Source organism: Acomys russatus, chromosome 21, assembly GCF_903995435.1.
Source record: "Acomys russatus chromosome 21, mAcoRus1.1, whole genome shotgun sequence".
NCBI classification, from domain to species: Eukaryota; Metazoa; Chordata; class Mammalia; order Rodentia; family Muridae; genus Acomys; species Acomys russatus.
Genome location: NC_067157.1, coordinates 25,843,067 through 25,952,649, shown reverse-complemented (window position 1 = coordinate 25,952,649; position 109,583 = coordinate 25,843,067). Strand labels below are relative to the sequence as shown.

General features: G+C 41.2%; 2 protein-coding genes across 4 annotated transcripts; both read left to right on the top strand.

Annotated features, from left to right (window-relative positions):
- Positions 1 to 32,433: 32,433 nt before the first annotated feature.
- Positions 32,434 to 78,513, top strand: Soga3 (SOGA family member 3). 3 transcript variants are annotated; one of them, XM_051164031.1, is made up of 6 exons: positions 32,434 to 33,655; positions 34,111 to 34,335; positions 36,068 to 36,226; positions 68,652 to 68,723; positions 75,719 to 76,891; positions 78,366 to 78,513. In XM_051164031.1, the coding sequence occupies exons 1-6, from the start codon at positions 32,558 to 32,560 to the stop codon at positions 78,474 to 78,476; spliced, it is 2,838 nt and encodes a 945-aa protein (XP_051019988.1). In that variant the 5' UTR covers positions 32,434 to 32,557; the 3' UTR covers positions 78,477 to 78,513. The 3 variants fall into 3 exon arrangements, with proteins under 3 accessions (XP_051019988.1, XP_051019989.1, XP_051019987.1); XM_051164032.1 differs by having other exon boundaries at positions 32,435 to 33,655; positions 75,716 to 76,882; XM_051164030.1 differs by having other exon boundaries at positions 32,439 to 33,655; positions 75,716 to 76,891.
- Positions 78,514 to 78,602: 89 nt separating this feature from the next.
- On the top strand, positions 78,603 to 102,264 carry Kiaa0408 (KIAA0408 ortholog). The gene is made up of 6 exons (XM_051164033.1): positions 78,603 to 78,679; positions 93,588 to 93,837; positions 94,481 to 94,825; positions 94,939 to 95,018; positions 97,923 to 99,072; positions 101,120 to 102,264. Exons 2-6 carry the CDS (start codon positions 93,703 to 93,705, stop codon positions 101,291 to 101,293), a joined length of 1,884 nt encoding a protein of 627 aa, XP_051019990.1. The 5' UTR covers positions 78,603 to 78,679; positions 93,588 to 93,702; the 3' UTR covers positions 101,294 to 102,264.
- Positions 102,265 to 109,583: the final 7,319 nt, after the last annotated feature.

Here is a 109,583-nt window from a genome sequence, read left to right as displayed (position 1 = left end):
ATAATAATAATAATAATAATAATAATAATAATAATGTCAACCTCTAGGACTTAAAAAATGGCATCTAAAACTCCTGGAGTATGTCTTTAAACTAAGGGTCTTTTTCCTTTCCTTCATATTGTGACTTTTACTATGCATACAATGGCCAAAATTCAGTATTGACCTTTAAACACACAGCACTAGTTTAGGGATTACAGAATGAGAAGCTGGGGTTACCTAAGGCCAGAAAACTCTAGAGCTATGAACTACCCCTGAAATTCTAGATCATAAATACATGTAATTTTATTTCATTCTTATAAAAAAAAAAGTTAAGGATCCTGTTAGTATTGGGGTTAAAACAGTTATCTGATGCTACACTCCCTAGTTTAGTGTGCTTAAAGCCTGGTATATGATCTCCAACATTGAAAATGGAGGAAGGGAGGATTTAAGAGCAGCAATAAAATAATGAAATGGTAAATGTAAGTGGTCGCATCATGCTCTTCAACTGCTGGAACAGTATCAATAGATCAGTCTGTAAAGTTAAACAGTGATTCATGATTAAGCGGTTGGCCAGACTACCAGTTCCACATACGTCACAAGTAACAGAGCTGTGTGGTTTTTGGTTTTTGGTTTTTTTTTTTTTTTTTTTCCTGCCTAATAGCATTCAATGTTCTTTATCTATTCATCAGTTGATGGGCATTTAGGCTGTTTTCATTTCTCCTCAAGTATTATGAATAGTGCCACAATAAACACGGAAGCATGTAAGTCTCTTTGACAGACTGTCACTCCCCCCCCATGAAGATCTTTTTTTTTTTTTATTTAAGTAATATATTCAGATTACATCTCAATTGTTATACCCTCACTTGTATCTTCCCAGTCCCCCTTCCTCCCTCTTTCACCCTATTCCCTTCCCCTAGGTCTGTGACAGAGGGGACCTCCTCCCCCACCGTATGATCATAGTCTATCAGGTCTCATCCTGGTAGCCTACTTCCCCTTCTACTGAGTGACCCCAGACCTCCCTACCAAGGAGAAGTGGTCAAATATGGGGTGTCAGAGTTGATGTTAGAGTCAGTCCCCTCTCTCCACACAACTGTGGAGAATGTGCTGTCCGTTGGCTAGATTTGAATAGCCGACTGTCACTTTTTATATACACAGTAGTGTATGGATTATTGGACCATATGGTAATTCTATTTCTGGTAAAAATCTATTCTTACAGAGATAAGGGAATATCTTAATTTGATTTTGTTTATGATTTTCTTCATGATTAATGATGTGAACACTTTTGCATTTTGCACACATTTATGTGACCTATTTTCAGAGACGTCTAGCTATATCCAATGTCCATCTTTAGCTGATATATGTTATTATTTTGCTTTTGTTTTGTGGAGTTCCTAGAATTCCTAATATATTCTAGATATTAAGCTTTTTGAGATGGATGGTAGACAAGTATTTTCCATTTTTCCATTCTCTAAGTTTTCTCTTCTAAAGTGGTTTTTTTTTTTTTGTTTGTTTTGTTTTGTTTTGTTTTGTTTTGTTTTTTGGCCGGTTGGTTTTCGAGATAGGGTTTCGTTGTGTAGTCTTGGCTCTCCTGAAACTCTCTTTGTAGACTAGGTTGTCCTCGAACTCACAGAGATCCACCTGCCTCTGCTTCCCTGAGTGCTGGGATTATAGGTGTGTACCTTTTCGCCTGGCTAAGCTTCTTAGTTTTATGAAATCTCATTTGTCTATTTTCATGTTTGTCTACCATACTGCTGAAGTCTTATCTAAAAATCTTTGTCAATTCCAAAGCCTAGAGATATTTATCCTATGTTTTCTTTAAATAATGATGATGGCGGTGGTGGTGATGGTGATGGTGGTGGTGATGGTGGTGGTGGTGGTGGTGATGGTGATGGTGATGATGGTGGTGGTGGTGGTGGTGGTGGTGGTGGTGGTGGTGGTGGTGGTAGTGATAGGGATTTACCGACATTTTTTTTTCCCTATAAAAGCATCAAGTTCTTACTTGGGTCTTCAGACGTATGATGGAGAATTAAAAACAGAAGAAAAGTTTGGAATATATTCCTTCATATTACACTTGTCTCTTTCTGTTACTTCTAAATATTATTTCGTATTCTCTTTCACCTCTGCACATTGATGTAGTAGATGTTTTTCCCATGTTTTGTGCACAAATGCCTATTTCTCTATTAAACACAAAGGATAAAATGTAAATCTCCAGAAAGGTAAAATGAAAGTGATTCCCTCCACTTCTTGATCACTGTGTTCTAGGTTAATACTTATGTTTATTGCTAAGCATAAGAAAGGTAGTTGTTGTTGTTTGCTTGTTTGTTTGTTTTGAAATTATGCCAATGGATTTCTACCTCTAATTCTACTTCTAGATCTACAGTGATCTGTGATGTTTGAAGCTTATGTCACTAACTCAAAGCAAATATAAGAAGTGAAGTGCCGGGATACTGACATAAAAGTAAATATAAAATTGTAAGATAGAATAAAGTTCACAACAAATGCAGGTTTCCACCAGCATTTCAAAATACTAGGTAATATGCTGTGAGAGCTGTAAAAGATGGCACTGTAGATTTTCCAATGTGTCTGTCCGACTTTCTAAGCAAGGTGAAACAGATACTCTAAACAGTACACTGTCATTCTGTATGGTCCAATAGCAACTCTTGGCCACTCTGGCTCCCAGTAACTCTGTTAATTTCACGATGGAACTTCTCAAATGCATTGAGCAATGCATCATCCATCGAATGCATTAGAATCTTGACAACTCATTCCCAAGCTGACCTGGGTTATACCACCATGCCCTCTGTCTGTCTACACAGGCTCTTATCCATTCAAGTGCCATCAGATAATGCTGTCACAGCATAAATGGAGTCATTCACATTGCACAGCTATATTTGATAGACACGTTTTAGAGATTTTGGATAAGTAAACTATTTATTGATTAAAGCAGAGTTTGTGGAGAACTTGTTATGATAACAATAGATGTTGCTGTAAACTCTGTTTTGCCTTCCTGAACACCGACGCTACTTTAAGAGCACGGTCCTAAGATCATGAAGACCAATGACTTTTGCAGTCAAACCAGTGTTGACTGTAGGTCTATGGGAAGCCTTTGTAGGAGCTTTTAAGATATCTAACCTCGGTGTCAGAGGCGCTCAAGTTATCCTCTCACTTGCAGACCCTCATTTAGTTCCTTGTCAATAAGACCAATAAAACCACTACAGTCCTCTCCTACTTTTGAATGATTGCTCTCCAAAATGGAGAAAGAGTGGACTTTCATTCTCCTGGATCAATTGTTGTCTGAGAGGATTATTGCCTCCTTCTGCTTACCTAGGCCTCATCCTGGAAGCTTCTAGCCTCTACACAATCTAACCTAGGCTGAGAATGTTTTCAGCCTCTGGGACCTACTGCTTACTAAGCTCGCTCGCTCTTGTTCTTCCTGAGCTCTGGGCTGGGTAGTTCAATTCAGCTGTTCTAGCTCTAACTCCTCTCCTAGCTGATTTATTTAGTTTGGCTTCTTTCTTGGCCCAGAATTATTCTGCTTGGCTTCAAACTAACTCAGCATTCTGCTCTAATCCCCTGGCCTCTTCTCATTTTCTGGCTCGTTCTGTCTTCACCTGAGTTCTCTCTCTCTGCAACCCACCTCTCTCTTACTGTCCTCGTAAAACTGCATCCCCTGAAAAACTGCCTCTTAACTGGCTTCCCTTTCCTCTCTCTTCTTGTGAGAGTTGGGCATATCCTATTCTGTCAAATCTTCTCCAATTCCTCACCTTTTCTGCCACTCAATTAGATATCACTTTCAAACATGGGTGCTTCCTTCTACAAACTAATGTTGCCTTTCTTTAGGAATAAAGGCATGTACCACCACACCTGGACCTAAGCTTTCCTTTACCTGATACTTGCTGTATACCAGGCTGGCCTTGAACTCAGATCTATTTGCCTCTGTCTCCTGGCTTAAAGGCATGTTTGGATTCCAGCCAGATCACACAGACCTAGAAGATCTTTGGATGTGCTCTCTTGCCAGAACAGCCATATTCTGAATTAACATTAATCAATAATTTGGTAGGGCCATAATAAACACACCTATTAGATTTGCAATAATCTTCAGTAGTGCAAGGATGCAAGTATCAAACTACTTCCGGGTATTCTTGACCCCAATATTTATACAACACTATACCAAATGCCCAGTAAGTGTTTCCAAGTCTTCACCACATTAGTAGTCTTACTCGGGTGCTATGTTTTAACACTGTCTTAGTTCTTGTTCTGTGAGATGATCCAAATCCTTATTGCTTGACAATGTAGACTAATTCTCTGTAAACAGTTTGCTCCAGGGAATAGAGAGCCTTGCACTCATGAATCATCACTCTCACTCATCCTGTTAAACGCTAGGATTGGCACCATGAGGTATCTTGTCATCCCTCTCCAGTAGAGTCTGTGTGACAAAAATAACACGGGCCTGAGACCAAGACCCCCGAAAAGGGGAGAGTCTCCTGGGCTGGGGTCTAGATTCCTGCCAACAGAAAAACTGCAGTTTCAAAACTCTCATTGCTGGGAGCTATTTCCTACCCTATATTCTATTTCTTAAAACTTCCTTTCTTAAAATTTCATTTCTTAAGTTTCATGCCCAGGTCAGGACCTTTTTCAGGTATGCATGTTGCTACAAAACATTGCTAAAACGGGACTGCAGCCAGGGACTGTTCAAGCTTAAAGTTCCTCATCAAGGTCCGCTGGTCTTCTCCACTTATCAAAGAAATATAGCTAAGAATTGGCCATTTCGTACTATCTTGTGACATTTACCAAGAAACAGAGTGTTTCAAAAAACTATCTTGGTTCCTATAACCTCAGCACCAGGTGCTGGGCAAATTAATTAGCAAGAGAACGCTGACCTTTGACAAGGAATACACCTGTACCAATACCAAGCCAATTACTTAATAATGATGATGTCTTTTACTGTGCATTCAAAGTTATAATTCAAATTATGACTATCTGTACCTGTACCATGTATGCTTGATTGCTCACTGATCCTTTTGAAACTACTCCATAGAAACTGTAACCCCGACATAGCCTTCAACATAGCCCCTCTGCTTTTGAAATGAATGTATAAAATCCTAGACTGCTTGCTTGAAAAATACACTCAGATAGAAACTCAAACTTGAGTGGCCTCTGTTTTTCAATGGCTTATCTTGTGTACACCGATGCTCCCAGAACTCCCGTCCCCAAGGACCATTCCCCAACTGAGCTGGTCCGTGGCAGTATCTCTGTGTTATGGAGAGAAGATGACGAAAACGGAAAATGGAGGCAGTAGTGTCAGATCTTTGTCTTGCCTTTTGTCAAAAGGAAAATAGCAGTTTCTACAAGACCATTAGTACATTTTGTCTGTGTTTCAGATACAGCTTCTTGTTGTGGTTTTACCAGTAGGGCCTAATACTGTTTATTATTAGGCCTATAATTATTATTACAGCAGTGTTGTCTAACCCACTAGGAATCAATCAAGACACAGACACCTGCTATATTTTATTTATTTATTTATTTATTTATTTATTTTTTATTTTTTATTTTATTTTTGGTTTTTCAAGACAGGGTCTCTCTGCGTTCGACTTGGCTGTTATATTTTAAAACAGCCTTAGTTAACCTGGGGCAGGGCAGACATTAATCCCCTAAACTACTTCCTATAGTGGGGGCAGGTATTCCATATCTACCCCAATCCTATGCCATCTGCTTCTAATAACTTCTATCAAGCTACCTCCCATCCATAACACCAAATACTTGCAATTATCTTCATCTGGGCCAAATCTCCATCCACGCAGGCCATGTGCTTCTCCTCCACCTAACCCATGGTGGCATAGCCTGCTTGCTCTCTCCTCTCCTCGGGTCTCTCTTCCTCCCAAGATCCTCTCTGTCTCCTTAGCCACACCTGTCCCATTTGCCCTGCCCAGGTGTTGTGGCCTTTTATTGGTCAAGCAGGTTAATCTCTTAGGCAAACTACAGGTGGGACAGAGACAGCAAGCAGGAATCAGCAGCAGAAGACATCAGACCAACATCCAACAGCTTCCTGTGTTCTCACTGGAAAACAATTATTCCATTACTTATTAAGAAAAAACAAAATGTTTTCTAAAGACAAACAAAAACAGAACAAAATTTTGTAAAACAGAGCACAGAAAGGTTTTGGTATAAAATACATATTTTACTCTGGGGTGTAATGGCGAACATCTTTAACCCAAGCACTTGGGAGGCAGGGGCAGATCTCTGTGAGCTCTAGGTCAGGTTGCTGTATGTAGAGTGTTGCAGGAAATCTAGGGCTGTGTAGAGATACTCTGTATCAAAAACATGCGCACACACACACACACACACACACATATACACACACACACATATACACACACATACACACACACCACACACACACATACACACACACACATACACACACACCACACACACACACATATACACACATACACATACACACACATCATACACATACACACACACACACACACACATACACACACACCACACACACACACACACACACACACACACACACACACGTAAAGTCACCTGCTGCCCAGCCTAATGCCCTGAGTCCCATCCATGCAACCCACATGGTAGGAGGTGCCCAGCTCCCTACAAGCTGTCCCTGACCTTCCCAAGTATTCCTCAGTATGATCCTCCCCTACCCCTACACACATAAATAAATAAAATTAATTTATAAAAGAAGTATAAGAGGGAAAAAGGAAGCTTCTTAGATAAGAAAAGCCTTTTTTTTATATGATAGTTTGTCCTAAAGTATTATGGTAAAATGAAAATAGGAGAAAAACACCTAGAAAACTTAACTATATCATAGAAGGCCAATGTAAGTCAGAAAAAAAGTGTTATCTAAGGTAAAATTTAAACCTGACATATACATTATTAAAGGTTATTAATTTTGTTCCTTAGGTCAGGTTTTTGCTGGGGATTTATGTCATCAGTTTAGCTTCTGAGCTTCTCAACAGTAGAAACAGAGCAGAGACAGCTCAAAAGGCTCAAGGAAAACAATCTCACAAAAGTTCTGGACAGTTATCAACCTAGGATCGTTTTGTTAAAATGTTGGTTTAATTAAAATGTAATCACATCACTTATTCCTTTCCCTTCCTCCCTCCAGCCCCACTCCATACCCCCACATATCTACCCCCTTTCATATTGAGGCCTCTTTTTCTTTCATTATTATTGTTATATAACCTAGAATCTTTAATACAGGTGGGTTTTTTTTCTTTGAACTTTTTTTTCAGTTCACAGTTCTCATCAAATAAAAGCTACTCTTTGTATGAAGTTTTCCCTTTATTGGCCAAAGAGAAGCAGAATACAGTGGAGAAGCAGAATACAGTGGAGAAGCAGAATACAGTGGAGAAGCAGAACACAGTGGAGAAGCAGAACATAGTGGAGAAGCAGAACACAGTGGAGAAGCAGAATACAGTGGAGTAGCAGAATACAGTGGAGTAGCAGAATAGAATGGAGCTTCTTCTTGGGTTTTAGTTCATCAATACTGGTAGTTTAGAAGAGGATCCTGCCCTGTTGGTGTTTTGTCCTAATAGTAGGACCTGAAGTAGCTTCCTTGATTTACTGTCCAGCTGTGCAATAGTTCAGATGGAAACTACCACCAACTTATGCCATCCTACGAAGAGACTTTTCCACTTTGAGCATCTCCTAAGTTTGTCTGCACCCCAGTCCGTATCACTGAGCTGTTATCTCTTCTGCTTTTTTCCTTCTGCTATGTTTTAGTAATGAAATGAATCTGGATGTAATCCAGGGTGGTCTCACAGCAGTCATCCTCCAGCCCCCACCAAGTCCCCTGCCACAATTGTCCTTGCTTGATTGTCACCTGTGTAAATTACAGTGATAGTAGTGTCTGGAAACAAGGATGTGAAAGCTTTGATGCTTACTGTTGAATTATTACATAAAAGTTTATCATTTTTTTATCATAGTTAATAAGCTCATTTGCCTCCTTTCTGTTCAAAACTCATTCTGATTGTTCTTTTTCTCCCCTCTCCCTCTCTACTTTGTAAATATTCATTTTACAGCTTTAGTTTTCATTTTCTTAGTATTTGTGTTTAGGAATACTTTGGGGGAGTTGGAGAGATCCCTCAGCCTATTTAAATACACTGGCTACTTTTGCAGAGGCTCCTGGTTCTGTGCATTTCTCAGAAGCCCTTAACAGCTGAATACTGCTGACCACAGCTTCCAGCACCTCCTCGGTCCGAATCCAGCATGCTTACTACCTGGTTATTCCCATTTCTGAGGGCTCCAGCCCCATGTACCCACACAAAACCCAAGCAGCTTCTGTAGCTCTTGCCATCTGTCCTCCATTGGCTGAGGTGGCCAGACAGGTTTTTGCTAAATTGCTTTCTCTCCACTGAGAATGCCCGTGTTCCATGTTTTCTTGCTGCACCTGCTTTCAGTCCCGTTTAGTGGGGGCCCTGCTGAGAGTCTATGTCACGCTTTCAGAGATGTGACCTAGTCAAAGGACTGTGCCCTCGGGCTAACTTCTCCCTGGCCTTTTCCTGTCCCTCACTTTGAATTCTTTCCACCATAGATTGAACAGTCACATACTCCTGCTGCCATGATACTCTGTCTCATTACAGATCCAGAACCAGTGTATAAAGTCTTCCCTTAAGGTGTCTGTCAGATTCCTGGTTATAGCTGCACTGAAGTAACTTACACACTGAACGTATATCTTTGAGCAAACCTTATGCCATAAGAGCCTTCAGAAATAAAAGCACAGGAAACCCATGCTTCAGACAACGAAGAAAGGATGGTCATGTGGGAAGGTGATGGGAACTGAAGACATAGGATGGAATAATAGAGACGAACTGGAGAGGAATTCACAAGGCCTCTGCATAAGTTTTTATTCCCCTCGCTGTGTGGCTTTTTACCATGTACAGCGCACGGCTCCCCTCCCCGCCACGCCTCCTCCCCCCTCCCGCCCCCCCCCTCCCCGCAGCCAACCTTCTGACTTACTTTCAGGTGAGAAGAGACAGATAATTCATTCGTGGCCAGCACTCACAAAGAAGCCCTGCACACTGAGTGACCTTTGTGTCTCCAGCTCTAACATTTGCCAAGGTGCCACATTTGAAGCATCGTGTTGTAAATTCAGACTAGCCAAGCAACAGTATTCCATTGTAATTTTGCTTTGATGAATCACCGTGTCGCAGGAATGTGTTCCTGTGTTCATGTGCTCATATCTTGCTCTGCCTGAAGTGGCATATTTTAGTTAAACACATTGTGTAAAGTGCACCATCTTTACCAATGTATGCATGAAAAGGTGATAAGAGACAAGCATTATTTAAAGGTCATGATAAAGTATCCCTCAAATGATCACACCTACATTGCAGTCTTATTTTGAGTGTTTTTATACCCCTGATTAACACTGGCTTTAGTTTTAGTTTTTTGTTTTTAGTATTTGTAGTACCTCTCTAAGAGAACTCTACATTTGAAACTCATTTTCAAATGGACTTTTTAGATATATATACTGTTGAAGGTTTTTGAAATGTCAAATTTGGTAATGACTGTAGACTACGTAGTTGTCAAGACTTCAAAAGTGTCAAAGAAAAGTAAAGATTTCTACTATGAAACACACAAAAGTGAAATCTAATTTTTATGTGCAGTCTCTCGTGTGTGTGTGTGTGTGTGTGTGTGTGTGTGTGTGTGTGTGTGTGTGTCTTAATTTCTGGTCATGCAATGCAGTCCTGGTAAGACAGCATTTCATGGCTCTCTCCATATTATCTGACTTTTACATTACCTCCAAATCCTTTTCTGTTTTCCCTGAACCTTGGCAGAGGTGATGTGGTTGATCTGTTTCAGGTTCAGCATTTGGTTATTATTTGCTTTCAGCAATTTGACCAACCATGAGCATCTGCATTAACTGACACTTAGTGCAAAAAAAGATACTTTGATCAAGTAGGAGCCAGTCTTGGGTGTGGTCATAACTAATTATGAGGCAAGTTAACAATATGTCTACTTAGCAAAAACAAAAATTGAAGATTAATCCCTAGTACTTTTGCTCTCCCTAACCCTTTAATCAGATCTGTGGATCTGTATTCAACTCTCTCCTATAGAAGAAGCCTCAAATCCAGTCAGAAGTTAATTGGTTACCCCATTACAGTCATGGTCAAGTACCTCTTGCTCAGCAAGTGTGTGTGTGTGTGTGTGTGTGTGTGTGTGTGTGTGTGTGTGTGTGTGTGCGTGTGTGTGTGTGTGTGTTGTAGGATGTAAGATCTAAAGCTGGAAGACTTTCAGAATGATGCAACTTTCAGAATGATGAGGGCTAACCAGCCCAGAGAAGCTTCCCACTTGTTTCCAGCATGGGCATCTTTGTAGTTTGCAAACAAAGTATGTATTTCCTTCAGCAATAGGTTCTTGTGATACAGTACTAGTGGTCAGTCAAAGGGAATGTTTACGTCTAGAAGATGCATCTTTATAGTCCCGTGGCATCTCTAAAATTAGATTAAATTAGTTAATTAGCATTAAATTTCCAGTTGTCATTACTACACAAAATAAGATGATCGTATCACCGATTATAGTAAGATTAACAATGGAATGTGATAAATGTCTGGGTATGTCCACAGAATTATCTTAGGAGTGGGTGTTTTTAAGTGTATGTATCAGTAATAAAGAATGTCAATTGTTCTGCATTTTTTTCAAAATATTCACAAATTACAATATCTGCCCATTGTACTAATTTCAGCTAAATACTGCCAAGTTGGCTTTGCATTCATAAAGCCTATGATTGTAAAATGCACACATTGCTGCTGAAAGGATGGTTCAGTGTACAATAATGCTCACTGTGCAAGCACTCAGACACAAGGGTAGTTCTCAGTATCCACGTAAAAAACTAAATATAGCCACATCTGTGCAGAATGTAATAGATAGCTTTTAGTAGTCTTGTCAGTGTATCAGCATTAATTGGTTAATTAATTATTAATATAATTTAACATTATTCTTTACCCCCAAATGGGAGTGGGTGGAGGACAGAGAAAGGAAGATCATTGAGTCTTCTGGCTACCAGCCCAGCTCCAGATTCTCTGACAGACCTTGTTGCAAAGTAAGAAAACACCCAACATCCTTTTCTGGCATCCACACATGCCAAAGCAAACACACACCTATACACATACACCACACCCAAACATACATATACACACTTTCATAAACAGACAAAAATCACACGTATTAAAGGATTTATACAGACTAAGATGATAAGACCTGAAAAGTTTTTGAGTTTTGCCAACCACACACATGATTCAGGAAACAAAATATTTTCCCAGAGAAGTACACTGTGAGCCTTTGTTTTTAGCCTTTATTTTAAGTTAAACTCCTCCTGATCAAGGAAATGCAGTGACTAAGATTCCCTATTGTCTCCCTAGCTTCCCCTGGATATCCAGTGGCTAGCCACTGATTCTGCCCAGCAATAACAAGCTGACCCTACTCTTTTAGTCAACCATGAACAGGAAACTGTCTGACCTTTAGGTGTTGGCTAATTTCAGGATGTTCTTAGTTGATTGAGCAGCGCTCCAAGCACCTCTGTGTGTCCTCGTGTGACTGCTGATCTACGTATTTCCAGCAGGAAGCTTGTCTCTCAAGTATCTCCCACACATCCCATGCTCAAACAGCTCTCCCTTCTGGCATCTCTCATTTTCTTAGTGGCATGCGTGGACTTCCTTTCCAGTAACTGTTTCAAAGTTTCAGGACTTACATTAAGATCCTTGGTCTATTTTGACTTGAACTGGTACAGGGTAAACATTGGGATTTAATTTTAATGTTCTACACGTGCAAGATATCTGCCTTTCCCAACATCATTTGCTGAAAGGGCAATCAAGCCTCTAACAAATTTTGGCAGTTATATCGAGAATCCGTTAGCTATAGATGAGATAAATTATTAAAACTTTGGAATTATTTCTGGCTCTGCAATTCTGTTCACTGGGCTGTGGCCGTGCATTTTCTTCTTTTTCTTTCTTTCTTTCTTTCTTTTTTTTTTTTTTTTTTCATATACAATTATTCTTTTGCTTCAATTTATTTACAGTGCTTTTTGTGAAATCAAGTACGGTGATGCCTCCAGAATTTTTTATTTTCTTAAAAGATTGCTTTGGCAAATTGGAGTCTTTGGTGCTCCTATATGAATTTTAATTTTGTTCTTAAAATTCTGTGAAGAATGTCAGCGGTATTTTATAGGGATGACAATGGATATTAGATTGTTTTTAGTAGAACTGTCATTTTATTATTATTAATTCTCTCTACCCCCCAAAATTGGGGACATTCATCCATAATCTCATCTTCAGCTTTGTTCTTCAGTGTTTTACAATTTACTCTGTGAGCCCTCTGACTTCTTTGGTCTTGTCGTTTTCCTTTGATCATGTTTTCCCTTTGAGGCTCTGACAAGTCAAACTGTTTACTACCTGGCTTTTGTTCTGAACAAATTTATAATTGGTGTACAGAAAAACTACAAGTATTTAATCACGTTAGTTTACTGAATTTGTTAATACGTTCTAAGAATCTTCAGGAAGGTTAAAGTTTTCAACATTTAAAAAATGTCATCTGCAAACAAGTATAATTTGACACCATTTTCTGCCTTCAATATTAATCTTCTTTGCCTTCCCTCATCCCCTGGATAAAACGCCTAATATTACATTGAATAAACACAATGAAGGTAGACGCTCCTGTCTTCTTCATGACTTTATAAGGTGACTTCAGGTTTTTCACATAAACGTGTCTTTGCTTGCGGTTTTTCATATGCGTAGGCCTTATTATGTCGAGTATGGTCCTTGCATGTATAATTTCTTCCTATTTTGTCATAAAGAGATATAGAACTTTTATTCCCGGTTATTTCATTTATTGAAAAAGCTGTGAAGTTTTTATCCTTAACCTTTTCTATGTGCTGCAATACCTTTATTGACTTAAACTTCTCAAACCATTCTTGCACCTCTAGAATGAACTTAAGTTGGTCATGAATGCCATTATTTTTTTCATTTGAGAATTTCATATATGAGTTCACTATTTCATCGTTCTCATGCCTCCTCTTCCCTACTCTCACTCTTGAATATTCTCACCCTCTTTAGAATTCATTACTTCTGCTATATAATTATTGTTTTGTATATAAATGTGTGTGTGTGTGTGTGTTCAAAACTGAAACTGAAATCAGTGTTGACTCTTTGTGTGTGTGTGGCTGACCACTTAGGCTTGAGAGTCTCATCTCTGAAGAAAACTGCTTCTCCCTCCTTCTCAACAGCCATAAGCTGCTTGTAACTTCTCATCTATGTGTAGGACCCTGTGACATTTGCTTCCTCTCATGTTGGCATATTGGCTGGTACAGCTTTTGCAGGTCATGTTCAGGGAGCCATATCTTGAGAGTTCACACCACTGTTTTTTAAAATAATTTATTCATATTGCATCTCAATTGTTAGCCCTTCCCCTGTTTCCTCCCATTCTTCCCTCCCTCCCGCTTCCCCCCTTCTCCCCTCCCCTATGTCTGTGATTGAGGGAGACCTCCTCCCCCTATATATGCTCTTAGAATATCGAGTCTCTTCTTGGTAACTTGCTTTCCTTCCTCTGAGTGCCGCCAGGCCTCCCCACCCAGGGGACGTGGTCAGAAAAGGGGCAGCAGAGTTCGTGTGAGAGTCAGATCTCACTCTCCACTCAACGCACACCACTCTTTTGTATTGGTTTGCAAATATTTTATTGAGGAGGTCTGTGCCGCTCTTCAGGAATATGGGTCTGTAGTTTGCCTTCTTGTTCCTGTACAAAATAATCTTTAATGTTAGAGGATGTGTTACATTATTGATAAATGCTTTTAAGGACCAGGAAAGGGAGAGAACTTTCTGAAAGTTCATACAATGTTCTCCCTTTGGAATTTATATCTTTCACAACTAAAGAAAGGAACCCATTAAGTATCCAAGAGAATCAACTGAGGTACTCCTTTTACCCGAGGGACATAAGGCAGGCAGTAGTGTTACTCCCACCCCTTGGGTATAGATGGAGCTAGCCATGGAATGAGTGTTGCAAAGACTCCAGGGATGTCATGATACTTTCATTTCTTTCTGACTTAAAGCACTGCCAAAGACTGACATCTTGACAGGCTTCAATTCCCCACGTTGCCTAACTAGACCTGAGTTTCTGTTTTTCAGAATTCAGGGAATAATAGTTTATATTATATTACTTTATGTCCTTGCTGTTCAGAACACAGCTGGTCCTAAGAAGTCAAATTAAAAGTCAGCTCCTGAGTAGGAGCCAAACCTCAGTGACTCAATAAAATCCCCAGTAACTAAGAAGAGTCCCCAAATAAGTAGCCAATCCTGAATCCCTTCATAGACGCTTACTCACTTCTAACCAATCAGCATAAAAGTCATCACAAGACTCTCTGACTGTTACTTGGGTGGTAGATATGGTGAATAAAGTTGAAATAACAAGTAGATATAAGTTACATAATTAAATCAAAAGGAAGAAAGGTTCATTTGGTTTTCTTGCTCTCATGGTGTCATTCCAAGGCCACACTTGACCCCACTGCTTTAGGCCAATGGCAGCATAGTAGATCATGATGGAAACACATCTCAGAGAAGACTGTCTACCTTATGGTGCCTGGAAAGCACAGACAGAGAGGAGGGAACAGAGTCCCAGTAGACTCTTCAAAGTGACCAGCGTTACTACACTAAAAGCTGTACTCCCCTAGAGCCATGATCCTGGCATCAAGCTTTCAACCTTTAGGCTTCTGCCAGGCATTCAAGATCTAAGCTATGTAGCAAGAAATTAAGATTTACAAGTGTATTCAGATATGTAATAGAGTTTTTAAAAATCAACCAATAACATGATACAATAGCACATGCTGGTAATCCCAACTATTGACAAAGCAAGGAAAAAAAAAGACTACAAAATCATGGCCAGCCTGAGCAACATAGTGAGACATTGTCTCAAGATAAATACAAATAATAGTAAAAGGCTGGGGCTAAAATAACTCAGTGATAGAATACTTGACTCAAGGCCCTGGGTTTAATATTCAGTACAATCAAGAAAAAATTCACCCAACAATAGTTTCTATACTTGACAATAAAATTGTTTTAAAATTTAAATATATACTGTGGCCACTTGGAAAAAGTAGATCAAAAGAAATGTGTAACATTGTTATAACTTCTGATTTCTTTTATCTTTTTCTTTGCTGCATTATTAAAAATTTTTAATTTTTAATTTAGTCAGATTCAGATTCTAATTTATTGTGAATTACTCAGATCCTTTCCCTTGTATCTTCCCATTGCTACCCGCCCTCCGTCTTCCACCCTATCCCCTTCCTCTAGACCTGTGACAGAAGGGGGGGACCTCTCCCACCACCATAGGACCACAGCCTATCAGGTCTCATACAGATAGCCTGCTTCCACTTCTGTATGCCCACAGGATCTCCGCACCAAGAGGAAGTGATCAAATCAGAGGCTCCAGAGTTCACATCAGAGGCAGTCCCCGCTCTCCCCACAACCACAGAGAGAGCTGTCTGTTAGCTAGATCTGAACTGAGGGGAGAGGAAGAGGGTGGAAGAGGGAGGGAGGGGTGAACAGGAAGATATAAGTGAGGGGATGACAATCGGGATATAATCTGAATAAATTATAATAAGTTAAAATTTTGAAGAAGAAAAATCAGCAATGTTCCTGTGGAAGAAAAGATGTACCATGAAGACATTAGTTTTCTCACATTAATATAAAACTCAGATAATCATAAAGACGTTCTGTGAAACTTAATGAACTAATTTTAAGGGTTAGCCTTTTAAAATGGAAGGAAAGAGACAAAAATGTAAGTAAATAATTAATCCCAACTATTAAGAAGGCAAAGAAAATTATTACAATTCAAGGCCAGCCTGGACAACATTTTCTCAAAATAAATACAAATAAAAGCAAAAGGCTGGGACTAAGTTAACTCATTAGTGGAATGCTCAACTCAAGGCCCTGGGTTTAATCTTCAGTGTAATAAATAAAAAATGTACCCAACAATAGTTTCTATATTTGGCAATAAAAAATTAGAAAAAAGCAAATATATACTGTGTACACTTGGAAAAAGTGGACCAAAATCCAAAGAAATAAGGAGAAATGTGTCCTACTAGGTATTTTTACATGGTACATAATTCATGTAACTGGCTGCACAGAAAGGACAGTGCAGAAGACTGTCTTGTCCACATTAATGACACGATTTATAGTATTAGTGAATTCAGATAATAGTTCAGAGCACACACTGTGGAGCTGAGTTCCTACCTGCAAATCTGATCCCCAGGCTGATTGAATGTACCACCATAGAAAAACAATCTCACTTAGCCTAAATTTCTACATATATAAAATGGAGATAATAAAATGAACAACTTATTTGTAGAATTAAATTATTAACATTTCATTTAGATGACCTTTCCAAGCTAGGTACAAAACCTAGAAGCTGTAAAAATAATGAATGAAAGCTGTTTTTGCATATGAATTTGAATTTTATCTACCTATTAGTCCAAACAGCAGAAAAAACATCATGACTAGAATATAGAAATATATACAGTCTAAAAGACAACAAATTGTTCTAAATCAATAAGGAAAATTGAGCCAGAAAAATGAAGGAAGCAAAGGGGCACTTTAGCACCCCTTGTGTTGGCACAAGCCCAAATGCACAAGAAGGGGACAAGAGAAACTCAGAATTATCCTGGATACAGAGTAAGTTCAAGGTCAGCTGGTGCTGCTTGAGACTCTGTATCCAAAATGAAGGAAAAGAAAGAAGAGCAGGGAAAAGCAAAGAGGACAGGAGGAAGGGGAGGTTAGGGAAGGGAGGAGAGGGAGGACGGTAGGGAAGGGGAAGAAAGGACAGGACAGGACAGAAGAGGAGACAAAGGTAGATGGTGGTTCACTCTATAATCTCAGCATTCAGGATATGGAAATAAGAGGTGTATGAACTTGAAGATAGCCTACACTGCGTCACAAGAACCTGCTTAAATAAATATTTAAATAAATGAACTAGGCGTAGATGTCAGCAGAGATTCCACCCACCCCCCTGGCATCAGAAACAAAATAGATTTTAAAAATGCCTAATAATTGGGGAGCCGTGTGTCAAATTTAGTTATATAATTTGAATCTAATATGCTGATAAAAAGAAAAGAAAAGAAAAGGAGATTCTTATATGTACTGTTATGAAAATAAATTAAAGGATGACCTTGCTGAAAGCCAAAAGGCAGTTGGCCGGCCATGAGTCACACTTGTGATCCCAGAATTCAGATGTGGAGGTGGAACAGCAAGTTCAAGTGCAGCTGAGGTATGCAGAAACCTCCAATCTATACAAGACTTCCTGGTCCTCACACCCAAATCATGCGTGTAGAATACTCTAGAAAGCATTAAAAGAGCTGAGAGTTTAGAGCTGTACTTCCCTGGGCTATGAAAGTGGTTTGCCTCAAATTATCATCTCACTGGGCTACAGACAGAGCCTGACAGTTTAAGACACGGTTTTCATTATTCTGTATGAACAGCTGGCCTGCGAGGTCAGAATCCCCAGGCTAACCACACATTGCAAAGAATCCATATTCTGTTCCAGTCTGTCCTCTGTGGTTGTGTAGGCTCAGAAATTTTAGCTTACAAGTTGAAAATCATATTTTATTCTTGTTTTCTTCTTTCTCTCTGCCTCCCCTTTGCATCCCTACTTCTTTCCTCTTTTTCTTTCCTTTTCTGTCTTCAAATGAAAAAAAAAAGGCAGTTTAAAAAAAAATCTCTTTTTTAAAGATTTATTTATTGCTTATACAATATTCAACCTGCATGTGAGCCAGCAGGCCAAAAGAGGAAACCAGATTTCATTATAGATGGTTGTGAGCCACCATGTAGCTTTTAGGAATTGAACTCAGGACCTTTGGAAGAACAACTAGTGAGTGCTCTTAACCTCTGAGCCATCTCTCCAGCCTAAAAGAGATATTCATCACTTGAAAAATCACTTCTGAATATCTATTCCACAGAAAACCAGAGATGGTAAATGTGTGTGCACCGAATTTAACATTATTAATTATAACGAAAGGTAATAAACAAACAAAAACAAAAACAAAAAAAGGTAATAAACTATATAAATGTAGTAAATATAATGGAATATTCATAGTGTAGTATATTAAACAACAGATAAAGTATAAAGCAAAGCCATGTGACTCAGAAAGAGATAACCAACTCAGTTTAAGTTGAAAAAAGCATGAGTCTGAATTAAACATATGGTATAATGACATTTTATTTTGAATTTATGCTCTTGTAATAAAATTATAAGAAAACACACAGCCTAAGCTCAACAATGATCACTTTTGTGTTGTAAAATGAAACAAAGAGAAGGGTAAAGGTTAATTTTAAGTCTACTATAAATGCTTCTGCATTTTTAAACCATTTTGTAATCACATGTATAGGTATCACCTGTGTAATAAAAATTAAAGAATGATTTGTAATAGACACTCTATTCTATAAGGCTCCTTATCAGTCAATGATATGACATCCTACTGCCTCACTGATTTCTCATGCCTCACTAATGTCTCTAACTATTTCACTCCAAAAAAGAACTCAACTCCCCTTTATCTACAATGCGGGGCTTAGCTCCATTTTGCATTTCAAATCCAAGGCATAGAAATATGATTATGTACCATAATCCCTTTCTTAAAGGCATGCTCAAAAGATACTTCATACTCACCTGAAATAATCTCAGTACCAATAAGATTATGACATTATAAAAGATTAATCTATCTTTTAAGAACTTCCCATGAGAACAGGAAGATGGTTCAGCTTGAGTGCCTGAGATGGGTCCTGAGAAACACACACACACACACACACACACACACAGAGAGAGAGAGAGAGAGAGAGAGAGAGAGAGAGAGAGAGAGAGAGAGAGAGAGAGAAATATCACATAAACTCTCACTTTAATTTGTCTCCTTCCTTTTTGGACTTTGATACCTTAGGATGTGATGATTTCTACCAGAACAGCAATCCTACTGAAACTGATAGGAGGCTGCACTTCACAGCATGCGGGGTGGGCATTAAGCATTATTAAAACACTGTGAAATTACTGTGACTGTTAATGATAGATCCCTCTTGTAAGCACCCCTTCAAGTGTTTGTTCTTCCTACAAATATGCAAAGATGTTGGGAGGTGGGGTGATTTGGCTCCCTCATTAATGTCTAAGAGTTTCTTCTCTGGTGACCTCATAGCTCTGAACAGTCAAGAAGCTAGCCAGATTACCTTCATGCCCCTACCAGATGTTTTAAAGAGTTCAAGAAAGCCTTAAGGAAGTCACGTGAATGACACCTGCTTGCTGTTAAAGCACAGTTAGCCCTGGTTATCATCACTTCAAACAACTTGAACTGAATTTTGTCTTCACAAGTCTTGGTGAAACTTAGATGATCCTTGTTTTAGTCATTTTTCTATTGTTATAACAAAACACTATGACTAAATCAACTTATAAAAGAAAGCATTTCATTTGGGCCTTATGTTTTCAGAGCGTGAGATAGTGTCCAACACAGTGGAGTGAAGGAACTGCTTCAGGAAGAGCTGTGAGCTCACATCTTGATCCACAAGTAGGAGACAGAGAAAGACTGATCCAAGTCTTTGGAAACCCCAAAGCTGCCCCCAGCAACACAACCTCTCCAATAAGACCACACCTCCAAATCCTTTATGAATAGTTCCACCAATTAGGAGACAGACATTCAAACACAGGAGGCTGTGGAGGACATTCTCATTCAAAGCAGCCGCAACTTTGCCATCATTTCTACCCAGAAGAGAAGGTGGCCCGGCGCAAGGAGTCACAGGACTAGTTTGAGATGGACAATCCCATGATTGGCATGAATAAAATCCCTCATCTTTATGAATGCCTTTTCTGATACAAACATCCTTTTACTGTAGAAGCAGGCCACTCGGGTCACTTTATGGGCCCCTGTTTCCTGTGCTGTCCTTGTGACCATAGAGCAAAATGTTCCAAGGACCTGAGACTTCCAGGAGCTCTGGGATAACAGAAGTAACACTGCCACCAAGAGCTGTTTTTCACTGGTGCTGGCTGCTATCAGAAGCCAAGGCTTCCTCAGGCTTGGTGGTTCAGGCTTGTAATCACAACACTTGGGAAGATTAGGCAGGAGGGTCACATATTCGAGGTCAGCCTGGACTGCAATCTTAAACTTTATTAAAAGCAGAGAGCATGGTTTATAAAAAAGTACTACACACCCATGTAACAGTTCTGGAAGACATTCCGCCTGCCCATCCATGACACCTACCACAGCTGAGCAAACAGAACCCGGCCAGATGATACTGATATTTCTACCAAAATAAGTTCAGCTTTAACCAATAGCTCAAAGCTGTTTCACAGTTCGGTGATGTTGCCTGAGATCACTGAGCTGTCTGCTTTATATGATAGCATAAGTTTGTGTGGAGTGAGAAGTCTGGTGCCTGTTGAATTTCCCACCAGGTCTGATAGATTGTGGGAAGAAGCCATGCCAAATTCTGCCATGTCAGAAATCCTGTGCTTAGGCTGTATGCTGTGACCTTCGAGGTACTGACCTTTACCTCACCATGAGGTCTTGTGTTCTAGGCTATCCTTGCACTATTTACCTTTGAAAGAAGTAGAGAAGTCGCAACTTGGAACCACCCAGAGGATCTAGGAAGTTCTTACAGGGAACTACTCAGAGAACTAGGAAGTTCTACAGGGAGCGATTTAGGCTATTGTATTCTTGCCCAGGGGCTAGGGTGAATGGGATTAGAATAGATCCTATTGACCTTGCCCTATATATGATCCTGCAAGTCGGCAATAAAGTGAATCTTGATCAGAAATTTCCTGACTTGATTCATTACTGCTCGGGTCTCTGTATCCTACTTTCAATCCCCACTCCCTCTTTCAAGTGAACCCCGATTCAATTATTCTCGAGGGCTGGGACCCGACAATGGATCCCATAATTATGTAGCAAGAACTGTTCCAACTTAGAGTTTTCAAAGTGAACAACAGAATAGCATAGGAGCTTTTCCCTGCACCTAGAGCTATGGCTTTGCAGTGAGATTGAAGTAGCAGTGTATTGTTTGGCATCTCAGCATCACTTCCTCTTTATTTTAGTTTCAGACTTTGCTTTAGAAGACCATCAAGCATCCATCTTATTTGTATTGATTGGTGAGATTTTTTCCTACAAGTGAGCTTGAGTTGAGCCATGTCACAGATCTATGAGTGACACTAGTGCAGACCCACAACTTGTGCAAGGGTGGGCGTATGACTTGAAGTTAAGGAACGAGCAATGGAACTAACTTCACAGGGGCTACTAGGAAACTGGGCACCCTATTCTTGAAGATTTGCTAAACCTTGTAGGTGGAAGGTTATTGTTTAATTTAAATGCTGATTTCTGTTACCCACCCCCCATAAACTGGTTTGTTCTGAAAAGCCACTGTCTCAGTGTTGTATAAACACTGCTCCTCAATGGCCCCTGGTATGCCAATAAAGCAGCTGATGGCCAATCACTAAGCAGGTGAGAGAAAAGGGCTGGATTTCATGCCAGCCACGGGGGAGGAGCTAGAGAGATTCAGCCACCAAGAGAGGTCGAAGAGACATTAGGAAAGGAGCTGGAACAAAGAAAGCTACAAAGTGCAAGTATCGCTGAGATGTATTCAGGGAGGAAACCAGATTAGCTTAGAGGGTTAAGAATAGAGTACTAAGTGTTCAGTTATTGTGCTCTGAAGCTTGTTGTTAAAATAATATATTTGAGTCTCAATTATTTGTGTAATAGCCAGGTTAAAAGAGAAACTGAGAAACAAACACTGTTTTATAAAAATAATTGTAACAAACTCTTGTTACAAAGCAGTCCTTTAAAAAAAATGGAACTTCCTGGGTTAGAAGTAAACACAAAGGAACGTATTTATTTGGGAGGAAAAAGTAAACTGGAGATCAGGGCTGAGGACTAAAACTCAACCTAACCACTCGTACCTAATGCTAGCTCTAACCCCAAATACCTCATTACTGCATTAACCACTAGCCAGAATTATGTTATATTTCCTTATTTTTCCTGATTTAATTTCCATATATATACCCGAGGTAACATATTGCTTAGTTTTCCACGTGGTAACCCTTACATGTTTAAATTCCTTGGCCATGTATTTTTTTGATTTACTTACCATTAATATCATATTGTTTATAGATATTCACTTATTTACACTGTTCTACAGTTATATATTGGGTAAATGTATTAAAAATTTATTATTCATTTAACTTGGAGGATTTTTATATTACAAGCATATGTCTGGGTAAATATAAAAGAAATTCCATCCTCCTGATTAGAGAGCACACCAGATGTAGAAACTGGTACTTTAAATATTTCTGCATAAAACTACACAGTTTATTAAAGTAACTGCATTATTTTATAGTTCTGCCAGTAACAGAAGCCTTCCAGCTGCTCCATTTTCATGTCAGCATTAAGTTTTGTCGTACTTTTTCAATAATTTTTAAGTACAATGTAAGTGGTGGGGAGATGCATTCTTTGAATCATTTACCAGTCTTAAAGTTTTACTTCTACATTAAGCCAAATGGTGTCCAATAAATCTTAGGGCATTTGGAGTTGTTTTGAGATAGATTCCAACTCAGTAGTCCAGGGTGAGCTGTTCTCTAATGAAATCCAGACTTCTCTTGAACACATAGCCTATCTCAAATTTACACAAGTTCTGGCATTATAGATGTGCACCACCACCAAGATTATGATGTTATATGATGAACCAAAATATTCCATTTTCATAAATTTATCCATTGGCCTTAGCTCCACTGGTTTCTACAACAATTCATATTGGATATATATATATACACATATATAGCGACATACTGATTTACAGTAAGATCTTAGATAGGCTTGTGTCTGTGAAAATAAACTCACATTTTATTTTCAAAAGATAGCAACTTTAAATGCAAATCATGAGCCAAAATTTCCTGGTGAAATACAAAGTAAAATATGAAGCGTTCAAAATGTTATTTGTTGTGCTAGTGTTGAAAGCACACTAGTTATTCACAAATGCCCAAAGCTACAAGAGGATACAGAGTGTAATACTACTCAGCTCTTAAAAACAAGGAAATCTTAAATTTTGCAGGCAAATGGATGGAACTAGAAATGATCATCCTGAGTGAGGTAACCCAGACCCAGAAAAACATGTATGGCATATACTCACTTATAAGTGGATGCCTTCTGAGAGACTCTACCCAGTGCGGGATCTGGACCAATGCTCGGACTTGCTGCTGGACTCTGGGTGGAGCACTGAGAGTGGTATGGAAGAATGGAGGGATGGAAGGACCCAAAGGGTTCAAGAGCCCCACAAGGCCACCATCAAGACCAGCAAATCTGGACCCAAGTGGTCCTGAACAAACTGTTGCACCAACCAAGGACAATGTATACAGTAAACCTAGACGCCCTGTTCAGATCTAGCCAAGGGACAGCTCATTCTCCATGGTTGTGGGGAGAATAGGACTGCTTCTGACATGAACTCTGGTGTTCAAGATTTGATCACTTCCCCTTGGCATGGATGCCCTGGGAGCACACGGAGGAAGAGTATGCAGCACCCAGATAAAGGGGAAGCAGGCTATCTGGATGAGATCTAATAGGCTGTGGTCATATGATGGGGGAGAAGGTCCCTCTGTCAGAGATTTAGGGGAGGGGACTAGGACAAAGAGGGAGGAAGGGTGGGAAGGGGAAGATACAATCTAGGGGATAACATTCAGGATGTAACCTGAATAAATTTTTAAAAAGAGGATACAGAGAAGGTGAGACAAGGGTCATTCAAATGCTTGTACAGAGAGTGGTTGTGAATTAATAATCTACTAATAACATTATTAGGAAAAGTTAATGCTGATCTTAAATACATACAGCATTTATGAAGTAAATACTGGACTTGTTGACCATCTCATACTAAGATGAAGATAGTAGGATTGAAAATGAGGCTGCCCCTTGGTGCTGCGGCCTTGCAGGCACACAGTAGAAGGGGATGCAAGCTACCCTGATGAGACCTGATAGACTGATCAGACAGTGGGGGAGGAAGACCCCTCTTGTCAGAAGTCTAGGGGAGGGGAATGGGGCAGAAGAGGGAGGGAGGATGGGATCTGTAAGATAAGAGCAAGGCGATAACAATCGGGATGTAATATGAATAAATTATACTTTTCTTTAAAAAAAAAAAAAAACAGGGAAGAAAAGAAAAGAAGGCTGCATTCAGGCTTGGTGACACACACCTGTAACCCCAGCATTCAGGGAGGCAGAGACAGGAGGATAGCTGCGAGTTTGAGACTAGCTTGGTCTACAAAATAAGTCCAGGGAAGCCAAGGATACACAGAGAAACCCTGTCTTGAAAGGAAACAAAAAGAAAGAAGAAAGAAAGAAAGAGGGAGGAGGGAGAGAGAGAGAGAGAGAGACAGAGAGAGAGAGAGAATGAAGCTGAGTTGGAAAGAGTAATTCGTCCACAGTTTGGCTACAAAGAATGGTTAGACAAAGTGCTGAATGACCAAAAACTGAGTGTTTACAAAATTTGTAGAAATAATGCAGTATTTGGCCATGTATGACCTAACTGTAAGCACAGACAAAAGGAAGAACATGAGTAATTAAAGTATGCATAGGATGTAACAGTGTGCTGTCTCAATTCAGCATATGCATTAAGCTGAAATAGCAAGTCACAAGGTCAAGTTGCATCGTGCATGAATCCAGCACGGTGCCGCACCACTGTAACCCAGAATTTGAAATGCCAAAGCGGAGAGCTCTTGAGTCTGAGTCTAACTTGGACTACATAGTGAGATTCTTCTTAACGAATAAATATGCAGCAAAACAAACAGTTAACAGCAAAAAAAAAAAAAAAAAAAAAAGGGGGGGGGTGGCTATTTGTCTAAGTGTGGTGGCACAGCCCATAATGCCAGCACTTGGGAGATGGAGTTAGGAGGATCAGAACTTCAAAGTCGTTCTCCACTACATCCTACATTTAAGGCCAGTACGGGATACACGAGACCCTGTCTCACAAAACAAAAAGCCAGCAACAAGGACAGATGTGTACACTTAGTCACAGAGGCTATAGAACAACCTCTATTGAGAGGTCCAGAATCATGCTGAACTAGATGTAATCTGGTCTGAGTAGCCTACTTAGCAGTAGAAAGATGAATCATGATGTCTACGGTCCAAGGACACAGGGATTCATTGTCATCTCACATATAGTCCGGAGAACACATTTGGCATGTGGCTGCGTCCACATGCTGGCAAAGGTCAGGGCAAAGGCACATTTCCCAGCTACAGTGCTCTCGAAAGAAAGACACTAAACACCACAATGGCAGCCTGTTTCTGGTAGGACCCTCCTAACGACCGATCAGCTCCCATGTATTCCCACTTTTCTCCAAAGAAAATTTCATCTTAATAGCCGAGCAGTGGTGGCGCGCGCCTTTAATCCCAGCACTCGGGAGGCAGAGGCAGGCAGATCATGTGAGTTCGAGGCCAGCCTGGTCTACAAAGTGAGTCCAGGACAGCCAAGGCTACACAGAGAAACCCTGTCTCAAAAAACTAAAAAAACAAAAACAACATTTACCGTCTGGATGGGACAATCATACAACAGCACAAGAGACAGTGTGCGTCCATCAGCATAGCATTAATTTTTATTGAATTAGGAATGGGAAAACTTAGCTAAAGAAACATGTACTATTAATAGTAAAAAACGGCAGCTAGTATTCTTGGCAGCTTACAGTGCTGTACCTAACGTGGTCACAACTACAGTGCTCCATAGTTACAATAGTTACAACCACCATGCTCCATGCACTGTGATATGTGTACTCTTTTCTCACCTGTAAATTTGTAATTTTCTTTTAGAAAAGTCTCACACAAACAGTATTAAGATGTCTATTTACACTCAGAACAAGTCTCCTGACCACCTTGTATCCTATAAACAACAAGAGTTCTTTTGACTTTTTTAAAAGTGTTTTTTTTTTTTCAGACTGTACATGTAGCCATGCACCCATAAACACACATATATATAGGTGTAGATGCTGAGGCAGGAGGATCTCTGCAAGCTGGAGGCACCCCTGTATATAATGAGTTCTGACTCATCCCGGAGTACAGTGTGAGACTCTGCCAAAACCAAACAAACAAACAAAAACAAAACCCGAAAATAAACAAGAATCTTACATTCTTATTTACTAAAGGAGGTCCTTTAAATATTTAAGGGCTTCAAAGTTGAAAGGTTACCTTTCTTCCCTGGATGTGACATCCACTACCATGCTGTATTATAGAAAGATAATTCATTATCACAAGTAAACAATAAAAGGACAGTTGGTAAGCCTGCTTCTGAAACAGCAAAAATAATGTCAATGCTTTTCTGGACTCTGAAGAAATCTGCATAATAATCTTTGGTGTTTCCTTTATTGAAAAAATATTTTTTCAAATATTTTCTCATTTTCAATTTATGTGTATGGGCACTGCCTGCATATATGTATGGTTTCCATGTATGTACTGTGCCCTCAGAAGAGCCCATCAGGTCCCTTGCAATTGGTTTTACAGCCACTTGTTAACTGTCATGTGAGTTCTAGGAAATAAGTCTCAGTCCTCTATGAAAACAGCAAGTGAACTTAACAGCCTTATCTCTCCAGCCCCATGCAGAAGTGTAATTTTTTTTACAAGCAAAGAGGGAGATAACTACAATACCATTCTTTTTTTTTTTTTTTTTTTAACAATACCATTCTAATTACAGTTTTAGTTGTAAAGACATGTCAGCCTTGGTTCTGTTCCTCCCATATCACTATGGTTTTCACTCTCTTTTTTGTTTGTTTGTTTCTATTAATTTATTCAGATTACAACTCAATTGTTATCCTCTCACTTGTATCCTCCTGTTCCTCCCTCCCTCCCGCTTTCACCCTTTTCTCCTACCCTAGGTCTATGACGGAGGGGGACCTCCTCCCCCACTATATGGTCATAGGCTATCAAGTCTCATCTTGGTAGCCTGTTTATTCTTTCTTTGAGTCTAATCAAGCCTCCACACCCAGTAGAGATGGTCAAATACTGGGCAACAGAGTTCTTGTCAGAGTCAGTCCCCGCTCTCTACATAACTGTGGAGAATGTCCTGTCCATTGGGTAGATCAGAGTAGGGGTTCGATGTTTACTACTTGTATTGTCCTTGGTTAGTACAATAGTTTGAGCAGAACACCCTGGGTCCCAATCTACCTGTCATGATGTTCTTCTTGTGGGTTTCAAGGACCCTCTGGGTCCTTCTATTTCCCCATCTCCTATATTTTTCTTACCTAGAGCCCCAGTGGGATGTCCTCACATGATCCCAGTCTCCTGGTAAGTGAAGACTTTCATGGGGACATGCCTTTTGGGCTAGTGCCCAATTATAAGTGAGTATGTACCATGTGAGTCTTTCTGCTTCTGGGTTAACTCACTCAGTATGATCATTTCTAGTTCCATCCATTTGTCCACAAATTTCAGGAATTCCTTGTTTTTAATAGCTGAGTAGTATTCCACAGTGTAAATATTCCACAGTTTCTTTACCCATTCTTCAACTAAGGGACATGTAGGCTGTTTCCATGTGCTGGATATTACGAATAAGGCTGCTATGAACATGGTTGAGCATATGCCCTTGTTGTGTGGTAGAGCATATTCCAAGGAGTGGAATAGCTGGGTCTTGAGGAAGCCCTATTCCCAGTTTTCTGAGAAAGCATCAGATAGATTTCCAAAGTGGTTGTACAAGTTTGCATTCCCACCAGCAATGAAGGAGTGTTCCTCTTTCTCCACATCCTCGCCAGCATGTGGTAACACTTGAATTTTTGATCTTATCTATTCTGATGGGTATAAGATGAAATCTCAGAGTCACTTTGATTTTCATTTCTCTGATGACTAAAGACATTGAGCATTTCTTTAAGTGTTTCTCAGCCATTCGATACTCCTCTATTGAGAATTCTCTGTTTAATTCCAAGCCCCATTTCTCAATGGGGTTATTTGGTTTGGTGGTGTTTAATTTTTTGAGTTCTTTATATATTTTGGATATTAGACATTTGTCAGATGTATGGTTGGGGAAGATCTTTTCCCAGTCTGTAGGCTGTCACTGTTGACAGTGTCTCCTGCCTTACAGAAGCTGCTCAGCCTCATGAGGTTTCAACACTCTCTTAAAGTACAAAACAAACCTTTTGGGCACATGAGCTCTGATGTAAGCATTCTTGGTTTTATTAGACTTTCACTGAATAAAAGTGACTGGTCACATGGAAATAAATACTGAAGCAGAGATGTTTAAGCTAATCACAAATTCTCAGAGAAGCAGAACTGCAGAGCTGTGTGTTACACCTTCCTAGACTATTTTTATATAAATGTTTTATTTATAAAGATTGATCTAAGAGATATTTTATCCACTGAATGGGATATGTGGGTCTTAATATTTCTTAAGAATGTTGTATTTCTGAGGACTGGGAGTGGTGGTCCACAACTTCAACCCCAGCATTCAGGATACAGACGCCTTTGAGGCCAGCCCAGGGTACATAGTGAGTTCCATGCCACCCAGGACTACAAGCTGAGACCTGTCTTCAAAAACAAACAAACAAACAAACAAAAGATAAACATGCAAGATAGAGTATTGCAATTTATATTGGGATACATAATGAGGAACAGTTCAACACAAACTCAAAATAACTTGTGATTTTTGTGGCTTTATTTGGGTATGTTAATAAATGATTGAACGTCTCCATCTAGACACCAGAGGATTCTCTTACCAGCTTTCAAATATTCAAGAATAAGAACAATATCTCAGTTACCTCAATTCTCACCACTGTGTCTGAGGCACAGGGTGGTTTCTCCACTTTCTTTGTACTGCCAGCACCTTGGACAGTGCTAGTCACAAACCAGCTCACAGCGTCTGTTTTAGAGCCTAAAGTGATTTCCTTGTGGTACTGTATTTGTAGTCACTGGAGTATAAATTACCTGGGCTTAAATTCACCTTTGTTTCATTGTGATGTACTGCTTCTGTGAGAATTATTCCCAAATTATTGTCACTTTTTCATGTCGTCATTTCACTCTTAAGACAAGAGCTATAAAATAAAGTCTCTGCTCTAAAGTGAGCGCAAGACTTGGCACATTTTTTGCAGAATATCTAAATTTTGGCCCCACAAAACCAACACAACAATGTAAGAGAAATTTAATGACAAAAAGAGAAATGTCCTTTTAAGCCAGGCTTATATATTCTCACTTGCAAGCTTACAAGGGCATTCATAGGGATAGAAGCTGGGAGGGGGCTCTTGAGCCTACTCTCTGAAATAAAATTAGAAGGAAAAGGAGAAAATTTCCTTCAAACGTTAAAAAAATTTTATTTTTGTGTAACAATATGGATAAATGTAAACTGGTAACATATTTCTCTTAATTCCCTGACGAGCTAATTCTTTATTGATGCATCCCTCCTATTATTCACGTGCACAACAGTAAAAATGTGGATCCTAGAAACTGCCGGGTTGTTTTCACTGAAGAAACTAGCCTTCTGTGAGAGGAAGGGAAAATGTGGTGCCCAGTGCTACTTAAAGGTCGCATTTATTCAGTTTGAACTAAATTAGTCGTTTCTTCCTATCTTCTCAAGAACCCTTTGTTTGTGGGTCTGACAAGCATTGTCTATTCGCGGAAATGCTATCCCAGAACTCCGCCCGAGCTGGGGGTGGGGACTGAGCCGCGCGTGGAGAGATCGACTGTGCATTAAAGTGAGTGAACAAAGAGAGCTCCCGGCTGCGCGCGCCAGCTCCTCTCGACTGCATCGGGGAGACTCCGGAGGGTCAGGCGGAGGGTGCAGGCTGCTCCAACTGGCCTCCCAAGAAAAAAGAGCTCAAGTAAATAATTGATGGAGATTGATCGGACCGGAGACAAAGCTTTGAAGGAAACCAGTGCATCCGATTTTAAGCGGTTTTGGAGTCTTCTGCCAAGTACAGGAAATGGGAGTGGAGCAAGGATTTTGATGAGCCAGGTTGATAATTCTCCATCTCGGGCGTGGCTGTGGCCTTCGTGTCTTTTTGCCTTCCACCCACTACCTCGTTTCCCCATCCTCACCTTCTCTTTCCTCTTCAAGCAACCACTCTTCTCCGGTCCTTCCTTCAGTCCCTCCCTCTTTCCAGCCCAGTCCGTGAGGTCAGCTCATGAATAGCTCTGCACTTCCTGGGGAGCGTCTGGCACGGGTTGGTACCCAGGGCATTGCCTGCTGCAGTTACAGCTACAGCCCAGCCCAACTGAGGACCACCGCCGCCGCCTAGGAACCGGCTCCCAGAACTCCAAGGCTTTGTGGTTACAGCCTTTGTTTGGAGAAAGCAAGTAGGTGTGGATCCCACGCAAGCAAGAGTGACCAGCAAGAAAGTCGCCTATAACACTAAGAAGTTGAACTTTCTCTGAAAGATAGAAAAATACACTTGGCTGGTCTCCGGAAGATCAGAAAGAAGGCAGTGCTGGTGACTTGCATCAACTTCCTGGAAGCAAAGCCACTACAGAGAAGTGAGAACTTCTGGGTTTCTGAGAAGAGGATGAGAAATGGGGTGGGTTCTGGGGCAGATAGGATTGGAGATTGAAAGGGTTGATTTGGTCTTTACTGTCATTACTTGAATGGAGATTTCCACTGGAGAAAGCTTTGAGATACAGTACCTCATTACTTTGTAAGAGAGCAAGAAACAACCATTAGGTGCCTTAGATTGTAGAGTTAGTTACTGGAACCCAAGCTTTCTCCAAGGTTAAAATAGTCTGGGCGGGTGGGGGTGGGGGCACGGTTGTCAGGCTTCAAGTGATGGCTTCTCAGTTCCTGTGTGGATCTACTTAGTTAAATATAACTTTGTAGCATCAGTATAATTACATTGGGTGGCCCACATTAGTCTGACCCATGATAAAGTAGGCCGGACATCCTAGCAGTGGATGACTTTGTTTTTCCCTCTGAGGTAGTCATTATCTTTGTGTTCTGAAAGAATATCCCAGAGGCATTAAGGGAGGTGGAGAAGGGGCATTTGGGTACCATTTCTTTATGAAAGAAGAAATGATTTTATCCTCAATTAAGAGACTTACAACAGACAGTAAGAATAATAATGTAAGTAAGAAACTGGGAAGTCTTCTCTCCTAAAAGATGTGTGTGTGTGTGTGTGTGTGTGTGTGTGTGTGTGTGTGTGTAGAAGTTTGTGTCTAGTCATGGCCTTCCTGTGTTTTACAGATAAATGAGGTTCTCCTGGAAAAGGGGCCAAATGAACTAGCTGACTGGATCACTGTTTCCAGTTTAAAGTGACATGTTTGTTTTGGAAAGATAATCATCATATCTTAAAGTAAGATGAACAGCCTTCTGGGTGCTAGGTATTCTGTTTCAGAATCTGGCTTCATAGGAATGAATGAGCATTTTAACATTTGTAAATTTTATGTGTATGGGTGTTTTGCCTGGATGTATATTTATGTACCACATAAGGACCTGGTACCCTGGAATGCCAGAAGATGGTGTCAGGTTTCCTGGTACTGAGGTTCCAGACAGTTGTGAACTGCCATGTGAGTGCTTGGACTAGAACCTGTATCCTCTGAAAGAGCAGCCAGGGCTATTAACTGCTGAGCCATTTCTCTGGCCCTATGAGTGGCATTTTAAAGCTTCAACTTAGTCTATTATATACCATCTAAGGAGTTGTTTAAAATTGGAACTGTTTTCTACATTGTACTCTCAACTCAGTGCTTTGTAAGTGCACGACATGTGAGTGTAGACAAAATCATTACTAAAAACTTCAAAGCTTGTAGATGGAGCTGCTCATCAAATTTTCCAACAAGTATTTTTAAGCTACAAAAATAATCTCCTTGGGATTGCCAATGACCGAATCTTATAACTAACTCTTAATGACCTCTTGAGACTGAGCTTGATTTATATTCATTCTTTACATTTGTGTGTGTGTGTGTGTGTGTGTGTGTGTGTGTTCTATTCTAGAGAAAGTTGGCTACAATTCTCCAAAGACAAGCTCAGAGGCTTGTGCTCAATGAGAAAAGTGTCATGTATCTGCAGTAAATTTTCTCTAGGATCTCCCATTGTAACCTTTTTTTTTAATTGACACCTGGGAATACTAATTAAATAAAACTTTCCCCCACTAAACTAGATTTCAAATACCGATTTTAAGTTGAAGGAAGGCGTTTGGCAACTATAATATCCAAACATTTCCTCTACATTCCAAAGCCTCCTTCACACTTTATCGACCCTACCTCCCGCAATTTCCTTTCCCATTTCTTTCTTTCTGAACACGTGTCTCACCCTTTCCCAAACCTGCTACCTAGGGAATGCAAGCTTCAGCTGTCTTTAGATCCAGCATTTGACCAAGATGGAATAAGATGGAGACAGCGCCACTTCGGGCAAAGTGAGAACTTACAGGCCTGCACCTTTTTCCTAGTCAAAGCTTTCATTAAACGTTTGGTTGCCCATCTCATAATTCTCTGTAGCATCTCTTGTCCAGCAAAATGACCTTTGGCTCTGCAACAATGTAAACACGCTGTATATTTCTCTTCTCTTATTTCCGTCCCAGCTTAGAAAGGAAGGTTGGTGGCAGAAAGAAGAGGATTGATCTAGAGATGGACGATTCCAAGTCGCATCAGGCAGGTTCTTCCTAGACTGCCATGAGTCAGCCACCGTCTGGGGGCGCTGCCCCAGCCGCAACCTCAGCTTCTGCTGCCGCCGCAGCCACGGAGGCTCGACTGCACCCGGAGGGCAGCAGCAGAAAGCAGCAGCGAGCTCAATCACCAGCTAGGCCTAGGGACAATTCTCTCCGACAGACCTCCGGGGCCACGCGGTCCCCGCTTGGGGTCGGCCCTAAAGTCAATTCCGTTCGGCAGCAGCAGCTGCAGCAGCAACAACAGCAGGGTAACAAGATAACGGGTCGGGGCCCCTCTGGGGCGGGCTCTAGAGGATGCGGAGGCGGGGCGGAGAAGGCGGCGTCCTCGGTACCCAAAGGGGCTGCTCCAGGAGCTGTCCAGCCGGCGCCTGGTGCTGAAGGGTCCCCCGCGGCGATCCTAGCGACTGTGAGCTGCAGGAGGCCCGGACCGCCAGAGGAGCAATCCCGGGAGATAGAATCGGGGCCCTCGAAAGTCGGGGAACCCCCTCCACTCGGGGGAGGAGGAGGTGGGGGCGGGGAAGGAGGAGGAGCCAGCGGCGCCCCGGGGGACCGGGAGGGGGGCGCTCCGCAGCCGCCGCCGCCCAGGGGTTGGCGAGGAAAAGGCGTCCGCGCATCGCAGAAGGGTAACAGCGGCGGGGAGGGGGTCTCCCCTTCACCACCCACCGCTGCTACAAGCAGAGCCCCCGGCCCGGGCAGCAGAAACTCTGGAAGCGGCGTCACAGGGGGCGGTAGCGGCGGTGGCGGGAGCTACTGGAAGGAGGGATGTCTGCAGTCTGAGCTCATCCAGTTCCATCTCAAGAAGGAGCGGGCGGCAGCGGCGGCAGCCGCGGCTCAGATGCACACTAAGAACGGTGGCGGCGGCAGCCGCAGCTCCCCGGTCGCCGGCTCCCCTGCCATCTGTGAACCCCTTGTGGTCCCCTCCTCTTCCCCAATGGCGGCCGCCGCCGAAGGCCCCCAGCAGAGCACCGAGGGCAGCGGCAGCGGCGGGGCCATGCAGGCGGCCGCTCCACCTTCGTCGCAGCCGCACCCGCAGCAGCTCCAGGAGCAGGAGGATATGCAGGAGGAGATGGAGAAGCTGCGGGAAGAGAACGAGACTCTCAAGGTGAGGAGGAGAGGGGGGTGGGGACCGGATGGGGGAAGGGAAGTGCAGGAGCCTCTAAGGATTAGGGCGTGTCCCGGCAGGATTGGAAAACTGCTAACCTGTTAGGGCCACTAGGAGGGAGAGAAACTAGGAAGGTGGGGGAGGTCCATGGCCTGCCCCTAATTTGAAAAGGAACTAATATTAATACCGTTGTGTTTCATTTAAAGCCAAATCTAGGCCTTCATTTATCCAGTTATCATGATATGCCCCACTTTCTCGCAGGCAGAGTGAGCTAGAGTACCAGAACGGAAGAAGGCCTAAACTAGGCCTGGTTTTTCAGTTTCTGAAAGCAGAAAGCAGAAAGGAGAGGAGGCAATCAAACTAGAAACTGGGAGTTAGGGATGGGATGTAGGTGGTGCGTATCTGAGGGGCTAGAGGCAAGACTGATTTTGACCCATGGCTTGTCACCATCTCAGAACGAGATAGATGAGCTGAGGACCGAGATGGACGAGATGAGGGATACTTTCTTCGAGGAGGACGCCTGTCAACTGCAGGAAATGCGCCACGAGTTGGAGAGAGCCAACAAAAACTGCCGGATTCTGCAGTACCGCCTCCGCAAAGCCGAGCGCAAAAGGCTCCGCTACGCACAGACCGGGGAAATTGATGGCGAGCTGTTGCGCAGCCTGGAGCAGGATCTCAAGGTCTGCTCGCGGGGGTGGGGCGGAGGAGGGCGAGGGCGCTCCGGGGGTCAGCGGGTGGAGCCTTTGGTTGAGGGCTCTTTGAGTTGAAAGGGCCTTCTGTGATGGCTGGCAAAGGGCTTTGCTTTCCAAGCGTTCACCACAAAATGTCAGCATCTGGGAAGGGGAAGGAATGTTCAGTTAAGTGGGGGCGGAGGGGGGCGTCCCCTGGGAATAACTCTACCAGAAGTAATGGGAAGAGGGCGCCTCCCTCCTGAGCTGAAGCAAGGCCATTGTAAAGCGTGGGCTCTGCATGGTCTGGACTCCAGAGATCTGGCTTACAGTGATGTATTCCGGGTAAAGGCCAGGTGGAGTCAGGCCTTCAAGAGTAGCAGTGTGGAGTACTGTGCAGCACCGAGACTCAGTGCAGACTAGAAACAGTAATTAAAGTCTCTTTCTGCAAGTCTCAGCTTCCACCCAGGACTCTTTATTACCAGCACTCACCGCTTCTGTAACTCCCTGAAAGGGACCCAGTCTAAACAGCGAGCCCTTTGCAGATGAGCGAATCCAAAGAAAACACCTCATTGTGAAATGAACTTGCCCATTCAGAATGTATCCCAAAGGACAAGTACGCAACATGTATCCCAGTACGCAAGTGGAGTTAATTACTCTAGATTCATTTCAAAGGAAGCTCTGAGTAAGCATTTTGTGGAAGTCCTTGCCTCGTTCTTTTCTTTTTCCTTGGAGTGAGTCAGGACTCGTGAGGGGCTGTAGCACAATTTTGTACACTATTAATTGATTTCGAGGAAAAAATTCTGTGAGGTAGAGATTATGAATGGAACTACTTCATAGGGGCACCAATGGCACTTTTCAAAAATGTGTGTTGATATCTTGCCTTAATGCATGTCTGTGCCCCACATGTGTGCCGGGTGCCCTTGGAGGCCAGAAGAGGCCATATAATCTAGAAATTGAACACGGAATCCTCTAGAAAAGCATTCAGGTCTTTGAACAGTGAGCTACCTCTTCAGCCCCAACCAACAGTGCTTTTTGTATAGATTCGCTGCCCGCACCTGCACCTTGTAACAAGATCAGCAACAGACAAGGTCCCTCGGTCAAATCTAAACCAGGGCTGGCTATGTTCTGAGCCTTCTACACCGGATGCTCGGCATTCCTTCAAAGCCCTTCAGTTCTCAAGATAATCTGAAAAGTTGGGGTGAAAGTATATATTAGTTATTAAAACAAAACAAAAATAATCACAAGGACTAGAATGTATCCTAAACTTAAGTACTTGAAACCAGCTGGAGCTATAAGGGAAAAAACAAGCCCCACTACCCAGTAGTTAATAGTGTCATTTTTCTCCATTTCTCAGTATGCAGGAGCATAGCGGTAGCATATAGCTCATGATTTTACTATAAAACTAAAGCAAATATGTTAAATTTACCTATAAGTGAACATGAAATAAAACACACATTTCTCTGATCTAGTGAAGTTAAGAGGGAAAAAAATGAGCCAGAGCATCTAACTACCTGCTACTGAACAGCCTTGAACATCTTTCTTAATACGTCCCCACTCTGTAAAGCAGGCACAATACTGGCATCTATCCCACGGGATTGATGAGAGGCGTAAGTGGTTGCTAAGTGTGAGTGGTTTACAGATGAGGAACACTACCACATGGTAACTGCTATGCGAATATTGGCTCTTAATGCCTTCAATATGAATAAAATTTTATTTTATTTTTACAAACACATCATTTTAGGTTGCAAAGGATGTGTCTGTGAGACTTCATCACGAACTGGAAAACGTGGAAGAAAAACGAACAACCACAGAAGATGAAAATGAGAAACTGAGGCAGCAACTTATTGAAGTTGAAATTGCAAAGCAAGCCTTACAGAATGAACTGGAGAAAATGAAGGAGGTTCGTATCTGTTTGTTTCATGGTGACCTGTGTCTGTGTGTGTTCTGCTCTTTAGAACAGACTCTCAAGGCTGAACAACTGCTAACATTGTCTTTCCTGGTTACAACTAGCCATCCCACTCAATGCAGTAAGAAATGGAAAATTTCACAGAAACCAGTGACTAGCAAAGACAGTGTTCTAATTTGAACTACTTGTCATTTCACTTACTGGGAACTACAAGCTGCTTCTGTTGTTGGAATGTGTGTGAATCAAGTACGTTAAATATCACACCACATACACATGATATCAAGATAAGAGAGAAGTGGTGAGTGTTAGCTGAGGGGAACAGTCTTGTGAGACCATGGCTGTGTTCATAGAACAAGAAACTTCTAGAATGTGCAGGGCTGTAAATGCCATTCCATTTACTTCAAGCATTATTTGAGTTTTGTCTATAACAAAGCTCCCCAAGTTGCTTATTGCTGAGAATACTCTCCCCAAGATTTTCCATGGCAACCAGCTCAGTCCCATCAGAGCTCTGATGAGATGTGGGGTCAACACAATTGTACCTCAAAGTGATTCATCCTGGTTCTCTCTTTTGGGGGGAGATTTAAAGTCCTCTTTTCCATGTTCTGTGAACACCCCTGTTTTATTTACCTTCAATCTTCTGAATGGATAATGATCATAGAAAATAATAAAAGAAGATAAAAACAAAACCAAAAAAGTCTACCAATAAGTAAAGTCATGATAACTATTTCCACTGAACTAAAAATATTTTTTATATTATTTGAGTTACTGACAGCATAATATCTGAAACTATGAGTGAGAATCAGCAAAAGTGGAAATGGCCTCCTGAATAGTTTTCTCTGATTGGATATGTAGAATTCCAAAGAAAGTCATAATCTTTGCACATACTGAATATTGAACCACTTGTGTCTATCATTAACAGTAAAACTATTAGCTTATGATTAAGAATCTGTAAGTGTAAGGACTCTGAAATATTATTTTAGTGGAACAAACTATTCTTTATGCCCACTTACTCTTATATTACCATAACTTTAAACACATTCTCATTTTTTTTTAATATTTCATTTATTAACTAATTATTTTTTGAGACAGGCTCTCTTTGTGTAGGTATGGAACTTTCTCCATAGTCTAAGCTGGCTTCAGATTTGGGGTGTTCTTCCTGTCTCTGCCTCCCAATGTCTGAGACTGCAGATGTGTGTCACCTGCCCTTACGTTAAACATCGCTTTAACATGGCAAAATAAGTCCTATTGTTGCTATGTGCTCCTTGGCCACTGGTCCAGAGTGCCTCTGTGTTACAGTAGAAAAATACAGAGATATGCTTCCACTAGTGTCATATGCTTCCACTAGTGTCATATGCTTCCACCAGTGTCATATGCTTCCACCAGTAACTAATGGGACAATCTTGTCAGCCCTCTAACTTCTACTTTACTTATTCTAAACTGAAAAGGTTGTTTCACATGATTTTCCATGATTCCTCCTAAGACTCATTTTCACCATGCAGTCCAAAGCACTGCCATTTAGAGAACAGCACACAATCTATTTTTTCCCCCTGAAGTTATGAAGTCAAGTGTGAAATTAGTGTGTGCATAAGTATGTATTACCTTCAGCAATAGTGCACAGGTGAGGAGTCACAAAGTTTGTTACTCTGTCTCTAGGGGAGGAGGGGGTAAAGCAGGTAGCTGGATTAGTGTGCAAGGACTGCATTCACAAAATGCCAGATACTTCACTTTCTCACAATCCTGGAGGCCAGAGGCTCAAGGGCAGGGTTTCGGCAGGCTTGGCTGCTTCTGAGGGCTGAGAGAGAAGGGTCTGTCTGGCCCAGGCCTACCTCTTGAGCTCGTTGATAGTCATCTCCATGTTTCCCATGGCGGGCTCCCTGTAGCTACCTGCTTGGTTGCTACAGGGTCTGTGTGCATGTGTGCAAGCCCCCTCCCTCTCTCACACTAGTGTGCTCTCTGCCTTCCCCTCCCCCCTCTCTCTCCCTCCCTCCCCCTTCCCTCTCTCTCTCTCTCTCTCTCTCTCTCTCTCTCTCTCTCACACACACACACACACACACACACACACCCTTTGCGTGTGTGTCTGTACATTGTGTAGATGCTTCTGGAGGTCAGAGGTCAACCTCAGATGGTGTTTCTCAGAATCTGTTCACCTTGTTTCTTGAGACAGGATTTCTCACTGGCACCTGTGGTTGAAGGACTAGGCTGGCTGGCCAGGAAGCCACAGGGATCCATGTATCACTTCCTTCTCAGTGCGAGGCTTACAAGAGTGCACCAGTACACTCGGCCTTATTGTATGGGGCTGAGAACAGTACTAGGTACTTGGGATTGCAAAGCAAGCAGCTTATTGTCTGACATATTATTACTTCAAAACTCTTCAACACCCAATACTTCCTATTTAAAAGCACACAAGTCATATTAGACTAAGGTCCACCCCAGTGGCTTCACTTTTCAATTAATTACTTTTGTAAATAAATTACTGCCAAATAATTTTCTCCTACCTCGAGATCTTCACCTAGGTGGGGTTAGGATTTCAACAGGAATTTAAGGAAGAAGGTAAAGGCCAGTGTCCTTGTCAGGAGAGTTCTTTTCTGTCTATGTGTGACCTTTTAAAAATTATTATTATTTTAATTTTTACACATACATTGATATTATTACACATATAGACAATAAACTATATGCAGCAAGACAAGCCATGAAACAATCAGGAATTACATAAATGTCACATTCATAGTGTTTTGGCTATTTGTATTTGACAACCTTGAAGAAAACATCTTTCCTATCTTGGTGAGTCTAAAATTCTGAATGAGAGTCAATATCTACCATATCTCATCATTATCAACCTAAAACATCTATCGAGACATAAAGACATCTTAACCCCCTCAACAACTAAGCTTAATTGTAAAAATTACCTGAGTAAACAGGAAGTGCAGGTTAGCAGCTTCCAAAGTGAAAAAAATGACAGAGACAGTTTGAATAGTCACCCAAAACTCTCTATAACATTGGAGCATCATCTTCAGCCTTCTGGGTCAGTATATCTGACAGACATATTTGTGAGGCAGGAACTACTGAGGACTTGCTTACCCTGTCTGTCTTGGCAGTTTGGCTGTTGACTTTGCCTGCATCCAAGCTTGCCCATTTTTAGGCATAACTCTGTCAGTGTGTGACCTATGGGGGGAGGGGCGGGTGTCCTGGTCTTTGTTTACACCATTAAAAGCATTCAAGTAAATGCAAACATTCCTTGATGACCAGAGAGAAAAGAGAAATATCTTGTAATTTGGTGTCATGTGGCTATTTCTCAAGTGAATATTCAGAAGCTTGTGTCTAAGAATGGCTTCAGTTGAGGAGTTAGGAGCTGGCTCAGTGCATGAAATATTTACTGGGCAAGCCTGAGGACATGAGCTCAGATCCCTGGCACTCTTGTAAAGCCAAAGCAAGCCACAACGTGCACTGTGCATCACCCAGTGCTGCTGTAGTGGGGAGACAAAGGCAAGCAGATTCTAGGGCCTCACTGGCCAGTAAGCCTAGCCTATATGCGGAGACTGGGGTTCAGTAGAAGGCCATGTCCTCCAAAAGAAGGTGGAAAGGGAGAGAGGAAGGCACTAACCTCCAATATCCATGTACTTACACACACACACACACACACACACACACACATAAGTACATACAAAAAAAAATGGACTAAGTGTTTTCGGATTTTCATCCTGTGTCCTGAGAAGAGGAAAATGCTCAGAGAGCCATCCACCAGCCTGACAGCCAGACCCCTCCTGCAACTTAAAGTAAACATCACTTCTCTGTGATGTTATCTTTCCCAAGGCCTCTGGCTCTTAGTTAGGAAAATGTGGGTCCAGCACCAGACAGTGGGGGCCTGAAAGATAATTCGGGATGCCTCAGACAACTCTGATTAAATAAGGCAGCCATGAGAGTCTGGAGAATTTAGCAGCAGCACTTATGCAAGACATCGGCTTTCTGTGTTTATGACGCGTGGGCTCCATATATCTATGTTCATGACGATGGAGGTGCACTCACCTGCATTTGCGTGCGCTTGGAGGTCAGAGGTCTTACATTTTGAAACTGTGGTTCTCCTCTTCCCTTTGGGCTGTTGGCCACCAGCCCACCGAGGCAGGAGGAGAAGAAGAAGCAGGGTCTGGAAGGCCGTAAGCACAATGGAGATCAAACAGTCTGGGAACCGCTTCAGGAGATAGCTCAACTTTACTCAGGGAGAATGAAGACTATATACCCCTTGGGGAGTGGGTGGAGCTTCCAGGATAGGCGTTCATAATTGGTTGAAACCAGGCATGTTAAAGATGCTTGTTTTGCCTTTGGCAACACGCTCCTATCATACGAGCGAGCAGGGAACACAGTACCTAATTATCCTATAGGTGCAGGGAAGGGAAGCTAGCAGGAAGCTGTGTCAAGGGCCATATATCAAATATGGTTAGGGGCATCTATGTCTAAAGACACTCTGCAGATGGAGTCAGGCAGAGAGCTGGAGTCCTTGCTGGGGAGAGGGAGTTCCCTCCACCTAACGGGAGCTCAGAATGGCTATCTGGACAGGTAGACTGCAACCTCAAACAGCAGGTCCTTCCAACAGAAACAGTGTCTCTCACTGGGTGAGAGCTCTGGATGGAGCACACTGTTGGCCAGGCTGCCTTAGGCAGTAGGATCTTTGTGTCTCTGTCGTTGCTCCCGCAAATGCTGAGATTGCAGTTATATGCTGCCATGCTGGGCTTTTGGGTAGCCGCTGGAGATTTGAAATAGGGCTCTTATGTTTGGTCAACAGCAGGCACATTCTCGTCAGCCCAGGACATTATCTTTTATAAATAGATTTTTACTAAAAAAAAAAAAAAAAAAAAATGTGTGGTTGGGAGGAAGGAAGCAAAGTAGACGTTGGAGAAAGAAACAGATGGCATATGGAAATATAAAGGTACACAGTGCAAACAGGGGGAAACGAAAAACAATCTGGCAGGCATAACCATCTACCCAAGGCTGACTGTGTCACATCAGAAGAGTGCCTGTAGGAAACATAGTTTAAAAATCAGAACTATACCATTCAAGCAACGTATCTGAAGTAATGAGGGCATCGTCTAAGAGGACAGCATCAGACCTGAGCTGCAGGCTGGTGAGGTGTCTTAGGAGGTAAAGGCACTTGCCTCCAAGCCCGGCACAAGGTGAGTTTGGTTCCCAGACTCCACCTGTTAAAAGCAGACTATCAGCTCCCTAAAATTGACCCCTGAGTTCCATACATGGGTTTTGGCATCCTCCTAAATAAATAAATAATGAAAAATAAACAGCTGCCATAGTAGCAAGACCACTCTCTTATTTCTAAAGTGACAATACTTAAAGCCTTACAGGGAATTAACCATATGAACTAGAAGCCTTTCGTGTCAGTCTACCCATGGAGAAAAACAGAACCATGTCAAATTCTGATGAGGAAAAGACACTAGCTAGAGAGTACAGTCATGAAATATTAAATAAAACAGTCCTCTAATGCTAAGATTTTAGCTGCGTATGTGGATCCTTATAGATGTTGAACAGTGCCCGTGAGACCAATAGACCATCTGCTAGAGTTTGGATCCATTTACTAAAACTTTAACTAGCTCCAAGGGTATTGACCAGTTGCTCTCAGAGCTGGTGGCTGCACAGAGTCCTCGGCACCTGCATACACCCATCTGCTTGCTGTCTCCCTCGGAGAGGATGGAGTGGGCTCTTGGGAGTATGAATTGAGTAGAAGCAGGATGCGGGTAATTAGTTTAGGCTTTTGCAATTTGTTCCATATTTTGAAACAGCTGATATTCTGCCAACTGCAAGCAAGAGGGACCTCTTAAAATGCTGCCTCCAAATTTTAATGGCATCCTCACCCCCATTACGAAACATTAATTTGCTAGCAGTGGTATGACCTCTTTCTGGAGTAAAAGGCTTTTTACCTTTGCTATAACCCAGAGAAAGTGACAGCCTGACTTTCAGGGTCATGAAAGACGAAATGCAGTAGAGACTTCCGTAGAAGTCATTGCGCACAAAGAAGAAACTCTTTGGATGTCAGGATAGTGTCATGCACAAGTAAGGTAAAGTCAGGGTTTGTAGGAGGCTCTGCACATGGTCTCTGGCCTGAATGAGTTTTTGCCTTTGTGAAATCAGTTGCTACCCTTCGTGGAGTTCTCCTGCTGTTACTAAAGGGAGCATCTTGTTGAACGCTTCCAAGTTCCTTATGTCCATCATGAGGGAGGGGATCCTCACAGGTCATATTTAGTGCTCACAGCTTGATTTTAAAAAGTTCATGATAGATATTTGAGCAAAAGTCATTAAGAGAAGCCCAGGAGGAATGAGCTGGCGATGGGAACTATTCGCTGGGTCTTTACACTTCAGAGCCTCTACTGTCTTTGTTGTTTCTTCTCTCAGTCTTGCGACAAAAGCTTAGAAAAAATAGTTTTCTTAAAATTTTCCAGTCTCGGCTCTAGAGGGCTCTTACCTGCCCAGCTGCAATAGCATCATCCGCCTTGGGGCTTTTATTTTCTGCATGCTTGGTTCATATTTCCTATCTATTATAATGAGCTTTCATTCCGGAACACAGAAATAATTAGCACTATAAATTTTAGCAGCAGTATCACTGTTCTTTTAATACATTGTGGTTACATCAACACATCCAGTGCTTTTTACATACAGGGGATTTTAGCACATACATTTAAGCCCTATGTGTTCACAATTTTATATGCATTTTATTACATAAAATTAGCTGTTGTATTAACCATACTTGTTTTGTTAGGTCATATTTATCTAAGTTATAAGGTGCAAAAAAAAAAAAAAAAAAAGCAATTCTGAATGATAAATCAGTGACAGTATAGCCTATGATGCAGTTTTAATGGGGGATTATTCAACATGTGATTATTTACTCCCAGTCCTGATAGTTTATTAAAATGTGGAAAATGAGGGTGGCAGAAATGGCTTATTGGTTAAGAACGCTTGCTGCGTTTCCAGAGGGCCTGGGATCAGTTCCCAGCATCCACATGGTGTCTCACAGCCCTCCATAACTGCAGTTGCGAAGGTTTCAATGTCCTCTTCTGACCTCCTTAGCTTTCTGCACATGGTACACATGCACACACTCAGTCACATACACATACACATATATATAATACGTACATTTAATAGTCAGTGCTGTTGACATGACCATTATTTTTAAACACATGGGAATTATATTTCTAGTCGTAGCCAATAGTTTGTCAAATAACATAGAAGGGAGTGATAAATTAGACTATGCCCCATAAACATTAAGAAGCTTGCCTTCCACAAAGTTACCTTTTGTTGTCAATATATATTTTAATTGCACCTTTATGTACTTTGTCTTCTTATATGAATGTGCATGCACAAGTCACAACACCCTGTAGAGGTCAGAGGACAGCTTGTGGGAATTGACTTTATCTTTCTGCCCTGTGGGTCCCAGGGATTGAACCTGTGTCATCAGGCTTGGCAGGAGGTGCCTTTAACCTGCTGAGTCATCTCCCAGACTTGCGAATACATTTTCAAAAATATGGTTTGTTGAGGAATTATAAATTTTACTGGATCTTTTTAAGTGAAATTACCGATGTTGGTGCATCTGATTAGAAGTAATCCCCAAATTCGGTCTTAGGCAAGTGACTTTTCTTCAGTTGTCAAGCAGAAGCAAAGGAGCTCTTAGATAAATTGATATATTGTTTTGTGAAATATACTGCATATTTATTACAGAATATATATAATTTATGATTATTTACATAAAAATATAGGTCAGCACTAACCCCCCCAAATATACACAGATAGTTGATGATATACCAGGTCCTTTCTTTGTTATATTACATATTCTTATATTATATTCTTGAAATTGTAAATCTTTGCATAAGGACAATGTTTATAGACTAAGGACATAAGTCAATGGAAAAGCACTTGTCCTATGTGCACAAGCCCCAAACACCAAGAGAAGGGAACAGAAGGGAGGGAAGAGAATTTCACCTGATTAAGCACACTCTTTGTGAGTGCACTTTCACTTCCAACTAAAATCCCTAACAACTTTGATGTTTAAAACATAATGGGCACCACCATTCAATAGTTGTGTTTGAAGATCTGCTGAATTTGCTGATAAGACATGTACATGAGAGCCGAGTCTCCATCGCTGGTCTCTGCTTCGGTCCAGTTTGATTGATATGGTCTAAGAGCTCTGAGCTGAACTTTGAATGACCCACCCCGAGAGGGCAGGTCAGTAGTATGCCTATAGAAAAAAAACTCCATTGCAATAACTTATATAGTTATGGAAAGTTGCTTGTGTTTTTGCTTTTGGTTTGTTTGTTTGTTTACTCCTCTGACTTCTGTATACAGCTTGTTTTTAAAAGTGATTTCCAAGCTTCATGATAATGCTAGTCAACTATTGAAACAAAAGCTTAAAACTCAGGTGGAGTGAATGTTCCAAGATGAGAGCAAGCTTGATCTAAGGCATAGGCATTCCTGTGAAATGGCTCTGAGTTTACCCTCAACCAAAGGGCAGAAAACATCAAAAGAACTTCTTTCCCAGCCACAGCCAGACATGGAGGCAACACTTAGCTGCTAAGAAGTGTTGGGTGTTTTAAACCAACTCCATGACAGCCAGCATGAGTGGGTAAGCTTTCTAAGCAATGCTAGCTTGTCATCTACACTGTTATTAAAATAGAAACTAAAAGAAAATAAAATCAGGCATTTTCTCATAACCTGTGAGCTTGAGTGTGATTTATTAGAAGATGTTCATGCTCTGAAGTTGGGAATTGCATGAGTCCCTGCCTGTCCTTTCGTATGACAAATACCTGAACTTCGTAGAGCTTCTTCTTTACTTGTAAGTGCATAAAGTAAACTGAGTATTCTAAAAGTCCTTATAAAAAGGGACATTTTCTATTTTATCAGCTATTCATCTATATTCTTCCTTGAAGTCCCATCATCATTGGTAAAAGAGAATGTATTACTGAGTGAGTTGCCTTTCTGTGACAAAACACCTGACAAAAAGGAGACATGGTTCATTTTTAGCTTACAGTCCTTCTCCTTCTTCTCCTCCTCCTCCTCTTTCTTCTTCTTCCCCTCCTCCTCCTCCTCTTCCTCCTCCTCCTTCTTCTCCTTCTTCACATTTATTTATTTACTACATATAGTTTTCTGCCTGCATGTATGCCTCCGTGCCAGAAGAGGGCACCAGATCATTATAAATGGTTGTGAGCCACCATGTGGTTGCTGGGAATTAACTCAAGACCTCTGAGCCCTCCAAGGCAGAGGCGTGGCCTTTAATCCTAGCACTTGGCGGGCAGAGGCAGGTGGATAGCTGTGAGTTCAAGGCCAGCCTGGTCTACAAAGCAAATCCAGGACAGTCAAGGCCACACAGAGAAACCCGTTCTCAAAAAAACAAAAACAAAAACAAACAAAGACCTCTGAGCCATCTCTCCAGCCCCTAGCTTATTGTTTTAAGAGACAGTCTGTGATGACAGCTAGAACACAAAGTGGCGGGTCACAATGCATCCACAACCAGAAAAAAGAGAGTAATGATTGTTTGTGTTCATCTCACTTTCTCCTTTTTATTCAGTCCAGGACTCCAGCCTGCATAGTTAAGGTGTGTCTTCCCACCCAGCCTGATCTAGCTAATCTATCATCAGTGTGGCCCAAGGCTTGCCTTCTAGGTAATTGTACCAAATTGGCAATTCTGTCAAATTGACAATCAATATCATCACCATAATTTAGTCTTTACAGTTACATTTTCATGTTTTTTACTGTGATGCAAGTCTGTAGATAGGACAGAGAAGAGACTAGAGATGGGCAGACTGAACTAAACTGTAGGTCACAATCTAGTTTTGTGCTGTAGATCAGAACTGAAGATGTTACACATGGGTGTGGGGACAAGCACAGCCTTCCTCATAACCTAGGATGCAGCTTTCTTGTGTGGCCTCAGCGATCCGTTCCAGGAGCTACAAATATCCATATGTAACCAAGTCATTGTCTTTAGCAACAAACAAGAGTACTGAATGATGATGTCTTAACAGAGGTGGGCTCTCTAGCAACAACAACCTCTAGGGTGAAATCTTTCCTTGTTAACTGCCTGTTAGCTGCCCGTCTCTCACCACTGAGGGTTCATGACTCGATGAGCATCAGTCCTCGGTGGCACATCCAAGCATTTGCAGTTTTTCTGTTACACAAATGATCTCATGACTTTGATGGTTTGGAAAGTTGTTTTTAATGTTCCCCAAGGTGTAATAGAATTCTCTAATTTTGCTTGGGTTTGTATGTATGACAGACATAAACCTCACATAAAATGAGCCCCTATTAATGATCTCAGACCCTATCTTTAGGAAGTCTAAGTCTAAAGCTGAGACCTACATAGTATAGGTGCTGCCTTTAGACATTGGGTCAATATTCTTGTTTGAATATAAATGTCCCCCACAAGCTCATGCCTGAGGCTTGGTCCCTGCCTGACAGTCCTATTTGAGGGCATTCTGGAAATGTCCGGGTTAAGCCTAGCAGGAAGAATTAGGCCAGTGAGAATGTACCTTTGAAAGTGATACATGGTTCCCAGCCTCCTCCTCACACGCTACTTTCTGTCTGCGTAAGAATAACAGCCTCCTAAGCCACATATGCCCACTCTTGTGATGTTTCCCAAACATGCTGGGCAGAGTTACCATAGATTGAGAACTCTGAAGCCATAAGCCCCAGTCAGTCTCTTCCTGTCTTGACCTGTTTCTGTTGGGTGTCTTGTCACAGCAAATAACAGGCAATAATCAACATTCCTGTTCTCCACCTCTTCCATCTACCGTTGTGGGCAGTCTCTGTAACAGAGAAGTGCCTTTGCGTGCTACTGGAATTGTCAGAAAGCTAAATCCTTTACATCTCTAATGTAAAGGAAATAGCTCAAAACCCATACAATTTTGACTTTAACAAACATGAATTATTATTAAATATATGTATATATCCATATTTGTAGAAATATCCATATTTGTAAGGATTATTGGATATCATTATGGAGACAGTCTGTGCACTCAAATTAATTATTTTATAGAATAAAATAATTATGGGAGTGACAGTTCTTAATGGATTGTGCTTTGTCAGATAGTTAAACTATATGATCTGATGCCCTTGATCTCAGAAAGTTGTCATAAGAACATCTAGGTTGAGTTCTCTGAGATTAGGTTCCCTGTAGCTTCTCCAACACCCACTTTGCTGTCAGGATATAGACAATTTGACTATCTTTGTTTGTAATCCAATAACTCCTATTTCATGGCTAGTATTTCTTGTTTGGGTTCTGTTGTTTTGAGGCCTTTAAATTCACTATGTAGCTGAGGATGCCCTTGAACTTCTGATTGTATCCTTCCAACTCTCAAGCGCTGGGATGACAGACACATAGTAGTAAGCCTGCCTACGCTTAATTTCAACATTGCTTTCCATATGCTATACTATAAATCCCTTCAAATGTGATGGAGTTTGCCATCATCGTTTCCATAGCAACCAGAACACTACCTGCCACAAAGCTGATGAAAAATAAGTAACTCTGAAAAAAAAAAAAAAAACAAAAAAAAAAACAACAAAAAAAAACCTTCTAAGAGAACTGTTTTGTCTAAGAATTAAAAATAAAACAATCAAACAAACAAAAATACCCCAATGCCCCCATTAGAACAAGACTCTTTATGGTGCCCAATGCAATACAAACATAATGAGAACGGAGCAGGTGGATAAGTGCAGGCTGACTCCCCTCACTGGCCTCTGCTCATCAATGTGTTGGAGCACAGGGTGTGCTCAGCCGCTGTGTTCTGTAGCTTTATTGTCTTTGTTCTCTGAGTTTAAGAACCGCATTCCTACTGAAATCATGCATGCATGCATGCCACACATGTGAAAACTGAGGCTAAAGAGGAAGACGTCACGGGGCTAACCGTGGTGCCATAGCATCTTGTCAGCAGTTAGACTCAGCCTTCACTTGGCTCTTAACACGCACGCTGCTTTGGTATGGATGACGCACGGTATTGTTGCATATTGCGGAATATTTTCCAAATTAAGCATCCAGTGTTTTTGTGGGTTTTTTTTTTAAAGATTTGACTGTATTTCAATAGATACTCAGTTGTTTATTTGAAGTTTTTAATAGATGTACAATTATTTACGTGACATTTTAAAATATGATTCCGTTCTTACATTCTGTGGTCATTTAAACTGATCTGTATACAGATGGTAAGTGACATTTGAAGATGACATTTGAAGATGTCATTAAGCTTCCCTCCTGACATTTTCCATCTTATACTTACATATTTCACTTAATAGGGCCATTTATATTCAGCACAATTCAACCTAGAGGCACTTAAAATAAAAAATTCAAAGCACTCTGTATTCATCTGCTGCCTAGCTCAGTTATTTCCAATTGTCTAGTCAATTAATCATAGAGGCAAATGCTTCATAAAATTTGCTCTGTTTTTTTTTTCTTTACTTCACGAAGTTTCCTACCATCCATCTCATTAGCCATGAACCTTGAATTGTAGCATAATCAGACAGTTGCTTACTGCATTGCTGAATATTGATAGCTAATATGTTGGCATGCAGGTATAATCCTCCGCCTCCTTGCACATGAAAAAAAATGTTCATACCATGACCCATGAATTTAAATCACAAAAAGCTTACATGGAAGATATTCTCTTCCAAAGACACATATAGATGTTAGGTTGATTGATTTAGAGGTCCAGCTAGGTGTAAATTAGAATAATTATATTCTATAAGGACTCTGATAGTAATTATTATCCTGTTTTAATTCTACTGTTGTTAACTCTAAGAATTTGGGTTTTGTAATATATATGCATATATATTCATATATATATAATTTCAGCTTTCCTAATTACTAAGTTAAAATGAAATTAATTAATTTCAGACCCTGGGAGCATATGCTAGACTTTATTAATACAAAGCTAGTTAGTGCTAATTATTCATTGTTACAGCATATAGTTTCACTTTTAAGCTATCTTTGATTTCATATGCCATTATATAGCCATATAAAAATCCTGTGTTTTTGTCTAGTGGCTTTCGACCACCACCTCTACACTACTCAACTGTAAACATTTTTGGAACCCAGACTTTTAAAAGTTGCCATTGGTAAACTTCATACAGTATTGGTACATTGAAATTACTGAGTTAAGAAAATGTTTCTCTTATTGTCTATCCTTTTTTTTTTTTCTTAGCTCTATGCTTTTGTTGCAATGAGCAAATATGAGTTCAGTGATGCAGGCAGGACTATAGAGCATCAAGCAGGGCTTATGTGGCATTTGGAGAAGACCAACAACACAAGGATGCCTTCATTACTCCAATAGATAGTAGATAGATAGATAGATAGATAGGTGATAAACAGATGGATGATAGGGCAAGCAAGCTGTGGAAACAGCATTACAGATACAGTGGCAGCTAAACTATGGAATACGTCTACCTGGTGGTGCCTGTTGACTGTTGATTGAATGAAGGCAACTTGGTTACTTCTTTTTATATAGTCCTGAAAGGATGACGCCATGAGAAATGCTCTGCCCCACATCATCTCCCACCATCTTACCTCAGCATTCCTGCTAGTGCCACTTGGTGGAATCCAAGTGTGAGCCACGCAGTGACTCAGTCTGAGTTCTCAGGAAACTCTTCCCTACTCTTTCTGGTCTGCAGTGAACAGTACTTAGACTGTCTTCCGGTAAGCACAGAACAATGCAGAGAAAGGGCAAGAAGACATCTTGGTAGCTACAAAAACATAATAATAACAAGCTCAGGGATTAATGCCTGGGCACATCCAGGTGATAGTTCATTTATAATATGTCCAAACTATATAAACCTTAAATCAGTTTGTATTGTTCTTCTTTTTTAAAGCCTTGTTGCATTATAAAGGCTTGGCCATCACATGCCTTATTCATTTTTTTCTTCTTTGCATCTATTTCACTAACTCTCGACAGCTGAGCTCTCGTCCTTTTGCTTTTTATCCTTCACAACTATAACATATATACAGAGAGTCTAGGTTAGACCCATGCAGGCTTCCTGGTTGTCGGTTCAGCCTCGGTGTATCCCCAGGAGCCCAGGTTTATTGATTCTGTCGGCGCTCTTGTGGTGTCCTTCATGCCTCTGGCTTCAACAATCCTTCCTCCCTGTTTTCAGTAGGATTCTCCAAACTCTGCCTACTGTTTGGCTGTGTGTCTCTGCATCTGCTACCATTAGTGGCAGAGCCTCTTTAATGGCACCGATCTATGACTCTAGCAGAATATCATTAGACATAATTTCATGGACTTTTCTTTGCCAGTCATGTTTGGTTCTATCCTTGGCCTCTGAGCCATCCGGCCTCTGGTTTCTGGTCTTCCCGGCAGTGTCAAAAGTGGCTGCCCGCTCATGGAGTGGTTCTCAAGATGGATAACTACTCCCACAACTTCTGTGCCACCTTTACCCCAGCACATTTTTCTGGCAGGGAGATTTGTAGGTCGAAGGTTTTGTGGTTGTACTGGTGTCCCAAATCCTCCAGTGGACATCTCACCTGATTGTAAGAGATGGCTGCTTCAGGCTCCATATCCCTCACTACTAAGAATCATAGCTAGGGTCACCTTAATAGATTCCTGAGCACTTCCATTGCACTCTACTTTGCCCCAAATTGCCCCCCAGTTCCAGTTGTCTCTCCCAGTACTCACTCCCTCCATTCTCTCCCGACCTGATCCCTCCTGTTCCCATCCCCACCAATCCCCCAGCCCACCCACAATATCCCCTTTCCAAGGAGATTCATGCACCTCCCTTGAGCCCTTGTTATTGCATAGCCCCCCTGGGTCTGTGGATTGTAGCATGATTATCCTTTACTTTACAGTTAATATTAGCTGTACAGTAGCATCAGTTGTAGCAGTAATACTAATAGAAAATATCCACTTATAAATGAGTGCATACCATATTTGTCTTTCTGGGTCTGGGTTACCTATTTCTGGATGACTTTTTCTAGTTCTATCTATTTGCCTGCAAATTTCACGATGTCACTGTTTTTAAGAGCTGAGTAGTATTCCATTGTGTACATGTACCACAGTTTCTTCATCCATTCAGTTTACAAAACATCAAATAGATGGGACCGTAAAAGGAAGTCCCCTCATCACATAATAATCAAAGCACTAAATACAAGAAAGAATACTAAAAGCTGCAAAGGAAAAAGAGCAAATAACATATAAAATCAGACCTATTAGAAGTACACTCAACTTATCAATAGAAACTCTAAAAACCAGAAGGGCCTGGAAAGATGTCTGCAGGCTCTGTGACCATAGATTCCAGCCCAGACTAGTATACCCAACAAAACTCTCAATAACCATAGAAAGAAAAAACAAGACATTCTGTGACAAGGTCAAGTTTAAATACCTACCCACAAACCCAGCCCTACAGAAGATGCTAGACAGAAAATCCAACCCAAGGAAGAACTGTACCTACAAAAACACTGGCAATAAATAATCTCCCACCAGGGCTGGAGAGATGGTTCAGTGGTTAAGAGCACTGTCTGCTCTTTCAAAGGACCCTGGTTCAATTCCCAGCACCCACATGGCAGCTCACAACTGTCTGTAATCCCACACCAAAGCCTAAAATAAATTATTTTAAAAAATAATAATCTCCCACCAACCAAACCAAAAGAAACACACACACACACACACACACACACACACACACACACACACACACACACTAACAACAAAAACAAAATAATACAAATTAACAATCATTGGTCATTGATATCTCTCAACATCAATAGACTCAATTCTCCAATAAAAAGACCCACGCTAATAGAATGAATGCAAAAACAGGATTCATCCTTCTGCTGAATACAAAGAAACACACTTCAGCATCAAACATGTAGATTATCTAAGAGTTAAGGGTTGGAAAAAGATCTTCCAAGCAAATAGACCCAAGAAAAAGCTGGTATAGCCATTCTAGTATCTAACAAAATAGACTTTCAACCAAAATTAATCAAAAAAGATAAGGAAGGACACTTCATACTCATCAAAGGAAAAATCCGTCAAGATGATGTCTCAATTCTGAACATCTATGCCTCAAATGCAAGGGCACCCACATTTTTTCGGTTGGCTTTTCTGTCATGCATTTTGTTTTTTGAGACAGGGTTTCTCTGAGTAGTCCTGGCTGTCCTGGAACTCATTTTGTGGATCAGGCATTTGTAGAAGTTTAAATCACGCATCAAATCCCACACATTAATAGTAAGAAACTTCAACACTCCTCTCTCACCAATGGACATGTCATCAAGACAGAAACAAGCAGAGAAATATGAGACTAACTGACATTATGACTCAAATGGACCTAACAGATATCTACATAACATTTCACCCAAACATTGTGATGCTATTAATGTTTAATATGGTTGTAATCATACCTTAAGTGGCTTTTATATGTGGCTTCTTTCACAAAGGCTAAAGTTTGTTAGGTGGTTCATCCATGTGGCACAATTCTTTGGATGCTCCTTTTGTTCTCTTCAAATGATATCCTACTACCTAGATGCCCACACATTTGTCTATTCACTCATTAGAAAGTAAAGGTTGCAATTACTTTTTTTTTTTTTTTTTTTTTTTTTTTTTTTTTTTTGAGACAAGCTGGACTGTAACCAACTAGCTAATCCAAGTCAGACTCAAGTGATCCTATTTTCTCAGCCTTCAGTGTGAGGCAACACACCTGAAGAATTTTTCCACTTTATAATTAATGTTGCTGAGAACACACACATTTTGGTGTAAATGTCTGTTTCCATACTTTTAAATGGGAACACTGTGTTGTACATGGAATTTATTTCTAACTTTTAAGAATCTGACAGCTGTTTTCCAGAGTATCTCACCAATATCCTTCTCACCAACAATGAACGAAAGCTCCAATTCATCTATGTCCTAGCCAGTACTGATCACCTATTGATTTCTTATTGTATCTATGTTACTAATGCCAAACAAAATACCATTATGGTTTCAATTTATGTTTTCTAATTATGTTGTACATCATTGCATATGTTTGTTGCCCACTTACTTGTTTTATGCAATTTCTGTTTATTTATTTTTGACTATTTTTAGTTGCATTGGTCTACATATTTTGAAGGCCAATTTAGGCTCCTTTTATCTCTTAGGTACCAGATTTTTATCATGTAAATGATTTGAAGTTTTCTTCATTTTAAATGTTTTTATATTTATTTTTAATGATGTATGTATCTGTCAGGGTTAAGGGTGGGCATGTGTGCCTGTTTACGAGCACAGGAGCCACAGAGGCCAGAGGCATCAAATGCCCTGGGAGCTGGAGTTCAGGGGAATGTGAGCTACATTACATGGCTGTGCGGAACTGAACTTGGGTCCTCTACAAGAGCAGGATGCATCCTTAACCACTGAACTATATATCTCCAACATCCTGTGTGCTATTTCTTATTTTTTTACCGCTATATAATATTTGTACTTACAGTGCATTTTTATCATACTTTGATACATATACATATAATTGTCAAATCAGGGCAACTAGCATCTACAGGCCCCCAGAAATGATCATTCCTCTGTGTTGGAAAGCTTGAACTTCTAGTTATTTTGAAGTATATGATAGAAGGATGTAGACTATAGGTACAGTACTGTACTGTTATATATTAGAACTAATTTTTCTATGTATTCTACTCATCCAACCTGTGTATACCCCTCTACTCTTTCTAACCTTCAGTGGTCACAGTGCTACTCTATTTCTATGTGATCAGAGGTTTAGCTCCCCAAATTAGCCAGAATGTGTGGCATTTATCCTTTTGTGCCTGATTTTACTTTACATAATGTCTTCCAGTTCTCTTTCCACAACTGACAAAATATCACCCTTTTGTGGATGAATATAATTCCTCCATGTGCATTTAGAGATGCTTTTGGGTGCCACACCCCAAGACCAGTTTCAGGAATGGCAAAGAGGAGAGAAGAGAGGTGGTAGGGAGAATTGAGCAGGTGGTGAACAGCTGGTTAATGGAAACCAACCATTGGTTGAACAGCTAGCTAAGGAACCAGTTGTTGAGGAGAGGTTGAGGAACAGAGGGCAAAAAAATACTCGGAGACGGAGGCATATGCGGTACAAGCTAAAGGTCCTAAATCCCATGAGAACTTTTCTTCTGCCCCTCTCTCTGTCTCCATCTCTGTCTCACTTGCTGTCTGTCTGCCTCCTCCTTGCTCCTTGCTTGCTCTCTTGCTTGCTTGCTCTCTATGCAACTATCTTCTTGTTTGCTGTTACCCATCTTTCTATCTCCTTGTTTGTCATTGTCCATCTTTCTACTTTTCTTGCCTGCTGTTCCCCATCTACCTATCTCTCTCTCTCTTCACCATGTGTCCATCTCTCTTGCTGTTCCTCATCTCACTCTAGCCTACTCTCTCATGTCTGTTACTTGCTTGCTCTCCTCTTTGGGCCAACCCCGATATTTTATTGAAATGAAGTTCAATTTTTTTTCATTACAGATTACATCATGATTTTTTTCCATCATTTACAATCACTAGAGCAATCAAAAATCAACAGAGTAACAAGGAAATATGAAAAGTTCTGTAACCTACAACAAATCATACAACAAAAATAGATTAATTTCCAAACAATGGTCAGCATAATCTGATTATTACTTCTTAAACAATACTTAGGAAAGTTTAATCATAGATTTCCCTGAGCTAAAGCCATTGTGTTTACAAGATTGCCATAGCAACATAGCTTGAGCTAAATGTTCTCTAATAAAGAAAAAAATTGACTTACTCCCAGTCCCAAACCAACAGGTGTGCTATCCAAGCCTAGGCTAACTGCCAAAGGGTCCTCTATTGTAAAATATCTGTAAGGCATGATGTTCCAAGCCCACCTTCTAGTGCTCTCCAAGCATATTCTAAAGAAAAATTTCTATGGGTAACAGTATCTAGCCAGATGCTGTTATGTCAAGGTCTTAACTTTCTTTGGTGCAGTTTCTGCTTGGGTGCTGACAGTCAGAGGAAAAATCTCTATCATTGTCTCAAGCCTTTGGCCAGATGCCCTCTTTCAACATTCTCTGTGGGAAAAAGTTTTCCCTGTATGAGTTTCCTAAGGGCTGAGAAATAAAGAGAAAAACAGTTTTAGAAGAAATAGTAGATTTCTAAACAACATTAGACCTGGACCATACATAATGATGATCAGCCGGAGATCTTTGGAGAGTGAGGCCCTTTTCAGGTGAGAGTACATCTCGGACACTCTTATCTAATGAGTGGTTTGATCCATCAGTGGATTCAGAGTTTGAATACACAATTGGAATAAGGTAGAACTGAAAAAGGATGAGCCTGAAGTCTTTGAGGGCATGTCCTTACTATGGCGTCATTGTGTCTCGACTCCTTTCTGCCTCCTATCCATCTTGATATGAGAAACTCCCATGCTTGCCTGCAGATCAAAATGATACCTCCGGAACTGGGAACTAAATCCCTTCCTCCCTTAAGTTGCCTTTGTCAGGCGATACAAGGGTAATTAACAGAGTGGGGCACATAACACAGCTTTAGTCACTCATTCATCTATGGATATCTTACTGATTCCATATCTGGATTATCTTGGATAGCTCTGCAATAAACATGGATGTTCAGGTATCTCTTTAATATGATGGTTTGTGTTCTTTAGATCCACACTTAGTAGAAAGATTTTGGGATACTGTGGTAGCTTTAGTTTAAAGAACTTCCCAACTATTTCCCATAGTGGCTATACTAATTTAAGTTCCTAAAAGCAGCATGTAAGAGCTTTCCACTTGTTTTTGCCTTTTTGTTATCTTTTAATATTTATGTATGTGTTTGATATTCATGTGCACATGCCACAGTATGAGAGTAGAGGTCAGAGGTTAACTCTTAGGAATCTCTTCTCTTGCCATGTGAGTTCTGGGTATTGAACTCAGATTGGTCGAGAGGGTTGGCACCGAGAGCCTTTACCCACTGAAGCATCTCATTGACCCTTTCTGTTGTCTTAACAACAGCCATTCAAAATTAACTACTATAATGTATTGTTATAGTATTGATAGACTTTTAAAATCTCTTTTCAAAATTTACTTATTTATTTACTCAGTTTATATCCTGGTCATATCCTCATCCCTTCTTACCTCCCAGTCCCACCCTCCCTCGATCTCCCAGTCCCCTTCCCTATTCTTCAGAAAAGGGGAGCCCCCCTTTCCCCCCACCCCAGCTCATCATGTTGTATCAGGACTGAGCGTGTCCTCGTCCTATGTAGCCTGGCAAGGCTGTCCTGCCGGAGGGGGAGGGGGCGAGGAAGTGATTGACAAGTTGGCAAGAGAGTCCATGTCAGAGACAGTCCCCGCCCCCCTTACTAGAGGACCCACATGAAGCCTGAGCTGTCCATTGGCTTCATCTTTATAGGGGGCCTAGATCCAGTCCATACAAGGTCTTTGGTTGGTGTTTCAGTCTCAGTAGGCCTCTCTGGGTCCTGGTTTGTTGACTCTGTTTTAAAGTGGTAATATATATATTGAGACAGGGTTTTGCTATATATTTTAATTTGGCCCTGAGCTCATGACCCTTCTGCCCCAGCCTTCCAAGGCCAGGGCTTTCAAGGACACACCATTATGCCTGCTGCTTATACATGTTTACATTTTATTGCTTATACTATTGGTGTCTCGTGAAACACAGCTTTTTCCTGATATACAAGAATGTGAATCCATTATTTTATTCCAATGGTCTTATTATTTAAGCTCATAACTCAGACCTATGATCTATTTTGGGTAACCTCTTTACATGCTGTGAGATAGAAAGCTAAGTGTTTTAGGATGTGGATGTACAGTTGCCTGAGAAACATATTTGAAAGACTGTTTTCTCTCATTGAATAAAGGACACCTTGATGTACTTTATCTTGGTGTACTTTTTATCTTCTCTGTTTGTTTTTGAAATTATCTTCATTGAAGGTCAAAAAAAAATATTTATGCATGTCATGTTAGCTCACTGTGGAGGCTATACCTGGTCACATAATGTATCTTGTCCCATTTTTGTTGCAGAGATATAAACAGCTTGACCTGTAATTTCCCTCTAGTTCCTGGAACTACTGCTAATCAATCTAGTCATTTTCTATTTGAGGTTTAAACAAAAATTAAGTCTAATTTTTAGTACTGAGTGACCCTAGCTTTAAGGAATACTTTTACATCAGAAACATTTGTAGCAAGCTTATCTTTAGTATATGCAAAATAAGACCCTTCCCCCAAAGGCTTTTTAATCTGTGAAGCTGCTAACAAAAATTATATTTTGGGAATCCCTGCTTAGTTTATAATCTATCCCATCCCTGTAGGGTTCCTCAATGCATTGGAATTTTAGTAAGTGGAGGGCCACTCTTTGCAATTGGAATAGGCACCTTCTTCAGATGCATGAGCACACTCAACTTCTGTCTCTGTACTGGGGACACAGGGTGGAGGTACAGAAGTGTTTTCATTCCTCATATTCTTGTGTTTTAATGATCCCCAAGAACCACTCTCAGGGACTTTCTTTGAGCCTTTTGAGTGCATTTCATAAATGATTGGCTGTTCTGTCAGATAAAAGTTTTATTAAGTATCCTAAGTATATAATCATACAAAGGTAAATTTTCATTCATATAATATCCATCCCTTAGCACCTGCCATTTTGGAATAGCACTTTGAGGCATATTTGCTACACTAGTCTCCAACAAATACACCCACATTACAATCATTGCCTTCCTGAATAGAGTTGGTCACAGCATGTAGTAGAGATTGGACTTCTCATTTATAAATGCTGGCCATGTTTTTTTTTTCCTTTGATTTACTCTATAAAAAGTCCATAAGGACCTGCTATCACTGCCAGACGTGATTTTCTTACCGTTTTAATTGGTGACCTGGAACAACAGTTACTATCCAACTCAATAACCACAGCAAAGTACATGGAATTAGGAATCTCTGCATTCGTTGATGAGTGTCAATCACATCTTTAAAAAGCACACCTTACCCATAGATGGGATGTCTAAGGAATAAAATAATTTTAATAATTATTTCATGAATTACTAACTGGAGTCTTAAATTAAAACAAAACAAAACAAAACAAAAATAACTTTTTGTGCAAAAATCTCACAGTCTTAAATCCAAATACTTCAAAAGAGTTTATTATAAAGACATTGGCTGATACCTAGCTATGTATAATATATGATACAAATATCAAAGAACCATTTATCAAGTGCCTTTGCTATGAAAAATAAAGTGGCCTGTCCTTCAGGTCAGTTTTTATTAATAACTTGGAAGGCTTTCTAACGGACTATGCATACTCATAAAGAATATTTTAATAATGACAAAGAAATTACTTGTTTAATAAAACTGCCTCACCAGTAGTTCTGAGTCCCTGATGGAGCCTAGAGAAACTTGAAGAATCAAGTTTTCCCTCCTTATCAAGAAAATGATTTGACCATATAGTAGGAACCACACCATGAAAGACCAGAAATTATTGGATCTAGACCTGACCTATACAAGTGATATTTTCACAACTCTGTGTGAGCCTCAGCTATTACTTTCCTTTCAGTTATCCTCCTACGTTTCTATGGCAACTGCATCCCATTAACAAAAGAAGCCTCTCTTTCTCTCTAATGGGCTTGAAGACCTCCAGTCTCTCTGCAGTTAAGTTTCTTAGTTCTGGCTCACACAAATGCTGCTGTGTTGGTCATGGAGAGCAAGTATGTATACCAAGTAGTATGCTAGGAAAGATTCAGAGGTGTTCTAAAGCCATTAAGAGCACCTAAGAAGGACTTTAAAAGGAAAAGCCCGGCAGAGGCCCTGCCTGGTCTATAGAGCACATCAGCTCAGTGAAACATGAGGTGATGGATTTGATGAAGACATCCAATTTAAGACCGAGTGCTTTAAAGTTTCTCACTCACTTTAAATGGAGTTGACAGGTTTTAATTGGGGTGTTAAATCTTGGAAGGGGCCACTATAATCATGAGCATAATCTCTTCCTAAAGATGAAGAAAGAAAAGTAAGTTCAAATAAAAGAAAAATGTTAAAGCTGTGTGGTATTTGCCAAGGCCAGCTATGAGTGTGAATGCTGGATGGACTTCATGCACTCTTAATTGAAACACTCTGATCAAAAGACACATTTGCAATTTAGAACTGAAAGTTGAGCTTTTCAAATAACTTAAAATACAGTTTCACTTTTAAAAAAATCTTTTCTGGAGTCAAATATTGATAAATTCCTTGGGGGGAATATATTAATGAGAATGTTTTTTAAAAGCCAGGTGCAGAGCTTCATGCCGATAATGGCAGCACTCAGGAGGATGAGACAGGGGATCCCCCTGAATCAAAAATCTAACCTCCACGAGTCAGAGAGTGATGCTATCCAATATTCCTAAGATAAACACAGTATAGAATCAAGATCTGGTAAGTCCTGCCTCGGAGTATGTGGCCTCTGCAGCTTTGGTGCAGAACGTCCTGGGCTAGCTACCCTTGAGTTTGCCTCTCTAGCACACATTCTCCTAAAGATAGGAAGCCATGCCTTGGTATAAAGCCTGGGAACCTAGCTCCCTCTCTTAGAGGGAGAATGGACAGTGTGCTCTAAGCAGGATCTGGGTACCTTTCCTTGTCCCCCCAGGCTTTCTCATGCCAGTGAAGAGAAAGATGACTTTAGGGACAAGAGGACCTTTCATGTCCTTCTAAAGCCTCGTTATTTGCTTAGTTTCTGTTTTATTTTCTTTTGATACAGTCTCGTGTAGTCTATGCTAGTCTCAAATTTGTTACTCAGCTAAGTTGGCAACCTTAACTTCCTGATCCTCCTGCCTCCTTCCTAATTACTAAGGTGAGAGTATGTGCTGCTATGCCTGGTTCCCAAGACTTAACCGAGACAGAGAGTTCCTACTGCCAAGGTTGACATGACAGGTGTTCAGATTACAAGGACCAGTGTATACACCACATTTGTGTAGAAGATGCAAAGGCACGTTGCATATGCATAGTGTATGGAAAGGAGGCCCCCATGCCTGTGCAGCCATGCTCTGAAAGCAGAGAGGAGGGTAGGCTCAGAAATAATAAAGCTGGTCTCTAGACTGTACTTTTGCTTCCATGGGTCACAGCTGAATGTAGTTAGTAATTCAGCGCAAGAGCTCTCAGACTGGCAATGTGAATGCTGGTTTAATGTTTGCCAGCCGGGTGCTTATCCAGCTATGATGACACCATACTATGACATCAAACTTACAAAGCAGTTGCCAGATTTAAAGATGAGATACACATAAAGTATTTAGAAAATGACATGACCATAGTTATTGCTCTATAAAAATCATAGGCATTAATATAGTTAGTGAATTGATTTAGTCACCATACAAATGGATCTGACTTTATATTATCACACACACACACACACACACACACACACACACACACACACACACATATATATATATATATATTTTGGTGGCATTTTAGTCAAGTTCTATGAAATAATAAAAGATGTTACAAAGTCAGAAGAAGATCAGAGCCTGGTCTAGGGCTCATTTGTAATCCCAGCACTTAGGAGCTGATGCAGGAGGATGGAGGCTAGGCAACACCAGCATAGGAAACATAGTGAAACTGGCCAGTCAGGGCTGCCTAGCAAGACTTCCTGTTAAAATAGCCCAAATAGAGAAACAGCAACAAAAAAGCAGAAGTAGAGCAAATTCCAATTTAAAAACAGCAATCTTCTAGCACTTTCAGAACATAAACAATCAATTTTGTGTAATTGCTATGCATTCATCATTATTGGCAGCACTCTACTTCCTGGCTCTCATGCGGGAGAAGGCACAGCAGCCTCTCGTGGACAAGTTAGGGCTGGGAACGCAAAGAAGAAAGTGAGAAAGAAATATTTCCCATGAACATCTCTGGAGACCGATCTGAAGTGCCCGCGCTGTCGCCAGGGAAGACGTGAGATGTTAATGTTACCTCCCAAATTGAATCCATTCCCACAACACACACCTAGATGCTTCTAGATTGAGTGAGTGAATAGAATAGCAAGAGAAAAGGTGGGAGGTGCCACTGTTCTAGCTTTCTCTACTCTCATCAGTCTTCCATGTTTGTTTTATAGAAACCAGAAAGTTAATCAGGCCATACTGGGATATTAAAAGGTCATAAATAGTTATTAAAAATTAAATGTGATACTTAAAGGCACCCTGGTTCCACTGTCTTCTTAAAAAACAATACACCTTTATTTCAACCGGGCAGGATTTTCCACAGTGCTTCATTTAGCATCCCCACTTAAATGTTATTTCAATTAGAGTAAGACATAAGGTGCCTCCCAGGAAAAAGTGCCCTAGCTTCAGCATTGCTCTGGGACTAATTCATAGGTCTCATTTTAACATTGCCTATAAGACACAGTGTAAATTCCTCAGCTCGGATAGCAGAGTCACCTGTTCATTGTTTTCTTCTATCCCATCTTTTCAGGGTCCCTCCCTCCATTGTTTCCCCTCTGAAGTTAATACGATTCCAGATACACTATGCCTTTCTTCTTGCTGTTTAGGCAGCTTAGTCAAGCTTTCTGGATAACTTTGTAAAATCCTTCTGTTCTAGAATAACAGCTCCTTCCATATTTCTGGTTTTCATGTGTTATTCATTTGTTGCCTTTAGATAACTCTGTTTAGTGTTTTATATAATTTCATCTAATTTTTAATCAATACAACCCACTTAAGAAGAAAAAAATACTACAGTAAGATTTGCTTACAGTATTTCTTGAAGCTGGCAAAGACAACCTATGGGACAAAAGGGCTTATTTTAGTTCACGGTTCCGAGTTACAGCATGCCTGGCACTGTGGGGGAAGTCAAGACAACAGGAGCTTGAAGCAGCTGGAAGCGAGCACAGACAAGAGCAGGGAGAGAATGGATGCTTGCAGGCTTGGGCCTGCGGTCCTTCACTCCACCCATCCAGCTCAAAGCTTACTGCCTACAGAATAGTGCCAACACAGGCCGGGCAGACTTACCAAGCCCTATTAACATCATCGAGGTCTCCCCACCGTGGGCATGACCACAGGCCAACCTAACTTAGACCATCCGCCATTGATGCTCCCTTCCCCAGATGACTCTAGACTGTTTCAGGTTGACAATTAAAACTAAACATCACACTATACATGTGAAACGAGTGAGACACAAAGAACAAACAATATTTTCAGAACTGGGACGTGTTTTTCTCTCCTAACTCGCACATCTGCCCTTAATCTTGAGGCCATGTGGATTACCATCTGTACTTCTTTGTATTTCTGAACTGTGACAGTTAATGACACTTTTTTTTTTTTTTTTTTTTTTTTTTTTTGTAAAAGCTGCCCTGCTTCTAATTAATGCAATCGTTTGGCATGAATGAGATAAAGCCCAGACCTTATTTCACATCTTGCCAGATCTGCCTTAGGTCACTGAGAATCTCCGTTCACACTTCTCCTCCTTTTCTGCCACACCAATACTAAATTTGTTTCTCAGAAATAGATTTTAATTTTACATAAAGGCTTTACCATTTCTTCTCTCTTCTTTTTTCCCCTCTGCCTATCATCTCCTGACTACTTATGTATCAGATTCAATATAAGACATATTCCTTCATTCTTGAGGTCATCCCTAGATTCCCCACTATGTGTACTCACAAACTGGATTACTCCTTTCTCCTCTGTGATCTAATTGGTAACAACCAGGGACCACAGAGTTGTGCCAGAATACGATTCTGCTACATACCAACTTGCTACTTGGGTTTTTTTTTTTTTTTTTTCACATTAATTTATGAAGGTGGGGATACTTGAGGCTGGAATGTGGCTGGTGCATGCCTGGAAAGACATGTAAGATATGCATATAAAGGATAAATATAAAATGCAAGAATAAGATCTTTCCTTCCACCTCGATTGTCCTGGGAAGCGGTTTAAGATGTCAGGCTTAGGCAGTCTTATTGGTGCACTAGCAGTAACTTTAGACCAAGGCAGACATAACATCAAAATCACTGGCTGAGGCTGATTGTGCTGCCTCTGTCTGTAACATGGGCAGTCGGGAAGATGAAGCAAGGGGTTTACTGGTTTTGGCTAGCTTGAGCTACATAGTGGAAGAAACTCTGTCACAAGGCGCAAAATAGAAGAGGAAAAGCCTACAGACGTTACCAAACTGTAGACCAGCCTCAGGGTCCCTGACTCACTGGACCTAGGATGGGTCTCAGGAAGTCACTTTTCTAACTGCTTTCAGGTGGCATTAGTGATGCTGTTTTAGTGACCATACATGGGGAAATTTTTGTTTCTCTATTTTGCTAAGTTATTGGTTCAGCATCTTCAAGGAGATTAGCTGAGGTTCATGTAGAATGTCGCCAATTGAGTTGCAATCAAGGCCAGCTAATCATCTTTTCACATTATCAATGCTTTTGTGGCACTACTGAATTGCCCACTGAACTGACCATGGCAAGCAAACCAGGAACTGTTCAAAGAATGGTGATAGCATTGTTTTTTTATTAGTTCTGTGGCACAGGTGGTTTAAGACGTGAGCCGTAAGCAATAATAGAACAACTTCTTTGTAGAGCTTTTCAATAAATAAGTTCTTTATAAAAAACATTCAATAACTATTCAGTGAAAAGAAATTCAGGCTGCCTTTAGATAGCCTCTATGTGGAATGTTCCAGATTTTCTAATCAGCCCCCTATATTCTTGGTATTCTCGGGACTGTTTCTTGCCAACTGGTGAGTCAACAATCACAGCTTGCTATTCTAAGAAGGTTGCTGAGATGGCTTAAAAGAGATGGAAGGCAGGAAAACAGAGGCCTCTGACCTTAGATGGGTGGGACCATGTTCACTGGCAGACAAGTGTAGGTGAGAATGCTTCACACCAGGAATGCAGTTAACGCCCAAGGGAAAAGATGGAAGCAACCCTTTATAGGGGTGGAAATGACTGAATCACGCTTTCTCTCACAGTTCTCTTTCCTGGGGTTGCTTTGCCTGGCCTCAAAGGAAGCTGGGAAGTATAGTCTTTTAGCAGGAGGCTATCATTTCAAAATCTTAGAGGATATAGAAAAATGGAGATATAAATAATGGGGCATAGGCTCTTCCTTAAGTTGTTTCCTGCTGTGGATGGTCACAGTTGGCAGGGGTAGTTCTGTGTCTCTTGAAGAGCGAAGGGTCCTTTGGTCATGTAGGGGGAGGGAGGACTTGACTGGCTTCAACGGACCATGCCATCCTGCATTTCTGGAAAGACTTTTTAAAAACTATCTGTAAGCAGATGGTTTGGTTACAGAGTAAAACAGACTCCCGGGAAGGTGGAGGGAAATGGAGGGGTGGAGGTGGAATGAGTCTATGAGAGGAAGTAGGTGCAGAGTTGACTCATAGAGACAGTGACTAGTCCCACTGCTAGGACTGCACCACCAAAATACCCTGGCAGAAGCAACAGGGAGCTGGGTAGCATTAAAGGAAAGGAATAGGAGGAATACAGAAGGCTAATGTAAAGTAAAGAAGTGTATCTGGTCTGAGGTGAAGGCTGAAGGTCCCCTGCGGCTAGTTTTTCCACAATGATAAAAGGTCCTGTTGCAGATGCATCAGGGGACAAATAAAAAGAATTGACCTGCTGTTGGGTGGGAACCGTTGGGAGCGCTTATGTGGAACATTTTGATTGGTCATCGGGTGAAGTTCAGTAAGCAAAACATTTAAAAGACAGGGCAGGGAGGGAAGAAGACATCAACGAGAGGGTTCCAGACTGGGAGAGAACCAGAAGCCCATACATAGGAGGAGGTTTGTGGTTGAATTTTTTTGTATGTTCCTGTGTCTAGGGCCCCATCTCTAACCAGATAGGATGTACTACTATAGGGAAAGTCTTGTTTGCAGAGGAGGGCACAAATCCAATCTTTAGCAGTATTCAGGCCTAGTCTGTTTAAAATTTGGAGTTCTACAGAAACCAAAGACTTGAGCTGGTCCTGACTGATGCTAAGCTGGTCTGAGATTTCTCCAGGGATTTTCTCCGAGAGCTGGTGAGACAGAGAAGTTAACTGATTCAAAGAAGAATCCAGTCCAGCTGTTTAAATTCTGAGTCCTGAAAACAATGCAGAGTGGCAAGAAGAGAAGAGGGTTAAGTTGAGTGACCCATGGTTCATTAGTCACCCAACTGCTTTCAGAAGTTTGGGGTGCCAATCTCTCTAACTGCTTCAAGCAGGCATAAGTTGACAGTGGTTGGGGGTGGCAGCAGTTTGAGTGCTTCTGAGGGGGGCGCTATCTAAGGGGTCATGACAAAACTTAACAGACGGCAAAGATCTAGAACATCAGGAGGTAGTAACTGTACAATTTTGTAGGGACAAAGAGACAAAGTAACATCAAGTTTAACATAAGTCAATAGAAGGGTAAATATAAAAGTTAACAGAAGGTTAAATCCCACTGGGAGCTGGCTGGGCGACACCCCAGACTTCTGTATAAGAAGAAAGTAAATAGCTGTTTGAGTACATCCGAGTCCTGTATAAGGAGCAAGCAAATGGAAATTTTGTAAAAGAAGTTGGTTAAAGTGAGCATCTAATTGATAACTGGAAAGAGAAATAGAATTCTATTGAGTCTTTTTTTTTTTTTTTTTTTTTTTTTTTTTAGGATTGTCTAGCGAAGTTCCAAAGATACTGCTTGTATATTCTGAATGACTTTCCAAAGCTATGAGTTTGAAGACAGAGTATCTGGCAGCCCCTTTAGTCAGGGAACATTGATGGTTAGGGTATGGACCCTGAAATTAGCTTTGTCTAAGAGGAAGAATTGAACGCTATGGTAGAGGACAATTGAACTAGCATACAGACAGGTCCCATGCCAGGTAGGCGGTCAGAACAAGTCGACGTCTCCCTTATTCACAGCATTTTCAGTTCAGGGGGCATTGAAGACCGAGTAATTGCTAGTGTCCTCCTTGTTGAGACATTTAGAGTATGGGTGCAAAGACTGAGATGTTGCACTGGGCAAGTCCCTTCCCCCTATCACGTGAGACATGAGGAGTAATTCATCATCTTTCCGGTAGCTAAGAAGGAGGTTTTCCTGGTCTGGTCTAGAGAGTAGGAGCATCTCAGGCACACAGGGCTGGGGGCAACAGCAGCAGACTTCTGGTAGGTCTTATTTCCCATACATCCTGATTCTATAATGAAGCTAGCATGCAACTTACACGGATGGGATCAATCCTTCCAAAGGAAATATTTGGGCCTGGGGACATCCCGCCATGCTGGTATATGTAAATTTAACCCAGTTTACTCAAGCATTTAACTTTTCATAACCAGCTTTTTTAAATGTATCTGATTTTGAATCTTATTTTCCATTAAACAAACTGTGAGTTTACCGTAAACTAGTTTTTGAATGATTTGTTTTAGGTTTAACTTTAATAGCATATAGAAAACTATATAATGGTAGATATAAATTGGTCTCTTCCTCTAAGCTTGTCTATGTAAATGTACTTAGCATGGCTACAAACATGGTTCTGAGGCACATTAAAGAATTTGATCATTTATAAGGTGACTTATCATTAATTTGTATACCTTAATTACTTTTAATAGTTTATAATAAGTTAATAGATTTTATAAGATTTCGTAATTTATCCCTGTGGAAAAATTCTGGGATTCTTGGGCAAATTTTGTCACAGCCAATAGAAACTCTCCAGTGCCTTCAACTGAAGAAATCTCAAGTCTAGGTAGAGGGGGGCTCCCATGAGGCCCCAGACCTAACTAGGTTACCATGGAGTTAGGTCCTACAGATTACTTTGTCCTGGCATTTGGGGGTATGTTGCATACATATTTTCTTGAATGGAGCTTAGCCTCCCACCTAGAAGGTCAAACTGAGTCTTGGGGAGACAAGACAGGGAAGTGAAAGGAGAAAAGGGTGGAGCTAGAGAGTGAACGGAAATGGCCGCCTGAGAGAAACTGGTGGCCTGGCGTAGAGCCAATGCACATAGGAGAGTCAGGGGGCTTTGTCCATTCATGGTCTATGATGTTCCATCCAGGGTTTTGGCACAGTGTGTTAGGCTTCTGAGATGGCTTAAAGGAGACTGAGGAAAGAAAGTTAGAAGTGTCAGCTCCAGAGACAGGCGGAACTGTGTTCACTGGCAGACAAGGCAAAGAGCACAATTTCACCCACATGAGTCACTGAGAATGCCTGAAGGAAAAAAGATGGCTACTACCCTTTGTAGGGGCAAAAAAAGATTGCAGTCATTTCTTCCTGTAGTCCCTCCCTTCCAGAACTGCCTGGCTACAAGAGAAGCTGGGAGTTGTAGTCTTTTTAATTGGGAAACTATCATTATATAAGCAACTTAGTTTACTTTCTCTAAAGAATTACAAGAGAATAACAACACAGTACTCATTGGCCTCTGTAGTCTGAATTTCATCGTGAATAAAAAGCAGTTACAGCCATATATTCCCCCCACCTTCTGTACAGAAAATGTACGCCTTCCTTTACCCCTGGGTAGTATGAGAAATGTTCACATGAAGGACTTAGCTTTCAGTTCTTTATATTCACACAAAGCTTCCTGATTTGAGAAGTTATTTCTGTCTCTATTGTCTCTTTCTCTCTACTCCCATTCTTCTTCGGGGCTTTAGAACTTACAGTTTCACTTTTTTTTTAGCAAATATTTTCCACCCTCTGCCAAGTTGCAACCATTTTTGTCATGGAGGCAATGCTGCGCTAAGAAAAAAAAGTCTATGCTTCCTAAAGCCCAAAACATTGCATTTTCCACAATATAATTATTGGCTTCCTCTCTCCCTTATCTAATTTGAGCCTCTGGTGGTGTGTGTGGTATGTAATTGAACTTTGATTCTGTAGCTCACTATCTAGTGGCATATAGTAGATAATCACATGTGAGTAATTAGCATTTACACAGGCCATTCTTACCATATTAGAGTGGAAGTGAGCATCAGTGATTATGGAGTGCTGATCCAGGACATGGGCACTGGTTAGTATTTTGTGAGTGTTTGCTTGAATTTCAATTTCAACCAGGCCATCAAATATGGGAGACTTTATGTAACTATTCAGATTCCAAGCCACTCTTGGAAAAGTCCACATTCCTGAGGCTCCCAGGCCACGTACTCCTTGAGATGGAGAATTCTTCTCTTCTCACCACCCATCTCTTCCCATTGCATCCTACGGGCATTTGTTTGAAGGGGTGTGTGGTAAAAAGATGAAGTTCTGTAAATTCTACAGGAGTCCACTGGAAATGGCTTGGTGAGCTGTTGAAACCTAACCTATCTCTCCCCCCCTCCCCCTTATTGATGAAGAATGCTAGCAGGCACTTGCCTAGTGTGAGTTCTGTAGCATGCTGAGTCACTGATCTGTACTTTGCATTGTTTTTCTGCATTTCACAGCACACGGCTAATTGCTAGTGACATTCTAATGTGATTTACATCTCTGTTTCCAGTAAGATTGCTGTCTGAATCAGTCTGACTTGGGAGTTCTTCCCTCTTTGGGAACTCATTTGTTTGTCTTGGTGCTTAGGGCACTTAAAAACAGATTGAGTTAAAAGCTGCAATTTGCCAAGCTCATCCTGTTCTTGCTTTGTTTCAGTTATCCTTAAAGAGAAGAGGAAGTAAAGATTTGCCAAAGTCTGAGAAAAAGGCTCAGCAGACGCCCACAGAGGTATGTCAAAATAAAAATTTAAAGCCTACGTCAAGCAGCTCCAGATGTACATGTTACTAAGCTGCGTCTAGTTAGACATAATGGTTAAACGGGCTTATGTGAAACACACCAATTATGTAGCTGTAGACTCGGGCGGTAAAGTGTGCTCAGAATGCTTGCTGATGGAGCAGGCTCTAGCAATCTCTACCACAAGAGCTTTTACACAGAGAGCCCACAGCAACACATCACTGGGCGCTTCCCTGCCTCATTTGAAAAACTGTACCGGAGTGCTAACCTCATTCTCTCGTAAATTAATGAAGTCGCTGGAATGGCAGCGCCTACACCCTCTGCAGCATAAAGAGATGAATGAGGCTGCAGGAAGGGACCACAGAAGGGTGAGAGAGGCTGGCAATGATGTCATTCTTGGCACCAGTGACTGCGGAGAGAAAAGGAATTAAAGAAAGCAGTCCAGATAAAGCTTAAGGAATTCACTTAACATGGGCTCGAGAACATTCGAACAAGAAGGAAATAAACTAGTATTGATGTATCAGATTCATTCTCTCTGCCAGTTAACCAGTTACATGGCAGGAAAAGTCTAGAGTGCAGCAGGCAGCAGGGGAGAAACCTCAGGCACCAAAGAAAACCAGCAGTTGAAGAAAGGGCAGAACTCATGCTTGCAGCAGTCACCCAGAGAAGAAGACCCAAGCACAGGAGGCGGGGGTTGGAAATTTCAAAGACTCAATTTCCTCTTGAGGCAGGTTTAAAAGCCACTGAAGAATTTTTCTCCCGTAATTTAGGGTTGTTGGCTAGGCAGCAACTGTCCTGATCTAGCCATGAACTTTCTTAGCCAGTCCATCAGTATGGGGCCTGCTGGTAGAGACAAAGGTCAGCAAGGTGTTTTAAGCTCCCAGGCTTTTGTCTCAAGTCAGGAGGTGGAGGAAGACGGTGCCTGTTTGAAAACTTGCCACCTTTATTTCTTAGCATGGTTCCGCTCCTTATCTGCCTACCAGGGAGTCTAGTTCCTAGTCTATTAGTATTACATAATGTTTCTGAAATGTGGAACACTGATTTAATTTAATTGCATAATTATGTGGCATGAAAGGAAAAAAAGCAAACTATGCCTAGAGGAAGAGGTCAGTGAGAAAGGGAAATGGAGAGATTGGGGGGGGGGGGTCAACTGTGATGACCATGTCGTAATGAAACTCATCATTTTGGACTCTAGCTAAAAACAACAACAACAGCAATTCAAAAACAAGTTAGAAATAAAAACTGGCTCTAATACTAGAATGACCTAATGAGTGTGTTAGGTTTTAAAACAGAAAAGTAGGTAAATGTTCCAGACAGAAGTGGCATCATGGTGTTCCCCAAGCACTTAGCCAGACGCTGACTTTATGTGAGCAGGTTGGGATGTGTAGTATGAATGTGTACATTTTTTACAATTCTTATTTGAAAGTTTTATCTTTACCTAAGTGTAAGTAAAGTAATGGTGCTTGCATAAAACTTTGACACAAGTTATCTACATCCTTTCCTTAAAGTGTAGCATGTTAAGAATGCACTGCTTTGGGGGCTGGAGAGATGGCTCAGAGGTTAGGAGTACTGGCTGCTCTTCCAAAGGTCTTGAGCTCAATTCCCAGAAAGCAAAAGGTGGCCCAAGACCATCTATAATGTGATCTGACGCCCTCTCCTGGCATGCAGGTGTACATGCAGGCAGAGCACTGCATATAATAATAAATAAATCTTTTTAAAAGGGGGGAGAAAAGTACTGTTTTCCCCTTTACTCTCTCTTTCTGCCCTGTTTGGGGTTGGTTTTCTTCCTGATGCTTACAGGACAACACTTGCAGATTTTCTCCTGTGGACAGTTCACGTGCTGCCACAAATCCTCCTCCTTCCTGTTTCCTATGACCAAAAGGTGCTATATGCTTCCCATCTTAAAACCATGGATCAGCCTTAGCCACTAATTTGTCTTGTAAAGCTTGCTTTATCATATACTACACTTATTTTGTTAAAGTGGCTTCATCTCTGGAGTCCATCCCTACCTATGTTCCTGGTTGATAAACATCAATGCTTTCATCACTTTCTCAGCACAACTTGGTACCATACAAAAGTCAAGATGCCTTGCAGTCCACTAACTTTGGATTTCTGGATATTAGCTTCCTGGGAAATATAAAAGTGTAGTGCTGTGGTATTCATGCTTCTACTGTCATTTCCAATGTAGATTTTCAAGCTGCTATCACATTTCATGAACCTATCTTAGGAAGATGATTGAGACCCTCTGGGGTGGAAGCTGACAGTTAAAAAATAATTCCATTTTTAAACAATGAGAAAATGACTTAGTTGTTAAGTCAAAGTTAAAGACTATTGATCCACATACCTATGTTACTATAAGCAACCAATTTTTATCTTGTAATTCTTGTTATAAATTGATCTGTCCTATCGAGGGCATTTTGTAAACAGAGACATCTTATTCCACCTTGAATTATCTGTGTGTAGCATCCTATACGTGGCATGCTCACCACTTACAAATAATATTGCTTTATTTTCTAGGTTAAATAGAAATTGTCAGCATACTTTATATTGGAATCTACAGTCACGGCCATGTCATGTGACCTAACCTACTATGATCTGTTTAAGTTTTATATCTCATTTTGTGAAACTGCTTTATATCCTTTCTTTTATTCCCTGTGCCTTCCCCCAGCAGCAGGCTGTCTCTATTCACTGAGAAATAATATTGAATGGAAATGGAGAGCAGTCAATTTTGAGTTTTCTTGCCTCCTTTTTATATAGGAAAGAGAAGCAAATATTTTACCACTCAATTACACTGGACAGAACAAGTTTCTGTGAGTCTTTTTTTTTTTTTTTTCATAATTACACTCGGATTTTTTTTTTTTTTATGCCAAGTTTTGAGTGTAGCCTGTAAGTCAGTTGTAAGATAAGACACAGAAAGCTCCTTGGCACACAGAGCTCTCAAACCCACCGAGTTACATAAGCGAGCACATTTTGCATCTTGAGAAGACCTTAGCCTTGGATAAACAAACGAATTCCTGTGCCCAACTCCTCTTGCTACATCTTTTTTTTTTTTTTTAAGACTTTTAAAGACTTTAAAAGTGAAGACTATCTCCAAGACATACATGTGCTTTTCTCCCTTTGGGTGGGAGAGCAGGTGTGCATACGAATCGGGTCATGCTTCTATCTTTGGTGTGCTTGGCACAGCCAAGTGCAGAATTATTCCGCTCCATTCTGTGGTGTGCATCACACCCAATGTTGTGCCAATTAGATGAAAGCCACATTGTAGGTCAATATAAGGAAGCTTTTCCTGTAATAGAAAATATAGTTTTCTACCATGTAGGTCACTCTACTCAGCTACTCAGTGTAGGCTACTTTTTTCTTGGCAAATATACTTTATTGCAAATTTATTAACCAAACGTACGTCAGTTAACCTGCCTAATTTAAACAATAGGAAAAGAGGATTAAAGAATACAATAACAAGACCATAAGGATATCAGTTCTGAGGAACAATTCTCCTGGCATAATCAGCAGGATTTTTTCTACTGGAACCTGGAGTAACCAGAACCCAGAACCTCAGCAGGAGCTAGAGCCCCAAAGCCTTTCCTCAAGCAGTTCTCTCTAGGAGCATCTCAAAGTGGAGCAAAGAACAGCCAAAACTATCCCAAGTCTCCAAAGGCCTACCTCTAGTTTTGAGCTCATTTATATATCTCCTCCCAGAGTCTGTTCATGGGATCTTTTCAGCTGGCAACAATCAAGCTCCCACAAGAGGTGGTTTGTCTTCTAGTAGATTAGCCTCACCTGTTCTCACAAGACCATTCCAATCCCACACTGGAGATCATAACAAAAACAAGTGTATCTCTCCTTCATCTCAGTCTCATCTAATTGCACTTTCCAAATAAACTTACCTATGTGAGAGCATATTTGATGTTGACTCCTTAGATATGCTTTCTGATGTTTGGCCAACATGGCCAGCCAAACCCTTGAGCATTTCTTATGCTTGTGCCCTTCTTTTCTACTCCTGTTTGGTTGCCGCTGTAACTGTTACAATAGTTTCAGCCATCGCATCGAGACATCTTGTTCTTACATCTTTCAGTCAGTTCAAAAATAGCTTTCACTGGGTCTCAGAGCATAAATGTTTATGATCTCAGCCCTGAGATTCCACATGCCTGTTGCTAAATGTTTATATAGTCTCCATTCAATGCTAACCCACAAAGTCAGTGCATAATAAATAACCTAAACCCATATTCTTCTCCCAGAGTATGTTCCTCTTTGTTCTGTCTGTCCCTGAAGTCATCAGTAGAATCTACTAAGACCCTGCATAGTTCAGAACCTTGGGGTTATTTTTTTCATCTCTGGTTGTTGTCGTTAACAACACTGTAAGGTGCCCTTGATCTCAAGACTCTCCTGCCTGGTGGCTTCTCTCTTCCTTGTGGAGTGGAATCTCACATGGAAGCTCTCTGTGATATATCATTTTAGCCTTCACTCTGTGTATTACTGAAAGTAATTTTGCCTTGGCTCTCTCTGCTCCCCTCTGTGCACAATCATGGCTTTTCAGGAATAGAAGGACAGACATCCTAGTTCTTCAACTTTGCTCCACTGCCCTAGTTTCCTTATTTGTGCTTCTGTTCCAGAAGCAGCTCAAATAATAACAGGTTCGCGATCAACCTGAATACAGACTCTGCTCTGCCACCTACTAACCTGTGTTCTGCCAATGATAAGCCTTCTCATCTGTAAAGGGATTGTAGATACCGCCTCTCTTATGACTGGAGTGAGGATCTAAAAAGAGGCGGAATGTGGTGTTCAGCATCTGCACCGCTAGCAGCTCTCTAACTCTTCCTTCTCCCATTAGTAGTTAGGAGGGCAAGAGGCTCTCCGCCATTGTTTCCTGAGCCTCTCTAGCAGAAACCCATCCTCCCTAGTTCTTTATCAGAATACAGCTCAAGCTCCAGAGTCTCATAAATCTGAGTAAAGAAGAGATGTTTATTTCAATCTTTAAAAGAAGGACTAAGGACGTTGTTTGTTGGGAGAATGCTTTCAAAGCATGTGCCAGGCTCTGGGTTCCATCCCCTACACTGTAAAAACTACCTATCATCTATCTATCTATCTATCTATCTATCTATCTATCTATCTATCCATCATCTATCTATCTAATCTATTGATCATCTATCTATCCATCATCTATCTATCTACTATCTATGTATCATATATCTGTCTATCATCTGTCTATCATCTATCACCTATAACTATCTATCTATCTATCTAATCTATCTATCTTTGCCTATCTACCAATCTATCTGTTCCTCTATATAAGGAACCCAAAGTGAGTTTTGAGAAATTGTCTTTGGAATAAATATTCTTGGACACCGTATTAGTTACTTTTCTACTGCCATTATAAAAAATGGCCAAGACAACTTATACAAGAAAGCATTTAATTGAGTTTTAGGTCAGAGTTCATGATGGCAGGACAAAGGCATGGCATCAGGGTCAGTTGTATGCTCACATCTTGATTCATAAACAGAAGGTAGAGAGACTACACTGGTAATACCCTCAGTCTTTTGAAACTGCAAAGCTGGCTCCCAGTGACACACCTCTTAACCCTTCCCAAATAGTTCTGGCCTTGAAAACCAAGTGTGAGCCTATGGCTCCAATCTTGAAAACACCACAGACACAATGAGAACTTCTAGGACAGCTTTTAAAATATGTATTTTACTAATTTATTCAAATTACATCTCAATTGTTATCCCATCCCTTGTATCCTCCCATTCCTCCCTCCCTCCCGCTTTCACCCTACTCCCCTCCCCTATGACTGTAGAGCGAGTTTCTCTCTCTCTCTCCCCCTCTCTCTCATTTAAAGCTGTTGGCCTTTTCCTGAGGCTGTCTCTCTGCTAGTTGTCTAAACTTACCCTGACTTCTCCAACACCCTGTTTCTCCATGTGGTCTCCCTGCTTGCTTTCCAGCTAGCTTGCTGTCTCCTTTCTGCTTTCTTCCAGGTCTGTTAGAGTCTGCCCTGGCTCTGCCTGCCTGGGAATTACACACATATACACACACCGCGTACTCCCCCCAACTCCACTTCCTGCCCCAGCTCTAACCTTATTACACAAAAAGCCACATTCCAGTCTGAACCAAGCAGCAGCAAGATCGCACCAGATCCACCTCTTAAGAGAGATTTCTATTTCTTCCCCACACTGTCAATTTAGTTGAAGTAAGAATGTGTGAAAGGACCTTCACCAGGTCTCTTCCATTGTTTTCTTTTTAGCAGGCAAAGCCAATCCTACCCATTTTAGCAGATGGCAGGGTGTCCTATTTCAAAGGCAATTTGAATGGAATGCCTGCCAGATTCACCCTGCTGGATGGTTCCTCCCTTCTCAACCATCTTTGAAACAACTCCAGTTCATAACAACCGGTGCCCAGGAGCCATAGTTTCAGAGAGAAGTGAAGTAACTATCATGTTTCTTTCCCACTATGTAGCCTTGAAAAGTCACCCAACACTCAGAACCAGGAAGTCTGACACCCTCATTCTGTCAAGTCATCTTTGTAAAGAGCTGAAGGGCACCTGGTTCACACACACACACACACACACACACACACACACACACGAGCACGCTCAATAAATCACAGTGAGTGAGTATAAGTAACTACCTGTTCCTTAGAGGAAACAAGTGTTACATTTAGGGCAGTTTGATGTATGGGACGGGGGCGGGGATTCAAAGTAAAAAAGAACACTGGTGAGAGGACCCTGAAATGGTTGGTAGCAGTTAGCACACATAAAGAGCCCTGAATAGTGGTGGCCAAAGTTTCTCACTTTTCCTATCCTCTTTTCTTTCGGTTTCCAGAACACACTACCTTAATTTCTAGTTGGGCAAAGAAAGTAAGTGATATGTGGAAAACACGCATCTCTCTATGTGACATTAAGTGGTAATTACAAAGAAAAGAAATTACTTTTGCTGATGCCTTTCTCGGCTGCTTTCAATAAATGACTTGACCTTTCCCACTTTTCCCCTAATGAGGAGGACAATGAGGACCTCAAGTGCCAGTTGCAGTTCGTTAAAGAAGAAGCTGCCCTGATGAGAAAGAAAATGGCCAAGATTGATAAAGAAAAGGACAGATTTGAGCACGAACTCCAAAAGTACAGATCCTTCTACGGCGATCTGGACAGTCCTCTACCCAAAGGAGAAGCAGGGGGACCTCCCAGCACCAGGGAGGCGGAGCTCAAGCTGCGGCTGCGGCTGGTGGAGGAAGAGGCCAACATCCTGGGCAGGAAAATCGTGGAACTGGAGGTGGAGAACCGAGGCCTGAAGGCGGAACTGGACGACCTGCGTGGAGACGACTTCAATGGCTCCACCAACCCCCTCATGAGGGAACAGAGCGAATCCCTGTCGGAGCTGCGGCAGCACCTGCAGCTGGTGGAAGACGAGACGGAGCTGCTGCGGAGGAACGTGGCAGACCTGGAGGAGCAGAACAAACGCATCACGGCTGAACTCAACAAATACAAGTACAAGTCCAGCGGCCACGACAGCTCGCGGCACCACGACAGCGCTAAGACAGAGGCCCTGCAGGAGGAGCTGAAGGCGGCGCGCCTGCAGATCAATGAGCTGAGCGGCAAGGTCATGCAGCTGCAGTACGAGAACCGCGTGCTCATGTCCAACATGCAGCGCTACGACCTGGCCTCGCACCTGGGGATCCGTGGCAGCCCCCGCGACAGTGACGCTGAGAGCGACGCGGGCAAGAAAGAGAGTGACGACGACTCCCGGCCACCGCATCGTAAGCGCGAAGGGCCTATAGGTGGCGAGAGCGACTCTGAGGAGGTGCGGAACATCCGCTCCCTCACACCCACCCGCTCCTTCTACCCCACAACTGGGCCCTGGCCCAAGAGCTTCTCAGATCGGCAGCAGATGAAGGACATCCGCTCCGAGGCGGAGCGCCTGGGAAAGACCATCGACAGGCTCATCGCAGACACGAGCACCATCATCACTGAGGCGCGCATCTACGTGGCCAACGGGGACCTGTTCGGACTGATGGACGAGGACGACGACGGCAGCCGCATCCGGGAGCACGAGCTGCTCTACCGCATCAACGCGCAGATGAAGGCTTTTCGCAAGGAGCTACAGACCTTCATCGACCGCCTGGAGGTACCCAAGTCTGCAGATGACCACGGCGCCGAGGAGCCCATATCCGTGAGTCAGGTACAGTTCTGCCTTTTGCGAGCCATGGCGATGGCTAGGCTGGCCCACGGAGCTGAGGTCCCTCGTGGGGCATCTCCAATCCCGACTTCCAAGGCCCACCTTAGGGAACGCCCATCTCACAGACTTGCTGGGCTTCCAACCCAGAAAGGCACCTGTGTTCACCAGGCAGAGGTTCCCGAAACCCATCAGATCATTAACGATTATTCATTCCTGTTCTTTTTTAAGGGGAAACTGAACAACAACACAAATGGATTTTGTGTAATGACTAATGGATTTTTAATGCACATTATCATTTTAAAAGGTCAACATTTTTCAATATTTCCCTAACAGGTTGGCTGGCATAAAGGTCTTGAATAGGAACCCTCAAGTGTTTATTTGAGGTTTGTGAACAAGCTCCAAATAATTGAGCTTAAGTTTATAAAAATCAACTAAACAACCCAGGGGTAATGGTGCATACTCAGATGCTAGCATTTGAGAGAAGTAGAAGCAGGTGTGTCTCTGCAGTCACAGGCCACCAGAGCTATTTAGTTAGTGAGAACCTTACTAAATTTTTAAAAAATTAAGCAGTATTGATTGATACTTCCCGATAAATGCACAAACTGGTAATCGAGCTGCCCCTGGACCCTCCTTGAAGTAGCACGGTGGTTATTTTACCGTCAGTTCACTAGTGGAGATCCAGTGTGAGAAGTCTGTAGCACAGCTTTAAAGTAATGCTAATTCAAAGAAATAACAACAAGTATTCCAGCACAGGGGAAAGCAACATTTCCCTCCTGAGTTGTAGAGGCACCGTGGATGAATTGGACTCAGCAGCGTTGGCCAGGTATGGTGGCCACTGAAAGATCAATGCTTTCTGTCCAAGTTAACCACATACAAGGTCTTTATGGAACAAAACAGGCAGTCCTGCCTGTCCCTTGCAGCAGCCCAATGCCCTGCATCCATTGGAGAACCCACTGAAGTACAACAGCATGCACGACTTTGAACATACTCGAGACAGCCATGTTTACAACCCAGTTTGTGCGCAGACTCGTGACATCAGACGAATTGCCTGTTGTCCCACAGCTAAGGGACTTGCAGCTCCATGGCTTAGCTTGCATGTTGCTGTGCTTTGCTATGGGGAAGAGCTACAATGGAACCCGCTGGCTTTCTTGATATTAAAGTTCACCCTTTTCTATTTAATATGTTTTGGTACTGGCTTTGGTTTTCATTTTATAGGTTTTTGTTCTTTGTTTTTAATACCAAGCATGTGATGTTTTCAGATACACTCTTTGGGCATGTGGGCGGGGGGGTGGGGGGGGTGGGGGGGGAGGTCAGAGTGAGAGAAAGTGCTGTTTATAACAAAATACTTGAAGATTTTGCAAATATAGGCCTAAGGGCGGGGAGGGGGTGATGTCTTCAGTTTAGGTTGGATGAGTTTATAAGATTTAATGTGGTTATTAACTGAGTCTCCTCTTTGTCTCCACATTTGCCTCCCCAGATGTTCCAGCCTATCATTTTACTTATTCTCATCCTTGTATTATTTTCATCACTTTCGTACACAACAATATTTAAGCTTGTCTTCCTTTTTACACTGTTTTTTGTACTGTAAGTCTCTCATCATTTACCATTCATTGTAGTGTTTTCAGTTGTTTTATTTTGTCCGCCCTTCAAGACAAGACATAAAGGAAGTGTCATTTCTGTAGTAACTGATGCTGTAAAAACACTGAAGACTGCACATATCTCTGTAAAAAGACACGTCTCATCTTACCTTGTCAAATTCAACAGGAAACCCCAGCGACCAAAGTATTTCAGGTAAGGAAAAGTAAGGGTAGCAGACTCTTGTATAACTCACATTTTTCTGCCTCTTTCTTTTATATATTTATTTTACACTAAATTCATAATTGACAGGTTGACTGTAAGTATGTACTGTCTCATAATTATTCCTTAGGAATGGAGTATTAATTTAAATCTGGAAATTTTTAAGTTTGTTGAATTTTTAAAATTCAAGTAGAGGCATTAAATATAAGCCAGGGCAGATGATTGATGAATGATCTTCGTTACAAATAATATAGATTTATGAATACATTGTTACTTGTGTTAAAGCAAAAGGAAAATGTCAGAGTTCAATAAATATCTTTTTAAAAATATGTTAAATGAGAAAAGGTTGCTCTTGTGGAGAATAAATAATAAGTTCTAATGCTGCCATGTTCTATCTCCACAAGTCTAAATGTTGTCTTAGTTCAATAAGAGACTAAATAGTACTTCCTATTGAGTTTGTGTCACTTTCCACTAAGTCAGCTCTCTCCAGTTCTGTTTTATATATGAAGCTGTGTGTTGCTGAGTAGCCTTGTGCTTAGAGTTCCTTGTTTCCTGTGATGAACTACCATACAGAACTGCCTTCACAGCAGAAAACATGCTAGAGATATAGATAGCAGAGGAAACAGTGTGAGTAGGGAAATAAACACAGTATCTAGAATTCCCTGGAGTTAGAATCCCAAACCCAGAAGCATAGTTTCAGTGGGAGCCACTCTGTAGACCTAAACTTACTTTGGTGGACCCTCGCGCCGCTGTTTTGTTGTCTATACCCAAGTCTCCTGAGCAAGCTCTAAGTACCAAAGATTCTATCCTGCCCATGTTGTTGGTAGTTTACCCATGGAAATTGCAGCACTGACCCTAGGTGTTGTGGTGTATGCTTGTAACTCCAGTACAAGAGGATTGTGAATTCAAGGTCAGCCTGAGCTATCTAGCCAGACCTCAAGATAAGCAGAATTAGAAAAAATCATATTCTTGGTTAATGGATGTGAAAATCTGTGATAAAATGAAATATCTTGAAAACAGGAAAAAGATCTCATGGGGAAGTTTTTCAGCTAAAAAATGTACAGGTAGGCCTTTGAAATCCCAGGAACTTAATCTGCAGAAAAGTGTTTTACCTCCTCCCACTACAGCTCCATTTCTCCTAAATATTAAAATTAGGAAAAATTTGCTGAGGAGATCAAGAGAACTTGCTATGCAAGCATGATGACCTGAGTTTGAATCCCCAGAACCCTTGCAGATGGCTGTGTGTGGCTGTGCGTGGCTGTGCGTGGCTGTGCATGGCTGTGAGTGGCTGTGCATGGCTATGCGTGGCTGTGCATGGCTGTGAGTGGCTGTGCATGGCTGTGTGTGGCTGTGCATGGCTCTGCGTGGCTGTGCATGGCTGTGAGTGGCTGTGCATGGTTGTGAGTGGCTGTGCATGGCTGTGAGTGGCTGTGCATGGCTCTGCGTGGCTGTGCATGGCTGTGCGTGGTTGTGCATGGCTCTGCGTGGCTGTGCATGGCTGTGTGTGGCTGTGAGTGGCTGTGGGTGGCTGTGCATGGCTGTGCGTGGCTGTGCATGGCTCTGCGTGGCTGTGCATGGCTCTGCGTGGCTGTGCATGGCTGTGAGTGGCTGTGCATGGCTGTGTGTGGCTGTGTGTGGCTATGCATGGCTTTTCATGGCTGTGCATTGGAAATGGAGACAGGACAACAAGGCCCCAAGGAGGAAAGCAATAGAGGAAAACACACATTTTCTTCTAGCCTACACCGGTGTTTGTACTTGTATACTCACATGCATACAGGACCTACACACACACACTACACACAGCACACACCACATAACACATACCGTTTAACACCCACACCACCCACACTACACATACATACACACAACATTCCCTCCTGACATTCATAAGTGCATGTACCTACACACATGCATGCAGGACCTACACACACACACACACACACACACACACTTAAATTTAGAAAAATTTACAGCAGTGGAAAAGTTCAATTTAACTGCTCTTAATTTTATTATCTTTTCTTTGTTTGGTAATTTTTAATTTGTTTCTTTTGTTGTAATTATTTCTGTAGGAGGGGGAAAGTATTGACTGATGAATGGTTTACCAGCAGTTAGAATTAATTAATAATTTCTTCAGATTGGATGTTTTCTCTTGGATTTCCAGTGCTTGTAATGGAACCCAGGATCTTATCCATGCCAGGCAAATACTCTCCCAATGAGCTATATGGCTAGCCACATTTGGCTTTTAATCTGGAAATTAAAAAGGCTAGGTAAGGATTACTTTCTTTACTCAGACATAAGCTTTCAGGGAACAAGAAAGAAAGAAAGAAAGAAAGAAAGAAAGAAAGAAAGAAAGAAAGAAAGGGAAGGAAGGAAGGAGAAAATGTCTATGCTTGGTCAAATTGGTGACACAAGCCTATAATCAAAGCACTTAGGAGACAGAGGCAGAAAATGTTGAAGCCAGCTTGGTTTACAATTTAAGACACTGACTTAGAACCAATGAGTCATGTAACAACAATAAGAACACACACACACACACACACACACACACACACACACACACACACACACCTTAAAAACCCAAAGCTGCCTGCCAGATTTTTGATACTTTTCTGAGCCAAAACCTCAATGAAACTGAACGTAAATGTTTAAGGGTTGAAGTTGAAATTTGTCTGATATGTCTATGGCTCTTGGAGCAAGAGACTCCACCACCCAAGCAGTGGTTCTCAGCCATCTGTGGAGCCTCTGGAAATTCATGGGAGTGCTTCATGATGTCACAATGCCTGGGAAATTCTCTACAGGGTCTCTCTGTGTTAGCCTTGGCTGTCCTGGACTTGCTTTGTAAACCAGGCTAGCCTCGAACTCACAGCAATCCACCTGCCTCTGCCTCCCAAGTGCTGGGATTAAAGGTGTGCGCCACCATGCCCTGCTTCTGGCACCATTTTTAAAAGACAGGGCTGGAGAGTAAGGTTTAAAGCACTCAGTGTGCCTGCAGAGAACGTGGGTCCTGTTCCCATCACCCAGATGGCATCTTACAACTATCTATATGTAACTCTAGATCCAGGGTGTGCAAATGACCTATTCTGGCCTCTGCCAGTTCAGGCGTGTGGTGCACATATAGACATGCAGATGAACACTTAATATACCATCTTCACTAATTCAGTTTCTCAAAACCTCAGAGGCACAAAAGAAATGCTAGTGTAATGGGAAGAAGAGCCAAGATGAATAAGATGCTAGTGCAGGCAGACACACTCACAGATAAGTAGATATGTACAGTAAGCCAAACCCTCATAACCATCCAGTACGCCATAACAACAAAACCCGTGGACTTCCTTACAGGGACTGCAAGTATCTGTGGTGGCAGAGCAAGCACCTCAGCAACGACTGTGTTTTCCGCTCTTATCTTTATCCTTCACCCTTATCTTTAGAGCTCATTTTGGTAATCAGGGTTATCCTGGCCGCAGCAGCATCTCTGAGAACTCATGAGGCTGATTTTTCTACAGAAACATTATCAGGCTCTTACTTCCCCGCCATGCCTTCAATAGATAGAACCCTCATATGATCCTGGGAAGGGGACAGCAGGTTGAAACCAGTCTGGCCTGACTACCACGGCCCACTCGGGGCACTTTGGATAACCCCTGACAGCATTTCTGAACTTAAGGGTGCAAATTTACTGTCGCGGTGAATTCTAAGAAAAGGATTCTTAACTCTGGCGTGTCGACTGTCCCCACCCTGGTTTGTCCATGTGCTTCAGCGTGTACACACAGACAGCCGACCTGCTGTGTCGCGTAGCGAGTGCCCCAGAACGAGGGCATCAGAGTTCCCTGTGTCACGGAGAGCGTGCTGCTAGGCTAGCGAAAAGACGGTGGTTTCAGCAAACCACCAAGAAAGCGACTTTCTCCCATCTTCTTCTAACTTGACGTAGGAACCTAGTCCCCAGGGTTGGGAAGGAAACATAAGAAGATGGCGCACAAGGCCTCTTGAGAGTCCCCAGCACCCCTTTTTCTCAGTTTCTCACTCCATTTCTCCAACCCCCACTTTCCTTCTTGGGTCTTTGGTCTCATTGCTGCATTATTTTTGTCACTTTGCTCAGTGTGCAGTTATTTCAATTTTGCTGGTTTTAAATGATCAATCTCACAAAATCTCCCAGATGCTGAGACAAAGAATTCTCTATTCTCACTTTCAAAGATATGTTATTTAAATGCCATGCTGGAAACCATTTTTAAAGCAAAAAAAAAAAAAAAAAAAAATATTATAGAGGATTCCCTTCTCTGGCACATTCTTGGCCATAGGAATGAGAATCTTGATTAATTTAGCTGTGGTTTAAGAACAACAGGGATCTGTTTGGTTATTTTTAAATAAAAATGACTGAAAATCATTAAGCTAAGAAAAAGTTGGTCCAAGCCAAGAATGTGCAGTTTGTGTGGTAGGCTGGGATGTGGCTATTAATTATCTTCCACTGAAGTTTGGAATGCCACCCTGGCAGCTTAGCCTGAACCCACAGCTCTATGCTGTGTCTTAGCTACACTCCCACAGAGGTGGTCTCAGCTGGTGGAATCGGGTCCTCGGGTCCTCTAACTGACAGAGAATCAACAGGAAGTGATAGAGGGCACTAATAAAATGTGAGAAGAGTCAACCGTTTAATTTGGTGCAATTCAGAAACATTGTGCATAAAGACATATCTGCTAGAACCTTCTTTACAAGCCAGAGGTATGGTGAGATAAGCAGGTTTGAATGTCTGTAATCTGGTTTGGGGGATGTGAGATGGTTTCACATACAGTTTGACGAAGCTAAGACTTTGTGAGTGTGTCCCAGGAGTCTCACGACACTTGCAAGATTTTGGAGAGAAACAAAGGAAGGATACTTCCTGTCCTGAGTGCGCCGCAGTGAGTGCAGCAGTGTCCACGTGCTTCTAAATAGCGTTTTTTTGTGTCCATAGTTAGGAGGGAGGAGGCAATGATGGCTCTTGTTCGTGATGTCCCTTCTGAAAGCTTGTAGAGTCATAGACTCAAATGGTTCCTGCTAGGTAACCTAACACGTTCCATCCATGTGTTCCCTGCTTAGAAAAAACATATATATTTCCCTATGCTCTGTAAGAACCTATATAAAAATATATATGTTCTCGTGTGTTCTTTATATGTACGCATATCTATGTATATCACACACACACACAGTCTTTTGTATATTAACCCAAAAACTTAGCTCTCTATATAGTTTGTCATTCATTTTCATGCCTATCTATAGCATTTTTTTCGTTATTTTTAAAAAACATCTCTGACATTTCATTCATAGTATTAACTCTTGGACACAGACCAAATAAGCAGACACTTTTAAAACAGGTACGTTATTTAGAATTTCCAAGGTAGAGTTTTTGGTACCAATCCTCATACATTCTGGCATTCGGGAGACTGCTAGGTATCTGAGCCCCTTTATTTGCAGGTGTGTCATCTACTGAGGTCAGGGCTACCACATGGAGGGCCTTCCCATTGCTCACACATGCTTGGAGACCATCTGGGTGAAAAGCCACAGTGACGCAAGCAAAGGACAGAGTTGGAGGGAAGGGAGCCTCACCCTTGTCTTGGACATCACAGTGTTGCTGTTAGCGCACACCACAGGAGATAACCTCGAGCTTCTGGTCATACCCTTGACTTTAGAATGCACAAAATTGATTCCAAAACAGCTCCTTGTTTGAAATTACTGAAGTTTTAGAAATTAGGTAGGCTCAAAATATGACAGTGGGTTCCAAATAACTGCAGTATAAAAAACCAAAGCTTTAGGCATATGATTGTGCAAATTGTTCCAGAACCATCAAGAACCACAATATACTATAAGGGTCAGACACAGACACATTGGCAGGAATGCCGTGTGCCTACTGATCTCACTGGGCCTAAAACATATTTCTTTATGGGCTTCTCAGGTGTTTGCTAACTTTCCTTCAGTGCATGATGTTTCCAAGCTCGTGTGGACTCACTGAGATGCCATGGCCTTGGAGAATGAGACTGGCAGTTGTAGAAGTCCTCTGATTACATTAGATCCACAGGTTACACTAAAATGTGGCCTCAGGCCTTTCTTTCATTATTATGGCTTTCTCACGAACAATGTTACAATTCTTCTCACATCTCCATGATGCCCTCACAGTCTAGGCCTGGCCCTACTTTTTCCATTCCAGTCTTTGGTCCTTTTTTTCTCACCCATGACATATAAATTAAACAGGTAACTGTCCCAGGATCCCATCAAAACTTTTCATGTTAGCTCGTTCCTTCCAGTCTTTTCCCCATAGCAGTGATTTCACTTTTCTATGCTGGCTGTGAAGAACTAACAATTGGCTTCCTGTGTCATTACCAATTTAGGGGACAACTTTTGGAACTATAATGCTATTGCCTGTGGGATGGGCACATTTTAGATCACTCTGGGTTATTTCCTGCTCCTCTAAATCACACTGCCTAAATGGCCAGTCCAAACCAGGCGTGGCCTCAGAATTTACTAGCAAAAAGAAGTGACTCAGGTTGGCCCTCTTGTGGTGAACAGTAGAGTCCAATCATTATCTGACTTCTCTGGTCATTATCAACAAGTCACAAATCTGTAAATCACATAATAAGATGCTAAGCACAGATTTGGAATCTTAAAGAGAGGTCTTGTTCTAGTTTTAAATAGCACACATTTCTCAAATATGTTGTTATTTTATTCCAAATTTGGACTTGCATTTAAAATAAAATCTGACAGTTCAAAAATGTTTCTTTGGACTATTTCTTACATCTGGAAGTGCCTATATATAAGCCCCACGACGGATCTGCTTGACTAAAATATCTATTGACATGTCACCAGACCTCAGAATAGAAGAAGCCATGATTCTAAGGGGAAAAAATCCAGTGCTGGGAAAATAGTGCACTAGCTGAAATGTAATAATCTAAGTATGTAACTTCTGGAAAAAAAAAAAGCCTTGCCGTAGCCACCCCAACTTTTACCCAGAATCAGATCCTCATATGCATCAGTCATTTTTATTCTGTTAGCACAGATTTGAAACGCTGCCTTTCTAGGATGCAGAGAACATAAGACCAGATTTAACAGCAGGGGGGTTGGGGGGAGGAAATCAAAAGCCTGGACCTGAACACTGGATGATCTGATTGAAAAAGATCAAAGTACGGGAACATCTTAGCTTTCATGTGTATTTAGTGTAAATCCTCTGGGCAGTGTGAGTTATGGCTGGCTGTGATGCTGGACCGAGTCCCTGGGTGGAACGCTATCCTGAACGACCAGGAAAGGCTCCCACATTAGTTTGACCATTCATTTGATAGATTTGAAGAGTCTGTGCTGCAGACCCCATTTCTGGAGCCCTTTGAGTTGACAGCTTTTGTCCCACATCGTTTTGTTTTATTCTTCACATTCCCACAGTCCCACAGAGTAGGGACATCGTTGCTGTTCACCAATTTTTTTTTAAGAGAAAAATTAACTAAAGTATCCCCAGATCTCTCCTCCTTACAAACTGGAGATAATTTAAGGTTGAAGAGTTCCATTGAACAGCTGAGATCATGTACCTTAAAAAATTATACAAGGGAGACATTTGTCTGGAAAGAATGACAGGCAATGGTGGTGCACACCTTTAACCCTACCACTTGAAAAGCAGAGGCAGGCAGGTTTGAGGCAGGCCTGGTCTACATACAGAGTTCCACGATAGCCAGGCTACACAGAGAAACCCTGTCTTGGAAAACAAAAATGAAAAACATGGCTAGAAGGAATGACTGCATAAAAGGCATTACTTTGTATGCCCTCCAATATTAGCATGAGAACAGTGGACTCATTTTTTCCGAAAAGTCGTTCTGAGCCCAAGTCATTTTCATGTCATTTCTAAAGAAAACAGAAACACCATGCCTTTTTTACTATTAAATATTATTGAATGGTAAAGAAGGAAGAAAATGTAAAAACCACACAAATATGAACTTAGATTCTTCTTAACCCTGTAACAACCAGAGTTGTCCTGGTTCAAAGAGCTTAAGTATATAGCTACTTTGGGATACTTAAAAATCATCCACGAGATCAAAATATGTAGATTGTTTCACATCAGGCTTACAGCCATACTGCTGTGTTTATGCCCAGATTTTCTCAGCTACTGAGCTAGAATCCTGTCTTTGAATTCTGATCCAGAATTTTCTTCTTCTTCTTCTTCTTCTTCTTCTTCTTCTTCTTCTTCTTCTTCTTCTTCTTCTTCTTCTTCTTCATTTTTGTTTTTTGTTTTTGTTTGTTGGTTGGTTGGTTTAACGAGACAGGTTTTCTCTGTATAGCCTTGACTGTCCTGGACTCGCTTTGTAGACCAGGCTGGCTTTGAACTCACAGCGATCCACCTGCCTCTGCCTCCCAAGTGCTAGGATTAAATACGTGCGCCATCACTGCCTGGCGATCCAGAATTTCTTACTGCTAAGGGCATGGCTCTCTTTAATATTTTATGTACGATTTGGCGGGGAGCTTGTGTGTGTGTGTGTGTGTGTGTGTGTGTGTGTGTGTGTGTGTGTGTGTTTGTATGTTTATGTGTGTAGGTTGAGTGTGTATGTGTGGTTGTGTATGTGTATGTTTATGGTGTGCACATATGTATGTGGTTGTGTGTGTATGTGTATGTTTATGTGTGTATGTGAGTGTGTGTGTGGTTGTGTATGTTTATGTGTGTACATGTGGGGGGGGGGCAAATATATGCCCCAGCACATAAGTAGGAGTCAGAGAACAAATTTAGGGAGCAGGTTCTCACTCTGCACCGTGTTGGTCTGGGATATGCAGTTTCTGCTGCTATCCTGTGCTTTACTAGCATTAGGGCACCTGCCTCCCATCATACCCAGCTTTGTACATTGCTCTTAGGAACTGGGCTAGGGCTATTGGGCTTACATGACTATTACTTTTACCCCTAGAGCCATCTCCCCAGACTCCAAGTGCCTTTATAATAACTGATTACCAAAATAAACACTCATCTATATGGCTTTTATGTCATACTTGACAGAGAAGACTATCACCTCCTTTCGTTCAACATAGGAGAAAACAAAACTTGACAAAGCCAGAAACCAACATCTTATTCTCTGATCACAGGCAACATCTTTATCCCTATTCTTGGTTCTTGTCTCTCTAACTGGTAGGAATTTTTAGTTTGAGGGCATTGCCCAGAGAATGAGGGGACCTGGATTCTATTCCTGGCTTCATTAGTGACCTTGAGCAGATGATCTCACGTCAGGGCCTCTTCCTCCACTGTAAAATGAGAAGGTTAGCTAGATGACCTCAGAGGCTCTTTTTGGCTCTAGATGCAGTAACTCTGGAAACACCTGCTGGTGCCATTTATGTGCCATTATTCCTCCTCCCCTTTTCCAAAATGTTCTAGTTTGGGGCTGATGTTATCATTAGTACGAATGTTTTTAAGCCTTTTTCATAATTCACTGTGTCATTTCTTAATAGCAGATGACGTTTTTCCATTTGCCTTTATTAAGCACCATTGTGTACATTGTGCTACACTTTGAAATTGGATTGGCAGGTGTGCCAATGCGAGTTTATAAATCTTTCTAAATGCAGAGCAAAAACTTGGATATGTTTATTAATATAAGATGAAGGCAAATGTTCAAATGGCTGACAAATCATCTGCACTACACAATGAATTGCATAAAAATGTCCAGTTATTCTAACACCTACTTTAAAATGTCAAATTGTTTAATAAGTAAAAATATCACCATTACTGTGGGATTAAGTTCACCAGCATTAGTTTTGTTTTGTTTTCAATTCATCTAGTGCGTATACATAGCAATAGCCACTATTCTTAAAAGGACATTGTTGTAGAAGCCCTTAAAAGCCGGCTGAACGCTGGTTGCCTTTGCATCCTAACAGTTTGTTGACATACTCACGCCGTCAACAGAGAGACACAGAGACAAAGAGAGAGAAAGACAGGCACACACGGGGGGGGGGGGGGGGGGGGGGGCAAGAAAATATGTATGTATGTATATTTACAAAATTATACAACAGAAAAGGCTAGTAGATATCCACATAAGTGTTACATTTGAAGTGACTCTTTGGTCAAAATCTACATACAAAACAATTACCTGACAAGAAGCTAATAAAAATAACCTGTAGTGGTTTTGTTTGTTTGTATGTTGTTTGTACGGGGAAAGGACATTGAAATAGTCAGGCCTGGGGGAGATTAGAGTCCATCGCACAATATAACCTCTGTAAGTCAGCCCAGTGCTATTTCACCTTCTGATAGAATCTCTGGAATATTCCTTTTTCTCTATTCGCTATGGTTCGTGTTTGTGGGTTTATGTCTGTTCAGTGAAGTGGATCCCATGGAGCCTAGGCTGGCCTTGAACTTCTTCAGTCTGATATTGGCCTTTAATCTCTGATCCTCCTGCCTTCCTCTCTCAATCCTGGGACTCAGGCTTGTGCCAACACACCCCAGTGGAAAGTCTTAGCTTGAGTTCCAGGGAACACACGGAAGCTGAGTGATCTGGATGAGTCCACAGAGGCAGTATTAATAGCTCCATTTGATGGTTCTGACCAAACTCCCTCCTTCACCCTCCTGTTCGCATTAGCACCAAGGCAAACCGGAGGGACTAACCTTAACTGTCTCTCCCTCCCTTTGTCCAGTTTCCACAGCATGATGGAGTAAACACGCCTAATTGCTGAAGGAGCATAGAAGGGCTGCAGGCTCACACAGTTCAGTGATGGCAGAACAACCTGGATCCCTGTGACCAAACTCCAGGCTCCCTGATTAGGGAAACAGGTTCCAAGTTTTACTCCCCCTCACCGAGGCCTTTCTATGAGCTTTGTCAAGATGCCTTAGCTCTCTAAGCCGTGGATAAGAGTGTGATCAGATTAGGGACAACTCCGGAGACAGTTGCTAAGGGGGTAAACTAACACAGAGGTCCGCTTGAAGTCCTCGGCACAGAGCCTTGCATAAAGCTGTTGCCAGTGAATAACTACTGTTGCTACTGTAACCATGAGGGCTGTCCCCACTGCTGGAATTAAGGAGCCTCGCTCTCTAAACATGCATAAAGTCCTACTATGGAGAAAAATAAGATGAGCTTGGTGGCTTGCAGCCATCACTGCAGGACTTGCAAGGCTGAAGCAGGAGGAATAAGCTGAGACCAATCTGGGATACAATAGTGAGCTTCAGCTTAGTCTGCGCTACAAAGTACAGACTTTATGTAGTAACTGATTAATCAGTTAATTAAATTAAATAGATTTATTTCTGCCGTGAGCAGGTTACCAATATTAAACAATTTAGTTACCTATGAGCTGGTGCCTGGAAGCAAGCCAAAAGGAAAAAGAAAGAAAGAAAACATGGCATGCTTCAAATAGCATACTTAAAATTCAGTGTGACTTTTTTGCTGTATTAGCCCCAGAGACTTTATTGACTAAATCAAACCATCAGATGCCTGTATATGTAAGGCCAAATATGTACATACACACCAAACACCCAACAAACAAAAAGCAAAGATAACTGTGGAGACACAAAGTTATCTTATATTGCCCTAACAGGCCTGTCTGATCTGGTTTACAAACTCATACTTAGGCTACCACCACGCCCCTTCAGACTACAGCATGCCCTAGCTGGAATTAGGTATATGAGCATTTCACTCTTGGTATTTTTCTTGCCCTCACACAATAAGAGGCATTGTCCTTTCCCAGGGCTTCTGTGTCCTTTATGTAAAGACATCTCTACACTGTAGAGACACACACATAATGCTGTCATAGAACCATAGAGAAATGCAAGACATTCAGTGTATTTTCACAATCATTTTGCCTCGTACTTGCTGGTGCGTGTATATATATTTCATATTTTTCATATATTTCATATCGACATGATACACATTTCCACTTCATCCCATCCTATTACTTACCGAGAAGAGAGAGGGAAAGAGAGGGGCTGGAGGAAAAAAGAGATCTTGTTCCTAAGAAATGAGTTTACTTTCCAAATAAAAGAATATTAAATATGGCCATTATCATCCTGTGCTGTTAACAAGCAGCCCTCTCTTGGCAAGTCTGAAAACGCTGGGCTCCATTATAAAAGTTAAAAATGTCCTGGACCTGGAGTTGTTTACCCAGAATGAGAAGGGCTCTACAGTTACAGAGCTCTGGTTGGAAGCAATGGCCTTCAGGCCGCCTCCCAGTCCCTGACGTCACAGGAGTCCCAGCTGCTGCTGTGACACTGAGCTGAGTGGTCCTTTGACAGTGCAGTTTGCAAAAGGGTTTGTCAGGACCACTGTGGGAAATGAATAGACTTTGTTTTTTTAAAAAGAATCACCAAGACTGTTCTTTAAAGACAACGAGCTCACTGCTCCACTTCGTCCATGCTGGACTGGCCTCTCAGATCTGACTTTCTGCAGGATTGCCCCCAAGTGCAAGAAGGTATGTTTCTTTCTTTCTGGCAAGTTTGAAAGGGAGACAATGATTAGGGCAGGACAGAAAGGAGCTGCTGCTGCTGCTGCTGCTGCTGCTGCTGCTGCTGCTGCTGCTGCATTTTAGTTTAAAGAAGAGGCTTTAAAAGTGGGCTTTCAGCATCTCCTTGCTGACTGACTGATGCTTGTGTCTGGGCCTCAAGACAGTGGGCGGGGTGCATAGCAGATTCAACTCAGGGAAAAATCAGCTGTTGAGGCTGGAGTTCCCAAGCCTTTCCTGACAGTGCAGTCCTCACCCGGAGACTGTGTTCCTCACTCTCTCTCAGTAATTCAAAACAAAACAAAACAAAACAAAACAAAAAACACTGCTCAGCATAAGTTGCCATTAACTATTTGTTAGAATGCAATTTGTGGTGGGACGAAACTATTTTTAATATCTGTAAAGTAAAATTTGCAACCCATGAGTTTGCTGCTGTTTGAAATTCTCAATTGAAAAAAAAAAGGCAGTTTCATCCTAGATGACTGTTAAACTCCAGGATAAGTGTTTCTGTAATGTGAGCTCAGAGGCTCTGGAGTTTGCAAGAAATCACAGCAAGACACCCCCTTCTCAAGGTTATTATTACTTTTAGATCTTTGCTTCCCCAAGCCAAAAGTTGTTTTTAATCAAAGCCCATATTTTATGAGTAAAGGAAGATAAAACTGATGTGCCTATGGCTTAGATTGGAAACACGAGTAAATAACTAGAGAGCAAAGAATAAAAGATGGCAATCAAACGAGAAAACAAAATTGACTTCTTTGGAATTGGATGTGACGTCACTGGAAACTGAGGAAGTGGCAGAAACAGCAAGGAACAGCAGTGAAAATTTCCACTTTATCTTCTGGTAAAAATCAAACTGGGAGGGGTCTGGATGGGTGCATGTGCTGATGACCAGCACAGGAGGAACAAGAGTCCTGAGACGCCTGAAATGGTACCAGTAACCGGTAATAACCTGTGAAGTGAGCTGGGAATATGGGAAACAAATGATGCAGTACTTTGAGGTACAGGTTTCCTAATCCCTCAAATTTTACCAGGAGCAACACATTGTCAGGACGAAAAATTTCCTCTAGGAGTTTTGAGGTTGGCAGTATTTGCTGTCTCTGATGTTCTTTCTGGAGGATGCATCCTCATGTGTGTGAAGAACTCAAATTATATGAAAGGTAATATGCTTTTAAAAGCAAAACAAAACAAAATAAGAGGCCACCAAACAAATGCTCAGAGAGGAATTCTCCTAATACAGAAGAAGCAGTCGCATAACCCTTCCTGACACTCCACAGCCTGCGTGGCTGAAATCCAGTTTCAGCGGGGAAGACGGGGTTTGAAAACATCATAACTGCAATGTAGAAAGAACTGAGCGTGCCTCAGGTAAACAAGTGTGACCATAACCAAACTGAGGCAGTTCTTGGGCGTGAAATCCGCTGCCCAGGGCTTTATTGCTTTTAGGTCTTTGCTTCCTCGAGCCAAAAGCTGTTTATCATCAGAGTTCGTGTTCTATCATTTATACTCCACAAAACCCCTTGGCTGTTCTTAAAGTTTGCTCCCTGGCAGGACTGAACCATTAACTAAACCATTTTTGTTTCCCGTCCCCACACTTGCTCAACTCATTCTCAACTCTTTACAGTCCTGGGTTCTGGCTTTGGAGAGCAGAAGTAGGCTAAAAGGGATTATGCAATTGCTAGTTTAGTGTCGCAGGGGGGAGGGGCATATGTGTGACTAAGGAATGCAGCCACCTCTGTCTTTCCACATTTCCTCTAATAAACTTCAATTCTGAATGGAATTTGGGAAGGCTGAAATGACACAGAGAGCAAGGAGATATGGGAAATGAGATGCAGAGTGCATAAATCCTTTCTTCTCTCCCACAGAGATGCCAAAATCTGTGGGAGGGAAAGAGTGAAGCTAAGGACAAAGAGAACTTTTCTGTTTGCTTCAGCCGAGAGCACTACAGCCAAGCTTTCCGGATGTGCGGATCCACTTGACCCTGAAACTTCTGATCACAGAACGTTCTGTCCCCACAAAATTGACCCTTTAGCTTGACATTCTAAAAACTTAATTTAGAACATTAACAAAAAGCAGCTTTAAGTATGTATTCAACTTTTTACTAGCAACAAATTGGTTTTTTGCACTTAATACTTAAGAAAATTTAAAAATACTAAGGCAAGACACAATCAAAAGGAATGTAAGAGTTTACACATTTAGGCTTGCTTCCAATGAAGTAAAGTTTGAAATGATCAGTTTTCCTTTAGAAAAAGAAAGTGAGTTACATGAAGAAGGGTAAAGCTTATCCAACACAATTTTACTGTCAGTATTTAAAGATGGGAAAAGGTCTTAGGACAATAGTACTTTATGGGCTTTGTCTGAAAATCCCCATTATAAGCAAATTTTTGTTATTGGTTCCTTTCTGTTGTACTTAGTTTTCTGTAGTTTACTCATGTCGGTGACTCTTGACAAAAATCGTATGTTGCCAGAACACATATGAACCTGGGATTCTGTCTCATTATGTTTACCCCAGGCTTTATTTTTAAAGTCAAGTGAGACCACTTCAAATCAAACAGTTGCACGCTTCCAAGAAACAGCTAAGAGAAGGCAGAGAGGAGCAGAAACCCTTTGGCTGACACACGGTTGCCATGGATCTGCATAACCAGTGGGAGAGCACAAAGGCCGACTGGCACAAGGAAAAGATGGAGCTACTGGACCAGTTTGACAATGAGAGGAAAGAATGGGAAAGTCAGTGGAAGATCATGCAGAAGAAGATTGAAGAGGTAAGGCTTGATCTGTTTTACACATACTGTAAACTCCAAGCTGGAAGTGAAAGTCCTGCTGATATTCATCTTATATTGGGAACTACTTTCATCTTCCTTCATCCACCAAAGAAATAACTGTCTCGTGACATTGACCAGATCAAAACTGGCATAACTGAGACTACATCTATTGTATACTCTTGCGTGAAAATGAAGACCTTCCCATGTTACTCCACAATGTATTAATTTATTATTCTCTGATTTCAGAGGCACAGTATGGGAAGTAATGTATATATTCTGGATGAGTGTTCAGATGCTAGAGCCTAGAGTGAAAACACAAGAAATAATTGTTGGGACATATAGAATCAAGATTATAACGGCACTAAGACAGAAATCATTCCTGAGATGACACATGAGTAGTGTATACTGGAGTATGGCAGGGAACTCAGCAGCTTCATAAGGTGTGCCATATGTCAAACAGAAAAGTGGTAGAGCACATCTCTGGGAGCTTGAGGCCACTCTGGTCTTCAGGATGAGTTACCAACCACCCAGGGCTATATAATGAGTCTGCCATTATGTGTATATATATATATATATATATATATATATATATATTGCTATGTAAATTGGGAAAAATACTTTTTTAAATTTTTATTTCTTACAGCTTTGCCAGGAAGTAAAGCTGCGGAGGAAAATGAACATGGGTGAACATTCAAAGGTCATTGGCCTTGATCATGTTCAAGAAAAAATGGAATTTCCTCCAAATGCCCTCAATTCAGGACAATGCAAATCTGGAGTGACAAATCACCGAGATGCTCTGGAAAAGGAAAACAGGGCAGAAAGGGACTTCCTCAGGGAAGAAACTCAAGTGTCTCAAGAGCAAAATTCATGCACAGACACCAAAGTAGGGCTTCTGAATCCTTTGGCCGCAGAAGAGAAGGCGTGTGAGGTCTGGGCTGGAAGGAGGACTTCTAAGGAGAGTAGAGACTATTCTATTGCCCTCAGCACAGTAAGTGGGGTGGGGTGGGGGGGGTGGGGGAACGGGACAGCCAAGAGCTGTTTCTCCAGGAGTGTTTACACTTGCACATGCTAACACCTCTCTCTTATGTGTTGCGTATGAAGGCTCTTGCAGAACTAGCGAAAGTTAGTGAAGAGCTATGCACCTTTCAAGAGGGAATCCGAAGGCGTTCTAACCACAGAAGGTAGGCTGGCACACGTGATCACTGCAAACTAGGAAATCAAAAAGGACTATGTTACACCGCCTCATTATGGATATCCTAGCTCATGAATTCTTAAAAGCAATCTTCGAGTGTGTCTCATGATTGACTTCTTAGGAACACTGTACTGTATTCATTAGGTGTTTAGTTAAGTTAGACCATCGATAATAAATGCATATGTACTCTCTACTGTAGCTCTTGCTCAATGTGAGTTTTTGACTTGGGAAGGAATTTACAAGTAGACAAATTCAGTTAAATTGGCTTTTAAACTATGACCTATTTAACTGAATCATGTAAGATGTTCCATTTAAATAGTTTATGCCTGGGTAATTTATTTCTCAACAGCTAGGTATATGAAAATGATATATGTACTTTTCAAAATATATTATATGTCTACATGGCACAGACTCTTGTCTTAGGTCAGAATCACTATGACATTTTAAGACTAAGTTCTAGCTAAGTTTTAAAAAAAAAGAACAATTTGGACTTCTGTGCACAGTAAGTATGGATCATCCTGTATCAATATCTAACTCATTTTTTAAAAAATCTGATATTCTCTCAGAATGGTAAAACAGTGAGATTTCTTATTATTGCTGAGCTGCCAGGAAATAGAATTTCATGCTGACTTGCAATGGCATTTGTTGGCCACTGTGCACCGCTCTCTATTTGCCCACTGAGCTTTCCTTGTACCCTTGTTACTGTGTACTTACTGTGCTTCACGGAATGTTGTCATAGAGGCTTTTTATAGTTTGAATATATATGATCTATTCTATTTATTATGTGGCTTTGTTATTTGTTATTCCACATTGTTGCTCTGTTTGTGTTTTATGCCAAAACTTACCGGTTTCCATTACAAGTAACATACAGTATAGTGTGTGTGTGTGTGTGTGTATGTGTGTGTGTATATACACACACACACACACATATATACATATATATGTATATATAACATGTAGTATAGAGCTGTCACGGTGAAGGAGGACATGCAGGTAGGTGAGTACGGAAGATCTGGGAGGAGTTGAGGGGAGATCAAAGAATATGATCAAAATATACCATATAAAATTCTCAAAAAGCCAAAACCAATAAAATGGGAAGCTCCTATGGTCATCCCAATGGCCTCCAGAAAGAACTTCAAAGCCCTAACACGTGGTTTAAAGACATTGTTCTAAGATTCGGCATGACCTAGTATCTCTGTGTCATTCATTATCTCACTCAGCGTTAAATCCATCCAGGGGCTCTTCATTCTCTCAGTGGACACACTTTGTCAGAGCCCATTTCTTTGTGTTCCCTTTCTTTGTTTCACCAAAAAAAAAAAAAAAGTTTTTTATTTTAATTTTATTAATTTATTCAGATTACAACTCAATTGCTTTTTAAATTTTATTTATTTATTCATTCATATTATATCTCAATTGTTATCCCATTCCGTCTATCCTCCCATTCTTCCTTCCCTCCCACTTTCACCCTATTCCCCTCCCCTATGACTGTGACTGAGGGGGACCTCCTCCCCCTGTATATTCTCATAGGGTATAAAGTCTCTTCTTGGTAGACTACTATGCTTCCCCTGAGTGCCACCAGGCCTCCCCATCAAGGGGAAGTGGTCAAATATGGGGCACCAGAGTTCATGTGAAAGTCAGTCACCACTCTTCACTCATCTGTAGAGAATGACCTGTCCCTTGGCTAGATCTGAGTAGAGGTTCAATGTTTACTGCACGTATTGTCGTTGGTTGGTGCCATAGTTTGTGCAGAACCCCTGGGCCCAGATCTGCCAGTCATAATGTTCTACTTATAGGTTTCTAAGACCCTCTGGATCCATCCTTTTCCCCATTCTCCCATGCTTCTCTCACCTAGAGTCCCAAAAGGATGTCCTCCCCTCTGTCCCACTTTCCTGGTAAGTGAAGACTTTCATGGGACATATCCCTTGGGCTGGTGTCTAGTTATAAGTGAGTACATACCATTTGACTCTTTCTGCTTCTGGGTTAACTCACTCAGTATGATCATCTCTAGTTTGATCCATTTGTCCACAAATTTAGGGAATTCCTTGTTTTTAATAGCTGAGTAGTATTCCATAGTGTAAATGTACCACAGTTTCTTTATCCATTCTTCTACTGAGGGACACTTAGGCTGTTTCCATGTTCTGGCTATTATGAATAAGGCTGCTATGAACATGGTTGAGCAAATGTTCTTGTTGTGTGCTGGAGCATCTTCTGGGTATATTCCAAGGAGTGGAATAGCTGGGTCTTGAAGAAGCCTTATTCCCAGTTAAGAAAAAAAAAAATCTTACAAGGCCAAATGTCACCTTCCATTTGGAGTTACCTAGGACTCGGGATACTTCATTCAGACTAACAATGTTCTCAATATTATGTAAAATGCAAGGAGAAACATGGAGACTGAGTAGGAATAATTGCATAGAAAAAGAGGCAGGCAAAAGAATGTAGAAATGGGAATGCGAAGGGCAAAACACAGGAGACAACACTGTCTGCTTTGAGTCTAGAATGAGGTTTCAGGTCATAGAGAAGACAAGGGATGACACTGAACAAATTCAGGTTAGACCCATGAGTGTAGCACTGACAGCTTTATCCTACAATAAAGAGGACTTGCAGCAAGTAGATTTAGGAAATTAATGTCTGAAATATATATAAAACCTATATATAAATATATACTTATATCATATTATTAATATATAGCATTATTTATATGTCACATTATTTATATATATGTATACACAGACATATGTGTTTATGTGTGTGTATGTACATATATGCCATTTTTTGCAAATTGTTACTCTTTTTTCTATTGTAGAAATGCATTTTAAAAAAACTATGGCTTCTATTCAAAGCTGAGTTTGAAAAGAAAATTATCACTAATATACCTTGATTTATGATTCTTCAGGATGAAATCAGATCCTGTCCTTCAGGAAATGCCAAATGCAATCAGTGTGCCTCATGGGGACCACTTGATCAGCAATGGCCAGGGCTTTCTTCTAACCCATTTGGAGACAGAAAGGCAGAAAAGGAGTCCGAGCTGTGCCAATGAACTCCAAAGCTGTGGAATTGGTACACTTGATTTGGGAAGAAGTGAAACTCCGCCAACTCCCCCGCCAAGAAGTACCTCTCGAAATGTCCCCAGCTCATATTCTGAAAAAGCCCAAGAAAGACTGAAGGAAAAGTTATATCACAGGTGGGGGGCCCATGAGGGTCAGGACAGAAGGGATTGCAGTCCCCACTGCCTTCCGAGGCAGGCTCCATTGTTCCCACAAGAAAGCAAGTGTGTGAAAACTAATGCCATGTTTTCCTCTTTGACCTCAGAAGTTAAAACAGATAGCAAGCCTCCAGGTGTTGAAGACATTGGATTTAATGTGTGGTCACGGGGCAATGTAATAGGGACAAAGGACAGCCCTTCTGTGCCTTCTCCAAAAACTGGCTTTATCCCAAATAGAGCAAAAGTGGAAACGGTGATTGCAGATAGCCCTACTAAATCACATCTTGATCTTCACGTGAAAAACGACTGTCTTCTCTCCACGACACAGAGGGACGCAGTAGGAAGCCACAACTGTAGTTTTGAATGGACTCCAAGGAACGAAAAGCTGGCAGCGAAGATTGATGAATTTAACAGAACTGTGTTTAGAACAGACAGAAATTGTCAAGCAGTACAGCAAAGTGAAAGCTCCGCAAAGTCACCTGACAATCTCAACCCCTGTGCTATCTCAACTCAGAGAGGTGACATAGCAGAAGGTGACAGTAGGCCTAAAGTTCCGAAAGATACGGACCACATGGAAAACGTGCTCAGTGATCCCACAAAAGTATCCGCAGCAGGCCCAGTCAAACAAATGCAGGCACGCCCGAGTCCCCGCAGCTATCGGCACATGTTCCGGGAGCATGATTGGAGACCAACTGATTTTTCCAGCCGACCAAGATCAGCTGATCCCAGATCAAATTACGGTGTTGTGGAAAAGCTGTTGAAAACCTACGAGCCAGAGATGGGGCCTGCATTGCAAAACTCAAAATGCTTCAGGGATAACTGGACCAAGTGTGGTTCTGATGTAAGTGGTGGCGTTATATTGAGTCGATGTTTAGAAATGTGTCAAGTGAAGCATTTACTTTGCATGGGGATCAGCAAGGTGGAGCAAGGCGTAGAAATAAAGATAACACAGTTGAGAAAGCAAGGGCTGCATCCATCTTTTGGAATAGCTCTGAGATCAGTTCAGTTGTTTTTGATCATATCAGGAGGATGTGGGTGTATTTTGGCATCTTCTTAGAGTCTTGGTCCTCTGTGAGGACACAACTTAATATGAATTGAGGGTGTGGTTTTAAAACTTGAACGAGTACGTTACTTTTTAAATAAATGATATTAGGGACACCTGTGGTGACTTTTGCCTTTCAACACTCAGGAGGCAGAAGCAGGTGATCTCTGTGAGATTGGAGTGGTTTACAAAGCGAGTTCTGGGCTGTCTGGGACTATGTAGTAAAGCCTTGTCTCAAAAATGATAGGTAGGTAGATAGATAGATAGATAGATAGATAGATAGATAGATAGATACATAGATAGATAGATAGACAGACAGGCAGACAGGATTAATATAAGATGCTTTCAAGAACCTGGGGAAGGTTGTTTGTTTCCTTTAAAAAATAATCAGAATACTTATCTGTTGGTTTACAGAGTTTTACTCTAAAAGTTTATTAGTTCCGCACATACATTTTTAATAACCTCAACTTTCTTAGTTCTGATTTGTTCAGACTTTTTTTTCTCATTGTATGACTCCTTTCCTCCTAGGCTTAGTCACATGAATGTATGTATGAGTAAAACAACCATTTAAAACAATGTCTTGTGGAACTCATTAGTTTATGCCACTAAAAGACTATCTACAAAATACAGCTAATCGCCAGGCAGCACTGGCATATGCCTTTAATCCCAGCATTCAGGAGGCAGAGGCAGGTGAAGCGCTGAGTTCAAGGCCAGTCTGGTCTACAAAGTGAGTCCAGGACAGCCAAGGCTACACAGAGAAACTCTGTCTCAAAAAACCAAAAATGAACAAACAAACAAAAACCAAACAAACCCCAGCTAATCATAGATAGTTTTTTGCATGGAAGTTAACCAAAAAAATGGATATTTAAATTGACCTTTATCATTCTGGTTTTATCCATGTAAAAACCATAGCCTTCGTTAATTGTAAGGGAGAAGGTCAAGCCAATTGTTATTCACTGTGACAACTTACACAAAATGCCCTTTTGTATATGTAATTTAAACAACATGATGAATAAGAAGTTGTGCAGTGTGTTGTTATAATAAGCCAGCATTTCAAGTAATTTCCTGGCATTTTTACTCCTTTTCATTTTTAGGAACCATAATTCCATAGGACGTATGACTGGAGACACAAACACAAACCAACAAGTTTCCCAAGAACTAAAAATAGATGCTGAACGTTTCCTCCTTGTCTTAGATCAGGGATTTGGGGGCAGTATTCTACTGTAGATCCTTAGGGAAGGATTATGCTACTGTGTTTCATTTTTTAAAAAACCCTGTGGATTAAATTTAAGTCTCCAATGGGACAATTTTAAAAAAACCAAGGCTATTGCTTGGCTATAAGTGAAACAGTGGAACCTGAGTCTGTCCTTGCTCCCTGTCTCAGCTATAAGAATATTAGCTTTATCAGGAAGGCCAATTGGAGGAGCTGGAAAGATGGCTCAATAGTTCAGAGCACTTGTTCTTTCAGAAGACCTGGGTTCAGTAGCAGTCACCACATGGCATCTTGCAATTGCCCATAACTCTAGTTCCAGGCAATCTAATGCCCTCTCCTGACCTCCATGTGCACCATGCTCACATATGATGCAATACATACATTCAGGCAAAATATATATAAATATAAATATATATATATATATATATATATATATGAGAAAAATAAATAAATGTAAAAAAAAAAAAAAAAACTCTTGAAAGAAAGAAGGCCTGTTGGAACCATGAGTATAAAATCTCATGAACACTTTTATTATTGTGATGATGATAATGATGACGACAATGCTCAAAAGGATATATTTCCGGGATAAAGATGGCACATGTAAGGAGATTACAGCCTTTATTTGTGTTGTAGGATTCCATAGCAGTGAAAGCCTGCAATGGAAAAGGATTTTCCCGACCTGCTAGACCAGCGAATCGCCGGCTTCCTTCCAGATGGGCATCCAGATCGCCATCCGCGCCCCCAGCCTTACGGAGGACTGGCCACAGCTACAAAGTCTCTCTGCAAACCGAAGCCCAGATGCTCTAGATCTGGATTGCTGGATCACAAAAGTTCTCAGCCCTTTTGCCAAACTGAATATTCAGAGTGTTTACAAACAGTCCTGCTCTCTTCTGTATCTTCCAAGATCACCGGGACAAGGCATCTAAACCCTAACTTTCCATCAGTCTTCAGTGTTTTTAATCTATGGGATAATTCTCTCCTTGTACTTTAATTTCCTAGATTAGAATTTTTATTGTCATCCTCATTGACTTTCCAATATGATTTAAGTTGACGCTGTGTACAATATTGTATATTCTGACTCTCCTTGCAAATGCAGAAAACAAGGTTATGTGCATGGCCATGTGTTCGTAGGTGCATGTGTTGTCATAGGAAGTATTCTGATATCTATTTAGGCAAAATTTATGTGCTAGTGTTGACTTTGAAATTATAACATGTACACCTATATATTCTTTGTGTTTACTTTAAACTTTTGAAAATATACAATCCTATTTATATTTTGCATACCTTTTAATAGGTATTCACCTAAGGCATCTGGCATTGATGTATCACTTAATTGCTTCCTTGGCCACCAACTACATTGAAAAATAAGAATAATATGCAAACCTAACATTAGCCATTTTCCAGAAATCAATCTTAAATAGCATTTTAGCCCATATGAAGATAAATGATACTATCGCTTTCTTGTTTAAATAAAAACATCACAGGTTTACTATATTAGCCTTCTGAAGCAAGCTTAAGATGCTTATACAGGATTTTATATATCTGGTAGTCTCGTGTAGCTATAACTGTATACTTGATTCTCAGATCCAGTATCATAAGACTGCCTTAATGACAGGACAAAGTAATGAATTTATTTTGTCATTCTCAGTAACAAACATTTCTTAATGAGATACAGAAAAAGCCTACTGAATTTTACTTGTCGTTAAAATTGTGCTAAGTTTTCATTTACCTGCTTTATCCGGAGTTCTATCTCTGTAGAGGTAAGTCGCTTGGTTCCCCCCCCCCCCCTTTTTTCTAATAATTTCTCAAAAATTAGTAAATAAAAGACTAATTCAGTTTTTTAAATATATAACAAGGGTGATCAGGATCAATTTTTCATTCACAGCTAAATTATACTGTACTTGTTATACTGTAAAAAAAAGGCCTTAAACTAAATTTGGGTATTGATAGAACATAAGAAACAAGGATACATATCTTGGCAACAATTTGCTTACACCAGACATGTGAAATACAGAGAAGTGGCATAGAGTTAGGAAAGCTGAGGTACTTAGGATCCTACATGGACGATTTTAGAAACAGCATTTCTGTTCATTGTTCCGATTTAAAAGCAATTATGTTACACATTTAGCTAAATATTAATTCTCTTCACCCAAAAAAAAAGTTAAGAAATTCTCACATCAAACAAAAAAATCAGTGGACTTTATCCTTATGACACCCTAGCCACTAAGAGGAATCTGCTTCATTATACCATTCCCCCGAAGTAAAGTAAATACTATTAAAATCACAGATGCCTTAAAAGGCTCGAGATGGTAGCGTAATAATAGCTGCATTCATGGTTTACAGTAGGAAGACTTCCAGGGCTTAAGTGGAGTTAGGAGTCTAGAATATGTGAGCTTGGCACAAATCGGGAAGGTTAAAGGTCAACTCTTCTCATTCTTGCTTCTACTGGGCACTTTTTCTACCACAGTAGAGTAGCCTAGATACCAGCAGAGAAAACACTGGAAAAGCAGTTCCTTGTGAAGGATGAAACAATACTCTAAAAATTCTGCTGTGGGATTTTCCTCTGCATCCCCATGTCCCAGGAAGTCTGGGAGTGTGATCTGTTAGCCACCACACACACACACACACACACACACCCCACTGTGTCTTTATGTTCAAATCAGAATGTTGAGGTCTCCTTTAAAAATGGGTGGTTCCGATCTCCTCTCAAAAATAATAAAAGAGTTCCAGCAGTGGGAGCCTGAGATTCCTGGAGTCTCTAATAAAGCAAAACAATGTAATATATTTGGTGGCCATGCTGGTGTGGAACCGAGTGGATTCAAATGCGGAGTGGAACCTGAGTGGGTTAGGACCTTGAGTAGTGTCTTTGATTACTCAGTAACTTCCTTTGTTATCAATGAACAAGGCTTCATAATTCTAAGCTGTCTTTTCTATTATCATTTGAATAAACCAATGGGACCATTTTAATGCCTTGTAATAATGTAAATCATAGAATATTAAAGCTGAAAAAAAAATTAGCATTCAGGCCAACCCCTTGATTAGAAAACTAAAGAAACTAAAACCAAACTGATTAGTCTATGTTCTCTTTTAAATTAGTTTGTAAATTTTATGGGAAAACTTACCAGGTAAGAGGAAATTGTTATTGAAAATATTTTTTTGAATTATTGTGATTTTTAACTGGTACTTTTTCTACTCTGTGTAGGGATTTACTTCCCTAAAGCATAGCTCTTATTATGCTATCATGCCTGGGTTTAAGGACTTTTAACCATTTACAGGAATATTTAATTAGGAAAATCTATTTAGAAATGTTTTCCCTAGCAGATTTTGAGAAAACAAGAGGGACGGGGGGGGGGTGGGGGGGGGGGTGGGGTGGGGGGGGGAGGTCTTTTTCACAGGGGATTATTGAAACTTCTAGCTTATTTTAGAGGTAGAATGCTTGAATTTTTCTCTCTTCCTCTGCCCCTGTCTCTCCCTTTCCTTCCCCACTCTGTGTGTGTGTGTTTGAACTTTTGTGTGCATTTTCACTATTTACCTTATAACCCCAAACCAAATATAAGTGATAAGGTGTATTATTCAGTACTTCAAAAATGACCCAAAGCTTTCACTCATCCTCATAGGAAATGAAGACAAAGTTTCAGTTTGCTGACATTTCCTCAAAGCATGATTTACTTCTACACACATGACTTAACCAGGTATCACAAAGTCTTCTTTAAAACGCTGGTCCCCAAAACATCTTTAAATTTATTTCAGTTACATTTTCTGATTTAAAACGTTATTTGATATTGAAATCTTCAGCCACTGGAAGCAATTTAATAAAATAAATGTGGAAAAACCTAACTCTTGTAGACACAAAAAATGTCTTTATTTTTTTCCTTTTGATCCTGAAAGCCAGAGAAGCTTTGTGTCTAAACTTAAATATAGTGTTTAATGCAGCTACCTCCCTGCCCCTGAACAACCACAGAGTTTAAGACAAATCTGTTGATATCCACAAACAACCCCATATAGTTTTGCATGTACATCCACTGTTCCCATCTCAATGGTATTAAATCTGGAAAAAAAAAAAAAAAGTTTTTTTTTGAAAACTCTGAAATTAGAACTTACATGATGAAATTAAATTATGTTTAGGTCAATACAAATTTATCTATGGTATTCTATTGTTTCAAAATTTTCTGCTTTTCTTAGGTATCATTTATAACTTAATCACCTTACTGAGAAAATACACTTCTTTTTAATAAGGGGAGGGGCTAGCATCATAAAGTTTAAAAAATGGAAACTCATTCTTTACAACACTTCAGAGATGCCTGCTCCTGGATTGCTTTTATTGCCATAAAAAATTATTTTTATATTAGTAAAATAATACTACTAGTAAAATAAATCCCAAGACTTATATTGGAGCCCATTTTTGGCAACCTTATGAATCCAATAGACTATACTGGAGAAATCTGTTCAACTGGGAGAAGAGTTCAGATTTGGAAGCATCTCAAAAATCACTACCTTAGAGGAAGAGAGCAGACAGAATGGATATATCCTAAGAGGGTATTTGATAGATTGTCTGACATAGCACATTCTGGGTAGTCATACAATGGCTGGCTGCATGCTGGAGAAGCTAAGAACCGAGCCACTGTTCAGTCTGTGAGGTGGACCTCTTAGCAGTCCAAATCTGGTCCAAAAGGCCCAGAGGATCCTTGTAAGCTACTGGCCTTCAGTTCACATTGGAAGGCTGAGGAACCTGAGTGCCAGTGTTGATGAGAGAAGAGGACATCCAGAGGACAGCAGCAGGAAGTACACTCACCACTCACCGGCAAGAGAATAAGGTGTGTGCAAAAAGCAATCACTTTCCCTTTGAACTTCCTTATACCTGAGGTACCATTAGAAGGTGGATAACAGGTCACCAAGAAGAGACTTGATACCCTATGAGCATATACAGGGGGAGGAGGTCCCCCTCAGTCACAGTCATATGGGAGGGGAGTAGGGGGGGAAGCGGGAGGGAGGGAGGAATGGGAGGATACAAGGGATGGGCTAACAACTGAGATGTAATATGAATAAATTAATTTAAAAAAAAGAAAAATAAATAAATAAGGCTGCTAAAAAGAAAAAATAAAATAAGAAGAAGGTGCTGCTCACTTGGAGGAAGTGTCTTTCCCTTTCACGCAACAGTGGACATTTCCTCCTTCCAGGAAACATTCTCACAGACTTGCCCAGAGGCATGTCTCTTAGTCAGTCCTCAGATCTAATCATGTTGACAACCAGATTCAACCATCACGACCCCTGAAAACCTCTTTCAGAGGTGTGAAACGTCTGACAGCTACCTACAGCCCAGGAATAGAAACCAAGGCTTGCTCTGGCTACCCACAATCTGCTTCCCTGAATAAACTGTTCCATGCGTGACTTAAAGTTTACAAAATGCGTTCACATTCACGATTTCTTCTCATATTTGATTTCAGGACTGCATTGCAATTTCTAATTACAAAGGGAAACCAAGTAGGATCATAACTGGAATAAATACTTCCCAAGACGGCAGTTGGAAGCAGGGAAGGCTCCTAAGTAAGCCTCCTCAGGCCTCTCACTAATAAAGCGCGGAAACGGAGGAGTCTGCCTCCTAGTGACCTCAATGAGCTCTGTACTGATTAGTATGTGCTTGACAGCCTCAAGATGTCGTGATGGACACTCACTCTAGAAAACTACTTTCAGTGCTTCCTCTCTGGTTTTATACGAATTCTGGATGCCGAGTATGAGCCGGTACAGTAAGTAACCAGTCGGTATCTCCATATGAACTGAATCCCCGTCGTCAAAAGAATCAGGTAAATGTCACGCTCTATAGCAACATATTCCAGAATAAGCGAGGGCCCTTTACCTGGAGCGCTCGCTGTCTTAACCCCTCTGTCCTATTGTAACAACACACCTACAGGCACGTGACTGTTGAGGGACAGAAATGTAGTTTTTACAACTCTGGCAGCTGTTGCTACCAAACTGGGGGTCTGAGGAGGGAAGTCCTTATGTCTAAGACTCTGTCTTGTTCCTGTGCCTTACTTGATGTGTGAGTGGTGTTTTTCCAGAGAAGAATACAAAAAGGTCCCAATGGCAAATAAAGCTAAGGTCTCTTTAAGGAGGCCGTAGATTTGCCCATTTTGAGAAGCTCTCAGGATGGTGTAAATGCAAAGCCCCACATTTAAACAACATTGCAAAGAGATTAAACTTCAATGTGAATTTTGGAGGGGCACGTTCAGACCATAGCACTCAATTAGCTGCCTCCAATTTAAATCTCACTTAAATTTGTTCCCTGGGTGTCATTTAGTTTCTAAGCATCGTTTCCAGCCTGTGCTTGAGCCCAGAACTACATAGGGGAAGCCAGAACTGCAGGGTGTGAAACTATTTTTATAAATAGTTTCTTGTTGATGTTATTTTTATATAACTATGTTTGCTTCTCTTAGTTTCTCACTTAACACCCAGCTGTTTCACACAAATTGAGAGTTTTGTATTTGTTTATAAGGCTTTACAGTCTTGAGCAATTTAAGTCTGCTCTTAACCCTCTACGTTAACCTGACTTCATCTTTGCTCAAATTCCCAAGCTACTTGTTAGTTCTTTCTTTGCTCCTGGTGCCTTTTGTTCATCTCTCCTGCACCTCTGTTGCGGTTGAACCCTCTGGCTCAATCTCCGACTTCCTCTTCTAACTCCTCCTCCCCTTGGATGGCATGAAATCCAGCCCTATTCTCTCCCAAGCTTAGCGACTGGCTCTAAGATGCTTTATTGACATACCAAGAAATAGCTGAGGAGCAGTGTTTATACAACATTGAGACAGAAATCAGAATTTAAACTACACAATAATTATGCCTACCATTGCTGACTTTAGGTGGCTAACATTTTGTTGAGAATTTTAAACACATATTCACACAGTGGATATAGAATTCTCTTGTCTGATGCCTTTGCTTAGGCAGGGTTGCATTTGCTACATAGAGTAAATGAGAATGTTCCTTCTTTCTTTTTTTCCTATTTTTTTTAAAGATTTGTGAAGGCTTATTATGGGGTTTTTTAAATAGTTGGTAGAATTTGCTAGTAAAATAACTGGCCAATTTTCATATTTAAAAAATTTAAATATGAAGGATAGCAGGCCACCAAGAAGAGACTTGATACCCTATGAACATATACAGGGGGAGGAGGCCTCCCTCAGTCACAGTCGTAAGGGAGGGGAGTAGGGGGAGAGTGGGAGGGAGGGAGGAATGGGAGGATACAAGGGATGGGATAACTATTCATATGTAAAATGAATGAATTAATTAAAAACTTTAAAAATTTTTATTATATGTGTATATATATATGGCATGTGTAGGTCTATGCATGCTACAGCATTCCTTTGGAAGTCAGAGGACATCTTGCATGTCTCAGTCCTTGCCTTCTAACATGTAGGTCCTGGAAACTAAATTCAGATGGTCAGGCTAGGTGGCCAGAGCCTTGACCAGCTGAGCCACCTCACAGGCCCTGTACCAAGATTTTTAAGTAAAAAAAAAAAATAATGATGATGATGATCTTAAATACAAATCTTCAAGTAAATTTCACACTCTGGAAAGCTTTGTTGTGGGGAGCCGTGCTAAATTCTGCCCTGTTAGAAATCCCGTGCTTAGCCTGCGTGCTGTGACTTCGAGTTGCTCACCTTTGCCTAAGAAGGCCTTGTGTTCCAGCCTATCCTTGGCTATTTACCTTTGAAAGAAGTAGGGAAGTCCCAACTGGGAACTACCCAGAGGATAAAGGAAGTTCTTACAGGGAACTACTCAGAGAAACAGGAAGTTCTTAGAGGGAGTCAGGCCATTGTGTTCTTGCCTGGGCGCTAAGGAGAATGGGATTAGAATAGATCCTATTGACCTTGCTATATAAAGTCTTACTTGTCCGTATTAAAAGGAGTCTTTTTTAAATTATTATTAAAAGGAGTCTTGATCAGAAATTTCCAGACTTGAGTCGTTATTTCTCACATCTCTGTACCCCATTTTCAATTCCTACTCCCTCTTTCAGGTGAACCCTGGTTCGATTTGTCCTGCAGGCTGGGACACATCCCTATGTTGAGTCTATTATGGAGTGCATCGCCTCTGTCTCCACTCAGAAGTATGAACGCAATTCTCCATTTATTTGGAACATGATGTCTGTGTCACAGGTGGGCATACTTTTTGAAGGTTCTTTTTTTTACCAAGCCTTGGTTTATGATATTGAAAGAGAAAAATTTTAATTAGCATTAAAGCAACCAGAACAGCAGAGCTCTCTGACTCATAAACCCAAATAGTTAAGAATGCAGGTCAGCAGGTTTGCGAGCCCAAGGCCCCAGATGGTAAGTCACAAAGATTGCGGAGTGTTTCAGAAACCGGCTGACTGTTAAAGATAAGAAGGATACACAAGGACAGATTCCTGAGAGAAACATGTACGGGACATGATCGACTCAGATAAACATCTGCCCTCGGGTTCTGAGAGAAACAGGAACCAAGGACTGTTCCCGTGAGATTAAGCCTGACCTTGCCCCAGATCTGCTTACACAATTTGCTGATGTGATGTTCAAATATTTGAAACAACCAACCGTGTGTGGCCGCGCCAAAACTTCCCACTCCCCCCAACCCTTGCCCATATAAACCCTAAGCTTCTGGGCTTCTGGGTCGACTCCTCTGTCTCCTGCATGAGACACATGTCGACCCGGAGCTCCGCCAATAAACTACCTCGTGCGTTTGCAGCAAGACGGTCATTTGTGTGTCTTTGGGTGCACGCCGTCCCGAGACTTGAGTCTCCCTTCGGGGTTCTTTCAATATTTGGTTTCAACTCTTGCAGACATGAACTGCCTGTATAGCGAACCTATGTTAGCAACATGTTGCCTTAAAAAAAATCTTTCAAAAACATTCATTGGAACAAGAAAGTATTTCAATGCACACAGCACCTTTATATTTTGATCCATCTAACTAGCATATATTAGGTGTCCCAAGAATGCCTACGGAAGATGAGTATTAAATCCATAAGTACACACATTGCCATTTAATTATACCGTTCTAAATAATATGAAGAAAGGAAAGATATGGAGTGTCGCGGGTGTACAATGGGAAATCCCTAATTGGAGCACCAGGAAAAATT

Coding starts and splice junctions, on each gene's coding strand:
- Soga3 (XM_051164030.1), top strand. CDS start 32,558: ATGAGTCAGCCACCGTCTGGGGGCGCTGCCCCAGCCGCAACCTCAGCT. Junction 34,336..36,067: donor GCCTGGAGCAGGATCTCAAG/GTCTGCTCGCGG, acceptor ACATCATTTTAG/GTTGCAAAGGATGTGTCTGT. Junction 68,724..75,715: donor CTCAGCAGACGCCCACAGAG/GTATGTCAAAAT, acceptor TCCCCTAATGAG/GAGGACAATGAGGACCTCAA.
- Kiaa0408 (XM_051164033.1), top strand. CDS start 93,703: ATGGATCTGCATAACCAGTGGGAGAGCACAAAGGCCGACTGGCACAAG. Junction 93,838..94,480: donor TGCAGAAGAAGATTGAAGAG/GTAAGGCTTGAT, acceptor TATTTCTTACAG/CTTTGCCAGGAAGTAAAGCT. Junction 94,826..94,938: donor ATTCTATTGCCCTCAGCACA/GTAAGTGGGGTG, acceptor TTGCGTATGAAG/GCTCTTGCAGAACTAGCGAA.